Below are 144,179 nucleotides of genomic sequence, written 5' to 3'. Positions count from 1 at the left end.
TAAAATCGTTTGGATCGATGCTCTCACATTAGCGGATGAAGGGTTTATGATTGTAAAAACTAGGAAGTTTAAATGGGACAAGGGTTTAGATCAAAGATTGTGCTAATGATTCTTATTCCGTTGTTAATGATACGTACTGAACTCGCTTTTTCAATCTGACAAGTGGAGACAGGACAAACAGAAAGTTAAATGTTGAACCTGTTGATAATGCAATCGAATTAATATTGTACGAATACATACTTTCATGCTCGAACTATTTCTAAGTGATATAGAAATGAGGAGATACGTATAAAAGAAAGGGTAAACGACCTAGCCCAACGAGTCGCCTAGTTGAGGTGGTAATGGGCGGGCACATACCTCGGAGAACTGATAGACATTCCCAAGATGCTTGAATCGCGACCCTACACCGGTAAACGAAGCGTTGGTCGACCCCCAACGAGGTGGAAAGACGATATCAAACGAATCCCTGGGAGCCCAGGGACTCGTCTCGCGGCTAAGGTCCGTAGATTTTGGAACTCTCAAACAAAGTAACGTTCTATCCAATATTTGGAACTCCCTACAGAAGATCTATGTCAAGTAGACTCGGTTGATGTCATACTTTTAGCCTTTCGCTGGATTTTAGATAATCTTGTCGGTAAGTTCTTAGTTATAATGAAAGTGAACAGGTGAGCTTAAAACCCTTAGATGATATAACACAAATAAATATTTTGCCCATAAAACGAGGAAGCTATATTGGTCTCAGAGCTTTTCTTTATAATAAGGCGGTTGGAAGCAGTCTGTTCCGCTTTTATCTCGCACATAATAGAATAATATGGTTACAATTTCACAATGATATTGTTGGTTAAAAACGACTGCTGAATCCTTCTTCTTGGAAGAATCTACCTTGCGTGCCGGTGGTAGAGTCACTACAAATAGGCGTCCTTGAAATAAATACATTTGGAGGGGTGTAGGTCATGCTATGACTTTTCTGTCATTTTGTAGCCAAGTGTTATAGGAGCTATAATATAAGTTGCTGTATTATTTTCTTGCATGTCAAGTAGAAACGCTACTATAGACTGACCTCTGTGTAACTTAAAGCCACTTCGTACTGGGAGATCATTTTATATTGGAACAGTTTATCCTGACAAACTCGTGGGCATCTGCTCGTCATTAAAAGTATTATTGCAATTTAAAATTGAAATGTATTACAAGAATGCGCAACAATCTATGATCAACGGTGCCTCGATGCGAGAACAATAGGCGGCTCGAGAGTGCACTTTTTCTAGAATAAACAAGTGAACCCCTTATAGACGCCGCTCATCATATTTCGATATGTATGAGCGAAGCGTAAGACGGGAAAAAATTCGAAGCAATCCAGCGTACCTTTTTATGTCTTCTTCCCGTCTCGCATTTTTCGGACAAAACTGATTAGCGGAAAAAATTACGCCTGTTAGTCGAAACGGTGGGCATAAATAAAAGATGTGGCGATCGGAGAATTTTGATTCGGTTGTTTTTGCCCGCGGAATGCCGAGTGCGGCGAAACGACAAAAAGTCGAACGATGTACGATTGAGAAAGGAACGTGGTGTCAAGAGTGGCTCTGAGATTTATGTAATCCGCTTTACACCCAGCGACCAGGAGGAGGTGAATAGTTTGCCTTGTTACTAAAGTATGTCTATATACGCCTTTTTTATACAGAGAAATTAAACGCATATCATATTATTATTATTATTATTTGATTATGTTGGGCTTGTACCCACTAAAAACTCTCTATCTTCCTTGTCCTAGGGACTTATGGGAGTGAAAACGGAATGCACGTATTCATAGGGCTTAAGCCAGGTTTAGACTCACCACGATGCATGGTGGGTCTCATTTAATTTAGAGGTGGGTAAAAGCTCCACTAAAAAGTGGGACATATAAAGTGGAAATTATTTACAGTTTTAATATGTAACTGTTTTAAAGGCATATTCAAACCACTAAATTTTCTACATAGGTAATACATTAGGCTGGGGTTCACATATAAATACACGTCCCATATACTGCCTTATCCATAATGTGTGTTTTTCTTGACGTTAGCATTAAGTGATGTGATGAAGAGTGGCAATATAGAAATTTTATAAACATTTTTTTCCGGTTTTCCCATACACATTTATGATAGAGATAAGAGAAAACTACGTTTAACCAACGTTTTACTTAAGAAAAATCTTTAGCGTAAATTCATTGATAATTTAAGAACCTGTTACTAGGTCAAAATCGGCCTATGGGTTCTTGCTAAAAGTTGGAAGTAAGATGAAAGCAAAAACTGCAAGGGCGTGAGAAGTGAAAATGAAATTTCAGATTAAACGCCTGCTAACCTGAGGCTTTAGAGTAAAACCAGTTTTTTTTTTACATTGATAGAATCGGGAATAAGATCGTGACTTCGGCAATAGTCAGGTCACAGAAATATCGTACAAGAATATCGTAGCGCTCAAAGAATCTCCCGTCGATTCTTTTAGTTGTGAAATTTGAAGTGTTTTAATAAGCGGTAAATTTATTTATACAGGGTCCTTTATATGGGATAATTATGACCATTAGGAAGGTGCGAAATAGGGAAAAATATCTGGATTCTAATGCTTTATGGTGATACTCGTTCCCAGGTGTGAACGTGACGAGAATTGATTGCGTTAAAGTACTTATTTATTTCACTTTACACGGACTTGTTATTTTAGTATTCCTGCATATGTTTTCTGGTCTTAGAGGTTATTCAAGATATCTTACTATATACAAGTATTATCAACACCATAATCCTTATTACTGTTCCTAAGCTGCCCACCGGTTTCCTTTCCCCTAGGAAGGAGGGGTCGAGCTTCGACCCACCAAGTTGCTCCAAAGCGTAGGCTACAACTCTTAGTTAAATCTCCAAGTACGGCAGGGAGGAGAAGTAGGTACATATTCAATACTCCAAAGGCGTCCATCTAGTTAATAAGTAAACCAACGTGCCTAAAACAACTAAGTCGAATGTTTTACGCAGCTGCAACTATAAACCACAAAATCCTACGTAAGATAGGTATATCGACGAAATGAAGTTTACTAGGTCACATAAAATAAAATAAAATTGGTAGATCACAAATGGAAATTGTATATTATTTTATACGAAATGACGGAGAGGCTCCTCAATAAGTTCAAAGTGTATATAAAGCGTAAGATTATAGGAAAATCATATTATAATATTGAGGATTACTTAAACAATAAAAAAGCTTGGGTATGAATTGCTCCAACTTCATAGCGAAATATTAATAAACTGTGAAGTGGTGATAACAAAAAAAAAATACCCGGCTAAGTGTGTGTTTTCTTGACCAAGGCGCGTTTGTATCGTAGCTTAAGGTTTAAATTGGAGAACGTAGTATCGCCATCACCTCAAAATTAAGTAAACATATTTGTATGAACGCTTTATAAATACACGAATAAAGAATTAAAAAAAATGAATTTAAAATATTTATACCCATTTACCGTTATAAATATAAAACCAATTAGGTTTGTCCTCATTTCGTTCAGCAACCGAGCAGCGGGCCGATTTGATTCTTTGGATAGAAGAGTGGCATCGGTTACTTAGGATTTTAGCAAAAAAATAATAGCATCCAGTAATTTCCTTTATTTTATTTATTCTACGCCTAACATATCTTGATATAATGATATATTAAACACCTATCTCACTTAGGTCTTAAACTACTTATATTCCTTTTTATCCCGAACAGGCTATAGATGTTACATATGCAAAAGTTAACTGGTCGTTCACGCAACTACTTCCGCATTTATATCTTTGGAACATCTCTTTCCATAAAATTACGCTTATCACAACCTTACTAATTTATTTTTTTATGTGTATATAGTTATTTATAATGTATATATAATGGTAACGAGTGACTGACACAGTTTCAGTACCTATTAGTATTGTAGTTTGAGAATAGAAGATAACATTTGAAAATGATGATTTGTAGTAGTAGTTTGCATAAGAAGCAGCGATAGCCTATTGGTTAAGGCTTCGGTTTTCCGTTCGTGGAGCCCGAGTTCGAGCCCCTGCACGCACAACTAACTTTCGGAGTTATGTGCGTTTTTATTTTAAGCAATTTAAATATCACTTGCTTCAAACGGTGAAGGAAAACATCGTGAGAAAACCTTCATGCCTGAGAGTTCTCCGTAACGTTGTCAAAGGCGTGTGAAGTTTACCAATCCGCACTTGGCCAGCGTGGTAGACTACGACCTTAACCCTTCTCATTCTGAGAGACCCGTGCCCTGTAGTGGACCGGTAACGGGTTGATGATGATGGTTTGTAGTAGATGCGCGAACGGCCCAGAGTATTTCCTTTAAAAACAGTCCGATGTTACAGGGTAAGCGATCTCGTGCAGCAAATAACGTAAGATCTAACCCGTGACGTGTAACAGGTGAGAATATCTAACCGCAAACAAAAACAAATCGATTTAGGCGTAAAAATTATGAACAATTTCCGGGCGTCCCAGGGGTAAGGCGATCCGTAAAGAAATTAGAGCAAACGGTTGCGTGATCACGACCAGTCGGTTTCGCACATGCTCCTTAAATGTGTGCCGTTGGTGATGGGCGGAGCGGGCACCAAAATAATAACAGCTAACCTTTTATTATTCCAGAACAAGTAAGCCCTAGACTGAAATCTCAATTGATGGTGAGTAATAAGATTGCAGCGGGCTAACCTTATTTAGATATGGCAGTTAAATTAAACCGGTTATCAGTTTCAATGCAAAATCGAACCAAAACGCTCGCAACGCGGTACGTCTTTGTCGGTAGGATAGGTGTGTGAGGACACAAAAGAAAAACATAATTTTCAAGAAATTTACAAGTTTTTCCAAGCGGGCAAACGAGTAAGCAGGTCATCACTAGCACCACCCATGAACATCGGCAGTTATAGCGTAGGTATAGTGTAGGAGTTAATAAGGTAAGGCGTTGCTGGTTTAATAGGAGTTTGTTTATTAGGCCTTTAAAAAATCACAAATTTAATTTAAAATACAGTCGAATTTACTATGAATAGTATGCCTTAGAACCTTTTAAAAAGCTCTAACTTTTGCTTTCCGATATGCTTGTTTTTTTGTTGTACCGTAGGTACTAAAATAATTGTCACCGTTAAAAGCTTACTTTTAATGAAAACTAATCAAATTATATTGAGTTATATTTATTTGTTTTATTATTTATTCAAGGAATGTTGTATTATACGCTTCGCTTCTATAATGAGAGGAGATCTCAAATTTAGACCAATTTCAAGTTGAGGCGACCATGATTCTTGCTTCTTGGAATTTAATTGTTTAGATACATTGTAAACTGGTCCTGAACAAAATTGTAAGGCGTTTAAAGTAAGATAATTATTTTGATTTGTTATAAGATTTCAAGTTAAACTTTATTATAACAAATTAAAAACATCGCGATTTGAGAGTTAAGCAACAATTTGCCGATGTTTAGTTAAAGATTATGATTATCACTGACACATGTTAAATGTTAATTTATAACGGTTCCAACTAGTGAATGTATCTTTAAATGTTGTAAAAAAGTTGATTTCGAAAGCACAACATATCTACATTATATTATAAAAAATATAATTTTATACGTATGCCGTTAAGTTTTCTAAGCGAATTTTAAAAAAGTATACAGTCAGTGGCGTGCATAGCGGATATGTACGGGATATACAGATGATATAAAATGAAGAAAATATCCTGTACGAGTTATAAAAAACATTGTAAGAGTTATACAAAGCCTACCCTTAAGTATTCATAACTCGTACTGGAGATTTTCTTTGTTTTATATCCCTGTGCATACCCTCTATGCACGCCACTGTGTAAAATATATATAAATTATATGAAGGTATATTTTTAAAGGTGAAGGTTCGTTGTTAATAGAACTATTTGAACTAATTAAATCACTAAATTAAATATTCAATATTTATAATTTGTCACACCCACTTGTTAACAGTTAGTAGTAAACATCAATCACTAGCCTGTTTAGATCTAAATTAAGGTGCATGGATTCATGATAGCTACTATATTAAAGTCATAATAAAAACTTCTTAAAAAAATTGAGTAGGCCGAATAATAATGTTAATAAAACTTTTTCCATTATAGTGAGGTGATCCGAGATGGTGACCATAATTTACTACCTTGTGTGTACATCTCACAAAAATATCACTGCGTAGCAACTGCTTAGAGTTTCTGATATTCCAATCAAGAAATTTTCCCGCGGGACCAATGCCCGTCCGTAAAAAGCAAGTCACAAGAAAGGATAAAAGCAAATAAAAGATAAAATACCAAATGCATGGATGTAACTTGAGATAGGAATTATTTTTCTGCAATTTATTTTTCTTTTATTAAAGAAATCTTTTAGGATGGTTTTTTTTGAAAATTGTGTAACAGATACTTCTTTATTTTTAACCAAATGGTAAAATACCAATTTTCGTGGGTACAACTTGAAAGGACTTTCATTTCTTATCTCGCGTATTTTTTATAAGACATATTTCTAATTTTTTAACCTGGTGTTGTTGGAAAATTGATACGTAATAGATAATATGTTGTTAAATGTTAACTTTAAATTTTATTAATGGAAAAGTTTGTCTGTTTGTTTGCCACCTATATTCAGCACCAAGCTTGGTGAAATTCGACAAACCTAGAGCTTGCTTAAAGTATAAGTAAAAGTATGCTATGTGTATCCAAGAGATACACATAGCATACTTTTATCGAGGAAAAGCAACAGGGTAATAATAGGGCCCAGCGTTTATTATACCTATGCATGGCTTTGTAGGTAACGTTTGACTGCAAAGATCGCGAGATTTACACCTGTGAGATACTTAATCACACTTCCGATCTTGGTAAAATTTTGCATAGAGGTGCTTGAATTCTGGAGATTTTATCCGGGGAAAACTAACAAGATTAAAATGTTCCTGGGACTCCTCCATTTCATTTTAAATTCTATTTAAAGTCATTAATATCACTTTCACATTTAATAAATATTTTCATTTGCTAAATAGAATAATTGGGAGTTAGATAAGCACATTAATAAATAAACAAATATATTTATAGATTTTCAAAAACTTTGCATTTTAAAACATTTTTTTTAATCACTGTTGAATTTTTAATCACTTTGCTATTCACAATTGATCCGTTTGAAAATATTGGAAATAAATAATCCTAATTGATTCATTGATATTCGCCACTAGCTAATTTTTAGCTTTTGCTAGGAAACTCCACAGACGTAAGCGTTACTTACGTCAGAAAAAAGATCTGAGTTACTCCCTTGTCCCGTTTTCTAGGCCCTAAAGAAGATTTACTTCAAAAAACGCAAACTTAACTCTGCAAATGAGTGGTTCCGCGTGCAATAGTGTTGTATAGCAAGATGCAATTGTGTGGCAGTTTAGCTGACCACCGGTAGTGCAGTTCGCATGCATGTAATTGCGAGCGCGCGACGCCTCGGGGATGCGCGCATATTATCTGTATTAGGTATACGGGTTGCTATTACATTAGCGTAACAATTGTTCATAACAATTATCTTTATACATTCGCATAAAATATGATGCTTTACACTAATTTTGCGTTGGAGGCAAAAGTCGATTAAAAAATAAAAAAATAATAAATCATATTTACTATGGGTATAGCATAAGAACATATTAGAGATTTCCAGTTAAAACAAAATCGATTATCAGTTAATCCATACAAATATAGTAGACGAGAAAATGTGTATGCGGGAGCTATGGTGATGTGCTCGACCGTAACAATAGGAAGATCTGCCTCCTAGCGGCTGTTTGTGCTCGGGGACCGAGATCCAACCATTCATCTTTGGAAGTTACAATATTGTTAATTTTAGTGAACACTTCGTTAGCGCGATGCAGGATCTTTGTGGCGCCATCCTGTTTGGAAATGTGGAGACCGCCTAAGTGTCTTTGTTTATTTGTCTTTCCATTACGCTCTAAACAAGCAACCAAATAACATGATTTTTGGCAGAGAGATAGTTGATTGAATGGAACATATGCTATTTTTTATCCCAGGAAAACCTAAAAACCGTAATAAATGTGGACGAAGAACTCGGGAAACAGCTAATTAAATAAAAACAATCGCCCAAAATTTGAAGCTACACGCTACCTTTGCGTTGCAAGTTTCGTTAAAGCTTTTTTTTAAAATTTATATAGACGAGCGCTTGACTTCAATCACGCTGATTTAATCAGGTGTGATTGACAAGTGATGATGCAGGTGGAGTGCGCTTGTCTATTACCTCTTACTTTGGAGGTACTCATATTGTAGGTACTGGGGAAAATGGAAGCTGGAAGGGCATTCCAGATCCTTGCGTTGCGAATCAGAAACGAAGTTGCAAAGCGCTTCTTACGAAAATTAATCATTAGACAGCTATAGGTATAGCATAACTGAATGTGGACTGCTATAGGCGTACTGCTAATTGTGTCAATGTGTACACAAATCTTGAATTAAATTAATTTAACAAGTCTACAAGTAAAACTAGTCAACTAAATTAGCAATAGTGCTATCAATTTCCACAAAGAACACAATGGAAAGGATGGCGTCACGCTAAGACGTGCCAATTTAGTTTTTTTTACCGATTTTTGGACAACACTAATGAATAAAAACTAAATTAAACCTAACCTCACTGTAAGTCAACTTTTACAAATACAATTTATATTCTTTATTTAAAGAATGTCTTCCTTGCAGGTTTTTTTGAAAGTCAAAAGTTCAAGCCTGTTTGTTGGACTCTATCTGCGGTTTGGAATGCAGATTTAAGTGAAAAGAAGCCGTCTAGAATTTTCCTCCTGCAAAAGAAATAATTTCACACCGAAGCTAAATATTTACATTCGTCACTTGTATTTTATGATTGGAATTGATATTCAATCACGAACCGATCATTACCTCGTATTATGTGATCGCATAAGCAATTTTTCTTCATTTAAAATTCAAATTAATCGCAAAGCAAACAAAATTAATTCGTCGCCGGTATCACTTGTCGCAACTTGTTCATAACTTGACGTAATGACCACGTCCCCTGACGTTTATTGATACCAAGTTTATTACTCGTTAAATGGTCGATAGTGTGTTAATTTGTCTGCAGATTGTTATTCTATTTTGTTGCTTAAAGTTATATGCTTACTTACTTTTATTGTTTCCGTGTGTACTATCCTGCCTTATTTCATCATATTATCTTTCTTTTTGTGGCAATCGCTAACTGACATCTATATTTTTGCGTAGATACAATTACAGTTTAGTCCTATTTTATCATTATCATCATCATATCAATTACTGGCATTGTGGGAGGAGACCTGTGCCCTTTAGTGACAGGGTATAGGTCTACTCCCACAGTGCGAAAGGGTTAAGGCCGTAGTCCACCACGCTAGCCCAATACGGATTGGTGTCCACACAACTTTGAGAAAATTATTGTGAATTCTCAGGCATGCAAACCAAAGTGTGAACCGTTTAAGCAAGTGATATTGCTAATTTCTTTCGAACGCACACAATTTAGAGGTGTGTGCTGGGATTCGTACTCAGACCCCGAAAGTAAATCCTACCCCCTGGGCTATCACCGTTTAAACCTTACTCCTTTTTAGTAGGTATAAGACAATAGAAGTCCATAAGCTGAGTATTGGTGTTTGTAGTGTTTTTAACAGTCTTCAGTCGTTTGCTGCTTCATGTGACTGAAACATTAATTGATGACAGATGTATATGTGGGATTATATATTTGTGTATTTATTTAGTAAATATATCGTGTATGATTATGTTACTTTATTTTTTTTTTTACGTTATCCACCTCCTACTTTTCACTTATGTATCGGCTTCAGTTTAAGTGGTAAGGAGCAGGTCGAGCGATTTTAGACTCAAGCATCAAGAACTATCTTAGTTTTCTTGATTGTTTCTTTTTGTTTTGTTGCAATAATGTTTTTCTATCTATTTATCTAGAAGCTACTACCAATGTTTCATTTTCTTTACTAGTTCCATTTGTGACTTGTATAGTTTATCGAGTTATCAAGCCCCTTCCGAGTCTACTACCGTCAAATACATAAAAAATACTCTGCTTGTATAGTCTACTTTTAAGATGAGGCAAAGTTGGTCTTTTATGTCTCATAGTATGTTATATGAATAAATGAATGAATGGAATTATATTTTTAGTTATTTAATGTATCCATGCCGAAAACGCATGTTGTGTTTACTTTAATATGATTTAACGTACAGTGTGCATGCCCAAAAACTTAATGTGTTATTGTATTAAATAAAGCTAAATTACTTATAAACCATAATAAATAAATCAATATGTGGCTGTTATTTAAATAAATATTTGATATATCAGAAGAAACGCGTTTGAAATAACTTCAATTCTGGAGATAAATGCGAGTAGCCCAAATGATAATTGGCAATGTTTCTACCGTATAATGCGAGTGGAAATATTTCGGACAAATTCGTGTTCCCATAACAATCGTGCAACCGGTCGCTCCGAGATTTTTTGCCTTAGTCTCGCTGTAAATATTTTCGTTAATTTTATGTGTTCGCGACACTTAGCTTCGATTTATTGGGCCATTTTGAACACTTTCTGTTTTATCTATATAACTAATACTTGTATAGAGTATCAATGAAATTTTGCTGTAGGTGTGTGGCCCGTTCACTAAGAATGCTATTATGTATTATTTGATTTGTATAAACTAGTTCAAGTATTAGTAAGTATTTTTTTAATGTTTTGTTTTCCTTATCCTAAGGTTGGCTGGCAGAGATCGCTACTAAGCGATAAGGCCGCCTTTTGTATACTGCTTCAGTCTGTGTTTTTTTTTATTCTTCTTCTGTGATTTTCGTGTGCAAATAAAGTAATAAATAAATGCTTAAGTATTATTATTCTTGCTGCACAGGTCACAGGCCACATTTATATACAGGATAAGAAAGTTGAATGACAGCTAAAGGCACTCTTCGCTTAAGATAGGAAAACTTGTTCTGCAAATTTCATCGGGACATTTAATGGAATAAAAAGATCTTTCTAAAAAATTTTTGTTTAAAATATGAATTCAATGATATTGAATACCTGTGATGTTCAAAGCAAAAGTTGTTGTGTTACATTTTTTTAAGTTGTTGAGCAACATATATTATACAAGTTATAATATACTCCATCCCATGTATTAAAGTTGATTTTCATCCAATTATCGAAGAAGAAAAAGTTTTGAAGTAAAACGGTACCTTAACGACAAACCTTTTTTTATTCAACCATCAAACTTACTTTGTTTGTAGAGTTTTTTAGCTGATATCTAAAGCTATATGCTAGTTAGACTAGTTTATTTTTCCTCTAGGGTATCAATCATTTTCTTTATCATCAATTTCTTTTATTCTAAATCATTTCACAGTTTTCCATAACATTACTTCCGAAATAAGTCTGAACGATGTCTTTGTAATTTTTACAATACATTTAAAGCTTATGCGTAAAAATAGCTAGAATCTGTTTTAGAATGTTAAACTAATGTCCTTTTATGTAATTTCTTATGCCTATTAGTCCTACTTATCTAGGTTTACATCCCTTAATTTTACCAGAATTTTAAATAGAAATAGATGTGTAATTTATTCCAGATTTCATGTTGTTAGCTTTTTTAGTTGAAATAATCCTCAATATTTTTTAGTTGAAGCTGTGACGGTTAGACGGACAAAGCGCAGATTCCATTGTAAAAATCATCATCGAAAATGGTAATTTCGTATAAAACCTTTAAAAAGTGTTCATACAAGTTCTTGATTGCTATAAGTAACAGTTGTCATTGTAATGATTCGCGACAGTTCTTCATAAAAGTGCTGTCAATTAGTACTTCTCTAACTATAAGAGTTTGTTACGATAAGAATTCAAAGAGAATCAAGACCCAGATTGGCTTATTTCTGACTTCAATTTTACCACCCTTCTTTCCTGACTAAGTCTTGTCCTATTATACTATAATAGTATTGATAACTTTCATGTATAAAGAAAAAAAATGGACAGAACAGCGCTAGAGTTGCTTTTGGTCAAATTAATATTGTCAAAGCTCCCTAAATATAAGGGTAGATACAAAATACAATAACAAAAAGCTGATGTCAGTCTAAATTTATCACGCCTACTGAGCGCGTGCGAACTGTCGCGGATTATCTAGTTCACTGGTATGATATAAAAAAGGGGTATATACTTCTCGCTGGTCAAGTAGTTAACATGTTCCACTATCTATCCTGCCTGAGAGTTCTCTATAATGTTCTTAAAGGCGTGTGGAGTCCACCAATCTGGACTGGGCCAGCGTGCTGAACTACAGCTAAAATTTTCTTGTGTGTGGGAGACCCGACCCGTGCCTTGCAATGGGTTGATATAAATAAATGCATTAATTCTGAGTTTAATCGATTATAGATTCTTAACTTTGATGATATTCACGACGGTACAGCATAGGTTAGGTTAGAATGAAGTTGTTTTTGTTCTCTTATTAATTTGTGATAAGGCCGCAAGTTTAACCTAAGTTAGTTTATAAGTGGTTCTTACATTATATTTTATTTTGGTGTGTAATAAACAATTTTTTTGTTATTATTAATGATGACAACAAAAGATTAGTCAAATAGCGACTATTGAATGCATATAAGTTAAACGGAATATGATAAATTGTATAAAATGACTTTATTTAACAATTAATTTACTACCTATTTATGAAATAAACATTAACCTCGAAGCAGCTTTAAGGTGTATGCACCTATACAAACATACCACTTAGCTTATCATATTATTGTGTGTTTATGTTAATTAACCGTCTTCACCTTTCAGATTTCGACTTAATGAGTATAATCGATTGAGAATTAACGCGCCTTCTAAAACGTTAGTGTGTCGCCATGTGTATAAGAGTAATTTGTCTGGAATTATGGTTGTTTTTTCAACGCGTGCGCAAGACAGGTGCGATCGAAACATATACGATGATGTTGCTAAGTTATGACTCGTTCACGCAATATGAAAATTCCGTAAATACATTGCTGATTTGGTGAAGAGATACTTATAAAACTTGTCCCGTAATAACGCAGTGTATATGTTTTACTTTTATGTTTTAGTGTTGGGTGTGGAGTCAAAAATTGTCTTATTGTCAATGTATGCGGACTAGTGCTTTCCTTTTGAATATTCACGACCATCGAGATTTACATTTTTTTTATTAAGTTTACATATGCATAGTTTTTAAAAGCCTTATCAAAATAAAACTGAACGCTTGTTATTTAATAAATTATAGAACGCCAATGAAATGCTATGATTTTAGTATGTTTTAAAGTTTCGGGTGCACCATCTGCAAGTTTCTCAGGTTACGAACGTTTTAAATTTGTAAAGATATTATTTACGATAGCTATAATGCGGGCAAACTATATTTGACATATTAATTAAGCGTGGCAATAAAATGATGTATTATTATTATTTTTTAACATCATACGTACATACACTTGCCTATCTGAGTGGCTCTTGCCTAAATGTGTGACTTGCAATCCATAGTGGAATCGTATTGTGGCTTGCTGCGAAAACCAACAAGTTCCATGTTATACATTTTTAATTAGAATTACTATACGCACAGAGCACCTCCGTCTACGCAATTTATGTAAAAAGGGGTATAAAGTTTTTACGTCACATATTGATATATAGATTAAAAAAATAAACCACTGTATCGATTAACTTCCCATCCCTATAGCACCCAATTCGTCTCACGTTGCGTGCGCATCCATGGGTCCTTTGAACTGATTTCGATAATATTACGCAATGTGCATTTTGTGGCCCTTAGGGCTATCGACAAACTTATATTTTGGTCTTACGAAAATAACACTAATTGCAAAACACTTTGGTTTAGTTTTGCTTTTTTTAAATTGGAAATTTCAATCGCGTTTTGTAGATTATGAAATTGTCTCAAGACCACATATTAAAAATGTTGAAAAAAATGTTAAGGAATAATTGCGTTTGATGCGTACTGCTCGAGCAAGGCCTCTTCTATCAAACGAGTAGGACAGAGGGATTAAGAACATGAGTATTACGTTTAACTCCACTCTGCTACATTGCGTGTTGGCGGGTTTTAACGCTTAGTCTCACTTATTAGTAGTAACAAGTAGTAGTTCAGCAGTTGAAGAGCTTTTTGTGACAAAGCTCTTCCGAAAAAATACGCCCACCATGCTTATTTCTGCCACAAAGCAGTATTGTCGCAATGCTGTGTTCCTGTCTGCAGGGCGTAGTTGTCAGTGTAATTCCAGGTACACGAAGCTTAACACCTCAGATTAATGGATACAGGGTGGCAGGACGAGTTCCTTACATGCCCTGCTTAGTGTTGTCTTGTTAAGAGGCAACACTAAGCAGGGCATACTCACATAGTAATTATTAAATAATAAATTATATCATGCAAATGTATATGAACACATAAATTCATTATAATATTATTCTATAATTACATATATGTACAGTCACAATATTTTTTTCTTTTCAAGAATTCATTATAACTGTAGAAAGCCTTCTCGACAAGCCAGGTCTTCAGTTTTTTCCTGAATAAATTATGATTTGGTGCATCTCTTATACTACCTGGTATCCTATGAAAAAAACTTCTGGGCCCATGCCTGCTACAGTCTTTGTTGCCTTTTTAATGCTGTGATATTTGGATAGGAGTCTATGAGGGTACCGTAATTAACAATGACTCCTTTTGGCAAACTCGTTTCTGTGCTGCGCTACGTATACTGCCACATTATTAATGAGTAGGCAAGGTATTGTTAAAATACCTAATTTAATAACGTAGGGTCGAGCTGGGGTATCTTGCGATACGTGAGCAAGTATCCTGACTACCCGTACCATCTAAAACTTACCATCCGGTCATCTGTTGGGTCCGTTAGTTATCACTATAAAAACAACTGGAATCAACGCGCACATACCTCTTGGATACCATTTATCCTTTTTTCTCAATTTCAGATTCTCTCCATATGTATGCTGAGTATTTTCTCAAGACTTTCTTAATTTTTGGACCGACTGGTGTATTCAGTCCTGTCAATGACTGATGCAGCGAACGTATGTATTTTCCGTTCGCTGCTGAAGGCATACCTACCAAAAAAGTTAATTTGGTTTAAAATATGTGCGATGTTTTAAAAATGTTTTATAATATGTTCTATTGCAGAAAGTTTTATACGGGTGTGCGTTCTTTTATAATTTTTATAATGATCCTCTTTTTGCCTTAAAATATAGGTTCCTCAGTGCAATGAGTGTAGTGTCGGACATTGAGGTGCTAAGATAGAAGAAAGCTGGGATTACATGACGCGTAAAATTTTATTGAAAGACTCTTTACAGATGAAAAACGAATAAACAACGCTATTTGATTGGTAACTAAGCATAATAATATAATAAATAAAATGCGGATTTATTACAATGCAAAGTAAAGTCGATGTACCTGGATCACCGAAATACTGCTGTTGGTTCTGTGGTATCTGTAAAAGTAGGATTATCCTTTAAACAATGATTCATGTAGAAGGATAGCTCTTCTTTTAGTTAATTTTTTTTAAAGATTTGTGTATTTTTTTGGCAACAACAGATAACGTACTTTTTAAGTAAGAGTAAAATTTTGTAAATGTGAGACGTTTTTTACACAAGACCTCTAAGCGAAAAACCCATACAAGCGATTGTGCGGCTATTCTTGTTAAGATTTGTTACTATTTATGTCTAAATTACGTCGACGAACAGGAGTTTGTCTCCATCCACGGCTTCAGTGTTATAAATAAGGCCATCGTAGGTACAAGGTAAGAGCCTCAGAGAAGATGTCTTGTCTTGTCTCTGAGGCTAAGGACTCCTTAGGTTGACGTTCTCTTCTATTTCTTTAAACCCCAGAGAATCTTCTGCTCTTGTTCTAACCACTGATGAAGCAGCGAAAACCATTAAAGAATATCAGCTGCAAACGACTCCAAAAGAATCTACATTTTATTTTATATTCTTGCAGCATGTAAGCTTATTTCTTTTTAGACATTGCTTTCGCCCGCATGCGTCAAGATAATATTATGTCGCGTGTATGCAAATAACCTTTATTAGGTCAATTTTACTTTCAACCTCCGTGTATTTAATTTTAATTTTCAATTGCACCTGGATGTAGGGGAGCTACATCTGACTGAATCTATTTAATGGAGAAGTTTCTCGTATTATGTTACAGCTATATAAATTATACTCGTATACAAGAGCAGAGTTCTAAGCGATGACTAGGTGGAGCTGAACACGACATTAGACATCTTCGTAGTTGTCTTGATCTCATTCGTAAGCCCACCTGTACAGAAAATCAGCGGGTGACGGTGCAAGCTATGCTGGGAATATCTGATCAAATCAGAATGAGGAGATCCGTAGAAGAACCAAAGTGGATGACATAGCTCGTTCAGCCGCACGGAGAACCGATGGATATCGAAGACGCTGGAGAGCACAGTGTTCGTAGACTCCCCACGAGGTAGACAGACGATAAAAGTGGCAAAAAACGCAGCCAGTGGAAATCCCTACAAAAGACCTGTCCAGAAGTGGACGTCGTATAGTTGAAATGATGAAGATAAAAATTAACGAAGGAGTATACAATCCAGTCAAGCTCTTTCAAGTTCAGCTGCAGGCGTTATTAATAGTAGGTAATAGGTTTTGGACCAAGCAAATGGTAATTGGAAAATCATCGCGTATACAACTCGCAAACACGTCTTAAATATGCCGTCCTATGCCCGTCCAAAAATAAGCCTGGTAGTAGTACTAGCCCGCACGAGCTGTCACAAAAAGCTCTAGTCTCCTTCTGTATATTATGATGGTACATCGTTTCGGATGATTAATTTCCGTCGCTTTTCCTCAATTACTTGATTTAGTCTCATCAGCTGTGGCAGAGAAGATCAGAATCAATTATTCCAGCGTTTTTAAAAACTCGTCAGAAACGATAATTACATTACATACATTATGGCGCATTGCCTTTGGTTTTATTTTCATTTTTGTGGCAAGAAGTAAAGAAAATGATGGTGTCAAACTATTTAATGATATAAATTTCTATAAAGAGCCAATTTTCAAAAGAACGCTTTTATTCACTAAGCCTCTTAAACGAAGGTTGGAGAAAGAGTTTGGTGGTTCTGTTCTTTAAAATCAGATACAGTACCTTATTAAAGAATTACAAACCCATTTTGCTGCATAGTTTACATTTTGTTATCAAGTTTTGTATTCCGAATACCTAGTTGATTTAACCGTTGAGGTCCTGGATATAATAAATAGGGTTGATATGGATGTATTGGAGTCAGAACCGTGCAAAAAGGATATACACGGGTCGAAAACTGGTATGCCATCCGGTAATCAACAAATTAATCAATAGCCTAGAAAGACAGTCCGTTAGGAGTAATTTGGAACGTATATAAATCATTTAAATCCAAGGATTATTTCTCTGCTCCTGAAGAAAAACCTACGGAGATGACTGTTTAGACAACAAAAGAAAAGTAATTTACTTGACTTTATTAGAGGAAGTGCGGCTTCAAATATTAATGTTAGGAAAAAACCTAAATCCCCTAATTTGGACTCATAAAATTTGCGAAGAAGCCAAATCGTTCAACTGTAATCACGTACTCGCACATCCTTTCAAATACAAATTACCAGATTTAAAAGATGAATTACAGTCACATAAGCTACACATAAAAACACACGATGTATTTTAATCTTATTTTAGTCGCAGTAATCCGTTGATAAATACAGTCTTGCTGGATACTACCTACGTGTACTGCCTAATTCTTGTGAAGTACCACTTTTTGTACTATCGACATGAAATCCATATCTACTGATATTATAAATGCAAAAGTGTGTTTGTTTGTCCTTACTTTACACTCTAACTAAGCAACCAATCGACTTTATTTTTTGTATAGAGTTAGCTAAATGTACGGAGAGTACCGTACCGTATTTATCCCCGGAAAACAAACAGTTCCCACGGGATTTCTAAAAAACCGCACATAAAGTACGTAGGCTGGTTTGGAATAATCCTACTTATATTCAAAATGAGAAAGTGTGGTCACGCAAAAATCACGCAAAACGATTGAACGGATTTGGATGACAATTGGCATGGGTGTAGCCATTGACATGAAAAAGAACATACGCTATTGTTTATCCCAAATCCTTAAGAACTTTATGAGGGAAAATTAAAAATTGTTTACGAGCTAATCCGCACGGGAAAAGCTTTGAAATTTGGTATGCATATCACCTATGCTATGGAAAAGGACATGTACCGATCTCTCAAATGGTTCCCGTGGAAAGATTAAAAGTTGAAGTCGCGAGCAGAAGCTAGGTATACATAACGATCCTTATACTTAACTTCTAATGAAATAGCATTACTAAACTCTTGCTTTCAATTTGGTCGACCTTTATTTTGAGTTTTCGATAATTCTCCAGGAACTTAAAATAAAAAAATTCACCGTGTTCAAATTTTCTAATTCGGGGCTACTGATTTTTAAAACAGAAAAACACAATACAAATGTTGCGCCGATCCGGGAATCTTAAGACCTCGTGATCCATCGCTGAACATGCCAACTATTACACCAACGATTAAAGTGCAATTTTGTATCAAGATCTATTAACTTGCATTTACGCTAAAAAAATATTTGAGTTTGTATTGAATAAATAATTCAATTGAAAATACCAACGGCCCAGCCATTTTTTTACTTTTGGTTAACGATCACACTTTAAGTTTCTTGTTCTAATTCTAATCTTTAATTCTGCACTTAATCTGATATACCCATCATGTTAGCCGAGTGTATAGCATTATCACGAAGGCGAAATGCCGAACAAAGACAGTACCTGTCATCTGTCACTCTTCACCTGTCCAAAGGAATGATCGTCATTCTTAAGACTATGGTACACTGGAGTCCATGCAAATAAAATAATTATAATATATCACCTTATTACTTCAAGATATTAACTTTTCTTGAGCCTTTACTTTTTCAGATATCGTTCGTATTAACGTTATTTTATCAATACTAACTTTGTTGTAAAGTTCTATTTATCAAAAGGAACTAGATTGGAATATTTTAAACACTTATCTTCAAAAGCTTATAGAGAAATAAATCAAGTCTAAGAGGAGAGAGTCTATTGTTTTTGAGGCGTTTTTCAGATGCTGATCAAAACAAAGTCCTTTGTTTTAATATTATTATTCAATATTAGTATTATGTAATTCTTTATTCATGAATTTACAGTATGGATTTTGTTCATATTATTAATTATACTAAAATAAATGATATTGATGCTGATATTTAATGAAATATGACGGCCGATTTTCGCAGTTCGCAGCGACCCTGCTTTCTGAGCCCAAGGCCGTGGGTTCGATTCCCACTACCGGAAAATGTTTGTGTGATGACCATGAATGTTTTTCAGTACCCATAACACAAGCTACGCTTACTTTGGGGCTAGATGGCGATGTGTGTATTGTCGTAGTATATTTATTTATTATTTATTATTTATTATTAATATAGTGATGAAAAATATTTCCATTCAGTTGATACCCAGTGTATACTCGACTTTAAATAAGCTTAAGCTTCGGCGCGTGCCTTAAATCCCTGTTTTATTGCACAAAAGATTTCCTCAATTAGTTCTGGAATGGTAATTCTGCACACCTGATAATTATTACGACATAAATGCAATCTCAGTAATTTGTATTCAGTAATTAGACAGCCGGTACCGAGAAAAATGTCAGTGCGTCAAGTGGAATAAATCTTTTTTGTGTCATTCACTGGATCGATTAAGTAAATACTTTTAGGATGTGTGTTTCTAAAGTTAACCTTTTAGTAGTGCTTGTACCTATATTCGCTTAAGTGGACATACTAAATAAATGTATGATAAAAATGCTTGGGTATGAATTGCTCTTACTTCATAGCTCAACATTAACTAGTCTGTGAGATGGTGATAACAAAAAAAAACTAAAAACCTGGGCAAGTTTGTTGTGGGCTCTTCTTAGACCAGGGCGCGTTAGGAACCCTCCTAGCTTTAGTTTTAAGTTAACGAATGCAGTTATCACAATTAGTGTAACATGTTAAATGTATGGTCTACATTAATAAAACATTTTTGAATTTGAATTTTAAATTTGAAATATACTCCGACAATACACACATCGCCTCCTAGCCCTAAAGAAAGCGTAGCTTGTGTTATGGATACTAGAATGACTGATGAATTTTTATATGAATAATATACATAAACACTTATTATATACATATAAACACCCAGACACTGAAAAACATTCATGTTCAGGACAACACACTCAGGACTCAGAAAGTAGGGCGCTTTCTGAGTTCAAGGCCTCGATAGGTTCGATTCCCAGAACAGGAAAATGTTTGTTTATCTGTATATAATTAGTATTTATCAATATTATTACTATAGAAAAGTAAGGGGGATTATTATTAATTAAAAAAGAAGAGAACGTGTTTTATATGTCGGACACCCTGTAGATTATTACTCAAGTATTTGATCTATGGAAAATACTCATATGAAAGCGGTAATAATGCGCCACGCTATTCTCGTGTAAAGCGGGCATAACTGTTGGTGACAATTTAATCGTGTAAGTGTCGGCATAACGTACAGTTGCCAACTGATCCGTTTTTTCAGGATATAACATAGTTTATCGTGTCATCGATAACAAACTCAAAATCTACGTTCGTTGGTCATTTACAAGTTTTAAGAAGATGAAACAAAATATATGTATTCTTTTTTTACTTTTTCAAAATATTTCTGTTAATAACGACTGCTTTGATTAAAAAAATAAGTTAAAATTGAATTCATCACATCAGACCATTAACGGCCCTGTACAGAACACGGATTTCCTCTTACAATGAAAATGGGTTAAGGCCGTAGTCCAGCAGGCTGGTACAGTGCGGATTGGTGGACTCCGCACACACACCTTTGAAAACATTATGTAGAACTCTCAGGCATGCAGGTTCTCTCACGTTGTTTCCCATCATCGTTGAAGCCAGTGATATTTTAACTACTTCAAACGCACATAACTTAGAAAAGAAGAACGCACATAACTTAGAAGCTGAGCTGACCCAATGCGCTATCACCGCTTCCAAAATTTGTTTTGAATTTGATTGATACTTACTAAGTTCGATTTACCGATAACTTTCCATCTACAACAATATTCAGAATTCCCAGTAGGTAGCAGCCCAGCGTTTGGAAATGTAATTTTCCATTCGTGCTTAAGCTGTTGGTGCTAGTTAAGAGTATATCACATGTCTTCTTTTTCTTGCGCTTTTTCTAAGTTACGGGAGCTCGGCACATTATGTCAACTTCAGATCTTAAGACAGACTCATTTTTTGATCGAACACTTTTCTGACCTTACCACCTTTATCACGGCAAATGATAAAATTCAAAAGATAGAAGGGACCAAATATTACGGCATCCATCTTGTTTATAAATGTAGTGCACGAAACCATTGTCCGACTCGATTCCGACTCGCACATGGTACCTAATTTTATTAAACTTATCATTAATATTTACCTTGTCCATGATCTACAATAAAGATGGTGACAGTAGCTTAACGTAGTATGGTCGTCTATAGTTGATACGGTATTCTTACGGTGTACAATGGTTGTTCGTAAATGATACAACTATAAACAGTTATCTACCTGTGCCTATTATTATTGTCTATAGTATCTATCTTCTGTATAACTATTAAAAGCTTTGAACTGACTGACTAACAGACAACCTGCAGTACAACAAACAACCCACGGTAAACAGCTGAATGTAGAAAGGTGGTCTTTGGAAGGTTTTTTTGAATTCAATCGAAGAAGAAAGTTTGTGTGAAAGTCTCTAATTTTAAAAGTTTCCATGTTTATTAACCAAGAAACCCGAAGCTTGGGCTTTTGGTCACAAAATAAGAAACACATCTTAACTGCCTCTTTGGTCTACTGGTTAGCAAGTTCGACTGCAGATCTAGATTCTGTTGGATCTCCGGGTCAGTGCAATTAATTGGTAGGACCTACTATTGGGGCTTTTTATTAAGAAATTATTTTCTGTAAACTGTCGGGCCTGCACCTTTTTCCGGTCTTGTCGGAGCTGCCCTTTCGGAGTATGAGAGTGAGGGAATATGGAGTGCACGTGTGTTTGTGTACACGCTGCTATCTGGATAGTAAACCCCCCCCCCCCCCCCCCCCCCCCTTGAAATCTGTCACAAAAACAGTTTCTTTGACAACAGACCAGTTTTTGAAAATACCCGATATATTTAACCCAAACAGATGAAATAGACACAGGAGGATGAAAATAACTTCTCCATTGTTTCTCCACGGATGTACTGTTCTTTGGAAAGGTGATTGAGCCACCTCTCTAAATATAAATGGCTGTCAACTATCAAACATAAAATAATTGAAGAAATAATACTTTAATTTTCCAGCAGGTGCAACTAAATTAGAAAATGTCGAATGCTGACGTTAATTTTTATAGCATTCAAATTATAAACTGATTTTAGTAATATGTCCCCCATTATTCATTTACGATCTGATCAAGCTTGTCTTTCTTTGTAACGTAATAAATTCTGTTGCTAATAATATTCACCTGATGCTCGTCGCCCAATTTTATAATTCGACGTAATGTAGTCTTGTAAATTCTTATCGCTTGGACGGTCCGCGGACTAGTGTGGATAAGTTTAGAAGCCTTTGTTCTCAGACACTACCTTTTTGGTAATAGTTAACTAAAAATCACGCGGTTTTGGTTTAGGTCAATAAGGTCATATTACGTGGACGCTGCAGCCTGAAGTTATTCAAAATGCTCGTGTAGCCATCAGTCTTGTTTATTATCACAATACATATTCACAGGATATAACAAGGACTTTCGTATTTAAACATTAGTTTGATTTGTGTGATATTTGTATGAATAGTAATAATGAGATACTATTATAATTAATGCGAAAGTGTATCTGTTTGTTTATTAATTTGTCCGTTAGTCTTAATCGAACATTAAGTTATTGCACCGATCTTAATGAAATTTAGCTTAGAAATCATTAAATTTCATCTTCATGAACATTTGCATACACTTTTACAGGGATACAGGAAAAGAAATCTCTTTCAATAAAGTACAAAGTATTCCAGGGTACGAGAGTACTAAGCATTGACTATAGTCAAATTACTTTTAGGTAATGAGAATCCGAATTGATCGACAAAACGCGAGCGAAGCCTTGGGCATAAGTTTATATTGTACAAGGAGATATAAGCATGGAATATTTAGAGTCATACTCTAAATATTCCAGTATAGAAGTGCAACTTAAATAGTACTCAATTTTTTTTAAATTAAGATCAATTGCTTCATAAGCAGCAACAATAAATCACGGCATATTCTTGGAAAGATAATGTGTATCGGCGATACACATGATGTACAATATTATGGATTCGTCCTTAAAGAACAGTCTGATCTCAGCGATTAAACTGAGAGTGAGCCTGCCTTTCCATTGAAGATTTCTGAGGTAACTAAATGGGAAAGCAAACCAATGCTGTGAAAAAGATGTATCCATGTGAATACAACATGTAAATTAGAACCGAAATAAAACATCACAGGCTTTAGATGTACATTATGTACTTTCTCTGAGACTTATCTGTGAAACCAAAAAATTTAATTGTTTTTGGGAAAACTAGCCACTGCCATAGTTTTTAATGAAATTATATTAAATACAGCCCTAACATCACATACTAAACTGAAATCATGTGACTCCTGTCATGCTTTGCGCCTTTACCGGCCCACTACAAACAACAGGTCTCTTCCCGCTATGAGAAGGGGGTTTTTTTTTTATAAATCTATATATTTTCCCGGAGTGTCACCTGTTTATATTTATAAAAACTACAGTTATCTGTGGTTATAAGAGTGTGAATACACTTTGCACTCACCTTGATAGTACATATGAGTAGGTTTCACTCTTATCTCTCACTATACATCCAACCAAATCTCTGGTGGAAAGACAACCTTAAACCAGAGTGAAATTTGTTCGCGACTATGTTAACAACGATAAAAAAAGGGAAGTACGTTAGTCTCACGCATCGACTGTTCCGTAAGTATATTTATAGTTATTATTTATCGACTTATACATCAAACCACATAACTTGAATCCAAATAACTACTTTATTTTGATAAATCGTTTTTATTTTTCCTGTAATCCATAAACAAATATATATATAATAAAACCTTTTGTTATTTCTTATTTGACTAGTACAGAAAAGATTATCAAGAACATAATGTATAGTTTAACCAATTTGTTTTAATAAAATACTTTTTTTTCTTTTAATTGAATTATGCGATATACAGATTTTGATATCATTTGACAAGGAGATATTGCATCCTGAAGAAGGCCTTAGGATAGAAGACATATGAAATAGACATAGGAAAAAGCTATTTATAAAACTGTACTGTATATCAACTGTACGCACCTACTTCACAAGCTTTTCTTCGCAATTTTCTATGGTTTTTGAATGCCCTGTTTTTTTTGCTATTTTTCGTGGCAAGTAAAGAAATAAAACCTTTTATCAACATCATCATCATCGACTCATTATCGGTCCTGTACCCTGTATGCACGCACGTGATCTGCAGTGGGCCCACTCATAGCCTCCTCTCAGAATGAGAAGGCTTTATGCCGTAGTCCACCTTGCTGCTCCAGTTAAGGATTCGTAGACTTTACATGCCGGTGAGAACGTTATGGAGAACTCTTTTTTAGAATGTGCAAATGAAGTTCTCCCACATAATATCCCACTTGACCTTGAAAGTAACGAAAAGAAGCTACGCTCGTTCGAGTGTAGTGTTTATAAATCAATTTGGTTTATCCTTTGTTAAAAGTAATTTATAAAAATAACTTTCTTTCTAGATTCAATAAATGACCAATTATATTTTTTTTTTCATAAATTTATAAAACTTATATTTATATAAATTTATCAGCGAGCGAAATAGTTATATTCTTTTTTCTTATTAATATTAAAACTAGTAGTCATTCATAAAGACATACAGAAATAAGAAGTTGAGACAGACAGGAAAAAAACAGTTTTAATATTTTGATACGAAGCCCTAATGATATAGATACTCATTATTCGTTTGAGGCCAGGTGCCGTCAGCAATTTAAAAACTTCAGGGCTCGTGCGTCAACAATTAGCTTCTGCGTACAAATTAGTACGTACTGGACGAGATAAAATGGAAGGACGAAAGTCTCGTATTGTAAACGTCTGCTTGTTCTGTTAACGATTGCTATGTAACCTATCGTTAACAGAACAAGCAACTTAGTTTATTGACGCATAGTTTAGCCAAGTGGAAGTTATTCTAAAACTTTATTAAGAGACTAACTTAATCATTTCTTATTCTTAGTCGCTTCAGTCTTGATAGACTAGTCGTCCATTAGGTACAGTAAGTAAATAAGCTAAAACAGTATGGAAACTGGAGCCGATTGTTAACATAATTGCCTACGCTACACTGTCGTGTTAGGGTTGTCATTGTTATTAAAAAAGTTTTTGTATCTTAGCTAGTCAGCAATGTGGGTAGTTAGATCGTTTTCTTATGTTTCGTACCCAAAGGGTTTGGCATCCTTACTAAACCGGCAGGGTGATTACGTATCTCGCGGCATGCTTGCGACAGGCGTATATCTTGCAATCGCTGCTGTTAGACGTCACTTTTGTTTATTTATTGTATGGAAAACTGAAGTTTGACATTAGTGATTGCAAGATTTACCCCTGTCGCAAACCTGTTGCAAGAAAGGTAATCTAACCCTGCGGGGCCCTATTACTAAAACACTACTGTCCGTCTTTTCGTCCGCGACAGCTGTATCTAGTGAACCGTAACAGGTCGATAGTCGAAATTTTCTAAATTCTATATTTCTTTTTTAACTGCTTGTCCATCACGTACACTTGGAGTGTACATGACGGACAAGCAGACAATCATACCCCTCGAAACTTGACTAGAAGTGTGAAACACGAATTGAAAATTTTTCGTAGCAAGCTACCTTTTTTCTCTTTTTTTATATATCTCTTTTGTTCTTGTGTGCAATAAAGAATTTTTGATTGATTGATTGATTAATATTATTATTTTTAGTTTCAATTTTAACAAAAAATGATATTGGAGTTTATAAAACGAATGATTCTATTTTGAAAAAATCGAATTCGAACTACGAACTCGAAGAAACGCTTGCGACCGCTCGTCTCAATACGGTAACCCCGACTAAAAACCTGCGGTTAGATAGCTTTGAGGCCTCGCCGGTGCATACATCTATGTGAGTGCGCTGTTCGAACGTTTGTTCGTAGTTTCCCTCCTGCTTAATATATTTATGTTGTGTTTCGCTTGTCAATCGCTTGTCATCCCCGATGGATGCCTTTCTGTTGCATTCGTGTTACGATAGCAGCCTTCATTTGTTCCGTTCATCATCGGTGATCTTTCGCGTGCTCTGGTCCCTATCAACTTTCCCTTTAACTACAAGCTGTTATAATAGGTTACGACATTGCAGCAGCAGCGTTTGTATAGAGCTCGGAGGCTTTGGTCGAGGCCAGTTACCACCCTGCTGGTAAAGAGGTGCCGCCGTGTTCTGGTACTAAGGCACGTCTCAGGTTGACCGACACGGAACGGCACTTTGTAAGTAATGTTTCTGGCATGCTCTGTTTGCGGCCATCTTCTTGGTCCGCCAAATTCGGAATATCAATAATAATTACTATAAAAGAAACTATCCTAATATAAAAAAAACGCTGTCTGTATTTACCACGAAAAAATGTCAAGTATAAGACTGTTTATAGCTAAGAACAATGAATTCATTATTCCTAGGTTCATAGATACTAATAACCATCCGGTAAGCACCTCCATCGCTCACAGACGTATAAAAACCGTCACTAATATCTATTCGTCTCAGAAAACACTATAATGACTGCTGGCGATGTCCCAGTTATTATTGTATGTAATTTATAATCAATTAGATGCACCGGTATCGAAAGGTGCCCCTACGGTTGATGTGATTTTTTTACCTTTGAGCTACTCGACAAAAAAATTGTCTAGGAAAAAAAATTAATCGGATAACAAATGTTTTTGTATTTCCATAAAGTTTGCTTTGCACTTTGTTTCGCATACCTTCTTGTAGAAATAAAAAAGAGATAAATATATATTTTTTTTTATTACAAGTTAGCCTTTAACTGCAATTTCACCCGAAAATTGATGAAGTAGTCTTATGTAGTAGTCATAGTCAATGAAGTATTTTATACAAGTATTTCATGCCCCCTTTTACCATCATACGGTTGAAATTTTGAGAAATCCTTTCAGTAATACAAACTTTCATGCCCCCTTTTACCATCATACGGTTGAAATTTTGAGAAATCCTTTCAGTAATAACTGAAATAATCTGTGTGCAAAACTTCAGCGCGATCCGCGCTGTGCGTTGATAGATCAGTCAGTCAACTTTGCCTTTTATATACATACACCGGCATATTTAGCGGAACACAAAAAAAAGGTTTGATATCAGTATCATATAAGGTTGCTGGCTGGTTTATACGTCATTTAATTTTAAAAGAAATATTTTCAAATTAAGAAAACAACTGAACATCACATTTTATGCAATTGTTTTAATTTTATTCAACTCCTTATCTGGAGCGAACTTCGAGTATTTCTTCCTACTGAGTTCGATTTAAAATTTCATTAAAATACTGTTTTTGTTAGTTTTTTTTAATTGCGTATCTTTCTGGAGTTGAGGACTGAATTACGCCTGACTTAGCCCGAACGGAGATTGACAGGGCACTCGAAATGCGAAGAAATGGTCAAACCTACAGAGTGATATCCAGAATTCTTCGTCGATCAGTTTCAACGATCCATCGCATTATCTAACAGTTCAGGGAGACCGGTACTTATGTGAAAAGAGCAGGACAAGGCAGAAAAAGACGTACTTCGAGTAGGGATGATCGTTTCATTCGGCTTCGTGTACGTAGGTACCCCCGTTTGACGGCCGTCGAAGCCCGACGTGAGTTATAAGCAGTGCGGGGTGTAACCATAAGTGAGCGTACGGTACGAAGAAGGTTCGAAGAAGCTGGTTTGGGTTCATTTGTGCTCGCCAAGGCTCCAAGGCTCGAGGTAAAACATCGTAAAAACAGGCTAACTTTTGTTCAGGAACATCGACTTTGGAACGCGGACCAATGGAGTAAGGTATTGTTTAGTGATGAAAGAGAAAGAATATACAGACGCCAAGGAGAACACTACATACATACATACATTCCTACAAATTTTGAAACTACAGTTGCATACGGTGGTGGATCAATAATTGTTTGAGCGGGCATTTACTTGGGAGCTGGCACAGACTTGGTAGAGAGAGGGAGTCTGACTGCAGACCGCTATATCAGAGAAGTTTTAGAAGAAAATGTCGTACCGTTTGCCCCATATATCGGTGACTATTTTGTATTTATGCAGGATAATGCTCGGCCGCATACCGCTCGGGTAACTCAAGCTTATCTTAATGATATGAATATCACTGTTATGGAGTGGCCGGCGAGATCACCGGATATGAACCCAATAGAGCACGTTTGGGACTTGTTGAAAAGAAAAGTTAAGTCCAGAATTCCAGCTCCTGCCAACGTGGATGAACTGCGAATCGTCGTAGTTGAGGAATGGCGCAGACACTATCCCAGGAGACCATCGATAACATCATTCTCAATATGCCTAGACGGGTAGAAACTTTATTAAGAGCACGTGGAGGAAATAAGTACACGATATTAATCATCATTTTTCTAATTTAATTAATTGTTATTTTAATATTAATTTTCACTTTTCCCGGTTACATGATAAGTTCCATAATGTACCATTTTTCACATAGCCCTTACTCGCAAAATCTGTTCTTAATGTGATCTCATTATAAGTAAAACAAATGATGGACCTTTTTTATGTGTTCCGCTAAATATGCCGGTGTATATATATAGATTTGATAACATAATATATAGGTTATAGATGTAAAGACATAAAATTTTGATTTGGTAGGTAGGTGCATATATGTCTATATCCATAAATAAACTGTATTGTTTGTTTATAGATATGTACTATTATAAATAGTTTAGATATATTATAAATAATTTGAATGATTAGCTAAGCTTTTAATACCTTTATGATATCTTCATAAATATGCATGAATGTTAATACAATACCTTACCAATAATTAAGTTATTAACATTCATTTCTTTCGTATTTTTAATAGCGAGTGCACTTAAACTATGTACATAGAGAAAAAAACAAACCATACAGACGGATTCCGCCTCATAAGCGCACAATAAAGTTGAATTTAATAACTCAATAACTAAATAATGCAAGCAAGAATCCAGCCACCAGGCGCCAATTAAGAAAACTTTTTCAATGAACAGAAATAAATGAAAAAAAAAGCTAATGGGATGCGAATTGGAACCGCCAGGAAGTTATCTATTTGTGCACGCCCCTTCACCACATGACACTCAGAAATATATATCCGTCCCTTTTGCACTTATCTGTTCCGACTCTTCCATCTTCCCCGAATGACCTACTAGATATTATGTCTAGTAAAAAAATACTGTAGCTAAATTAATGTTCTAGATAAAAGGTTCTTTATTGTGTCATTTACTTGTTGCCTGCTGTGATATATCTAGGTAAATTATATTACTACTCAAGAAATATGTTGTTTTATAAAGTTTATAACTAACCCGATCATACTTTTTAGTTTTCATATTTTAAGTTATTAAGGTATAAAATAGTAAGTATGCTATAATAAAACAATACCTAATTCATTAGATGGCAGGATATAAAAGGTTTGACAAATGCTTGTAGGTTTCCTGCTGTGACATAGCACGATGTTAGGTAGATAGGTAAATTGTATTACACGGAAAATAATATACTGTTTAACAGGTTTTACATCATCTCATATTAGCTGCCATGTTTAAAAGTTATTACGGTATGAAAAGTGACGTTTTAAAACAATAACTCATTTGGGGTAATTTTTTGGACGTTAATTTTGACAAGTGGTCTGCCAAAAGAAAGTTGTTAAAAATGGCTATATTTTCGTTATTTCCTTGTGTAATTGCTACGTGCGTCGAGACGGAAGGCAGATGCGTGTGACTTTTTTTCAAATTTTACGTGTACAATTAGTGTGACCACGATAACTGGCACTTAAACCCTTTCAGTTTCTAATTTTTATATTATTTAATACGGTGTGCTTAGCGATTTAGCGTTCCAGTATGATCTCCCGTAGAAGCTGTTGGGGGTGTGGGTTTAATATAACTGCCAACTTAGACGGCACCACCAGGTGAGATTGCTGTCAAGTGCTTGTAGTGAAACAACAAAGGTTAGGAACGCCTAAAAAATATAAAGATATATTAAGCAAAACTTTGAAATATATATTTAACTACGTAGTTATTCAGCTTTTATGTGCTAGCTAATCACAAAAAATCTACAAACAGTGCAATGCAGAAAGTCACATGGTTTGAAAGAACATTTATATGCGCCAAAAATAGAAAGAGACCTAAAATTGTGGCATGTAGGAAACAAAATAAGGTGGGTTTATCCTTAGACTCTATGGCTTAAATGCATAACTTTGGGTTAAGTCACTGAGATCACTGCAATCGAATTGGAGTGTAACATTTTTGATGTCACAGGGGCTTAGTTTAAGTAACAAGGGATTATATTAAACGATAAAATGAATAAAATTTTTTTAGTATATGTTTTTTCTATTAAAATTATGGCCTATGATGATAATATCACTATTATAAACATTCCTCATAGACCTAATTTTTTTTTTTTAATTTAAAAGCTTCAATTTCTTTGTAATAGCTGATGCATTTAATAAAACGTTGCACTATTTAACGGTGTCTGTTAAAAAATGCTCCGTGAGGAATGTTTGGTGTAGCTAATATTTTTCTTTTTTTACATATTCAACGAAGTCCACACTCTCTGTGCTGTCCCGGCCCAACGTCCAGTAATTCCCCCATAATTCGAGGGTGCCCGCTCGGGTGCAAACGCTGATTGTAGCGCAGATAGCGCTACGCGACATTTTATATGATCCTTTTAGAATCGGCCTCTTTTGACAATTAACCGCAGGGTTTTTAAAGTGTCGACCTATAATTACTGTAAAATAAAAAAAATATATAATTCAATGACAAATAAAAAAAGCTTATCAGAATTGTTCTGACGAACAAAATTCGTATAAAAATGATCCTGAAATGTTGAATGAATATCTAATTTTTGTATAATCTTTCAGAATATTTTGAAATATAAAAAAGCACTCCTGTGTGGTTATGTAAATAAACTGGAACGTTTTCTAATCCAATTTCATCATTATCGACCCATCACCGACCTACTAAAGGGCACGGGTCTCCTCAGAAGAGAAGGGTTTACGTGGGCCTAGCACGTGGCTAAGTGTGGATTTGTAATAGTTTATTTGGTTGTCGCAGTTTGTGGGTCACATTCACAGAGGGCCTATAAAAACCAAAATAATGGCTTCTGCAGTGCATTAAAAATGTTTGTGGAGAATTACGTTGATGACTGTTATGCAATCACGAGAGAAAGATCTGCATCAATGATTAGCAGGATGTGCGGAAGCTCGAACAGTATTTTGAAAATATTAAGCAATAAATGGAAAAATATATGGAGCACTGGGTTGGTACACACTTGGTACACATAGATGATAATCTAGTGTAAACTATGTTAGTTTGAGTATATAACCCTTGGATTAAAAGAGAGTACTGGTAACATCCAACCTAATAAATTCCAGCAAATGAGCACTTATACATTTGTATTTAATTACCACTCCTCAACTTACATTTCAAAATGAAGCCTCAATATTTTACATTAAAAATGGCGGTCGCATCTCTCCCTAAAATAAACTAGTTTTAATAAATACCGAACCTAACACTTACACCTAATTACAGTAGGATGTACAGATAATATCAGGAGCACATAGGTAATGATCAAATAGCCATGTACACCGAGAAATAGGTGCGTAATCACCATTGTTTAAACACCATGACTGTCGCCTGGTCGCCCTTTGTGCAAGTTATAAGTGCTAGCGGATATAATTTCACACACACTTTAACTAAGAGCACCTTATTTCAACATTTTTCCACGTTTATTAAATATGGTAAAGACTTTGCTTGGGTTTTTGGGAATGTAACAAAACACTACCACGTTTATTTGTAAGATCCTAGACATTTTTATATAGTTTTTTTTTTATTTGCCTTTCCTTGATTTATTTATTATGCTTGTATATTTGTCAAAAATTAGTTATTAAGATCATAGATATAGATAAGACATTGCCTTCTGTAACACAGTTTAAACTATCGCAGGAGGACAGGTCTTCACACTTCTCAAATGTACACAAAAATTTGATAGCTAAAATATCTTATTGTTATTTGTATCATTTGCGTCAAACTAAACTGACTATAATAATATATAGTCTTACAGTAGTGGTATACCTTTTCCACCATTAACTGTAGTATATGATTGTATACACTATTTTTTGCATGTCAATTAAGGTTGGTGTATTATTTCTGTCAAACTGACTGATTTTTGACTGACAAAATTGTATAACTAACATGGTTTTTGAAATAATATGTGGGCGTTAAAATACTTTGGGTTTTGAAAAACTTCTCATTACCAGTTCAGAGTTCGTATTATTAGATTTTTTCACCCAGATTAATTAGTGAGAGCATTTAACTGCCAGTCCCGGTGAGCTAGATCAACAAAGTTAATTTGTTCGAGCAAATAGCGAAGTAAACTTATAAAGACTTATTATTATTAATCAACAAATAAGTCCAGCAACAGTTATTGTAGCACAGCAACAACAGTAGAAGGCAACATTTTGTGGCTGTATCGCTGCATAGCGATACAAGATAAAATACAAGACAACGTGTAAGGTGTATCTACTGACAAGTGGAAAGCACAGGATTTTTAAGTAGGAAGATGGGTTAAGATTTAAAAATCCTCCTGTTCGAGTAATATAAAAATATTAGAGTAGGCAGTGGTTTTGTGCATCTGTGAAGCGTACGCCCCTGACTGACAAGTACCAATGGTGAGCTTCTCACCAAAATTTAACAACAACATACAATAATTTAAATTGCAGAGAAAATCAGTCTCTGCAATTGCAGAAACACTTCATGTATCGCTCTTTTTATATGAATAATAATATAATCTAGTTAATTAATTAGTATTAATTCTTTATTTCATATTTGATATGGTATACATATTCCATATCAAATATATTAATTGATTGTAACATCAAAAAATAAGCATAACCTTAAAATTAAGGTTCGGTTATCGTTTATGTCTTCTACCACAACAAGTAAAACCGGCAGAGTAGAGACAGCGTAGCCTCCCATGACGTGAGCCACACTTCGTTACAGCTATTACCTTTATATTAAAAATATATAAAACACATTAAAATAGAATAACATTAAAGCCAATTACAAGCAGGGCAATGAATAATTTTGTATATAAATTCAAGTCAGCCATTGTGCCATTTAGCCATTATTTATGCCCTTATAACTGATTAACTTAAAGTATAAACCAAAATTTTTTTGGATCCGTCAAAACATGACGTTTTTTCAAACTTTGGTAGTTCTGATGAAAACTACTAGTAAGACCTATACTACTTACTGTTAATACCTTTACCAATGTGAAAATAGGTAGGTATACAAGGGATACGAAAAAATAAAAAAAACAACGAGGCGACTTCACGTATTTTGAGTCGGCGGAGTCGCGTAAAGTCTTCGAGACTGTAGTAACTAGTACATCTTTGTTTTTTTTTCGACTAATATCGTGAACATTTGCAGACCGCTAAGATGAGAAAAGGCGAATATTTGGGACATGTGCACAAGAAATTCGAATTCCTACAGCTTCCCATGGTGAAATATGTTGCCAGAAAAGAAAGCCGCGGGGCACAGAAATACTCTTTGAATTGCTGTCCAATGTGATAGCCTAGTTTTGAATAGATACAGATGATAAGAATAAATAACAGCAGGTCAGCAGCATACGAAGTAAATTGAGAACCTTCGGTACAGGCATCACAGAAAAGAATTATTTACAGTATTCAACAAAGATAATTTTCATAAACATTGTATATTCATTTATTGCTTCTGCTTGATTCTAGCTTTGTGTGAGTGGACTTCAGAATGGAATCGAATTCCTGAGAGAAATAAAAAATGTGAGATTAATAATAATAATGGTATTTATAGCATGGTATCACTATGATCTAATACGTTATTTACCTATGCGGGAACTTTTAAAATTTTCGAGATAAAATATAGTCGATGTATTAATTCAGTGAATAAGATATATTTATTTTTAATTTACATATTTCACTAAGAAGAGATTTGAATGATATTTATATATTTTGTTTTTATATGTAGAGCCAGAAGCATAAATAATACTGAAGCTTTATAGTAACGTTGAATACATGTTTTGTCAACCTCTATCAACCTTAATACCTTTAACAATCCGTACTTTACAAAAGCGCTAAATCCTCCAAGATCATAAATAGCACCCTTCTAATAGAAACCGTTTATATCTACTTATACCTACTGGTATTAAATTTTACAAACGTTTATCTTCCCGCCCAGATGCGCCGAAAACCAACTAAATTTTAACATCGACCCCAGCTTTATTATAACAACATAGGAGCTAAAATCGCTTGACGGGGTTGAACAATGAGCTTATAAATGACAACCAAATAAGTTTGACCCATGATATGTGTTAAATTCTCCCCGCGCTTCACTGATATATTAAGCATTGATAGGAGAGGGGGAGGCCATATCTGCTGGTTAAGCTAGTAGGTACGGCAAGTGTGAAGAAGCTAAGAGGTGTATCGTTCCCCTCCGTTCCGTTCCGTGGTAGGCGGGGCTCCGGACACGGTCCCACCGTTACAAGTGCTCCGTACATCGTGACGAGCTTACGTGTAAAGGGACGCTCTCAACGCCCCGAATCGAACGTTCCAAATTCTAATATTTTATGTGTCAGTGAATTGTTTTTGTAATTTTATGTGAATGGACCCGTGCAAAAACGTTTTATATATTTAATTTGGTTTCGAAACGGACATTCGTTTTGAGGATTTTCTGGACTTAAATAAAAATATTACCTAATTTAGTTTTAAATAATGAAAAACATTCCTGACTACAGATAAAAAATTATCAACACAACAGAAAAATCTCCCCAAGCTACCAATAAAGTGCGGTAAGTACTTATACGTACACTTTCTTGCTTAAATTAAAATTCTTTGCGGTAATAGTTTAATTTGATTTTTATTTAATATTTAATTTAAATGATAAGTTACTTCCGTTAGGTTATTTCCCAGTTCAACTGTACGATTTTATCTACGACTCTTACTACGTATATCTCTCATAAGAAAAGACATCAACGCGAGCGATGTTATCTCAAGAAGATAAAAAAATATAAATGCATGATTTCTTACCTCTCTTAAAGTTAAAACAATCTTTTATTATAATTCAGTCCAAAATTTGTAAATACAACAAATACAATTTATTTTTATTTCATTTACAGATAGATATAGTTTAATACAATGCTTTTTTAAAACTTACATAAAATTAAATTCGAATTGATACAAAATATTGTTATTTGTGAAGATGCCTTTTGTATTTTAATGTTTTTAAATTATTCCGTGTATGTGAAAGTTAATGTGAGATTAAGATAACAGTGCTAATTTGCTGGACAACACAATATAATCATTGTCATTTAATCTGATTAAATTTAATTCCGACTGTGGTTTAATCTAATTTGGTAATTTAAATATAAACGCCAATCTTTTTATATAAACTGAATCATAATAATTAATGGGATTGATTAAGGATTAAGGATATGAAAAATAAGGGCAATATTTTGGAGGTCGTGAAACGGTATGAATTGAAAAAAAAGCATATTGATTTAACGACAGGTACTTTAAATTTATATGCTAATTAAATTAGAACTTAAAGAAACTTAAAATTAGAAGTTCCTTGCTAGTAATTCAAATTCTAAATTCATTTATTTGAGGCTTTAAAACCCATAGGACTAAAAACAAAATATAAAAAATGGCAGATGGTTAATTAAAATTAAAATGGATACTGAAATCAAAATACAATGAAAAATTAAAATTAGTACATTTAAATAATAAAAAAATAATAAATTATAAAATAGTAATAATATAGGATTTATGTTCAAACGGAAAAGCATCTTTTAGTTTACAGAAATAAAAAATATCAGTTTGATTGTGAACCTGTATCGTTATAATGTGAACGTTTATAATTTAGTTATGCTATTTTTTAACGGGGTACTAAGAATAGGAAAGTAGGATAATTCCCTAAATTTTTTGAAATCACAATAGCCATTTTGTACCGCTTCGTTTTATCCTCATTAGAATAGTTAGTAGATATAGGTAATCCTTGAAATATATAAATATTTCTCGCTATTGGTCAACTTGAAAATTAAAGCTAGCAAGAATTCAAAACGTGCAGTGGTTTAAAAATGTGTCCGTCATAAATACAGATATTTTTTTTTCTTTATTTTAAGCCTATTATATTGTTCCATTGCTGGGCATAGACATCCTGGAGTAGGTTATAGCGCAAAAGCACAACGCTGCTCTAAAGCGCGGGTTGGTAATCACCATCTCACCTAAGTCTAATTATAAATTATAATATAAGTACTTGTCTAGTTAAGGCAATCAGCAACTTTCCTTAGCCAACGATTTGTATAAAAAGATACTGTCTGTAAAAAAGCAAAATAAAACTTGCTCCAAAACAATATTGAAAATATAGTAACTTTATAATTGTTTACATTTAAATACAAAGATACAATCATAAAACAGCTGTCATTGTTATCCAATTACTTACATCCAATTATTTCGTGAAAGGGTACGGACTATTTGTAATAGACATGTTGTTTCTTAATTTATGCCTTGTATATAATACCTTATGTTACTAGAACAGGTATCTTACTTATAGCTTTTTAACATGGTTCCCCGTTGGTAGTTTTTATTGTCCACTTATGTAGGCATCAAAACTCCTATAATTGCTGACAAACAACGTACAAGTACGTCATGAACATGACATGAAATTAATTAATCTTGGTTACTATAAGATTGATGAATTCTTTATATTATGAATTATGAAAATTAAGCTTAATTTGCTAAAGTTCGCGAAAATCAGGAGAAACTGTTTGGTAAAATGTATAATTAAACAATTATTTACTTAACAATAATTCATTGTAAAGTCAACATCTCCTGAGGATGCTCCGGTTTCGGAGATCTCTGTGGTGTGGAATATAAGGATTCAATAAATTATAAATTAAACCATACAGATTTTCCTGCTTTTCCGGACTATAGCAAATTAGGCTCAATTTCATAATATATCAAGGATTTCCGCAAAGTAACGCCTGCTTTTATCCAATATTTGAATTCTTTATGATAAGACTGCTTGGAAGCAGTCCGCTCCGCTCTCATCTCACAAAAGCTAGAAAAATTCTAAAGATTGTACAATTCAAAATTATGTTGAAAAAGAGAAATCTCCTAAGTTTCTTAGCGGCTCTTCTCGGTACAATCTACCTTCCGAACCGGCGGTAGAGTCAATTCGTTACGTTTATTACTTTAAATGTTTAATCCTACACTTGGATAAGGTTATGTTTGAAAGAATTAACTTTTCTTAATCGTTTAATTCAATTATGTCAATAAAATTGGTTTGAAGTTAATGTAAAGCACGTTGATTAACGCAATTTTATGAGAAAGACCTGTGATTTGTCAATTTTTTCAACTAGCTCAGAATGACTAAGAATTAGTAACGTTTAAAAGATTTAATAGATCTTTTACTTATCACAACTGAATAATTTTCATGGTTGTACTAACGGCAGTTTTTAAGTTAGCAAAAGTAAATCTACGTACGCTAAAGGTTGTCTGGGAGAGATCGCTTTAGCGATAAGACCGCCTTTGCACACATAAACTTTTTTTTTTTTTAATTTTGTCTATTGTGTTTCTTTCTGTATTTCGTTTTTGTATGTTCAATAAATAATTTAATAAAAATAATAACATCGGAAGTTGAGTTTGGCCTTCAATATAAAATTACAGATTTATGCTCACGATGTGAACTTTATTACTTGTAAACTTACACTCCGTTCCACTTTTATCCAATTTGGCATTTGTTTTTGTTTCGATCTTTCAAATGTTTCAAATCAGTCGATTTAATTTATGTTTTTTTTTTCATTCTATGGAAGTTATCCTTTAGTTAATCTTTCTATTTTAATTTGGCAAAGATCTGTTTATTCTTTATTTAAAATACACTACAATTGACGGACCCTATCGGAATCAGATTACTTGATAGGCAATCTGATGGTAAGATAAAAACCATCGCCTATTAATCAGAGCAACACTTTGCAAGGCATTCAAGAAACACGTCCTAAAAAGAGCTGTAATGTGCCCATCAAACAGAGGCGTTGGGGTTGAGCCTCATGTGCCTTTCATTACACCGGAAACCACGACTTTTAAACCAGAACACAGCAATGCTCCTTGGCGATGGAAAAAAGCATGAATAGAACTTTCCTAGTCGAGCTCTGCCATTTAAGGTTCTACTACTACTATTTAGGTGAAAAGGGCGGTGCTCTTTGATGGAAAATATCAAATCAGTCTACAATAATGCAATTATTTAATCGACACCGCCATTTACATTACTTCACCATTATACAATCGCACTGCAAGACGACGGCGGATTTTCAATATCAAAAGCCCAGCTCTCACAAAGAGGCATGCAATTTTTTTTCATATACGCATGGCTTGGGGTTTGGACGCCCTTCCGCGATCCGTTTCCAGAGTCTTACAACCTGATTATCTCTATTATCTATAAAACTCATCGACTGATATCAACTGATAGACGTCCACTGCTGAACATATGCATTTTGTAAGGAGTTTGGAACTCCTCGGTTTTGTGCCGCTTAGATCCAGCGGCTACGTGCGACGCGCTTAATGTCGTATGCCAACCTCGTTTGGGGTCGACCATCGCTGCTCTTAACAGTGCGGGGCTTCCATTCCAGCTCCTTTGAACCCCAACGTCCATCCTTTCTCCGCCCATTGCCACTCGGCTTCGCGACTCGCTGAGCTATATCAGTGACTCTGGTTCTTCTACGAATCTCCACATTTCTGATTTGATCACATAGAGATACTCCTAGCATAGCTCTCTCCATCGCCCGCTGAGTGACTTTGATCCTTCCTATGAGACCCATAGTTTATCTATATCAAATGAAAATACATTTTTAAATTTAAACATTATAAAAAAAAATATTAGTATTCAGACTTATTTTACTTAGTATTCAAACTTAAAGTTTATAGTTACTTCTATGACTATAGATTCAGCGCTATGTTTTAGCTCCTAGAAAAGTTAAATTGTCAGCAATGATTAATGATATTGGATGATATAAATAAAATTATTAGTTCACTAAATCTCGTCAATCGCATTCATCATAATATTGTCTGACAGCTGATAATATTATATCACGATTGAATACTAGAATATCTTTAGTGTGCGCAGTTATTGGGTACTGCGCTATAACCTGGGTACGCTACCTTTCCTATTTAGATGATTAATAATTGTCAAATTACGTACCTTTGTATATCGTTAGTAACTAATACAAGGGACTTACAAAATTAGGTGCATGTTTTTTCTTACCCTCTAAATGTATACAGATACGAATTAAAAATCTATTTAATAGTCTAATTTATTAAAACATTAATAAAATTTCAAAAATTCCCAAAAAACTCTAAAAGTGCTTGAAATGTGTAATCTGAGTGAAAGAGTGTCTACTAAAAATAGTAAAAATAAACACCCCAAATCTCAAAACTAGCCTGGCGCCATGATTCCATAATTAAGAATATATTGTTAAATTAATCCCGCAAGTAAATGGTTGTTTATCATTATTATTTACACCATGTCCTATATGATAAAATAAAAGACCCGTCCTTTCACCATCTTATCAAAAGTTTTATGTTCACCGCTGGACATATAAATCTTTTTAGGGATTTCCAAATTCCATCGTCTGGCGTTACTCATGACCAGTGACTTCCTGTGGCTCTTTTGATGCCGTCTGACCACCTAGAGAGGAGCCTGTCAGCGCAGCATTAATCGGTACATGACCGCTACTCCTTGCTGTTTATCTTTACACATATTCAATTTTACTATTTATGAAAGTGTAACTTCAAGAGTAGTAGAACTATTTGTGGCAGAGCTTGTTCGGGGAAGTACTACCGCCTTGCTTATTTCTTCCGCCAAGCAGCATTGCTTATCATTCATTCTATAACATTCATTCCCTTAAATTTCTCACAACACAGACAAAAACACACTCACAAAATACATTCAACATACCAACATATGCACACTAGACACACACCACTATAAACACATTTTGTATTGACATTTATTAACCTAAAACTATACCTAAACATTTGTTCACTGTTATCATAAAGATAATTAAAATTATGTACCTATTCTTAAGTGTTGCACTTGAAGAGCACTGCCTCCTATAATACAGGTAAATCCTAGTATAGGGGCAGAAGTTTTTCACGTTCTACATATCGATATTTTTTTTAAACCACAGATTGCTGGAACAATTGCTTAGATCATTTAACTGATAACTAATGTGTCTTTTTGTATACCATTATAAATGAACTTGTTTCTTTGTTCCCAATAAAGTATATTATTATTGCTGGGTTCCAGTCTACGGCTACATGCAGGCTTAACATCTATGTCTCAGGTCGCTGGAAACAGTGCGGCACTTTACAGGAAGTGCTCCTTGCATACCCTGCGGGCTGCGTAGTATTGCTCTGGTTTTGAACTTACCGTCAATTATTACTATTAAAAAAATAAGGTCAGATAGAATTAGGACAAGCGTATGACAGAACTTAAGCTTACCGTTTCTACAACCTTTTATAGCTCATTGAGATAAGCGTTCTGTCACTGTACGTTTATCTCTATAACCGAGCATTATTTCCGCACTTCTAAACACTACCCACTACTTCGCCTGTTGTATTTGGCACTTCATCTGCATTGCACTTATTCCAAGCTCATTCTAGAAACCAGGCCGCTACGATTACAATCTATCTCTGTGCTAGGTTGTATAAGTAAATAAATATACTACGACTACTACACACATCACCATCTGTCCCCAAAGTAAGCGTAGCTTGTGTTATGGGTACTAAAATGACTGATGAATAATTTTATGAATAATATACATAAATACTTATAAAATACAGGTAAACACCCAGACACTGAAAACATCTATATCCATATATGTTAAGGGTTTTAGAGTTCTTAGTAATAGGCAGCCCAAGTTACGTTTGAATTTCTAAAATCAGTAGGAATTCATAAGAGTATTCTTGACCATAAGTAGGATTTAATAGAGTATGATAAATAAATATTTCATTAGAACAGTTTAACATAATATACAAAATACCCGAATGTAGTTTAATAATATTAGTTAATTTATACGAAATTTCTCCCCCACAAAAACTTTTCGTGCTATCGGTATATAAATTGTGCGCAATTAAAATTTAAAGCGGTTATAATATTGCATGCCTAGTTCCCCGTGTCAGTTTTAGGGCTAAAATTATTTTTGTGATTTATACCGGTTTTTTTTACACCGACGGCATTGCGGATTTTGACGCATGTATTTTTGAGTTATGGTGACCCATATTTAATTCTGATAAGGTTTATTATTAACTATTAACCTTCAGTTTTTAAATGATTACTCTTTTATTTTAGCACGTTCCTATGTTTTCCACAAAGATAAAATTTCACAGCGAAATAGGCTTATTATCAAAAGTTTTAATATTTACATACTTGAATACGAATAATATTAATGACTGTTTAATAATACGATATCGTTTTTAATAAATAAATAATTACGAACTGTAAACTTCACAGTTATATCTTTTATTCCAAACCTAATAAAGCGTTCGCCTTTCCGAATAATTTAAATCAATTTGCATTTATAATCGATAAATTTTACTTCTGTTGTGATATGGATCGGTTTCTATTTCATTCGTTACCAAAATTAAATTAATCGAATTCCTCTAAGACAATATTGTAATATCGTAAAGATATCATCAAGTTTCAAAACAGCAATATTAGAATCGACAAACCAGGGAGGTTAGTTTAAATCATCTCATTTGTATATCTGAGATTGAAAAGCCTTGAACCTAATAGTAAAAATGGAAGAAAAAGAACAAGTTACTATTTGATTATTTTTTTTGAAATCTTAATTATACTGGTTCTTATATGCCCGTTTTCACTAAATGTAGGCATCGATGTGTATAAAAAAGAACTATTCCTGAGAGGATGATGTATGACTAGGAATCTCCTTAGATTGAAAAAGGCAAAGCCTAACTAAGTAACGCCTAATCTGAGTATACTCTTAAGCATACGTTAGTAACACGACATCGTCTAATGATTTAGGCTTTGTGTAGGTTTGGTGAAAACGGGCATAACCCCAACCAACTCTCAACTATGAGTTTGTCCAATTAGCAATATATTTAAATAGGCAAGCTGAATAAGAAACCCTGAAAATAAATCATATTTTAGGAGACGTAACGTCCTCTAAAAACACGCGAGTTACAGTAGCCTGAAAAGTGGTCAAATACTTTTGCTCAAGAACTACATCGTTATAGACAGATCCTAACTATGAGCGTCATAAGAAGGCTCAGACGCACTCAGCGGGCGATGGAGAGAGCTATGCTCGGAGTATCTCTACGTGATCAAATCAGAAATGTGGAGATCCGTAGACGAACCAAAGTTACCTACATATCTCAACGAGTCGCGAAGCTGAAGTGGTAATGGGTGGGGCACATAGTTTGGAGAAAGGATGGACGTTTGGGTTTGGGACCCCAACGCCCATGCTGTGCTGGAATGACAGCCCCGCTCTGGTAAGCGCAGCGTTGGTTGACACCCAACGAGGTGGTCAGACGACATTAAACGCGCCGCTGGATCCAAGCGGCACAAAACCGTTGAAATTGGAATCTCCTACAGACGACTTATATGAAGAATTTGACGTCTATCGGTTGATATGATGATGAATGATGATGATGAGATAGATCCGAATCTGATAGTTCATATTACAAATCAAGTCTCTAGGAAATTAATTTTTATTAGTAGGAGCAACATAACAGAACTTTTAAGATTTATGGACCATTTAAACTAAACCATTTTCATTATTTAATATGAACATTTCACGTTTACGACAGATCTAATTTGAGCATTGTAAAATGCTTTCCTTTCGGTTTGATTGAATTCGTTGTATGAGATAAATAAATCGATTTGCATACAGGTTTTTATTGATCTGTTGAGGAAATTGATCCGCAATACTAAACACCGTATCGAAATATTATAAAATTAGGGCGTTATAAAAGTAAAAGTTCAGACTTTGCAAATTCAACCGATTCCGAATAGTGACGATGGTTAAGACGGTTAAGAAGTTTTTGGTTAAGAATTTATCCTTGAAATTCTTCATGAAATCATCGTTAAATTAAGTATAAATCGAAAAAGATGGTAAAGTTTTTTTTTAAATTATACAGGCCCACCTTCTGTGGTAAGCAACAGATCTTTCAATGATTGTTATTTGAACTTAAATTTTTTGTTTTAAATAAAGCCAAAAAAACACGCCATAGACCTCATCCGTTTAAAAATCAGTTGAAATTGTAACAGGTAACGACGTTCGTTTTGGGTTTTTTGCAGTGATAAAAAAAATTTAAATTTTTAGCAGCGTTTGTTATAATGCACTTCAACAATTTTAATTCTGGGCTATAAATTTTTACATCACACTTGCTCCCAGCGTAAATTTTGCACAGGAGTTAAGTGTACACATAATCAAATCAGGGGTGTTAAACTCCGAACATATCGCGTGTCCTCACTTAACTGCTTTATAATGAGATGTTGATGAGCCGTTGCATTTTACACTCCATTTTCGCACCTTCGCCATCCCTGTAATTCGCGTAATTAGCTGCCAATATCGCATACAATAACATTGAATTGAAACCGTCATCTCACTCTTTTTTATGCAAAAACTTTAGAGTGTGAACGGGATAGGATTTCGGGAAATGTCATGCTTTAATTGAAGAATAATTTTGTCCGTCAATACCGCGCGTGTTAAGCAATTTTAGCTCTTAACAACAAGGTGTTTAGAGCTGGTCCATATTTGTGCGGGCGCATAAAAGCGGTTTTCGCTTAGGGGTAATTTCGTTCCATCGTATGTCAATGGAAGTGGTGCTAATTTGAATAAATGAGAAGCTGAAGAGGTGTTAAATACGGGTACTTACGGGTCCTTGACTGGTAAATTGTTAAAAAAAATGTAGAACTACGTGTAATAACTACGCCACGAGCGTCCTGCAGCTGCCCTGAGATTTTCCACGAAGCTTTCGCTTTGTAAATTAGTAATACCAAATAAGAGGCTATTTTAGATAATCGCGATACTTTATAGTAATGAGGAGGAATTAGTTCAATTTGTGCACATGTGATGTTCGAAAAGTATATCCTATTTTACTTAATAGTTGCTTGACAGCGCCTAATTATTATTGTCTGTGGACGACTCGGTGAGTTGTTCTAGACAAGGCAAAGGAGGGTACAATGTGGAGTATTAAGAGAGTTTAGTTAAAGTAGACACATTAAAAATATGTTTTTAAGCCTGTTCATGATAAACGTTGTTCATTCGTATGCAAGTTAATAAAGAATAATGATTTGTTACTCTATTATTGAGTAGGTGATTGTAGATTCATATTAAATACTAGCTAGCGGTCCGTCGCGACTTCGTCTGTATTAGTCAACCTTAAAAGATAGACGCTGTCGCGGAATGTTTTTTAGAACTTTAAAAGGGGAACTACTTTGTCTTACATGATTTTATTGAAACTTTCATCGTTTACGTAGCGTATGCAGCTGAAGCTCTCAAAAGAAAAAAAACCTGAGTTTGAAATATTCTTAATTGGGCCTATACTCCTATTTGTCTTAACGTGATGATATTTAGCCCAGTGGCGTGCACTTCATACACGCACAAAAGCACTGCATACCCCAATTATTTTATATAACCCGTATTGGAGGGGAATTTTACCATTTTATGCCATGTACCTGCTTTATGCATACCCTGGTCAGAACCCCTGTGCACGCCACTGATTTAGCCTATAGCCTTCCCCGATAAATGGGCTATGAATGAATGAATGAATACACTTTTATTGTACACCAAAGAAAAAAAGTAGTTACAGAGATATAAATACATATCGCTACATAGCGATTTCTTCCAGGCAACCAATGGCGTAAAAGGAAAAAACTATGAAATACATAGATAATTAAAATTACACACTTAAAATGATCCGCTTCAGCGATGTTCGGCTGATAGAGACAAATAATGATCCTTCACTAGTTTCTTGAAGGTCCCAATCGATTGTGCCTCACGGATATCTAACGGCTGGGCGTTCTATATTTTAATAGCCTTAACCGTAAATGATCCGTTGAAGAAGGAGGATTTGTGACCCGGCACCTTTAAGATTACTTCCTCGTAGAACGAAGCTCGTCTGGGAGTCCTACAAATTGAAACCTCTCTTTCAGGTTAAGCGGAGTAGGATGAAATAAAACACAGTACAAAATAAAAACAATGTGCAAATTCCGGCGAAGTCTGATAGGTAATCACTTGAGACGAGACCGAAATTGAGAAATATGTTCATATTTGCGCAAACCAAATATGAAACGAATGCTAGAATTCTGGAGTCTCTCAAGTTTATTTAACTGGGCTATCCTAGTTGTATAACTAGTAGTTCTGGAAATCATCGCGTTCAAGTAAATAAACAAACAAACAAACTTAGCTTTCAACTTCAGCTTTATATATTAGTATAAGATTCAGTTTTGTGCAGATTTTCCAAAGCAAGGTCTATATTACACTTCTCTGAGATCCCACTGCCGTGACACTGAGCTCTCTTTTAGATCTTTTATTAATACGGGCACACTTCTTTTTTTAATGCCTAACTTAAATAAGTGAGCGATGGAGAGAGCTTTACTTGAAGGCCAATATCTCTTCAAATAAATATTAAGAAGATCCGTAACGATTAAACCAGTGAAAACAAAAAGGGCAACGAGTAAAGTCTTTTGTAGGATTTCCACACTCCACTTGCATCATACCTTTGACTCACTGGATGCTGTTTGCCTAGTGGGTCTAAAAACTGTGCATTTATTTATTTATTTATTTATTTATACTCTTTATTTGTACACCACTCAAACAAAGAAACAAGACAAAAAAAGAACAAACACATGAAGAATGAAGCGGGATACAAAAGGCGGCCTTATCGCTAAGTAGCGATCTCTGCCAGGCAACCTTAGGATCAGGAAAACTAAAAAGAAAAGAAATAGGTGGGGTACACTATTTAGTACATACATACAAATATCTACATACTAATACATAAACCAGACTACACAAATAAAAAAAAATAAAAAATACTATTGATAAATATAAAAAAATATTTATATTTATATTTCAGCCGAACATCGCTGAAGCGAATCATTTTAAGTGTGTAATTTGAATTTCATTCAATTATTTATGTATTTCATACAAATTGAGGATGTTATATGTTATATATTTATATAGATATTTATGTTATATATTTTATTTGTATTTATATATTTGTATAATTTTTAAATCTTATTTATTGCACCACCTACCTCTTTTCTATGTTTTTTCCTTTTACGCCATTGGTTGCCTGGAAGAAATCGCTATGTAGCGATAAGGCCACCAAATTGTACTCTCTTGTTATGTATTTATATCTTTGTAACTACTTTTTTTTCTTTGGTGTACAATAAAAGTGTATTCATTCAAAAAATAAATATACTAATACATATCTTAATATACCATAAATACTTAAATATGAGTTTGAGTAGATAAATAAATAATAATAGTCCAGAATGGATTCGGAACTTCAACACCTCTGGACCCCAACATCCTTAAACTTGCCCAACCTATGCCAATTTTTCTTTGCCAAATTTTTAATTAAACTCTTTTTGGATTTTCCCAGCACAAATTTGTAGTCTGCGGGAATCTCAACTAGAAACGTCTATGGATGCGAAATAGTCGAATCTTCGTGCATCGATTAATGGCATTGATTAAAAGTTACATACAGCTGTATTTTTCGTTCGCTGGTCACATACGATTAACTAAATATTTTCATAATATAAGTATAACGTACTGGAAGTTCCTGGCAGGTCCAATTTTATATAATCGGCGGATTAAAAAAAATGGTGAATGAATTCTGTTTATATTTTAGTTTTTCACTAACCACCAGGTGGATCATCTGTGTGGTCAGTCTATTATTGCTATAAACAGTAAGCTTTAATTTAATTAATTAAATATGTTAACATATTTAATTAATTAAATATGTTAATAGTAAAAAAATCTATATGTATGTATATATATCTAGATAATAATTGAGTGCCAAATTTCACCAAAAGAAGTTAAGTTGAGCATATATATATATATAGTATAGTATAGCTAAAAACTAAAAAGATTAAAAAAAAGGCGGCACACGCCAACAAAGAAGATACTAATCTGTCACATTACTAATATCACATTACAAGTCGAAAATTAAAATGGCGTCTGCTAATGGCGCCTTTATATCGTAATTCGATATCGCTTCGATCATTTCGTCGTAAGGCGATCCGTAATTATTGCGACGTGTATGGCAACTCATTTGTATTAAAGTTGCTGCACGTTCGAAAGATATTCTTAAAGGTATGAGCTTTTGAGTTGTACATTAATCAGTCTCAGTCCATAAATGTTCATGAAAATGTTCGGGAAAAATATAACAAGATATATATATATCCAATTTCAAATATATAAGTGTATATGTTATTATGTATATATGATTTTTTTATAGTAATTATTTTATATAAATTAACCTGTAGGTACACTGTGCCAATCGGCTGTAAAAATAATAAAATTGAATCGCTGAATAAAGCGGTACACGAATCAGCTCTGCAGTGGGCATATACCCATAGGTTTTCATTATTAAAGTGAAAATTGAAAATTGAAAAGAAGAAAGAAAGAAAAAACATTTATTCATGTTAAGTGTTACAAACAGTACATCTTATAATAATAAAGTAACAATGTAGTCTGTGTGTAACACCAGACAGAAAGGGTGTATAGCTCAGCATTTGCCATGCATTGTACCCTACGTACATGCATGCCGCTGATTTGAAAAACAATATACTTTGCCAGTGCGTTAAAGAAATACTCACTCATCATCATTGACACCCTCAGTCTATTAATGTTCGACACAAAGCTGAGTTCAAGGCTCCTCTGTCGCAGCAGAGGGTTTTAGATCAGAAACCCACTACGCTTCTCCAATGCGGGTGGACAGGCTATCACATATAAGCAATAACAACCGAGACCGACGGGTAAGCGTGTTTACGAGCCACGGGGTTAGACAGTGTCAATTTTTCTAACTCTAGGTTGGTACTCAAAATTTCTGAACAGAAAACTCTATATTTAACAAATGCTTGGACCTAACTGGTAATGATCCGTAGTCGAACATCACTCTATTTAAATTGATTTGTGGAAAGCTACCTATCGAATATAAGGAGATTGCGCCCTCGAAATACATTTGCGAATTATTGCCGACGGGATTTATTAAGTAGCGGTTGCCCATGCCTATCTTAAGTATTATATATTTCTGATCAAGGATTTTAAATTAAGGATTTCGAGGTTAATCAAAATTATGTAATTAATAAAAAACTATTTTTTTTTAAATAAAAATGTTGATTCATTTCACATTTGTCAATATTTTCATTCAGTTATATAGATTGTTGTTGCGATCGAACCAGGTGCTATTGTATAATCTATGGACCGTACTGAAGAGGTGCTAGACGTCAAATTGGATGTCACGGGCCGAACCTACGATATCTATCCGCTTCCGTTCTTAGTCGGTATTTCACGGACTGTTCGATTGTTGATTGTCAGTATAGGCGCGCCAGGCTTGTATTTTATTTATTACTTTTAAGTTTAGATACTCCCGTAGAGGCTTTAATAATGACATTTATGCATTAAATATTCGCGTAGTTATGGGTATTATTGTTTCCTCTACGCCGCTTCCCACCGCGCCTTTAGCTTTAGTACCACTACGCCGCGCGTTCTTTAACTTCGAGCTGCTTAAACGAAAGCTTCTTTGAGTGTGTACATATCGTACTGATTTACCTACAAAAATATAATTTGTATGTTAATTTTATTGTAACGCTCAACATAACTGAAACACGAGTGTTTAGAATCCGGTGAAAGGTTGCGCAATGTAAAAACAAAAGTAATTTTAGTATTCATTAAAATTATAGAACCACATAACATGTGATATCAATGTCATGCGACACGAAAATGCAAATGCCCCCGTTCTGCTACTTTTTCGCTATCAAAGTAACCTGAGTTTTTATTTCCGAGCAATGTAAATGCGGAAGGGGTATTGTATTGTTTTAGATATTAACATAAAACAACAATGGAGATTTTGCAGATTTTTTGCACCCTTTTTATTTAGTACCGGTTCCTAATCTTAGAAGCTTTTCAAGTACCTATCATTCTTCCGCTGAATATTTTTACGTGTTTTGATCAGTTTCTAGTCATGGAATTATTCCTTCGTTATACTCTGAAGAAACTCCTCCAGCTGAAATAGCTTGTCCAGTTATTCAAACTCACTCCAGAAGCCTAGAAAACTAAGCAGGTTAGCTAGGACTTTCAGTAGGAAGCTGTCAAGTGTTACTCAAGTGGTTTTTGCCTTGACACCAACCTTAGCATATGCAACCTTAGTACATGTGCCTTAGCATATGAGCTAATATGTATATGAGCTAAACATGTCAAGAAAATACTGTTTAAATGGCCATGTTTTAAATCTGAATTTCCCTGAGTTTACTTCTTTCCGGGTTACTTTTAGTTCATATTCATATCAAGTTTTACTATGTTCTCGTTAGTCTTCCTCCAGAAGACCCGCATCAAGCATTCTCCAATAATCAAATGAGAGTTTCTTAATTTAAATATTATTTTCAGAATTTCTTTTTTTAAATTTTTTTACACAAGTACCATCTGTGTGACACGATGCTAAGCAAACTAACTGCATTTACGCGACGAAGACTACGACGACGACGAAAAAAAAAAATTACCCAACCTTTCTTTCGCCGATGAAGAGGCAATTAAACGCGCTGTAAAAAAAACTAGTAATAAAACTAAATGTACCCAAACTCCACACCAATTAAATAATTCCAGTTCGGGTTTCGAAAACTACAAAATAATGTTGTGAAGAAATCGGGTTCCCCTATTTTCTATGGCTTATAGTTAGGTATCTAGCGAAAACATTATCTAAACGCCCAAGCCCGTGTAGGCAGGAAACAGAATATTCAGCTTAAGTGTAAGGTGCGATGCACCCTCCGTCAGTCCGTTAGAATTGTATTGTATTGAATTTAGTGAGGGGACGCCTGCCAGTGCCCAACCGGGGATCTGTCCTATGTAAAGACCATTTCACCCTAATATCCATGTTTAAGACACAGGTTTTACTGGTGTCCCGGCATCATTCCCCATTCCAGGCAAAATTACTCCTATGGAGAGGTTTGCTAGGTCTTCCACACTTATTCTTTCCTTACCTTGTAGTTCCCATCTTACCAGCGCGTACATGGGGCACTAAGCCATGAAATGAACGCTGGTATGCACCTCACCACACTTTGGACAGGATGGATCTTCTACAATTCTCATTATTAGTCCATTAGAATAGTTTAGTTTATAGTTTTATAGAATAGTATATTTTCCAATCAAAAAACTTATTTTCTAATTAAATATTAAGTAAAAAGTTAAATACAATTTTAGCAAAAATAGTACCTACTTATCTAAAAGACGTAACATTTTAGTTTACTTAAATGATGATGGGGCTGGGATAAAAGTCCCAAATAAAATTAACGATATGAATTAAAAAACAACAGATATCAGTGCTATATCGAGTGACTACGGATTTATGCTAACCGACCGATTGGGCTTTCAAAATATCTAGACATAAATTACAGATTTACGTTAACGCCTAAGCGACGTTTGTTGTCTTGTTGTAATAGTGTAGAACTATTTCAACAAGGGTTACTTAAAATGCTCTAGAACTTAAAATATACCAATTGTAAGCAAAATACTTTAAATGTTATTCATACAACATTTATGTAATAGGTCTGCATGTTGTAATAACATTTACCATAATATATTTCTGTTATTTTCATTTGCAAATATTACTCATAAATAAATTTGACACTACTTTAAAATGTTAGTTTTTTTTACTCCTGGACATGATTAAATTTCACACCAGCGCAGTCAATTTGTGCAATAATACTTCAATAGTGTTTGCCCGCGACGACTTTCGCGTAGAAATTTTGATGTGTTTTTGCCTATGTATTCTCTGACCAAAGATATGCAAAAAAATAAACCATTTCAATCCCTACCACGTAATCGGACATTTTTCTGGGATAAAAACTAGCCCATGTGATTCCAGACTTTAGTCAATCTCTGAGCTAAATTTCATCCAGATCCGTTAAGCCTAAACTTTTGCATTTATAATACGAGTATAGATGAGAACAGATCAAACTCCCTTTTTTTGTTTCTTCGGCTTTATATGTACTCCTATTGGGCGGTGAGGTGCGGCATAGGGTGGTCTCGGTGTGTGGCGATGCAAATGCAAGGTGTCGCTGTCTTTATCTGCGGACATGCAACCCGGCCGCCGCGTACTACTTACACCGAAATGTAACACGAAGCGTACAGAGTGCCAAGTGTGAGAGTTTCTTTCTACTCGTACGTTTACTTATTCGATAGCGTGCAAGTTAACGTGCAGCTCTTGACAGACCTGTTTCTCAGTATGGAAACTAGATGGCGCTTCTTCGTAAATCGTAGTAAATAAGTAAATGTAAGTAGATTAGTAAATTTCACACTTGGCACTTTCACACGAAAAACTGATAGGTATACTTCACCATCAGTAGCCTATTAGAGTCCACTGCTGGGCTAAAGGCCTCTCCCAATTGGATGGTTTTCCCATAATCGTCACACTGGGCAGATAGGTTGGTGATCTCAACTGATAGTTATACTTACCTATGTTAATAGCTGACCCGTGCAACTTCGTCTGCACCAAATCGGTTATTACCGGAAAACACGAATAAAATGACATTTTCTAAAAACTAATCCTAGCTAGATCGATTTATCGCCCCCGAAACCCCATGTATACTAAATATCATGAAAATCGTTGGAACTGATTCCGAGAGTCCAATTATATCCCTTTCCCTACTAATATTATAAATGTGAATGTAAGTTTGTTTGTTACGCTTTCACGTCAAAACTACTTAACCGATCCTCATGAAACTTTGTACACATATTCTTGAAAGTGTTAAAAGTAATAAAAGATACTTTTTATCCCGACATTAAGCTCGGTTCCTTTGGGAGAGGGGATGAAAGTGTTTGACGATTTTACACCATAACTCCGACAAACTATAACCGATTTAAATAATTATTTTTGTAAAATGTGTTTAATTTTGCCCAAACTTTGTGTAGATCTGATGAATGTGGTTGGAGATAGAGAGCAATACTTCTCAGCGGACAACAGAAAACCCCTCATTTAAAACTTAGCGATACTAATTACTTTAAATCTTTTTAGAACTATAACTAAATTGAATGCCACATAAAAAACAAAATCAAACGCAGACGAAGTCGCGGGCAATATCTAGTTTATAAATATATAAGAATTGATCGTTTAAAGATATAAGATAATGAGCCTAATCAAAAATCTTCAGATCATAAAAAAGAATTCAGAAAAGACAACCTAATCGATAGAGTAGATGTAGGGCCCAAAACATATAAAATTCTGAATAAGTATGTTTAAAATGATTGTTTTATCTAAGGCCATTATCACGTTAAAGAAATGAATTTGATTACTTTAATGAGGTAAACCTAGAATACGTTAATCTTTTTTTTTACTTGTTACAACGATATGCATTGTAATTATATCGTCACAATTCAGTAAATTTTGTTGTGTTATTATAATGTGCGAATAAATAAATAAATAATAAATATCTTGAACTCTCTAATATGAAAGAGGAATCTTGTGCCCAGCAGTGCTACATAATTAGGATGATGATAATGATTATGAAGACTTGAACAATTTTATTTTAACTCTTAGTAACTTGCTCCCCTTCAATCAGTGCTGGATTCGGTTTTTTTGATACTTAGCTTAAGTATCAAAAAATCGGCTCGGTAAAGCTAACGGCATTTTTAAAAGAAAAAGTTAGAGAACTTCCCAATATAATATACTTTCCTCCCAGCAATATGCCCTACAATCTGTCCTAAGAGTTTAAATCACCGTTGTAATCCTGATTTAGATACACACGAAATAAATTACATTCACGTCAATTAAGGTTGTAGTTAGAACATCAAACTCCCTTTCAGGTGGAACGAATTCGATCCCCGGCAAGAACCTTTAAAGCACCTCCGTGAGATTGCAGTAAAGGTCAAACTAGTAGTGAATAAAAAAAACTCGCAAATGATACGAGTACTCCGGTTTGGTCATTTCGTGTCTCGAAATTCCGGGATTTTTCGTAAAATTAGCTGTCTCGGGTCCCGAGGCTTTCAGATTAGGATCATGACATGAATGTATAGTTGTATTATTGTGTAATTATCTAAATCTCATACATAATAAACTTAATAACATTTGTTAGCTTTCTGATTGTAATTGAAGTTATCATGTGGGGGATGGGTAGATGAAATAGTAGCGACAACGGATCGGAGATGGCTTACACAGCTAAGAATAGAGGAACGCCTTGGAGGAGACTTTTACCCGAAGGATGGACCCCCCCCCATACATGTAACAATGCTATGCTATAATCATAATTATTTTATAAATTTTTATTATTATTAACATTAAATGTTAATAATATGTAACAATTTTTTTATGGATTGAAATAAAGCTCATTGTTATATTATTATTGTTATTTTATTGTCTATGAAAGCTAGCTAATAGCTTCAAAAATAACGTAATATTTTTTACACTTTATGTTGTGAAGCGCGGTTGACTTATAGTCATTTTTTTTTAATTATATATAAATTTCGAGGAGTCTCGATGTCCCGAGAAGTCCCGGGACTTCTATCGTGGGTGGTTTCGTGTCTCGCGACTTTGGGAATGTGGCTGGCGTGGCGTGGAGACTTACCCAACTGTACGTACATATCAAGAACGCGAAACGGTGTAACAGTCGGTCCCATTAAACTCCCCGCTTGTGCAACTAGTACGGATAAATGAAGATATATTCAGCCGTAAATGTGGTTAAATGGCGTTGCTTTGGAACCTGTTATCACCGTACTGATTATTAATTAAGCTCTCAAACAACAAGTATAATATAAGGATATCTCTTCGGAAATTAAATCGGCTTCGCTTTAGGTATGTTCGCCAAGAATTCGGAGACGTAAAATTTTTAATAAAGATAAAATCACTATTAAATAACTGAATGGGTAAAATACAAGTTGATATGGTATGGGTTTTATAATAATCGACCTAAAGGGTGATGGAGACAGCCATTCTGAGAGTATCTCTACGAAATCAAAGGAGGGGATCCTTCGAGGAATCCAAGTCTAAGCTAAGCTAAAGCTATACATTATTTTTAATGACAAAATTGACGTCTACTGAAAATCCACACCTTAGCACATGTCGCCGCAGAAGTGGGAATTTCGAATTTAGACCCACCACGGTGCTCCAATGTGTGTTAGTGGGCTTTAATGTTTATTGATGGGCTTTGACGTATATATCACGTGTTAGTGATAAAACCTGGCACCAACCTGGTGTTAAACCTGGCAATTTCTGGTCCGACCCAGTAATTGTAATCAAGACAAAGGAGGTAGAGCTCTGGTATTTATCATCATCAGCATATAGTCAAGTCCCACTGGCCACTTCTGGTCACTGGCGTCCTCTCTCACAGGAGAGAGGGATTCAGAAAACTGACCCACCACGCTACTCTAAGTAGGTTTGGCGAGATTTTACAATTATTACAGGCAAATTTAAGTGATAATAAACAGTACGGATGGCTTTACGAGCTCTCACGTGGTTCAACAACACCAACTGTATTACTCAGGGCTGAAAATACGTTTACACTCAATACCGTTTATTTGCTGAGCCGGAGATCGAATCTAGAACCGCTAGACCAATGAGGCAGCTCTAAATTCTATGGAAATTAAACCATTGGTTATGGTAACGTTATAAACGTTATTAAATGTTTTATAACAAAACAATACAAAATAACCCAACACAAAGAAACTGCGACTTAGAGGAAGATTCGCTGTACCTATTAGGCGTAAAAAAGGCATCTACTATAAAATGCAGTAGAAAATAAAATGATCTAATCGCGATAAAGGCGCGCGCACACCGCACACGTAGTGTGAACAAACGTGATAAACCATTAAGGCTCGCTCACTGAGGCAGGTTTATAGTTGCGACAGTGATATAAACGAGTTTTTTTTTAATCTTATATCTTTAAACGAGCAATTCTTGTATATATATATATCTCGGAATCGGCTCCAACGATTTTCATGAAATTTAATATACATGGGGTTTCGGGGGCGATAAATCGATCTAGCTAGGATTCGTTTTTAAAAAATGACATTTTATTTGTATTATTTTCATTGGAAGAAAAATAACAAAAAGGTGGCGTTTGGGTAGTCCCAATTTAAACTGAAAAATATGACTTTCTGACATCTATTGGCGAATAATAATACTGTTTTTTTTTTAATTGTGATACTCTTTATAAAAAATATATATTTATTACGAAAGATAAAAAAATGTTTGTCAAAAATCTCATGTATGACTATAGGTGTAGACGATGTAGCAGTACGCTGCATTAGAAATTTACGTATTATTAATTGACGGAACATACTGGTGGCCCAGCTGATGCTAAACTGATAACCTATTTACAAAGCAACACTTCGCAGGGCATGCAAGGAACAAGTCCCACAATACGCTTTCCTGTGTCCATCAACTTGAGATGTATAATTCATGTAGCGATTATACCCCAGCGGGTAGGACTTCCTTCGACTTCACTTTCGGGGGGCCGAGTTCGAATCCCAGCACGCACCTCTAATTTTTCTAAGTAATGTGCGTTTTACGCATTGAAAATATCACTTGCTTAAATGGGGAAGGAAAAACATCGTGAGGAAACCTGCTTGTTCTCAATACTGTTCTCAAAGGTGTGTGGAGCCCACAAATCCGCACTGGGCCAGCGTGGTGCATTAGGGCCTTAACACCTCCTCATTGTGGGAGGAGGCCCATGCCCTGTAGTAAGCCGATTATGAGTTGATATGATGATGATGATACGGCTGTTTCAGTATTCCTAGGAAATGCAGCTTTCAGCACCAGTTGATACATTAATATTAATGAAACCAAAAGAAAACATTTTTGTTATAATACTCGTAATTAGCCTATTATAAACTCACTGCTGGAAATAGACATCCTCTTTCTAAGGTGAGAGAGTTAAAGAAAAAAGACCCACCACGCTGATTCAATGCTGGTTGACGGGCTTTAACGACTTATATCACACGTGATTGTTAATAACTGGTACGAGGCAAGGGTATGGACACTTATATGCTTACTTCCTGATCCAGGGCTGCTAAAGTTTTTGCATAATTCAACTTTTAAAAATTATATTTCTTTTGTGTTATCTCTAGATACATCCTACATAGTTCTTCTTTATGGAACTAAAGCTTATTGGGAAGGCAATGATGTTACGCCTATATGCATGTACACTGGAACTCTCTTTCCGGACCAGTACCTACTTATAGGATTACAAAATGCAGCAGAAAATAATGTCACCCACACAATCGTGATAAGGGCGCGCACACACCGCACACGGCGCGAACAGACAAGTGGCTTAATTGAGAAACGCTGGGGGGTCCTGAGGTGTCGCTTTATGCTAATCAATTCAGTAGTTTGTTTTTTACCCGCTATCGCCACTGGAATCGGACCCTTAGCTTTTATTTGGGTACCGTGGGATAAGCTTGGATTTAGTCATCCCGGATTTTCACGGATTTTGAGAACTACGTTACTTATGTCATAACATTTTAACGACTTATACAAAGCGAGGCGTTTTGGGTATATGCATTGTAAATAAAAAAAGAGTGTGTGTACTTATGTACACGCGTTAGAAGTTATACTTCTTTGGCGTATGGAAAAAACTAAAATGCAGTAGTGATTAACGATAAATATTAAAATTAATCAAAATTATTTTATTTAACGTAATAATATTTATTTATTCACACTGATTGTACTGTTACGAAACACGTGATCTAAATATAAAAATACTAGAATATACAACTTGAACATAGTTACCGATTTTCATGCCTAGACCTCCTTAGAGCTAACTTTACGATGTAGAATTCAGGTGTCGGTGTCGCATCGTAAAAATTCACTCTCATTATTTTTCTCCATATCGCCAAAAGAAGTATAACTTCAAAAATAAATATCACTTGCTTCAACGGTGAAGGAAAATGTCGTAAGGAAACCTTCATGCATGAGAGTTATCTATAATGTCCTCAAAGGTGTTCGAAGTCTAACAATCCGCACTTGGCCTATACCCTTCTCGTTCTGAAAGGAAAACCGTTCCCTGTGATAGCTTGAAATGATGGTGATGATGGTGATGATGATGATAATAACGATGATGATAATATTCCCGTTTTGCTGTCTTGATTTAACGCAGAAGTGTTGCATTAGATGAACTGGAATTTTCAAAAATCTGTTATATATTCTAAGCTATTTGTATAGGTAATATAAGGACGTTGTCTCTGCCATTAAATTGAATCTAGAGCCGAGCAGTATCATATTATAAATGCGAAAATATGTTAGTTGGTTTCCTATTTTCACGCAACAACGGAGTAACATATTATAAATGGGAAAATATGTTAGTTGGTTTCCTATTTTGACGCAACAACGGTGTATCATTTTTTAAATGGAAAAATATGTTAGTTGGTTTCCTATTTTGACGCAAAAACGGAGTATCATTATAATTTGGAAAATATGTTAGTTGGTTTCCTATTTTCACGCAACAACGTAGCAAAGTATTGGCTTTATTTTTGCATAGAGATAGTTTAAATCCAGGAAAAACGCACGGTTCCTATGAGATAGATCTATAGCTTCATTCTTTAATGACCGCGTCTTGCGTCTTGAATGGTTAAAGGAATTTCGATAGAATGTGGAATAAGGATTTTGTTAGGTTTCGTAATACTTTTTATCCCGCATAAAACCTTCTAATGTTTATTATAATTGCGGGTTTTTTGATTCGTATTTATTCCACGCAGCAACTGTCGAATTCACACATTATTAGGGAAGTATGGATAAACGCTAAAAGTGCAAGTGAATTTGCGCGCTGATCTAGTATTACCTAATATTCCTACAGAACCCTCGGAGTCAGGCGGAGCAAAACGGTTTTAGGTTTATTTTTGAACCGAGCGTATAATTTAGCCCTGTCGTCGTCCAGTTAAGATATCTTAATGTGTTCTCAGTAAATTGAGTTTAAGGCATTGTTTTTCATTAGACGTCTTATTATAATGGCAATTTTATTCTGTTATTTGTAACAGAAACCCTCTTTACAATTAATATAACAAAGCAGCAAAGCTTTGATATGAAAAATATACCACTTTGAATGCAATGTCAATGAAATGGACTCAGCGCCCAAAACGTCCGAACTAAATGGGTATGAAATCTCAAAAACGGTATGAATTTCGCGCCAGTCTTCATTTGTTCGACTGTCAGATTACAATTTTGACATCCGCTCGAAATGGTCGAAGCTGCGTAAGGTGATTTTGCAAAACTCCTCCCAGCCTCCCAGTCGAAGCTGCGTAAGGTGATAGATTGTTAAAAGCAATATTTATCCGTAATGCTAGGTGATATATGATAAAATTGAAATGTTTTTAATTATTTAAATTTCTTTACATGTATAGGTTAATTCGGGAAACTTTTTTCGAAAATTTTGTATGTGACAAGCCGCGCCGTCCAATTCATATTGCGTCAGTATTTTGATGGATTTAATTTTCCTTATTTCAAAGTCTCACTTTCTGTAAAGCCCACCACCGCACACGTGCATCATTATTGGCATCTACTCATTGCCCCCCCAAACCAAACAAACCCCAAGATTTTCCCTTGCCTACAATCTTACTGGTAAGTGATGATGCAGTCTCAAATGGTACTGCCCTAGACTTACGTGTCAGCGGTATGGCAATTAACAAACTTACGAGTAACTTGTAGAAGAGGAAAAATAATGTGTTTTTAGAACATAATGTTGAGAAGAAATTAATTCACTTGCAACAGTCCGCATATAAGAATAGGCATCGAAACTTATTGCCATTAAATAAAATTATGTAAGTACAACTCGCTAGTATGCCAAGGTCAGCCATTTAAGGCGTCAACTAATTGGATGGCACATATATCAATCCGCGTCATACATCTGTCGATACTGTACCGATTGATAAGTGATAAGAGAACTGTGAACCGAGTGAGATATTATTGGCTCTAGTTATTAAATCCTCTTTGGCGTCAAAAACAGCCCACGGCGTATTACTGAGAACTTGCTTCGTTTATCAAACATCAATAGCCTATAACAGTCCACTGTTGGACTAAATGCGTCTCCCAACAGGGGGTTGTGACCATAATCACCACGCTGGGTACACGTGATCGCAATTGGTAATAGTAGCACAGATGCTGCTACCCGCTCTCCGTTTCACTCCCACAGTCGCCTCGTACGACCCGGGGAAAGAGGTGGGCTGATGACAGTATCGTGCATAGAGGGTATGCACAGGGCATGCAGATGATATAAAATGAAGAAATGTATTTATTTATTTACGAGGTTTACTTGCAAACACTTACACTAATACACCATACCGTTTTTAAAATTTTAACTATTCTATTTTAGTGTAATGTTTTCTTAAAAGTAAACACAGCATATGAAAATATATAATGAAAAGAAAAGGTATCGTGAACGAGAATATAATGACAAAATATATCACACACTAAAAAAATACTCCAGTACGAGTTATAAATACTTAAGAGTAGGCTTTTTATAGCTCTTACAATGCCTATCCTTAAGTTTTTTATTACTCGTACTGGAGATTTTCTTCATTTTATATCATCTGCGTACCCTGTGTATACCCTCTATGAACGCCACTGGCTGGTGAAAACTGTATTTTGATCTGCCGTCAGTCGTCACCACCAGAGAGAGTTTAACGATGTTTCTTAAAGGACAGAGATATTTAGAGATGACCCACTATCACGCGATAGGGATAATAACTGTGATCGACAATGTGTGCTCTCCGAGGCCAAGGAGGTCGAAATAATGTCAATTTCCTGACTCCGGCCTGACACCACAGAATTAAGAACATACAGAACCCTCATTCAGCCATTATTACATGCAGTGCAAAAACTCGAAAAATATTATTATGAAGTTAAAGAACATTTATTATGAACTGAATAATTTGGAATAAATATAAATTATGGAACATTTTATTGGATTTGTTATTAATTTATTTATTTATTATCATTTTTTATTTTATTATATTAAAATAAACACTACAAACAGTAGTGTTTATTTTAATCTAATTGGCCATTTAATTAAGGTTGATTTATTTTTAATAACCATGAACCAAATTTGCACACTATTAATTTAGTAGAAAGTTATGCCCTCCAAACTTATTGTTTACTAATGATATTGTAGAAACATTCTTGCAAATAAATGATTATTATTATTTTAGTGTAAACGACCCGCGCAGGTCTCACTTCACCTCCGCGGAATGTTCTTGGTAAACGTTTAGAATATAAGAGGTAAAATATTTACTGTAAACTGATAAATGGATTGAAGTGACTAAACGCCTGTTCGAGAAACACTACCTTAATGGAGTGGTTTGTGATGCATCAATATTAGTCGTATACACCGGTTTCTGTGTGTTCTTAATTCTTTGCCTGGCACTAATAGTTATTCTTTGCTTCTGCGAAGAGTTACGCCACTTATGAATCTTTTATCATCCCAGAACTGCATTTTTAAAGTTTTCTTGCAGTACTCTAAAAGTAATAACATCTCACTCATGGAACCATTAATAAGCGTAAATACCTTTTCTGATATTATAACTTGAAACAAATAAAATAAAGGTGATACTCGTACCTAATATGAAAAAAAATCTGACTCAGTGAGACTAGACAACATTTTTGCCCATAATTTATCTTACTCGTAATACGCTCAACTCAAATATCTGATCTATGCCATCAGAGTTATTTTTCAGCTCTGCATATAAGTACTGTATGTACTTTTTTTGCTTTGTATGCAGAAATAATGCCTACTCATATTGTAAGTAAATAATGACGAAAGACCACAATTCGGCCTCACTTTATAACCAACCGCGTCTCCCGCTGACTCTTATAATAATATAATAAATATTAATAAATATACTACGACAATACACACATCGCCATCTAGCCCCAAAGTAAGCGTAGCTTGTGTTATGGACACTAAGATAACTTACGAATATTTTTATGAATAATATACATAAATAGGTACATAGAATATACATGGAAACACCCAGACACTAAAAAAACATTCATACTCACCACACAAACATTTTCCAGTAATGGTAATCGAACCCACGGCCTTGGACTCAGAAAACTGGATTGCTGCCCACTGCGTCAGCTGGCTGTCAAATTTACAATTAAGTTCGACAATTGTATGATTTACTTTGTCCGCGTAATGGTATCAAAGTCAAAAGTCAAAGTCAAAAATACCTTTATTCAAGTAGGACCATAGGTGGCACTTTTAATGCGTACATTACACTACCGTGTAATTCTCAACACGGTAGTGAGATGATGGCTATAACCATATACGTAAAATTAAAACTAAAGCTACGAGGGTTCCAAACGCGTCCTGGTCTAAGAAGAAGCCCACAACAAACTTACCCGGTCTTTTTTTGTTATCACCATCTCACATTGTTATTTAACATTATCGGTTAGAGCAATAATTCACACCCAAGCTTTTTTATCGATTACGTAATCCTATCAACGATGTGTAATTACAACACCTTGAGACTCCAGCGTCCATGGGTTTTAGAAACTACGTGCACCGTCCAATGCCATTGAGCTATCTTGGTTGTTCTTTAAGCAAAAACAGCACGCATGTAATTAGTGCAAAATAGCTTTCGAACTTAAAACAAGGTACTATGCAGTGTTTATATAATAAATAGAGTAATATTTACTTATACTTTATTCTTCATTTATTGTCAATTTACTTAGGAAATATTATTTTCCGAGAATTATAAAGATACCTCTTTTTTCTCTAATTCTAAGGTTGCTCATAAGCGATAAGACCGCCTTTTTTTATTTTACTTCTTTCTTCATGTTTCTTGTAGATAATCTTGATGTGGTACAGATAAAGAGTTATAATAATAATACATGAAAAATCGATCGATCGTTGTACCCTAATCAAATTGGATCAAATATAGCTAACCGTTAACACCCGAGATTACTATAACATATAAAATAACGATGTCATGTTTTTCGCTAATTCTTATTTTAACACAATTTAAACTAAAAATTTTACGTAAAAATTTAGTTATATAAAGATGTGTCCAAATTTAAGTTATAATAATGCTTTACAGTAATTAAAGGTAAGATGCGAATTTCATAGAGAATCATAAGTATTTCAAATATCGATAAAGAAAAGCTATCGATAACTTCTTCATCATTATTCAAACCTTTTGCGTTTTTCTTTCTCGTAACGTAGCGTGTTCGCGGACCGCGATCGTAATATTGCCGTTTTGTCGTCTAATATTATGTTAATAGGGTCCGTAATAATTTTGATACGCTCGCCCTAACACCGAATCGGTCATGGACACGGGCTTTTATAGAGTTATCGTACAGTAAACGATAATATAAAAAGGTTTGAAACGTTTTCTTTGTTCTATAATCAGATATTAACTGCGTTTCAATATAGTTTCACAAGAATTGGAAGTCAAGCTTGGGAATTCCATAACTTAGTATACAAGTTTATAAATAACTAGTGTTTACCCGCGACTCTGCGTATAACTTCTAATAAGTAATTTTTTTACATAGAAACTTCAATCCACCATTCTACACAGTATACCCGTCGTATCGACCGGTCGCATGATTTTAAATGTACTAAATAGCTTACCTTCCTTAAGAAGTGGACTATGAAATGCAAAGATTTTTCAAATCGGACTGGTAGTTCCGGAAATTAGCGCATTTATTAACGATATATAGAATTTATCTAGATAACTGGCATTTGAATGGTACCTATTGCCCTCTTTATTTTTATAGGAAATAAGCCGATAACTTTATAGTTTACAAAAATAAATGTTTATTTACCACCAACCGGTCAATGCATCGAAACCCCATGCTGGTTCTTAGCAATGCCCGAAGTCTGTTACTGAGAGAGGAGGCCTGGGTCCAAAAGTAGAATATTAAAAAGGCTGATGAGAGGTTTGTGGTTGTTTACTCACAAAGTTAAATAGGTTGTGTATTTGTTATTATTAAAAGTAGGTTATATGACTTCATTCATTCTTCTAGGGGTATAAAGATCTCACTATAGTGTTCGCTTTATTTAAACTGATCCTGGGTGCACCTAAGCTGACCCTTATGAAAGCTGCAGTACTACTAAAAATTACAAATACGCCTTCAAATGAAACGGGAAAGATTTTGCAGTGATAAACGTCGATATCGATATTCTAAATAATTAATTAGTCAGCACAACACTGGACCATCTTGATATGCAAAACGGGCGGCTGTTTATCAGATCGGTAACGAGCAAGCGCGGTCACACTTGGCGTTTGGTGACGAATTATTATTTTCCACTCCCCCGCTCCAGTTCTTTTTCGTAAATTTCCATATTTTATGGTAATTTGTATAAATGGCTTAAATATTATCAAGGTTACTATTAAAACGTATTCCATGTAATAAAATAGTCAGTGCTAATCATAAATTACAGCCGAACTTAATATTTAGTAAATCTCCTTTATAAGCTGTAACTCTTGTCATTGAATTAATCATCGGTACGCATTTTTTTAAAGGATGCGACTCTTGTTTCTGACGAAATTTATGTTAAACTTTTTGACTACGCCGTTAAATATATGAGCTACACTAATAATATGGTATCTTGCAAATTTAAACCGTATAATTATCTTAATTCATCCATGAGTTGAAATTACATTATTTTTATTTTCTACATATTTAGTTCCCACTTTTTTACAAGCTCACAGGTAAACATAATTATTAATCTTATATTGTCACATCACGGGCTAACGTTAACTAACCTGTTTTTTTTGTGCTCCAATAATTACTTATTTACAATTCTGACTGATGTATATTAAATAACGGAATTTAAAACTAGATATTAAGACGTGGAAAGGCGGTCTTATCGCCAAAACTATGTCTCTCAGACAACCAGTGTGAGGATGTATGAAGGAAGCGGGTTGGGTTTTTTAAAAACCCTTTCACCCGCAGGCTTAGTGTATCGACATCGATATCAGTCGCCGCAACCCCTCTTTACATTGTGGTCAAGACTAAAAAAAGTGATATTCGCGTGTAACATAATTTTTTGTATTCATAATTTTTTGATTTTCACGGTGATCGGTCGCGTTGATACCATCGATTTTTTGCCACGTGCACGCACCGCCTCACTTAATTCCTGATTTAGTACCGCATCATATTTTGATAAGTATTTTTAATTTGAATAAATTATGTTTTAAGCGTGCTATCGGTGCGTAATGGCCGCTTTAATCATAACCGTAGTTTTATGCTACAATGTCACAGTTGAGGTTTAGCTTGTGTAGTTTTATACACGAAAACGTAGCGCTTACAAAATATTACTTAGCGTTTATGTGCGTGCATTACTCGCACGAAGAGGGTTCTGCAGTAGAGTTAACTTAGTAAAATTTGTAAAACAGTAGCCTAGGCCCAGATAAATAGTCATTGCTTAGCGATGTAAGTCAGAGCCATGTAAGTGCTTAGTATCTGTTCTAGCCATTACATTCCCTTAAATTGACAGTACTTTAACATACACTTCGGTTGAAAGCCAACCCAATACTAAGCCAATGCTTAACTTAAGTAAACGTTAAGTTTTAGTTATTATATTTTTATTTATTCATTGTATACGTTTACGAAGGTGTGTTAGCCTGAACAAGAAAAAAATATTAGTTTACGTTAGCAAAAAGAACTTATTATATCTATTTTCTAACATTTGTTACACTTTCTTGGCAAAGTAAATAAATAAATTTTCAAACAACGAAAAAAACAATCAAAAATTCAAACAATGCTACTTAGTTAGCATGCGTAAGTCCAAAAAAACTCTGTACTATGGCTTACCATAGTACAGAGTTTTTTTGGACTTACGCACGTTCTAGCATAGATTTCCCATAATATTATTGAAAAACTGAAATAAATTGTTTTATGTTTATTTGGTTTGCTTAACAATTTAGTACGTTGTGAATACATCCGAAAATTTAATGGGAAGTTTTACTTTGGCTTTAACTATGACTATGCTTGTGCTAAGCAAAGCAATGTTCTTAGTCCCGTTTGTTAAAGTCGGTATGAGTGCTTAAATATGTCAAAGTTGTTCTTTGCGGAGTAGTACTTTCGACTAACGCTTAGCTAATCTACGTTAGCATAAATCTGTCATTCAACAATCTGGGACGAAACGTCAAAATTAGACAACCTTACCATTTTTTCGGATTTACTTTACTCTAAAGACAAGTTTGCTAACTTGATAAGTTAAGGTTGTTCGAGACGCTTAAAACTAACTTAATTATACAATTTGCTATATTTTAATCAAATAAAAAAAAATATTTCTAGTAGGCCTAATATTATAAGCATTGATCTATTTGTAGTAACTCTACCACCGGTCGGATAGCTGATTCTACCTAAAAAAAGTCACTTAAAAATTCAACTATTAGTTTATCAATTTAATAACAATAATAATAATAATAATAATTTTTTATTTGGAACAGTTACAATATCGAAGAGATAGGATCTTCCTATTAGGTTGGCGCGTTCTGAATTTTCACGCACGGAACCCTGCAAAAAGCGATAAAGATGTCACGTGGTAGCATATTTCGGCGCCGTCCCGATCGCTTTTCAAGATTGCCTTCTTTTGTTTATGAATATAAAGAAATCTTTTATTGTTTTTTAACATTTTTCGACCCTTTTTAAACTTTTGCTACTGGTTTTAAAATGTCGCTTTGTTTATAATATTGGGTTCGTGCCAAATTTATTGTGGCACATTTCAAGGCACAGGTATTCGTGCTTAGATAAAGGGCTTTATTTAAAAGAATTAAGTTGCAATAAAATTTCTATTTCAGTTCTAGGTTCCATATACAATTAATAAAAACCTGACACCTTTCGAGTTTATGCCTGATATATTTAGGCTGGTCACGAAAATCCGTGAAATCCAAGTGAAAATCAGTTAAAAACTGTAATCTTTTCATAAGGGTTAACATTTACTATATTTATAGCTTTTAGGTCTAATGTTGATTCTATAGTAAGTCATAGAAGGTTGGTACCGTTAATTTATTGCCTCGCCTTTCCTTTCTTTGGTTTTAATATGTTTAATATTATTACAACGGATTATAGTTTGTGGATACTAATAGTATAACAGCGTAGGCGCGTGTGCGTCCTTATTCCACGCACCAATGGAGCAATGCATTCACATGAATAATATAAAAGGATAGCCATGGACCGGAGAGTGATCGGCTATTTATTTAGCCGGAAAAAAATCTAATATTAAAAATAAGATAAACATATTATAAATAGTCTACATATTTTTCTTTACTGGATTATAATATTTGCAAGTCACAGCTTGCTCTCGAGTTAAAGCAAACAACGATGCCTTTTAAGAATGGAAAAACGAACCAAAGTTAACTATTTAGACTAAATAATAATCGGCAAAGATTTTGCTGATATTACGATTCAAATTATTTTCATCGATATAGTTATCGTAGTCACGTTCACAACTTTATCTTAATTAAAAAAAAACACAACTGTGAAGTATAATTATACTGGCAGACGGACACTCAAACAGGTATATAAATATATAGACTATAGATTGTTACTATTATAAACTTTCCGTAGTCAGATAGAAATAATTAGGGACTACTTGTACATAATTTCGGAATAATATAAGTTAGTAAGGCATACTCAGCCTCAGCGTACGACACGACCTATCTTACGGCCGCCGGCAATGAACATCTGCAGCTTCAGAGGAGCTATCATTGCGTTACCAGATTTGGACAAATTTGCTTAGACTTCCCGTGCATAGACCATCTCAAATCATAGTTCTAAGGGAACACAGAAAAATTTACATAATTTACCAAATAAGTCATTTCAGATATTTCTAGTTAGTATATTACGACCGCAAAACATTGGCCTTCGCAGGGGCATTATAGTGTTATTTTTTTGTTTCAGGTTTCGCAGGATGCCACATACAGGTAACCTACGGATTTTATCTCCCAAACGATCAACCTCTACACCTACGCACCAAAACATCGGCGAATTTGAAAGCGAGCAATCATTTTAAAAACCAAAAAGTTTATAAAGCTCAGATCTTAATTAACTTAAACGACGGGCATTAAGAGGAGCCGAATCTTATCCGGTGAACAAGAATTTACCTCACGCATTGAAATCATAAGCGTTTCAAAGAACCCTTATCGTTCGACCCATTACGAGTAATTAAGAATCGGGACGGATCTCGCCAGGGTTTTCGAGTCACGGCCTCTAGATTACGTTTACGCTACATTTACTGCTTCTATTTCCTCAATGGCTTTCATTCTTTATTAGCTGTGAATGTGGAATCGAGACCAATTTTAAAAACTTGTGTTTCTTAATTTTATCTTTCTAATACAATCCTATTAACTTAATGTAACGGACAAATCAAAATCATGCATACCTACTTACTGGTATTAATTAGACTAAGAGATGTTCATGAACATGAGAGTAGTGGACGTTCACATGATGATGGTGACGAGATTCCATCTAAAATCTTGAAAATTTCATCAAATATTCGTTTTGCAACATGCAACAAAATGTCGCTAAACAGGTTTAAAGACCTATCAAAGTTAAATGGCCACTCAGGGCTATTTAACCAGCAACAAAAAAATTTTACTCAACGTGGTTGAACTCTATTAAAATTAATTTTATTGAAGTCAAAGGCAACCATTTCTAAGACTGTTAATAAAGGTGGGAACCCTAAATCTGGTGTAGATAGTATCGAATCCGCATCGGGCCACCCGGGCAAACGGGCAAAAGCGACTCGTTTTCTAATTCATTATACATGCTTAAAGTTACATTTATTTGAGGTGGCCATACATGCCACTTCCTTGTGATTTAAGCGTTCATTATGGCAAAGTATTTGTTACGTTTAAACTGAACTAGCATATGTATTCAATGATTTACATATAGATCGAAATTGTCGACGAATACGTTTAGCGTTTAGTTTAACGTTTACGAAAAACTAGGATACACAATCAAATAAGGTAGCTCCAATTAACGAAAACTCCATGACCTCTTCTCGTCCAAAATACCTCAGAGCCTGAAGATAAAATTCTTACGATGTCTTGCCAGTGATGACTTAAGGCTCTGAAATGTGATCGTTAAATATGGGTCTCATATCAAGGTTCTGGGTCATTCAGTGTGCGATGAAGAGTACGAGTATACTTGGAGTATCTCTACGTGGTCAAATCAGGAATGAGGAAATCCGTAGAAGAACTAGAGATACCAACGTAGCTTAAAGCGTCGCGGAGCTAAAGTGGCAGTGGGCGGGGCACATAGCTCTGAGAACCAATGGACGTTGGGGTCCCAACGTGTTGGAATGGTGACCTCGCACCGGTAAACGCAACGTTGGCAGAGTCCCCATGAGGTGGACGGACGGATGACATGAATAGAATAGCAGGGAGCCGCTGGACCCAAGGGGCACAAGTCCTTGGTATTTTGAACTCCCTACAAAAAACCTATGACCAGTATGGGATCATCATGTTGTCTGTCTTTGTGAACGTTCGTGTGTCAAAATATTTTAAGCTAAAACTAATACTAAACACCAAAGTCTATTGCTTAGTTATTATTGTAAAAATGTCAACTAAGATTTTCAAGTTAAACATAACAAAAGAATTTAAATAACCAGTCATTTTTTGTTTATTACGGCTATGTTTGATTCATCTTGTTATATAGTATAATTTGACAGTAGTTTATAATACGCGGAAAGTTAAAACAACACCAACTACTACTACTTTAGCAAAAGTTAATGAGCTTTTAAGAAAATTCCGAGGAAATAGATAAGAGTACAAACAGGCTGTTAAAATCACAAATCATTGATATTCAGGTAAAAATAATGTAAGAGTTCATATGTACCTTACATAAACAACATTAAGTTACTAATAGCACATATATGCAACTTAATTGAGTGCAAAAAAAATTAAACATTGCCAAACATGTGAATCAAGTTTAATCTCACTAATGAATTTAGTGGAATCTGTTAGAATCTTGACATAATTTACCAAATTTCATTTGAGATATTTCTAGTTATTAATCTGGTAGGTATGCTTTATTATGAGTAATAAAGTTTCAAGTTTATTGTAATATCTCTTATTAAAGTCGTAAAAGTGATAATATCGAAGCGTTAAAAAAATTAAGCGATGTTGATTTGATTATGAATTTAATACTTCTCGGATCCCACACGTTGCTTCCGGCTTAGCGAAACTGCTAATATGGTACTTCGAGTTTACGAATTATCAATTTCAGGGGCGTGAAGCTCAACGGTCAATACATATCAGTGTTTGTATCGTCATTGGCGGATACATTTAATTTTTTTTTGAATATTTACCTAATTGAGGTTTCTAATGAGAACGACTTATCGACTATCTGCACTGTAAAATGCAATGCGTTCCATTGCTTGAAGTTCCTGCTACTCTACTAAACGTTTAATTTTATTACAATTAGGCTTGTGCTGGACCACAATCTCATCTAATAACCTAATAGTAGATACTATGGTGGGAGATGGAACGCATTTGTCTAGAAGATATTTCATTCTTAGTACCCATTTGTAAGAATCAGAAAACACGTATCTCGGAAAATCGTAACTAACTATAGCCATGCGGAAGTGAAAAGAAAACTCGGAATTCGGCTTGTGCGAGTTTTTGGCATATTGATCCGATGTCCAGAATCTACCCGATGTCTTGCTATGCGATTGTAGAGTGTTGACCTAGATCTGATTGTTCCTGAGCACAGTCTCTCAAACATACTTATAGCTAAAATAATAAGGATATCCAGTATCCTTTACTTTAGCTATAAGTTAGGATTCTAGTTCAAGGTTCGTCGCAACAGAGCCTCACGTGTAGATTGTCGTCAAAACACCAGGCTCACTTATACTTCCTCCTTCATAAGTGTTCCGATACCTACGTCTGGCTTATCTTACAAAGAGTCGTAAATACATAGATGTTTAATAATAAACATTTTAAGCCTTTACCTCCACGGCACCGTGTTATCATTGTAAGTGATCTTTAACGCGTTCGCTTCGTTACAATCAATGTCTCTTGGATATTTTGATGCTAAATTAACTTTGGTTGCTTAGTTTTTTTGTTGCTTGGGTATCTTTATATGGACGATGCGTCTATCTACATTCTAAGGTAATAAATTATGAAGCATTTTTTAAGTTGATTTTTTCCTATACCCGAAATTAACAATTTCATACAAAAATACATTATCATAAACTAGCTGTTGCCCCCGACTTCACCTGCGATTATTTCGGTTTCTTATGAATTCCGAGCGAACCGTTAATTTTTCCGAGATTACATTACTTTTTATTCGTTCTATTTTTAATATTAGTATGGATTCGTTTGTTCGTTTACCTTCACCGCCTTGCAATATGTCAACGGTTGTCAATTGCTGGACATGAGAGCACAAATGGATATTTGTTGATGTGACAGTTATATTATCTAGCACCATCATGCTAGACTGTAACTTTTTTATATCAGCTGTATTCCACGCTTATATCATAAATGTGATCGCCATTACAGCACCTTAATGTTTAAATTTCTTGCGAGCTATGTGCCTTGCTCATTGCTATACAGCTTCATAGCTCGTAGACCTATGTCGGGTACTCGTGTTCTGTTGGCATTCGAACACTGCATTTTTCAAAGTTCCTCTAAGCTATACGCGTTATGTGCCCCACCCGTTGCCCTTACAGCTTTTTAACTCTTAGAGCTATTTAGTTTACTCGTGTTCGGGTCTAACATTTCAGCACCTCAAGTTTTACAGTTCCTCCGAGGTGTGAGCCTTGCCTATTAACCTAATAACCTAATCCACGCATAGCTCTCTCCCTACATTGTGGTATGTAATCACTCATGTAACAACAACAACAACAACTCAATCATGTAATTCTTACCCGATGTTTGAGATCTTTAACTTCTTTATTATCATATACTTTAGAATCTTAAATATGATGAGGATCTTTAGGAATATAATATTAATAACTATAGGCCTAAACGTGTCCACATTATGTCAATGTTACACGTAAAAAAGTGCGGTTCATATCAAATGCATCAACATCACATTTAATTTTCTAGTTCGGTGTTTACAACTGTGTTACAATTTTGTATCGTAAACTTTTATATTTTATTGTCAACTAATTGAAATGGAAGAGGCGAGGTCTCGAGAGCGTTGTAAAGACGGATTAGCCAATGGCGCGAAATGATTGAATTAGTTCAACTTAGCCGTGACTTTGTATCTCATAAATAATAAAATATCAAATTTAATATCGTCAGTTTACTTTTTAGTGTGTTCTTAATATTACTGTTACATTGTTGCAAAAACAGTTATGAAATACAATTTTTGAGGATACTTCCTTAATTCCAAATATAACCAAACACGGATAGCTTCAGTCACATTGCATAACAAAAAAAAGTTTTTGAAGATCGTAATTGGAACTAAAGTATTGTAACGTGAATAAAAATCACGAATAATAAAAACATACTCTGAAAATCGCAACCATTTCAGAGCGACTTCAAAAAAATATTTTTAGAGTAATTCCGCTTCAAGAACATCATGTTTCTAGTTAATAGCGAATCATTATATTATTGGGTTTTGAAGTTATCGGTTAACAACTGTCACATTAATACCTAAGCTGAGACAGGCTCCACGTACTTGTGGTTTTTACCTTGTCAAAGGGTGGCAATTTGGATCACCCAACTCATCGCCTGGTGACTGAGTTACAGCATCGCCGTGGCAAGAAGTGAAAAATCCATGAGAGAGATTTTTATGAGAGGCTTCAGAGAAGGAAGAAAGCAGACCACATAATATGAGAGTTACTATAACGCAATCTCCATTTATCCGATTCGGCATGATAGATGTATAGAGCGTAGTATGTTTCCCTACTTAAAAATGCTGCCACTTCCTGTCATATAAGTATTTGCTTGCGTGTGCATAATTATTCTGAAAAAATAGTTATCAACGTTAGCAACGTTCATCTTTTGTTATGCAGCATAGAATCCTTTCAAGCATAGTTAAACAAACTATGGTCTCGAATACGCAGGGAAAGCAGAAAACTGGCTGCCCTAAACGAATCTGGCAATCTATGCAATTCTTTTTGCAGGTCATGAGGTCATGATAGCTTTATGCTACTCGTATGTCAAAGAATCAAAACACATCAAGGTGGCTAGCGCTATTTTGGCGTGTATGAATGACAGACCTACAAACAACCAAACCAACTTTCAACATATTACCCCATTACCGGCCCACTACAGGGCACGGGTCTCCTCACACAATGAATGAATGAATGAAGGAATACACTTTTATTGTACACCACATAAACACATAGAAGAATTGTAAATAAAAATGTTACGAAAAGTATAGTTACAACTTGGCGGCCCAAACGAAACAGACGGAAATAGGCATGACTAAGGTTCCGAAGATTCAGACAAAAAATGAGCTTTAACAAGTTTTTTAAAAATGGTAATTGGCTGTGCCTCTCTGATATCAAGAGGCAAGGCACAATGAGAAGGTTCTCGGCCGTAGTCCACTACGCTGGCTTAGTGCATAACATTATGGAACACTCTCCCCAAGATCTTTTCCTTCACCGTTGAAGCTAGAGACATTTGAATCACTTAAAACGGCCATAACTCAAAGAAGTTAAAGGTGCGTGCTGGGATTCGAACTCGACACCCTTAAAGTGAAGCCAAGTCCTTCTAAACACTAAACACACTTTCGCATTCATGATATTGGATGAGATTGTTTCTCTGATCAGTAATCTGGCTCTTCCAACTGTATTTTTCGTCACAACTCTGTCTCACGTTTAGAAATGCAACGGTCGTCCAAAAAAACAAAATGATACTAATTAAACAAAAAATATTGGCTTTTATCAAACCAATCTCCGTATCTGGCGCACAGTGGCCGGCGATGTTATCGTTAAATCTAATCAGTCTCTTATCTATGGAAGATAGTGGACATGTCATATGTCCAGCCCCGAAACTTTCTCTCGGGTGCATAAACCAAGCATAAACTATGTTGGAGTTATCTACTTCGAGGTGACAGATTCTTTACATATTCAAATGGGTGGTTCAAAACGGTTGAAATTGTACACAGCTGAGAATATTTGCTACCGTGAATATATTCTCTACTTCTTAGTCATTCCCACTTGCCAGTGTTACGATTCTCTATAGCTACTCTTTCGGTCTTCGTCCCTCATTTACGTTGGCAATGCAAGTCTGTAACTTAGACAAAAGTCCACCACGTGAATCGAATTTTGACTCAAATTGAAACCTCCAAATGTAAGCTGTTATATTCCCTCCTTGTAATGTGAAAAAAGTAACACTCTAAAAAGAGGAACGTTCAAACGCATTGCCCGTTTTGAGAAAGGAAAGACGACAAAATTGTGACCACTAAATCATGCCAATGCTTGTCGCTTATTGGTCACTACAAAAGGCTGTCACTCCCTAAGGAATGAAGGCTAACGTTTATTACTACTAGGAATTAAGCTACTACGGAATTAGCTTTGCCCCATGGTGTCCTGCGCATTATCTATAGTTTTAAGCTTGAGAAGAAGAACCCCTACTTTCAGCCATTCACACAAACATCATCATTATCATAATAGTAGTAATAACGTTAGCCTTCATTCCGTAGGGAGTGACAGCCTTTTGTAGTGACCGATAAGCGACAAACATTGGCATGATTTAGTGGTCACAATTTGCTATACTATCCATGGCAATCTAGCCTCTCCTAGAGTGCGCCACCATACATTGTATCCCATTTTTCTCAACTGTTTACATCCACATAAGACTCTAGACTCTAGAACGCGTCTGCAAAGGCCATCTTGGTCTTAGAGACATACCCCTAAAAATTAGCCAGTTACGATCTGAGACTGCATTAGAACTACAAAAAAACACATAAACATAGGTAAGCTCTATAATACTAGGAAAGAAATAATAAAGATCAGAATTATAAAACGAAACATATTATTCTGTAAGTTTCACATGATGAACTTCTGCAACAATTATTTCAATATGGGTGTCATGTAAGGGCACCACATCTGTTCAATCTTGCGCAGCTCAGGTTTCAATTGCATTTCCTTCCACTCCGCGGGGGTAATACGCCTAGCCGCTTTCGGCTTGGAAAATTTCATGTCCTCATAGTCAACACCGTGTTTTACCCACGCCGTCACAAATTGCGACCCTAAAAAATATGATTAATTCATTAAAAAGAAATAATATCATTTTCTAGTTCACAAGTGCAAAAGGCGTTCGTATTCCCACTATCACTAACAATGTTATAAAAAACAGTTGGGCATAGACCTCACTTAAACGATAAAAAAGCTTGGGTGTGAATTTTTCTAATTTCATAGCTTAATATTAATTTACTGTGAGATGGTGATAACAAAAATATTACCCGGCTAAGTTTGTTGTGGGCTCTTAGACCAGCACGGCTAGCATGGGCAGGAGACAGTTATCTCCCCGGGGAAAGGATTAAAATTGATCTTCTCCCACAGCTTTATCAACTCTCAGAGCATTGGCGCAAAAGTGGAAATAATATATGTGTATAAACTTCTCCTATTCTATGTTTCCGTGCTCTAGCAGTTGACATATATAACACGTTGATTATATTCCTTGTCAGGGGATATAATCGGGATATAATTTTTGTCTTTTGCCTGTGCTAGCCCTGCAGGGCGCGTTTGGAACCCTCGAAGCTTTAGGTTTAAGTTGCGACCGTAGTGATCACCATCCCCATACAATTATGTAAACATATGTATGAAAGCTTCATACATTTCTTTAATTTTGTACTGAGCAAATGTCAGATAAGTTAAAGACTTACTGTCATAGTTATCAATAATATCAGGCCTCAAAGTGCCAACTGTATAAAATCGCAGCTTTTCCACGGCTGCTTTGTAGTCTGCACATCGACATCTATCCATTTCTACACTTAAATTTCATTAACTAATAAAAACTTCCACTAATTCATTTCCTAAAACTCAATGTCTACCCCAGCGAACGCAACTTTCAAATGTCACGTACGTCAATATTTTAACCGTAACTAACCGTAAAAAGGTTTCTTTTTAATTTTCGATTTTAATTAAGTGACCAATCAAAACTTTTTTAAATATAATATAATCATCATCATCTTCATATCAACCCATTACCGGCCAGCTACAGAGCACGGGTTTCGTCCAACAATGAGAAGGGTTTAAGGCCGTAGTCCACCATGCTGGCGCAATGCGGATTGTTGGACTCCACACACCTTTGAGAACATTATGTAGGACTCTCAGGCATGCATGTGTCCTCACGATGTTTCCCTTCACCGTTGAAGCAAGTGATATTTGAATTACTTAAAACGCACATAACTTAGAAAAGTTAGAGGTGCGTGCGGGATTTGAACTCGCCCCCCGAAAGTGAAGTCGAGCTTCTACCCAATGTTCTATCACTGCTTCTTAATAATTTAAGGTAATTTTGGACCTACCAATGCATAAGTTTAAAGAATGTGCTAAAACACATTTATTACAGCGAGGTTATTATACAATTGATGAATTTCTTAATGACAAGGTTGCTTGGATGCATCCGGCTCCGCTTTAATCTCTCACATGATAGAAAAATGAATTTTAAAATGTAAAATGTAAATTGTTAATATTGGAAAAGAGCAACTGCTGAGTTTCTTGCCGGCTTCTTCTCGGTAGAATCTGCCTTCCGAACTGGTGGTAGAGTCACTACACACAGACAGACTTGACGTTTCAAAAGTGCTTATATTAGGCCTACTTGAAATAAATGAATTTTTAATTTTTAATTTTGAGTTTAATATAATACAATAAAGGTTAGTTATTGTTTGTAAGAACTTGTGTCGGTATTTCTTTTTAGAGTTTCAAATAAGTAATGATTGTTAGTCATTGCTTCGCAGTAGATATGGCTAGGTAGCACACCATCACAGGCAGCTTCAGTCGATAAAGCTTTAAATTTTAAAAAAAAAGGCGCTCGAGTTTAAGTAGGACTCGAGTCCTGAACGGATTCCGTACCATTATATATTTTACAACTTTTTTTATTTTGTAGGCACTCGCGTAACGCTCTAGTAGTAGAAAACAATACATCTGTGTATTCGATATTAATTTACTTAGTGAGCTTATAACTACGGTAACATATAAAATGATTCCCTGATAAGTTGTATGAATAAAAGGAGCTTAGTCACATGGTCGATCAAAAAAAATTTCCTTAAAATTATGCCTTTGATGATGATTCTTGAAATGCCTCTCCAATACTGAAGGTTGGTAGACGGTTTTTTAAACTTCTTGCAAAACGGATTACGGAAAAGTTCCCAAACGTATGTTTCATAGCTACTGCTTTTTTAATAGTTTTAAACGACGGACCAAGCCGATGGCCCACCTGATATTAAGTGGAAATCCATCGTTAATAAGCAGAGCAACAGGTCGCAGGGTATGCAAGGAACACTTCCTGCAACTTGCTGCCCTATGTCCAACAACCAACGGCGTAGTTGTTAAGCCTTCATCATCATCATATCAACCTATTACCGGCCCGCTACAGGGCAAGGGTCTCATCCCGCAGTGAGAAAGGTCCAAGGCCAAATGACAATGTGAGATGGTGATAACAAAAAAAACACCGGCTAAGTTTGTTGTGTGTTTAGACCAGAACGCGTTTGGAACCCTCGTAGCTTTAGTTTTAAGTTTACGAATATGTTTATCGCAATCATCTCAGTACCGTGTAATACTCATGTAATGTACGCATCAAAAGTGCCACCTATGGCCTACTTGAATAAAGATATTTTTGACTTTGACATTGACTTTGGCCGTATTCAACCACGCTGGCCAGTAGATTGGTGGACTCCACGCACCTTTGAGAACATTATGTAGAACTCTCAGGCATGCAGGTTTCCTCACGATGTTTTCCTTCACCGTTGAAGCAATTGATATTTTAATTACATAAAACGCAAATAACTTAGAAAAGTTGGATGTGCGTCCTGGGATTCGAACTTCGACCTAGAAAGTGAAGTTGAGGTCCTACCCACTTCGCTAGTTATTAATCGTTAAGCCTTTTGTGTCTGTAGTTACACCGGCAGCCACGCGTTTCAGGCCACACAGCTTTACAACAATGCTGCTTAGCGGAAGAAATAATCATGGTGGTAGTAATTCCCCGGACGAGCTGTCACAAGAAGCTCTACTGCTTCTTTCGCCTTTAAACTCCTCTTTTTCCAGCAAGCGTCCCCAATCACTATTGTTAGTGGAGATGATGATCTACGGGACCCTAAAAAACCCCGCTCCCGTTCCCTAACACCGTGGCAATTGGCAAGGCTATAAAATCAGTCACAAGCCATTAACTGCGCCATAACTTGCGCGATATATGAGCGATATTCGCAAAAAAGGTCCAAAATGACATTTTACGAGGCGATTGTAAAACTGGGAGCATATTAGTGATGATCTCGCGCAATGCACGTCTTAAGAACCCTTTCTCGAAAGTTATATCATAAAGTGTAAACATGTTGTTATGGATACCTACCTATCTCTAAGGCACCGCACAAACGTATACGCTATATGCATAGAAGCATGCGTTACTTTACCGAATTCCATGACATACTATGCAAAATTAAGCTTAATTTGCTATACTCCGCGAAAAGGAGAAGAATCTGTACTGTGTAATTTATAATTTCTTTACTTTTTACTCCATACCTAATAGATCTTCGGGAATGTTCTTCCTATGGGCGTTTCGCTGCTCCGCTCCGACACCGGAGCATCCTCAGTAGATGTTGATTTTACAATGAATAATTTTTACGTAAACATTATCATTGTTAAGTTATCATGGCCGATTGGCGCAGTGGGCATCGACCCTGCTTTCTGAGTCTAAGGCCGTAAGTTCGATTCCCACAACTGGAAAATGTTTGTGTTATGAACATGAATGCTTTTCAGTGTCTTGGTGTTTATATGTATATTATAGGTATTTATGTATACCTATTATTCATGAAAATATTGATCAGTCATCTTAGTACCCATAACACAAGCTACGCTTTCTTTGGAGCTAGATGGCGATGTGTGTATTGCCTTAGTATTTTTTTTTTTAATCTTCTGAGAATGCTCCGATGTCGGAGCGAAGCAGCGATCAGATTCTCGTGCTTTTCGCGAAGAATAGCTAGTTAAGCTAAACTTTCATAGTAGACACTATTTGTTACTGACACGGGATACGGGACTGAGATTGTAATGAAGGGTTTTGACACTGTTATATAAGAAACATTTACTAATGCTAGAATCAATATTGTAACAGAATCAAAAGTAAAAGAGTGGTTGTTTGTCCTCTTTAACGCCCTAACTTAGTAACCAATCAATTTGATCTCAGTAAAATAAACGGATTCTTAAGGATTTGTGAAAAACCCGTAATAAACGCGGACGAAGAAAGCTGACAACAGCTGTGATAATAAGTGTAACAGAAATAAGCAGTTTAGCGTGCCTAATTGTACGTGCCTAAAAGCACCGTTCAATAACTAGTAATCAGTAAACCTGTCAAGGAGTTTACCTGTTAACATTTATTAGCACTGGTAACAGTTTTATATCTGTTACACGTAAATGTTTTCTGTTAACATACTTATTGTATATCGCATTAAGACGGATGGTTGCCGATAACACATGCCGGTTGGTACAGTAGTGACATTTAGATCCTAGTTGTTAACCATGCTTACACCGAATGAGCACCAAACATTCTTTGATTGGGCAATCCGTGTGCACAGAATTTAGAACATACTGAAACCGTTTACACGACTAATATTGAAGCATCAAGAACCACTCCATTCATTCATTCAATCCATTTAGCAGTTTACAGTTATAATTTTACCTCTAATGTTGTAAACGCTTATCATAAAATGGGGAAAATGGGAAAAGTTGTGAGCTGGCAACATTCTGCGGGTGTGAAGTAAGACGTGCGCAGGACGTTTTCCTTGCTGTTGGAAAGAATGCACTGCATTTAATAATCTATCATCATGTATGTGCCTGGGTGTTCATATGAATATTATATGTATCAATGTATATTATTCATAAAAATATTCATCAGTCATCTTAGCACCCGTAACACAAGCTACGCTTACTTTGGGCTAGATGGCGATGTGTGTAAGTATTAAAAAATTCAATAAAATTCAAAATACATTTATTTCAAGTAGGCCTAATATAAGCACTTTTGAAACGTCAAGTCTGTCTGTGTGTAGTGACTCTACTACCGGTTCGGAGGGCAGATTCTACTGAGAAGAAGCCGGCAAGAAACTCAGCAGTTGCTCCTTTCCAATATCAACAATTTACAATTTACATTTTTAAATTCATTTTCCTATCTTGTGAGCGATGAAAGCTGAGCCGGATGCTTCCAAGAAACCTTGTCATCAAGAAATTCATCAATTGTATAGTAACTTCGCTGTAATAAATGTGTTTTAACACACTGTAATCTTATGTATTGGTAGGTCCAAAATTACCTTAGGAATCATATTATAAAAATATTGTCGTAGTATATTTATTTATTTATTTAATAATGACCAAATGAGGGTTCTGCAAGTCTGTGTATGTGTTTATTTTTGTGCAGCAACTGGAGTAGATGATTTCCTATTGAATGTATAAAAATTAAATTTTCAAAAAAAGTTTGTGTCGAACACAAGACAGGAAAGGGTTATTGTTTGCGTAGCGCCTTACGGTGAGCCTTAATATCATATTTGCCATAAAATCCTCAAATGGATTTGCAACACTGTTGCGAAATATTTATTAGATAACGAGTAGTTTTAGACAAGTGTATTGAAACTCGTAAAACTGATTATACATTGCACTAGCGGTTCTCGCTTCAACTTAACGAGTTTGATTAGTTTTCTTTACGGCGAGCAATGAATGTCAAAAACACTTTGCTAAGACTGAGGTAGCTATACTTCAGAATCTTGGTGAAAAAAGGAGATGTACCTACTATAAATAAATAAACAAATATACTAAAACAATTCACACATCTAGCCCCAAAGTAAGCTTAGCTTGTGTTATGGGTACTTAGATGACTTAAGAATATTTTATGAATAATATATATAAATACTTAGAATATACATATAAACACCCAGTCACTTAATTACATCCAGTGGCGTGATATAAATTTTGACCAGGGTATGCATAAAGCAGGAAGATGGGATAAAATGGAAAAATCCTAATACTATACGAGATAGATCAAATTAGAGAGGGCAATGCTTTTGCTCATGTATGAAGTGCACACCACTGACTACAGGTGTATGTATCTATCAATGGTATTAAGTGTTGTGCAAATGCTGTCGACAAAAGCTTTACGGAAAGCATATACAACGTGGAAATGAAAACCGAAACAAATCTTCACAGGATTTAGAGGTAAATTATGTACCTACTGTCTCTGAGATTTATCTGTGAAACCGAAACGCCACTAGTTTTTGAGTAAACTACTGCCATAGTTTCTACACAACATACAAAATTAAAATCAAGTTACACCTGTCACTTTATTAAGTACGCGTTGCATAGCGTAGGTACTAAGCGCGTGTCAGTCTTTTATCTGAAATAGGGTTGTCATAAGTAAACACTTAGAATTTTTTGAATTTGTTTATATGGAAAAATAAATATGCTTCTTTTGATTTTATATTTTTACAGAGTGATTCCTTATGAAATATACTTGTGCATCCTTCAACAGTATTTCGTAATTCGGTTACACGTTGCATAAACTGAAAATCCCTTTCAATACGTGTTATAAAAACATTAGGGTAGGCAATGTTTTTACGTTTATAAAGGAACAAAAAAAATTGGGTATAGTTAGTTGTACTATCTTCTGAATCTTTACATAGCGAATCTTAACTTTTAATCAACAACCTGATGTGATGGTGACAATGATACACAAATGTAAGCTCCATTTATAAATTACCCGTCTTATAATATGAGATATGTTAATTAGGTTGGTGACTTAATTGAAATACATTTAATCACACACGCAAAATTAAGTTAGCTTCAAAGTTATCAGTAGAGCTTTCTTGACACTATGTTCATCACGTGTCCATCGAATTATCCAGATCATAAAGTCCAGATAAAAAGTGACTTAACATTCATACTTTTAAGGTTTCATTTATAATGAACCTGCTCGGTACTTCAACGTATAATCGTAAAAGCGCGAAGGTAATTTGCAACCGTTGGAACCGCCAGAGGTTTAGTATGACACCGTGAAATGGTTCAAAGGCGGCTGCAATGAAAGAAAAGACCATAAACACAAATTACATGCGAACAAATTAGAACGCTAATTTTATTGCATTAAGGTCATAAATTGCGCGGTCCGCCGATTGTTTTATTACTTTACAATGGACAATTTTAACGGTAGCCGTAAAGGGTGGTGTTAAATCTAGAATGAAATTGAACGTGTATAAAAGGAAATTGATTTTCGTATTAACTACGAAACGTAGGTACATTAAAAATGTTAATAGGCAGTCCTTCGGTAAACCATTAGGTAGGCTATACGGCTCAATAATTAGCTCCCGGTCTTCATTCCAGCTTGATGGTCATAAGTTTAACACTTTAAATTGATTTTTATCTATATGGTACCTACTAACTTAGTGGGAATTAAACGTCGAAACAAAACAGCGGGTCATGTAACGCCAGAATTATATCGGTTTTATCGGTAGGGCCACCGCAAATTTTGATTTTTGTCGCCGTGACTTATTGTCGCATTGTGCGCAAGTGGCGTGCTATCAAGACGTATTATGGAAGTGCGCTCACTGTAGATACGTGACAATACGGCGACAAATAGTTCCAGCAAACGACGAACTTGTGCGCGGATTACAAGGCCACAAATCACGGCAAGTTCTTCGAAATACATCTAAAAAATTAGTGGGTTTTATCAAGTGACATTTAACAGTGTCCGCATCGTAGGCGACGCGACGCGACGGTTGGTGTCAGCGACAAAAAGTCACATTGCGCGGCGGCCCTAAGGTGGAATCGCCACTAGACGATCCGATACGACCTTTACACTCCTCGCAATCTCGACGCTTACAACATTAAGTTACAACCATTGGTGTGCATGTGATAAACATTCATCCTCTTATTATATGATTACTAAGGTAATTTTAAAACTACTAATGCATAAGTTTAAACAATGTGTTGAAACTCATTCAATAAATCTTCGTTACTATACGATTGCTGAATTTCTTAACGACAAGGCTGCTTAGAAGCAGGCCGCTCCGCTCTCATCCCTGACAAGATAGAAAATTCTAAAAATTGTAAACATAACCCTCTCTCTTTCGCAGTCGGGTAAAAAGAGCAATCTGCTGTGTTTCTTGCCGGCTCATTTCGGTAGATTCTGTCTTCGGAACCGGTGGTACGCCACAAACTACAACTATAACCTACAACACTACAAACAGACTGACTTGACGTTTCAAGAATGCTTATAAGCTTTACCTACTTGGAATAATTAAACAAATGAATTAAGAATAATTGGAGGACTCTTTTAGAATAGACGTCGTCCCACGGGCCTGTAATGTTTTAACCAGCAGAATTTTTAATTCCCACACAAGTTAGCCCTTGACTGCATTGTGGTGTTTTGGTAAGTGATGATCCAGTCTAAGCTAATGGTAGCGGGTTAACCTGTTAGCGATATGGAAGTTGTATACAACCCTTGATTGGTTTCTATGCAGCATCGTCGACACTGGTTCCTTGCTGGAACTCGAAACTTCCCACTTATAACCTTCAGCGCTCAGACCACGACGCCAGGGATTTTGATAACAATGAAAATGTTATATAGATAATTAGGATTGTGAAAAAAATACACCTGGCTTAGTTTGACATGGGCGTTTTATTGGACTATATCGTTTACTATTTCGTTTATATAAAGCCTCGTAGCTTTAGGTTAGACAACTGAATTAGATATATTCGAAAAATTCTGTCTAAAATCGCTACAGTAAAAAGTTTCTCTAACGTTTCTTTTTGATTGAATCATTTTATCGTTTGCAGTACAAGCAGATAATACATTTAATTAGGTACTGCACTATAAAAATTACCTCTAAAGTATGCCATGAAATAAAAGACTTAAGACAGGTATTTTGTAGGAGCAATAAAACATTACTAGTATTTCCCTTAACTTTTTTAACAAAAGCTCACAAACTTAATCTCTCCATCTTTGAACCCAAAGACAACGTTTCTGGTCATAATTGGCAATATCCAGGTAGGCAGCCGTTTGTATTTGGCAATCAAATAAATATTAGTCCAAATGAGACAGGTGTAACGCGAAATAACTCAATGTGGCCGCCCCCCTCGTTTCCATTCGACAAAATTATATCGCTTTTGTAATGAACGTAAATTATTGTTTTTTTTATTTCACAATATTAACCAAATAGTTTCCTTTTTATTTTTAGATGCATTCATCATTTTTAAATGACCTCAGGGCTCAGATAAATAATACGAGTTCTACATTTTTAAAAACTAGCGACATTAGTTGGTAAATCTATCTGGTACAAATTATATTAACGTCTTCATGTAGAGGAGAATACACAAAACAGCTCAATAGTTAGTGCCGACCTAGCACACTAGTATACCTTCCCCAATCTACATCGGAGCATCCATCGATATAAATTTAAGTAGATGGGGGAAGCCTGCGATAAAGACTAAAGTTCGGATCAGCAATATAAAAAGACAGAACAGTATTTCTGTCTCTTATGAGATATTATATAAGAGAGGAAATGTCCATTATTGGTGATAATGATGATGTTGATATTAAACTTCTTGATATTCTGTTATAAGTACTTCATAACATTGATAATAGGTACATAACTTTTCGACTCTTGAGACGATTTCTCAATTACTTAGATCTGAAGAAGTGGGATTCAGAGTGAAAAATAACCGTTTTAAATTTAGATTAGTCTTATTTTATTCTTTACTTCAGTTATGCACACTATGACACTATGTACATTCATGAACACATAATATAATTTAACGCACGAGGGTATGTCAACAGTTATTAGATAGCTTATCATTTAGTTTTATTACATAATGTAATAAAACTAAATGATTCAGAAAAAATCGTACTAAATATGAATGTAGATACTCTTACCAGCCATCTCTATCCAGCGACAACAGAAGGTTTCTTATGTTGTTAAAATATTTTTGCGTAAGCAGCGGGTTGTAACTGTTGCATTTCTATGAAAGTATATAAGAGATAATGTATAATATTAAGAGATGATGGGGCTGGCTATAAAATAATATAAGTATGGATTTTTTTTAATAGTCCCTCGTAACGATGCACGATGTGGCATCCTAAAAAATATATTTGGATACATGCCAACTGTATGTTAGTATAGCTTCTGTGTTTTTTAATGATTCATATGCCAAACATTTGAAATACGCAGTTTACCAACAAATTCTTAAATCCGAACTTCGTATGCAATTATAAACATGCCGACAATTCGATTGTTCAACTAATAAGGTAACCATTGACAATAAGAAGTAGCCTGAATAATAAGTTTCATGGACTTAATAAGCGACATAATATCTGTCAAGTTTTTCAATGCAAATGCGGACGTCTTACTTAACCTCGTCAGTAAAAAGAGGATTTTCCTTTTCAGGTCAGGCAGGCGTCAACCAGCTGGGGGGCGTGTTTGTGAATGGTCGGCCCCTGCCCGACGTGGTTCGCAAAAGGATCGTGGAGTTAGCCATCTTGGGGGTGCGGCCGTGTGACATAAGCAGACAGCTGCTCGTCTCCCACGGCTGCGTGTCGAAGATACTGACGAGGTTCTATGAGACCGGGTCCATTAGGCCTGGATCTATTGGCGGCAGTAAGACTAAGGTTAGTTCTGTTTAAAATGTAGCTTCAGTAGAAGTTGGCAAGTCAAATTCGAAAGCTCGTTCCTCTCGTTTGGTACGTTCTGTACGTACCTACGTGTTGACAAAATAGCGTCAACGAGGCATCAACTAGCTCTCGTTTTTTTTTAAATGTTCTACCAAATTGCGTTTCGTTTTACATCAAATATCTTGAGTAATGGCTTGCTTTATCGATATCGACAAGACTCAATCAAAGAAAATACTTTACACATATGCCACCTGTGGCGCTGAAGATGTGGCGTGAAACCGAGCGCTGATGATAGGAGTATTTTAGCCGCCTAAATCGTCAAACCAGTAACTCTTATGCAAAGGGACAGATATTGTTTTTAGGAAATCAATGATGACATTGTATTGTGAAACCCAACTTCAGGCTGACCAAGTATGAACGTGTGTTCTGTAAAAGTAAAATTTTATATTAAAGGAATTTTTTAAGTACATATCTATCCAAATTGTTGGTGAAAAAATACACACTACATGAGTAGAGCAACAAAGGAACCAACTTAAATGTAATCCAAACAATGAAACAAAGTTTACAAACATTTAAATAATGCAAAATTGTATAGATATCATAATACCGTCTTCCGCTAAATATTTGGTTCTTATTGAATCACAGACAATAAAATTCTCTAAGAATAAAATTTTTTTCCCAAGTGTGATAAGTCTAAGTTCTTTACACTTCTCTCATCGTAAGCCGCTTATACCCAGATATTAATTAGGCATAATGGTTCGGGCAGAAGCAACCATACCTATACATACAGTATTTCTACCAAATAGCTTTGACTCGGAATCTATCACTCTTTCGAATAATTTGATTTCTAGAGCAGATTAATTTAATATGTTACTTCGAGGAAAATCACAGAATAAAATCTTTATCTGTATCAAACATTAATAACTTTCGACAAAAATCCACCCGTCAATATTTGGTAGCCCCGTCAGATGAGATCACTATCCAATGCGTAGCATTTCGAGACCAAGAACGATGCAATACAGCCTCTGAGTTGATTAGTAGTCAATTAAGCATTCCCATAACAGCACCAATAAAAGTATTCGGTGATTCAAAGTATTTTGTTGTAATCAATTTTTGACGTCGGCATCCGTTTGTTGAACAACAAAATGGAGGTTTTATTGGCGTACCGAATTCAGTGAGGTCGAATACGCTCACTGGGTATTTTCACATATTGGATTCGGGGTGAACAATAATAAAGAGTAAGAGAACTATTCGGATCCATCTGTTACGTCTATTTGTCAGAAAATTTGAATCTGTTAGATATTTTTATTTTACTTTTAATCCTACCGGATAACAATATGCTTATTATAATAATACGCAGCTAATATGCAAAAAAACACTGATACTCTATCACTTTGTTGTAGTACTGTATAGCCCTATTTTCAGGAAAATGCTTCTAGGGCTGCCGCGAATTTATAGTGCATCAGAAATGCCCGTAGAAACTCGTGTAGGCTTCACTGATAAACGAGTTGTATCCCTTTCTTCAGGAAACCTGGCAATCACACCCAAATTTTTAAAGTAGGTACTGTTAATGGAATGGACAGTAAATTTATGGTTGGACCTCAGTAAGAATCTTCAATTAGTTACTTGCCTTACTCATCGTAAGGATGGATTATATGCTAAAGTATCTTTTGTATCAAGGGAGAAAAATATCAAGCCTTGTGATAGATTTTCTTTATGCATTACGCGTTTTGACAGTAAACGTCCTAGTCCTAGACCATCTAATCCAATTTAATCCTATTTTTGACGTGACAACGTCTTATAAATTGGTTTGCGGGTGACACTTCAAGAAACTGCGTTACGCTCCGCTCACGTTATGCGCTCACAATGAGAGCGAGTGAGAGGCACGCGCCCGCCTAAGAGCGAGAGAGACAGACATAAAAAGTGAAAGGCACGCGTCCCTTTGTAGTAAACGCTGTTTCATTGTACGCAAATGTATTGCAAGTTATTGTATGTATATTTGTATATAAATACGTATGTATGTGTAAAGGTAAAAATAAAATTTTGTTAATATGAAATTCAGTGCGAGATTCTTTGTATAAATTAATGTTTTAAATATAATTCTTTGTATAAATAAATGTTTTAAATTGTTACTATTATTTCATCCTTCTTCCTACTATACGAATGAATATTCACATTAAAATTATTTTACCACTCAAAGTCGTTGTCACGTAAAACTTTCGCCCGTATACCGACTTTACAGGCAACCAATTTTTTGCTTTGTACGTTTGTTGTGAGCGACTGAATTCGAAGCTGCTACGAACTGTGGCTATGAGTTGGTTCGGGAACTCTATGTTCGTGTCAAAACCCCTATAGTTTTTTGCTATCCTAAAAAATATATTTGTGAAAGCTAAAAAAATTATCTTTATTTAGGATACGGAACTGTTTTTAGATATTCACGATTTAGAGAGACAGCTCACAAATCGGTCCCAATTATTAAATACCGTTTTAAATATTACACCAATTAATACAGAACCCGCATTTCGGTCCGAGGTGCTTGTTCGGGCGTGTCGAAAGGGCACCATAAGAAGCCGAAAGCCGGGTCATTTTATAGTTTATAATTACACGTGATTGCCGGCGTGACCCGTCCGATTCGCCGCGTTGGTACCGCGCCCAACGGTTGCAATGTTTATTTTGTTTTACACGTTTTTTTTATGTTATGGAAAAGATTTTTTTGTGTTCAAATGATTACGGAGCACGAAAATTATTTGAACTTAAAGCTTTGGTATACAATGGTGCTTAATTTGTCGTACAAAAATACCTAAATTAATCCAACTTGGCTGATCAAAAATTCCTGCTATCTCTTTCATATAAGTCGGTCCCCCTTACCTGTTAATTTAGTTTTGCCTTGCAAGCCTAAGTTGAATGACGATCAATCCGTTGTCATTTCCTAATAACTTATTGTAACCCTTAAAAAATATTATGTACCTAATAGAAGCGAACTTTGCGTTGTGTACGCAAAGATTTTTGCAATAGGTGTTCCAGCGAAACGTATGTAGAATTGTAGATATATATATATACAATTGTATAATGTTTGGATATGTTTGGATATGTTTGTTATATGTTTGGTGTTGCAAAGATAAAGAAATTGTTATTATAAAAACGAATTGATTGTCTCAAATAAGCAACAAAATTTAATCTAATATATACCTACTAATAATAACTATAGTTTGTTTGCTCAATTATTTCCACGCTCATATCCAAAGGCAGCGTCGATTACTTCAAAGACTCGGCAAATGCTTTACACCCGTAGTGGTGTTATTAATAAGTATACAGAATGACTCTGAAGATTCAAGTGATTAATACTTAGTACCTACTTGGATCTAGGAAAATTTTGATATTCCTCCGTGTTATTGAAAAAAAAAAATTAAAAAAAAAATTGTTAGTTATTAATATTGTTATTATATTTATTTAATTGTCTTTTTGTTGTGTTCATAGTTTCCAAAATTATATGCACTAAACTAATTATGCGACGTGCGTGATAATTATTGACTTTTCTTTTTTTTTTATTCCTCGACAAGTAAGCCCTTGACAGCAATCTCACCTGATGATAAGTGATGATGCATTCTAAGATGGTAGCGGGCTAACCTGTTAGGGAGTATGGTATTCATACCCATAGACTTTACTTCCGTTTCATGTTTTTGACGTGACTTCCGTTAAGTCATATTTTTAGGTAATTTCTTTCCTACATGTTGTGTTGTGCGTTACTTATTTAACAAGATAAAGAACCAGTTAAGAAACGTTCCAATTATCCAGTAGAAACTTTAAGCTTTTAATTCTATGCGCGTGACGAATCGCGACTGTGGGATAGCACGCTATGCGTATGCATGCTACAAAATATATTTATCAGGTACCTACAGAGCCCGCCGTAGAGAATTTTCGATTTACCGAAATTACATAAATTACATATAATTATTACTTACTAATATTATTTACCGTTTGGCAATGGCAGATCGGAATACAGTTGTCACCACTCCTTCTCGTCCGGCGAGTGTGATACTTGGCGACTGCGATTATCTCCCACTGCCCAGCGCAGCGTGTTGATAGTGGGCAAACCCCATTAACAGAGGCCTTTAATAGATGAGTGTTCTGTTATACACTATTAAATAAAATGATTTTTATTAGCTGTTACCCCTGCGTATCTGCGTTATTTTTTTAAAGCGATGAGACGGTACCGTTGTTTTTTCCGCGATCAAAGTATCCGGACTGTCTCCGGGATGCAAGCTATTTCCACCCCGAAATTTTGAAAAGATCAGCTTTGCTACGAAGCCTTACATAAGTTACCCGAGTGCTGTTCCAGACCGAAAGTACCGAATATCCATCTCCAGAATGCAAGCTTAAAAAATGGTCAGTTTGATCAAGATCGGTGCAGTGATTGAGTCGCACAAAGGGTAGGTATAAACGGACAGAATCACTTTTATATTCATTATAAAATCTATATTATATATATAGTATGGAAGTATGGATAAGAATGTCTATTTGTTGGTTTGCTGTTCATTTAAGGGCACCAACGGATTGGTGAGATTAAGTGATATGGGCTATTACAATTTTAACAATTAAAAAAACATTTACCAAATTGAAAAATATTTTAAAGTAACTTACCTATTCGAGAGACACATACTCATATAAACTAATTCACTTAAAACAGAAAAAATACATGAAAAAGAAAACATCAATTGAGCACCTCCCGTTTCGAAGTCAGTAAAAAATACAAATCATGCATGCCCATCTACGCCTTGTCCGTTATTTTGAAATGAGGGTCTGTAGCCGTATCGATTAAACCGATATGACACGCTTTTTCTCCAACAATCTGTGGCGATTACAGAAGCGTTTATAGTCTATATCGGTTGAGCTTCCATTTGTTATAATCTGTTATAATTTTTAATTGAAAATGGCGGTCATCGTTCGATTTGTAATAAAAGATATAACGCACGACCGCGGCTATCTCACGAGAACATTGATAATGTTTTTGGTTATGGATCTTATATCCAATATTTTTTTTTTTTTAGTGTGACCAGCGCACTTATAGTTGTACCTATAAAACAATGCGCACCTAAACGCGCTCACTTTAAGCACTTACAAGAACATAGGTATGATCTTAATACGTAATTAAGAGTGTAAAATTACAACCACTCAAAAAAAACGGTGTACATAGATATAACTTTTTGAACAGGAATATTCTCGTAAAACATCGCTTCAATCATTAGGCATTTAATTTTAGGTGGTGGGACGCCTTAAAATATGCACAGGTGCTACACGTGTATACGCAATATAACGATACTGTTTTTGAAACCATAGTTGAACCTAAAAAATCTGTATATTCACCGTAGCTAATTTGAACTGTGACTACACTTTAGAAATTTTCGTTCACATTCTAAAGCCGCTTTGAAAATGTGCATAGGTGCCATATTTTGCATGTTCAAATCCTCCGTAGCTATCCACGGTTTACGACCAAAAGTTATGGTCTTTATGATCGATGGCCAACATTTATGGCCAAATGACCGTAATTAGAACCGACACCGCTTTATGGCGGGGCGGTTCGCATTTGACCACTTTCACACTGAATTTGTGTGTGCTCAATAGCCGGTATAAACTTTCTGTATTTTATTTCCAAATAATATTATTAGTTTGTTAAAGTTTATAGTGTTCAAATTTTAAATACATTTAATATGGTAATAATTAGATAGGTAATCTACAGCTAATCACTCGATTACTAGCTTCGCTTTGTGATTTTTTTTTATCTTGATTATTTATGTTCGATTCATCATCCTCATAAGAATACTGACGGCCCAATAGCTGCACGGCTAGCAAGAGCAGGAGACAATTATATCCCGGGGAAAGGATAAAAATTTATCTTCTCTTTCAGCTTTATCAAATCTCAGAGCACTGGCGCACAAGTGGAAATAATATCCAAATAATATATGTGTAATAATAAACGGGGGTAAACTTCTCCTAATCCTTGTTTCCGTGCTTTAGCAGGTGGACTCGTTAATGATATCCTCTCTCAGAGGATATGATCGGGGGATATAATTTTTGTCTCCTGCCTGTGCTGATCCTAAACCCTTTCTCTCATATCTGAGAGCGATCTGGGCTCTTTGTATAATATAAAGCGTGTTAACCCAAAACTTTGCTTATTATATTAGTAAGCTTACTAATGACCAACTTCTGAGCACGAACGCCTTACCCATAATATAACAGTATCAAGAAGGGACCAAGTATTGTAACGCCTATGATTTTGTAGTAAATGCCGACAGATAGCTTCACGACCGTGTATGGCCCTTACTACTAAGGCCAGTGAGCCTTACTGGCCTTAGTAGTGAGGGTTTTAGTAGAAAGTAGATAGTTTTTTCACCCTGCATGAATACTCTGTTAGACCTTTGTATGACTACTTCTCTATGCTCTATCATCATCATCATCACTACAAGTCCACTGCTGGGCATAGGTCTTTTGTAGGGAGTTCCAAAATCCACGATCCTGGGCCGCTTGTTTCCGGCGGATTCCAGCGTATCGTTTGATGTCGTCTGTCCACTTCTTTGGGGGCCGACCAACGCTGTGTTTACCTGTGTGGGGTCGCTGTGCTCTATGCTCTAGAAATATATAGCAATATTAACCTATACCCTCTATACTGCTCCAATTTTGGTTTACGATAATTATATTATGTTAGTAATTAGAATCAAGTCAAGCTCCAAGTCCGACGGCTTGACGTGCTCTATGAGAAATAGGTGCTGCCCATCTTGATGATAACTCTACTTCCGGAATGGCTCCGGAGGATTCTGGACTCCTAATTATTCTTATTGGATAAAAACATTTTTTATCGTAGTCATCTAAACGGCTGCAATGGTTTTGTATTATTAATCACAAAGACTATCTATACTTACAATAAATCTGTAACTGGAAGATTTCTGTACATTAAATATGTTTTAAAAATGTTGACCGGGGGATACTGCGTCCAAAACAGATTTTTATTGAATTATTGTCTTTATGTGTCTGTCTGTCTGACCGGGCATCACGTGAAAACTAGTGAACATAATAAAATAAAATTTGGTATAGTTGTAGCTGATATTTCGGGTCAACATATAAGATACTTTTTATCCCGATAAACATTAAGTTTCCTCTGGGCAATGGGATGTAATTTTTTATCAATTTTACTTCATAGCTCCGTTAAATTTGAATCGGTTATAATAATTCATTTTTATTTGAAAGTGTATACTATTAAGCCTGTATTTTCTAATTTTATTGATCTGATAAATATTGTCGTAGATAAAGGACCTAAACCTTCACAGATGGTTGATTAATAAATATGTGACTTTTGCTTTAAAGATATACTATAGTTTGTTAATTTCGTTTTAGATTTTGACTAACTATGTTAAAAATAAGTTAAAATGCGCGCTTCTATCGACAACAATGTACCACTTGTCGACCAAAGTTCACAGATGGACGAAACATGGCGTCGACTTTAAGACGACTCTGAGTTATTGTGGTATGGGTTTAACAGCGTAACGTTACGAGCAATTAGTAAGTTGGCATGCAGTTGCGAAGTTGGCTCACCATGACTTTTACTGAGAGGTTACGACTAAATACTGGATGTCATAAAAATTATATGTTATATTTTATAGTCCGTTAAAATTGTTTCTTTAGTTCAAGGACTTAATCCTTAGATAGAGTGATTTACCTAGATATTTGAAAAGTCTCCTATTCATCTGTCCTATTTAAACTTTTCACTATCCATGTCCCTTGGCGTCTGTTGGCTTTTACCAGTCTTTTTCACTTAATTCTCCTCTGTATACACATATATATGTTTATTAAAGATATTATTGTAACACCAATAAACCTGGCAGAGATCGCTTTTTAGCGATAAGGCTCCAATTGTACAACTTAAGTTTAATGTGTATTTTTATGTCGTTGTTGTATACGTTGTAGTGTTTCTCGAACAGGTGGTTAGTTCTTGCATACCATTGAGTAGTTGGCTGTGATTATTTTATCTCTAATATATTAAACGTTTACCCTAAAATGGAAAATGGGAACAACTCTGGTGTGAAGTTAGACGTGCGAGGGCGTTTTCACAATGTTCACTGCATGCAATAACAGCTGAATGACCGTTCTAGATTTTCTTACTAATGTGTGCATACTTACGTTATCTTATAAAATGCGCTTTGAACAAATAGATCATCACTACATTAAAACCCTTTTTAAAATCGTAAAAATAGGCACGAAACCAATAGTAGTTAATCTACTCTAAAATTAATTGCTCGAAAAATTAAAACAACTCAACACGAAATTAACCCCATTCCAAACCGATTGACCCATCGCACAATACCCTGATTGCCCCACACCGGATATATCTAAATGACCTGTTAATACCGCGCGCGGGGGTTAAACTTTTCATTCCGGGCTTTTTGATATCGTTATTAGATCTTCAAAAGAGAATTTACTTATATACATTGCTCGTGTATGAACTGAAGATACGAATTGCGAATTAAACCGAGGTATTTAATAGGTTGCAAACTTATACATATTTTAAGAAATTTGTAAGAGATACTTGCTGATAGTTCTTTTATGAACTATATATTACTTCGTCATCGTCTAAAACACAGAACTGCTGGGCATAGGTCTTGGGTCTTTGGTGGATGGTTATTTCCACCCGCTATGTCTTTTGACGCTTGACAAGATACAAGAGATACAAGCGGCACAAGACGTATCGGGGACAATAAACATAAAACGAGTCTTGTCTTTCTATGCGGGGTTGCCACTCCAGCACCTTGTGAATTTCCAGATAGAGAACATACTTGAAAATATTAGGCTAATACTAAGCTATAGCTAGAATCATATCGCATAAAACTACACTTAGCTTTTGCAAACCCCAAAAGTTCTTTCACAAAGTTTAAATTTATCGTAGCTAAAAATAAAATTGTAGTTTCACAGTGGCAGGGCACATAGTTCGGAGAACCAATGGACGTTGGGGTCTTAAGGTGCTGGAATGGGAACCCCGCACCAGGGAACGCAGCGTAGGTCGGCCCCCAACGAGGTGGACAGATGACATCAGCCGAGTCGCTGGGAGCCGCTGGAGGAACTCCCTACAAAAGACCTATGTCCAGCAGTGAACGTCAATTGGTTAAAATGATGATGATGATGATGACTCTGTATAATGTTAACGTAATATTTACCTTAATTCTAATTATTAAAAGAAAAAATCACTATTAAGTATTAAATCGATGTGTCGCGATTATAACGCTCTCTTAAAGTGCTTATTTTAGCCAATACTGGAATGGTTTGGATGTGTCCAACGTTAGGTAGCTACCAAAGGGTACTTAAACTTGAATAGTAAACTAGTTAGTAAGTTTGACTATACATCATAAAATTTCTGTAAAAGTACGCAAAAATAAATACATTCATTTGAAAAACACTTTAGAGAGAAAAAAATCTAGAAGGCTATAGCAATTTGACAGACTGATTATATATCTTTTTAATAACAAATCGCCATTTAATCCAACCAAACTCAATTACACCCGCACACCGACATTGACAAATAGTTCGATTCCCATGAATTTAAAACATATATTATTGAAAACTGATAACCATCGACCATGACATGCCAAAGTGACATTAACAGTAATGTCAAACAGAATGACGTGAATATCGGCTATTCGGACGCGTTGTTTAATTGCGCAAGCAACACCGGCGCGGGGCGTTCGTTTGTTTTAACGCTGGCAACACTCGCAACCACTCATTACAGTTTTTACAACTTTAACGTTGTAATTATGATTTTTCCGTATTTTTATGAATTTTCCGATACTTTTCCTGGAGCCGATAGTCATAAGTACTTCATACTGTTACTTTTTATATTTTTACTTTTTATTTATATATTTTTGCATTCATTATATTATTACGGTTTGAATATGTTGGTTGGTTTGTCTTTCTATCACGCAACAACTGGGCAATGGAACACGATTTTTTGCATAAATATACTTTAGTAGTAGCGTAGTTTATCTGGAGGATATAAAACATTGAGACATTTTATAGATAGCTAGCAAATCCTACCTACCAAACATTACTTACTTAGTGGAGAGCTTAACACATATTTAAGCTAAAGAGTATGTTTGTTTTTCTGCGCTGGTCTCGCACTTACCAGTCTGATTTGAATAAATATTTTTGCGTTAGATATCACGTTTTTGAGAGTAATATTATAAATAAGAAACAGTAGAATTTGTATGTATGTTTGAACGCTTTAATCTTTGGAACTACCAGTGCAATAAAAAAGGAGGCATGTACTCAGTTTTGAGGAAATAAATAGCTGAGAATGATGATGATTATGTTGAATGTTTTCTGAGTTTATTTCGTCTAAGTCAGTCGACTTTAAGTTTCCAAGGACTCTACTATACCCTTTATGTAAATTAGACCATCGATAACCAATATTTAAAGTGCTGTAAATAAATCGGACAGGCTGATTCGTAAACTAATAAATATTAATAGTGCGTTTCGGTTTATTTTGTGTACGAAGGGGCAATTTGTTACAGTAATGGCGCGATTGGTCAAGTCGCGCGGGTCATGGGAGCGCACCGCGGCTGACACCTGTCAACCGCTGTCAACTATCGGCTATGTTATCTGTAGACTGAACAGTGTACCTACGCCCTTATGGCGCATCCTTTAAAATATAATTTAGGGCACTAAATAAAACTTAAAATATTTAAAATAGAGGTTTATTGTTTGTCTGCGTTTATTTAATTTCAATTGTGATTTTCGTAATAAGTTTACCTATTTAAGTATACGCTAATAATAGATTTCAACCCCACTGATTTTGGATATGAAAATATAATGATTATGATTTGAAATAATAAAGCTCTTTGTCCTTTTAAACAGGAAGGTAAAAACAATTTAATGATCTTTATTTGACTAGGTCGATTTTCATAGAAATGTTGGTATTTAGGTTGGTGCGTATTTATCTACTAAAAACAAAAGATATTTGAGCTATATCTTAAGACGTCGCCCCTGTTTCATAGGAACTTATATATTTTGTATTTGGTAGATTACCTGAATATGGTTTCCCTTATCATGCCCTTAAAGTTCTTGTGTAGGTTTACGATAACTGATTTTCATACTCTTGATCATAAAGTTAATCGGAAATAGTCGTGTGGAAACTTGCATGCCAGAGAGTCTCTGTAAAGTTTACCAATACGCACTTAGCAAGTCTGATAGACTACGGTCTAAACCGTGCTCATTCTGAGAAGACACTACTGTTCTGTAGTGAAATCGTAACGGGCTGATAATGATGTGTATAAAAGTGACTATGGAGAAACCAGTATCTGATGATGAGAAAAGTTTGTAGAATTCCTTTAGTGCCATGCTACATCGAGACTGCCGGGGATGTTGACAGGGTTCCCAGGTAGCTTTGCTCTCCAGCAGCACATGCATTTGTGTTTGCAATGCCTCCACATTAAATTCTATGCACAAACTAGTCGTTACACAGCATTCATGGCTTCGCCAAGTAGCAGTACAATGCTGGTATAATTACAGGCAACTTCACAAATACCTGTACAAGGCCTAATATTTTGACTAAAGTGTAGAGATTGGGAATTTAGATCTTGGGCACAGTCATATTATTTATATATACTCTTTATTTGTACACTACATCATTCGGAAAAACAAAAAAAAGAACAAACAATTCAAGAATGAAGTACGAATAACTACATATAAATACATAAACCAGACTATCAAAATACAACAATATTATTGATAAATATAAAAAATAAATATACTTATACATACTTTAACATACCTTAGATACCTACTTAAATATGAGTAAAAGTATAGATAAATAAATAATAGTCGTCTTTATTGAGCGGGATAATGAATCTTAACAGTATTTTTAAATGTGCCCAGTGACTTCGACTGTCTTATGTTCATTTCACAATTCAGTAGCTTTGTGAACGAATGCTTGTAAAACTTCGTATTGTGGAACGGCATGCTCAAAGTCAGCGTAAGACTCGACCTTTTGGACTGCACTTCAAGAAATTTAAACTTCTACTTAAGATAAGGAGTCTTAAGATTAAATAACACAGTACAGAAGTAGAAAGTAAATGCAGATCCCGGCGACGGCGAATAGGGATCCGCTTCTGACAAAATTCAGATACATGGTCATATTTGCGTCAGCCAAATATGAACCGAATAGCCAGATTTTGAAGACGCTCACTTTTGTTAAGATAGTCCTCGGTCAAATTAATATATCCCTCTATTTTCGACTATACGGATGCTAGATCCGTATAGTCGAGAATAGAGGGAAAAAGTAAATATGCTAACATCACTTTAGTCATATGGTCTCATCTTGGCAAGAAAATATTAGTCTTAGATTCACATTTGATTTAAATGCAAATTTAGTGAGCGCTTCTTCACTCCTATGAAGCTGTCGAAGTTCAAGCATTAATGCCATTGTAAAATATTTTATCACCAATGTCATCTGTGCACTCCACACAAACATGATGTCCTCTGTGTACACCCACCGTTATTCCCGTAACTTAAGTCGGATTTGCCCCGATAATATTCGCTTTATGGTGGGCTCCGGTGGATTATATTGTCAATATTATTACTCGCCTCTTAATACCGTAAAGCTGCTTCATAAAACATATTGGAAATTATATGCGATATGTCGTTTATTTCGCGCCGGCAAATAGTCCTTTTGAGCACTATCTATATTATGGTAGCCATATGGTGACCAAGTATTTAACATTTAGGGGAATGTGATAATCTGGAAAAAAACTTTGACTTTCTATTTAAACCTCTTAGTGGTAAATAAAGGCATGCACATTCGACCTGTAAGCATATATTAATTAACTTCATATTAGTGTTTGAAATTCCAAATATTACTCTTTAATTCATATTTATTGTTGTATCTAACTTTGTAATTTTAAATCAAATGGAGAAAGCTTAGTTTCATCATCATCATCATATCAACCGATAGACGTCCACTGCTGGACATAGGTCTTTTGTAGGGAGTTCCAAATTCCACGGTTTTGTGCCGCTTGAATTCAGGGGTTAATGGGAATTAAAGATTAGTTTTGGCGATAACAATTTCCACAAGCTGTGATATTTTTCAAGAGCCTAAAAAAACCCAAATGCCTAAAAAACTCTCAGTTGCTTGGTAAAGTGTGGTTAGTGAAAATATTCCACGGCCAAATTAAAACAAATTTTAATGTCCCAAAATTTTCGAATACGATATGCTCACTACAATATCGAACTATTGATATGGCAATACGCAACATCTCACTTATAAATGATAATATCGTATATTTTAATAAAACTTTACAGGAAGTTAGGGATTATCTTAAATCTTCGCTACTAGAAAACTAGAAAATACCTACTGACTTATGTCAGTGAATTTAAATTCCTTGTTTATTTGATCACAATGTTTATGGTCGGAACCCTTCCAACGCGTACTGCACACCTCGATTTTAATAGAGAATTTACCGATTTAAAGGAATTAATGCAAATAATTACGGCAACACGGGTGTATGCGTATTATTTAAGTTTTTTTTAAACTCGAAAAAGTGTCATAAATGATCACGTTACAAAGGCAGATAAAATTAAGTGAACGTAAAATACAAAATTGTTGTAGGAAACTAATAAATAATGAACCAATTTATATAGGTATATGTAGGTTTTCTACTATATGTAAGAGTAGTGTCTAAGATAGATACTAGGTAAAAATTATTACCAAAGGTACTATGGAACGAAAGTGAGTAAAAAGATTGACGAACAGTAAAAACTAAATTAAAATTCGGTAATAGAGTTCGAATTTATTTTATTAAAGATCAAACGATAAATATATTTTCTTTTTTTTTTCTAATATTAACGAAAATAATTAACACTAATTAGTAAATACTTATCGTTTTTCAATTGGCACGCATACTCTACTATAAGCTAACTGTAAATATTTATTAAATTAAAAAGCTAAAGAATATTGCGATTAGCGAACAGTGTTAAACAACAAACAATTAAAATACGAGATGGAATTCGCCGCATTTATTATGAATGTTTCATCACAACTTTTGACGGCCGATTGGCGCAGTTTGCAGCGACCCTGCATTCTGATTCCAAGGCCGTGGGTTCGATTCCCGCTACTGGAAAATGTTTGTGTGATGAGCATGAATGTTTTTCAGTTTCTGGATGTTTCTATTTATATTGCTATTTATTTATGTATAATATTCATAAGAATATTCATCAGTCATCTTAGTACCCATAACACAAGCTACGCTTACTTTGGGTCTAGGTGGCGATGTGTGTATTGTCGTAGTATATTTATTTATTCAACTAATTCACTGATTAAAATAAATAAATTATGGTACATAAATATTGAACATTTTGATTATAAATATCCTTTTTAAATAGACCGATCACATGACACCTGGCAGCCCAATCATTAAACTTAATGATTATCTGTGACATTACAAAACGACCTTCGTCCTTCACTACGTAATGTTGTGTAGGTACCACCTTTCAATCGCGGAACTCAAAGATAACGGTGTCGCATAATTCATTTCTACAAAAAAAAAAGAGCCACCTAGACAACCTGCACCTGCGACATTAAGCCAACATCTCCCTCGAATTAATATCGAATCAATCCGTCATTAAAGCAACGGTCACACGCCCCGGCAAATTATCTTTCACCCCATCAGGAAGGTGGAAAGTCTAATAGAAATCCGTAATAAGAAACGCTAATCGTGCACGCGCTTGGACAGTTATGAGAGCCATTTTGTTGCGTAGCGGATTGTGCTGGTAGCTAGTGATGTGAGACAAACGCACTACGCGTTCACGCTTATACACTGAATGTAAACAACCTCTTTTGATTTACTGAGGGGAGGTCAAAAACAAAGCTTTCAGAGCAATAAGAGGATTTCTTGTCTATAAGCTGTTGCCCGCGTTTATAATGTTTTTTTACAAATGAAAATTTTGTTTACCTGGGATAAAAAGTAGCCTAAACTACTCACCGTCCTTTCAACTAACGCTATGCCAAAAATCAAGTTGACTAGTTTCTGAGCTAGGCTATTTTTAAACGAGGTAGTCTATATCTCATAGCTCTGAGATTACGAGTCTAATTTTCCATTTAACGAAGAAGGTTACAGGTAAATTAACACCAAATTACATACTGAGTATTTTAAAGCATCAAGGCTGAATACCTACTACGCTACCACTAATCAAATTCAAAAAATTAGGAAAAATATTTTTTCGAATGATTTATCGTAGAACAGGAGATGCAGAAACGAAAATATCCTTATTTTACCAGCCAAAAAATACTTTTTGTAAAATTAATTACTTGCAGAAAAAGCACAAAAAACATCAAAAATTTAGGTACTATGTTTTGTACTCGACTTAAAAAAAAAATACAAAGCTCGAAGTAATCATTCATATCTAATGTCTAGTTACCTTATTTTCGCGAACGCAGAAATTTGTTTTTACCTCACTATTCATGGATTTTTATGTGAATCTGCAGTGTCTATAATATTTGGAAGTTATCAAATGTTCAACTTGTCTACTTAAAACTACATAAAACTTTATGATAAATTGCATCTGAAAACACTTCATCAGAATAAAAGATCATCTGATGCATCAGTGTGAATCGTTGTTTTTCAAATCGTTAGCGAATGAATATAACTACAAGTTTTCTCACAAAATCTTTAATGCGACTAATTCACCAATACTAATGACGAACAGTTCCATCTTTATCATAGGAATTAGTTTGATGAACTAACTATTCATCGGCGAGCTAAAAACGCACAAGCCTATATCGCAAAAACAGATATTGGATGTGTCAAGTGATGATGGATGCGCGCGCGCAAAAAGCGTCGCGTCGAACGGAACGGTCACGCGGGAGCTGCGCGTTTCATAATCGAAGCTACTGTTTACCGCAATTTTGATGCGTTCGATTATGATTATCTGTATAGGTTTTAAAAGGTGCTTAGATTTCGTGTAATTAAGGTCAGCGGAAGACAATCGAGCTGTTTTAAGTTTATAAATATTTATATATGCCGGCTCTCGGAATTTCTCTTCCGAACCGATGGTCTATCAATCCGACTGACTTGGCGTTTCAAAAATACTTACAAACTAGGCCTACTTAAAATAAATTAATTTTAAATTTATATATTTTAGGTGACCTGCACGAATCCGGGTCACAGTCAGTAAAATTTTAGATGATAGATTTTCTACGAGCTATCCATTTTCTTTTTAAATGTAAGCTTTTAAATAAAATTTTAGAGCCGAAAAATTTACGTGTACCGAAGTTAACTATTTACAAAATAGCATATCAAACATTATTTTTTATGTAGCATTAAGGGACATGTTCTTTACAGACAGAAATAATATGTGTTCCTATTGTTAGAGACTAAGAATATAATATTTAACACATTTTACTCTCCAACCTGCTCTTGAAGATAAACTCGAATAAAATATGTTTGGCGTAGTGTTAACGTTCCTTACTAAACAGGGAGCTTTCTTTATAACGCATAAATTATTTTTCTTAACAAATAACTCTTTAGCTTTTTAATATTATAAGTACACCTAGATAATAATTATCTACGTTTGATTGATCTATGAAATTCAAGTATATTGGCTATAAATATATTATGAAACCCCAAAATCATGGCAAAGATTAATCAAGATTGTAGTTCAGTAGTTAATTTGAATCTAATCGATAGCACTCGTGTAGCGACTAATGAGCAAAGCCAGTGGACTAAACAAGTCATTACTGGACACCTGATGTTTCGCACGGCCTTTCATTTCCCATATTGCTGTATGGAGTGCCCAAGATATGTCGTAATGAATTCCTACAGTAATAAAGTTTGGGTATTGGGTACCCCTCGTGTCTAGTGGTTGATATGTGCGACTCCAAATCACGAGGTCCTTGGTTCGATTGAAGGATCGGGCCAATGGTTTTTGAGCTGGTTTTTTCTGACAAGAAATTATCCTTCTTTTGTGCTTTATTCTCAGAACTAACAGTTAATGTAAATTATTTAAATCCAATTGATTATTCTGGTAGCTTGTAGTTTTAATAGATTTCTAAGTTTAAGTAGTTTTAATGTTTTTTTTGTACTTACTGTTATATGTGGTGTTGGTGTTAAAATTTTCCAAAAAAAATATTTTATTTTTATTTTAAATAATGAGTTAAGAACAGACATGGCCCCAAAGTCTGCAAATTTCAAATTCAAAATATCTTTATTCATGTAGGCCTATCAGGCATTTATGAAGCGTTCATACATATATGTGTACATAATTGTTAGGGAATGGTGATAACTTCGTTCGCCAACTTAAACCTAAAGCTACGAGGGTTCCAAACGCGCCCTGGTCTACACCCACAACAAACTTAGCCGGGTAATTTTTTTTTTGTTATCACCATCTCACAGTTAATTTATATTAAGCTATGAAGTCAGAACAATTCACACTCAAGCTTTTTTTATCGTATAAGTAATCCTTATCATTATAATAGGATTTTACTGTAAGATAAAGTTTTATATAAACTTTGAACAGCGTAGCTTGTGTTATGGGCACTAAGATGACTGATGGCTATTTTTATGAATAAAATACATAAATATTATTAAAAACAGATAGACACCTAGACATTAAAAAACTTTAAGACGTATACACGATGTGGATTATGATCATTTTGTACCTACTCTTCGAACTATCACGATCAGTATTTACGGCTCTACAATTTCATATGGAGTTATACACTATTATCATATCGACCCATTACCGGCCCACTATGGGCACGGGTCTCCTCCCACAGTGAGAACGGTTTAAGGTTTAGTCCACCACGCTAGCCCAGTACGGATTGGTGGACTCCACATACCTTTGAGAACATTTTGAAGGTTTCCACATTACGGTGAAGGAAAACATACTTCACCGTCGAAGCGAATGATATTTTTAATTACTTAAAACACATAACTTAGAAAAGTCAGTGGCGCGTGCTGGGTATCGAACTCGGCACCCGAAAGTGAAGTCGAGCTCCTAACCACTGCGCCGCCACATTCTTTCGATATACTTACTATGATTAAGATTAAATTATCTATATCTTTTTTCCCCGTGGACATTCTGTTTTCTAACACAGACACAGACAGCACAGAGACAGTATATTGTATAGTTGCTGAGATAAGAATGAGCCTTTATAACTTTTTGATTTTCGATCTAGAATATCGTATCTATGGAAAAATAACTGCGATCATTCGCTCCGTTGCTGCGAGAATAAATAAGACCCAACTAAAAAAAAACACTTTAGTGGGATAGCGATTTTCAAAAATGTGTTTAACCGCAGAAGGTTACAAAATATTTTGACACTTAACCGAACGCATCACGATAATTACAGTGCCCCCGTAACAGAAAGCACCCTTACAAAAAGCAAAACAAAGATGGCCGCGACGCTAAAATTAACCGTTCAATAGGATATCGATTGTAGATCTAATGGCGTAATTGCTAGTTTCCCGCCAAAATTGACGCCTTCCTATCATGGGTTCTTTAACTTGCTCGGATCCGAAAGCTACTATTTACACATTAAGTTTGACAGACTGCTTAAGCCTTATAATTATTTTTTTACGCATGCGTGAGGAAGTTAGATTTAAAAAAAGTTAAATTAGTAATGGATTTCAGAACATATGGCTTTTTAATTGTTTAATTTTATACAATTTAAAAGGAGAGGTAAACTTTTGAGGATTATAAAAGGTTTTAGTTACCTTTATCATAAAAGAGCAGTTAGCTTCTAATCACAAACAACTCCTCCGATCAACAATTTTCACTTCAATCAGTAATAACCGAAAATATGCTTTTTTCCTGCCCCCATATATTAGGAATAACCATTCCAGGATAAACATTAGGCTAGTTGTCACACTTAGGTCATAAACTATGTAGATATTTCTATGGAGAAAACCACTTCCGTATGCCTTGTAAAACACTTTTCCACCGATACCTACTATAGTATGAGTAAATACGAGTATACTCGACAGTACCTGTCTTCTATTTTAGTTATTGTTTGATATTTTTTGTTATGTGTTTGGTGTTTTTTTTTTTACAGCCGACTGGCGCAATGTGCATCAACCCTGCTTTCTGAGTCCACGGCCGTGGGTTCGATTCCCACAACTGGACAATATTTGTGTGATGAACATGAATGTTTCTCAGTGTCTGGGTGTTTATCTACATATTATAAGTATTTATGTATACTGTTTATAAATTATTCATCAGTTATCTTAGTACTTATAACACAAGCTACGCTTACTTTGGGACTAGATGGCGATGTGTGTGTTGTAGGAGTATATTAATTTATTTATTTATATACAAAAAGGATCTTCTTTCTTTTCTTTCCTTATGCATAGCTTCAAACGGATTAGTGTACTTTAACGTTTATTAAACTTGTTTCTCCGAGGCAAAGGATCCTACTATGATAGTACCTAAAGATAAAGACAATACGGAAAAATAATACTCAACCAATATCCAAACCGGAATTCGAATCCAGGACTTCGTGATCATTACCCGAAAATGCAAATCACGAGAATTTGGATATATATTATATAAATTACTTTTACTTGTTTTCTCTTGTGTTGTGAACACCGTATCTTCAATTAGAATTAATTGCAACCGTATAACCTACTTAGTCCGCCAATCTGGGCCAGGGTGGTGGGCTACGGCCTAAACCCTTCTCATTGAGACTCATGCCCTGTAGTGGGCCAATCGGTTGATATGATGATGATGATGTTCAACCTTCTTATACGTGGTAAATAAAGCACCTCCTGACACAGTCGGAGACAGTTGAAAATCATTAACTTATAAAATCAGTCACAGTCAATTCCATTCAAAAGTAAATAAGCAAAAGCCGCCGCGATGTGATATCTTTCCACTTAATTCATTGAAATCTTAATTTCGTTCCGACATTAAAAACAAATTACTTTTTGCCGGCGTGCGCAAATAAGACGTTTCTCGATAAACAAACATATGCATTAACGTTATTATTACACAGTCATTAAGCAAAATATACCTCATTGGAATCCACCATCTGCAATAATTGTATTTTATGACAATATAAGCGTCGCAATTCTTGAAAATTATTATTTATAACCCGTGAAGAATTAATCTTGATTGGTTTTCTTGTGCTTGTTTTCCATAATACGCATTAACAGCATAACCTAGTAGTTGAACCTACTATAATAAGTGTATATGAGGTAAAGTATAGGTAAAAACGTCCTTAACTAACCTATACGACCTTTGTGCTGTATTTCCGAACAGTTAAATGAAATAAAAACGCTTGGGAATGAATAAATTAGTTATCTTAGTACAAATGCTCAAATAAATTAACAGTATTTCAAAGGAATTATTTTGAAAAGAATAGCATAGTACCTACCTACTTAAGTAAACACTGCTTTAAGACCTTACAATTTCACTAATTAGATTTGTAGATAGATATACAAGCAAATAAAGCAACATAGTAAATAAAATAAAAATAAATATACTACTACAATACACACATCGCCATCTAGCCCCAAAGTAAGCGTAGCTTGTGTGATGGGTACTAAGATGCCTGATGAATATTTTTATGAATTATATACATAAAAACTTAGAAAATACATATAAACACCCAGACATTGAAAAACATTCATGCTCATCACACAAACATTTTCCAGTAGTGGGAATCGAACCCACGGCCTTGGGCTCAGAAAGCAGGGTCGCTGCAAACTCCGCCAATCGGCCGTCTAGTAAGATGATGATCAAAAGCTCTTAATAGCTGTAGTACCTATTAGTTTTTAAAGTATGTAGACGAATATATAGTATGGGTATGTAGGTATGAAAGTTACAAAAGCTCAAAAAGTCCGTTTCTTGTATAGGAATTTTAATGTATCGATTGCTTATTAAGGGCCATTTAACACTAATAAAAATCAATCATAGCCAATGGATATTGAAGCTATAAATATATTTAATTCCTTGCCCAATTCGTACCTACTACTGCACAATTTTCATTTATGGATTTTTTGTGTGAGCGTCATCCCAAACGATGGGCATCGCTTTATTGTACGGAAATAGGGTGACGTGAGTACCACTGAAATATCAACTTATGTACAAATCGTTTTCCTTTGAGAGTAATTTTCGTAGTTATAACTAGTAACTTCTTATTTAAAAAGCCACCGGAATGTGCAGACTGACAAATGAAAGTGTACACTGTCGAACCTTATAGCTAACTTCAGGGTGTCGGATTTTATGACAGTGTGCGCGCGCATCGTAAAAATTTACTCTCATAATTTTTCCCTCACGCGCCAAAAGAAGTATAACTTCAAAAGCGCATTGCCAAATTGTTATATTTTACTGACATTCGTGAATCCCATCTAGATTACAATTTACAATTTCTGTTTTTGCCTAATAATTAACATTGTTAATTTTTTTTTGTTTTGTCTTATTAAAAGACTATTACTTACGTTTTGTAATATATATTATGTTAGGACTATCCCTCACGGTTTGGGGCGCTTTACGACCGGGAGCTCGTCGCATTTTGCTCGTTTTGCCACCTTATCGTTATGTTACTCACAAAGCCTTCGGAACCTGTCCTCAATGTTGACCTGAGTTTTTAGATAGTTTATTAAAGGAAATTTGACTTATATATGTTATCTCTTTTCAGCAAGTAGCAACACCAACAGTTGTAAAGAAGATACTCCGTCTGAAACAAGAAAATCCCGGCATGTTCGCGTGGGAGATTCGCGAGAGGCTGCTCAGTGCGAGAGTGTGCGAACCTCACTCCATCCCTTCTGTGTCATCTGTGAACAGGATCCTAAGAAACAGTGGACTCGCCTGGAACGAAGATGAACTACGGAGTGGACACGGTGAGTAGAACAACACGATGTTTTGTTTTTGTGTGTATTGTGTTCCATCAATCTTTTACACTTACCAGGTCCGAAAGGCGGTGATAGCATAGTGCGTAAGGAATCGGTTTTCCTTTCGGGGGGACGGAGTTCGATCCCTGGCACACACCATTAACTTTTCGTAGTTGTGTACGTTTTTAATTTAAGCAATTAAATATCATTTCCTTTAACGGTGAGGTAAAACATCGTGAAGATGCCTGAAAGGGTGTAAAGTTCCCATAAAAAAAATAAAAAAAATCAACTTTCATTTATTTCAAGTAGGCCTAATTTATAAGCACTTTTGAAACGTCAAGTCAGTCTGTTTGTAGAGACACTACCACCGGTTCGGAAGGCAGATTCCACTGAGACGAGCCGGCAAGAAACTCAGCAGATTGCTCTTTTCCAACATCATTTTATAGTTTAACAATCTTTAGAATTTTTCTATTGCGTGAGAGATGAGAGCGGAGTGGCCTGCTTCCAAGCAGCCTTGTCGTTAAGGAATTCATCAATCTTGTAGTAACCACGATGTGTTTTAATATATTGTTTAAACTTTGGTAGATCTAATATTTCCTTCAGTATCATGTTATAAAAGCATATACTCATCCCCACAAAGGATAAACCACATAACACAAGCTAAGCTCACTTTGGGGCTAGATGGCGATTTGTGTACTGTCGTGTAATTTATTATAAATATTAATTTAATTATTCAGAGAGTCGCTAGACTCAAGCGGCATAACACCGTGGAGTGCGACATTTAACACAAGCGTCTAGTTTTGGGCATCTATTTACTTTATTAGACTCCACACACCTTTATGAGCATTACGTAGAACTCTCAGGCATGCGGGTTTCTTCACGATGTTTTCATTCGCCGTTGAAGCAAGTGTTATTTTAATTAATAAAAACGCACATAACTTAAGTTTTATTAATTAAAATAAAACTTGCTTCTTGAGTAAAAGTTAAAGAGGTGCGTGCTGGGATTCGAACTGGGGCCCCCGAAAGGGAAGTCGATCTCCTGCCCAATGCGTATTTAAAAAAAAAAGGATGTAGAATAGGGAAGTTACTGACGAGACGGAAACAATACCATGGGTCATAGCCATAAATGGCCCCTTGACCGTGAGGGCCACGAGCCGAAGCTGTAGGATCTTAACATTTAAGTATTATTCAAACCTTAAAAATTCAATTACTTAAAGTAGGCTTACTCTTAAAGCACTTTTGTAACGGCAAGTCTGTCTGTTTGTAGTGACTCTACCACCACTTTTACAAAATTAAGTAAAACTTATTAGGTTCATTTGTAATCAGTTTATATTACTTATTAAAGAAATGGCATCATTCCATAAATAAACAAGAAAATATTTCAAGGACTAAGTAAAATCATTAATAGTTACCGAGATGAGGATTCACTAAAGTCACTGAAATATAAGTCCATTTACAATTTAGTAGGAATTAGGATACTAACTGAATAATGCACAATAATGATTATAGTTACCTAATAGCTTGTATACGTACCTGACATTTATTTTAAAGAAACTACATTTACATAATGTGCTTACCTATTTACTTCGAGGGACCCATCAGATAAAACTGTGGGTCCCTAAAGGTACCACTCTACTGATAGGTAGTTACTCTACCGTTAGTTGGTATAAAGACATTAGTGTCATAACATTATCTGATAGTGATAGGTGTTTAGTCGTTGTCTGATGGTGTCAATATAAATATTTAAAGTGCTAAAACCGCCACCGTTATAATATTTCAGCCCTCGTATTGATAGTTATCGCAAAAAATTATATAATATAATATACGTTTATGACGTAAAGCATGTGGTGCAAATAGGACTGATATAGCTCAAATTACAATTTTAGAATGCTTTATATTTATACTACCTTCTGCCCGCGACTTCAGAATCGGGTCTAAAGCTTCGCTCGGGAACTATTTCAGAGATCGGTATACAAAGTACCTACATGTCCTTAAACCATAGCAAAGGTGACATGCATACCAAATTTCAAAGCTGTCACCCGCGGCTAAGCTCGTAAACTATTTTCAATTTTCCCTCGGTAATAAAATCCTCTTAAGGAATCGGGATAAAAGGTAGCCTATGTTCTTTTTCATGTATTAGTTTGTATGTATACATATATGTTTATATGTATATATATTTATATATATAGTAGGATTATTTGACGGCCGATTGGCGCAGTGGGCAGCAACCCTGCTTTCAGAGTCCAAGGCCGAGGGTTCGATTCTCACAACTGAAAAATGTTTCTGTGATGGACATAAATATTTTTCAGTGTTTATCTGTTTTTTTAAATATTTATATATATTATTCATAAAAATATTCATCAGTCATTTTAATACACATAACACAAGCTACGCTTACCTACTAGGTGACCCGGTGAATTATAATTCCCTTACAATATAACCAATAAGCGGTTGCCCGCTTTTTTCATTGCCCGGTTTTTTTACAAATCCCGTGGAAACCGTTAGTTTTCCTGGGATAACTAACACGATGCCTAAAATCAAGTCCATTGGCTGCATGGAAGTAAAGTAAGGAAAAACAAACAATCACAGTATCGAATTTATATTATCCGTATAGAATACCTGGTGACCAGTTGAATAACTAAAAAAAAATGTTGTTTAGTGTTTACTGTTTATTATTTTATTGCTTTCATGTGCATACGCCTACGTAAGAGATTACGTCCAGCCGGGGCATTGCATTTATTAAATATCGCAATCATTTTTATTAATAGAATCAAATTATGTTCAAATAAAATTACTATTAAAACAATAAATTGAAGATAAAAAATAATAATAAATAATAATAAGATAATTTTGTACTTTTTGTACTACAAAATATAAAAATATGTTAACATAAAAGATAAAAAATAATTTCGATTTACAGTTTTAAACATTCCTACTTTATTACATCAACACAATGTATCTAATTATATGTCTACTATTTGGTAATCGGCCATAACATCGTTAATTTTACGAGTGCCCTGTGGATTTTAGTTTTTGTAACGAGCTTTGTCGCCCTCCTTATTAGGCAATATATTACACACATAAGTGTTGTGTTACCGATTACAACATAATTAACGATAATTTTCACTATGCTTAGGCGTGTTTTGGTTTGAATATATTTTTATTGAAATGGTAGTTTGACACGTAGAGTCGAAATCGTATATCGACACACTAGCGGCTGCCCGCCACTTTGCCTACGTACAAGTTCTGGAATTTTTCCGCGTTAAGACTTACGCCCGTCTCTTCCATGAATGCATGAATTGCTCTCACTGCATAGCTAATATATATGGCTCTATATGGCTGTGAGATGGTGATAACAAAAAAAAACCTCGGCTTAGTTTGTTGTGGGCTCTTCTTAGACCAGGGCCCGTTGGGAGCCCTAGCTTTAGTTTTCAGTTAAAGAATATATTGATCACCATCACCTTTTACTTTATACATATAATATGTAACCGTTACCGTTAACATATTATATGTATAAAGTAAAAACCCTTCATAGGTGCCTATGATAGATTTACATGAATAAAACATTCTTGAATTTGAAAATTTAAATTCCAATATACAGAATAGGATGGGTTATTTACTTTTTAAAATGCAGTTATTTTATATTTCACTGCTTTGTCATCCATAATAATATGTCTGATAATTCGTGGATGGAAAACGAAGCACTGTAAAAGGACGAATGCAAATTCGCATTCACAATGCTATACAATTTTGTAGGAACCTATGGTAGGTGTATTTCCAGCTGTCATCTTGAGCTGCTTCTTTGAGTTGGCTGTTAGTTGGACTAAAAATTGTAACAATGTTGTATCAATTACCAATTTTACATTGATAATTGGTAAACTAGATTAAATTAAATTGGGTATTTTAGTTAACAAAGTACATGTCAGTAACAGCCTAGAACTAGAATTAAGGTTTGTCCACCTAGCTGGATAGCATTTTAATCCGCCCCAGTTATTATTACTGTGATAATAATCAATAAAGCCCACTGGCCCGCATTGGAGGTTTTAAAGTTGAATTAAAATCTCAGCGCTACATTAATAGTTTAAAGATGATGGTTATTGGAACAATGCTTTTTATGACCAGTATCGGAAAAGATTTTTCTATTTGTCAGCCTGTTTCCTGCCTTATACGAGATAACTAAATAGGTATGTCTAGCCATTACATCTAATGAGATAGTCTTATGTCACAGATAGGTATAAGGACGAGAAAATGGTAGACATAACTATCTCGTGGCACGCACGATATCCTTAGTCGTCTGTGAGAACCTGTAAAACTTTAAGAAGGATTCAACTACACAGAAACCGTTTTATTGAAATACTGTTATATCTTTTCAGACCCATTCTCAACGCCCGAGATGCCGGTGCCGAACATGGCAGACTACATGGCAATGAAAACATCGCTACCAACGCCAATACAGCAGCAGACCCCGTACTTCGCCCACACAGCTGTCAGAGTTCCCCAGCCAGAACCACATGCTTACGACCGCAGACTTGCCACATCCTGGCTCTTGGCAAACCAAGTACAAGCCCAAGGCCTCCTCAAACCCTACCCGATATCCCCATGGCAAAGAGTTATGATGCCATATCCAGATTCAAAGAACTTCTCTCCTTACGCTCTGAGTCTACACAGCGACCTTCTAAACAGAATTAACCCTGAGGAAGTAAAATCTGAAACCTCTGAACACATATCAGTTGAAGCAAGCGACGATAGCACCGACAGACCTGATACAGACGAACCTAAAAGATCAAATGAAAAAGAGAAGAAGAAAAACCCTTATTCAATAGAAGAACTACTAAAAAAGCCGGATAAAATAGTGAATTCCAATCCGGTCGGGTTCCAGAACTTTCTACGTCAACCCAGTGGAAGCATGATTGAATTCAGCCACGAAAAAACTTCGAGTGAACGAAGTTCCCCGGCGAGCTACTGTTCAGTGCAAAGTGCCATCTCTAATGATTCAGTCAGTTCAGAAATTAAGGCGGGAAATTAAAAATATTATACTCAGTCCAGTTTTGTAGTTTTCAAACTTATGCTACACAACCTGGCTGTGTTCTAGTCAAAATTCTTCACGAAAAAAATACAGCCGATTCGGAAATTTAGCTTTTCAATGTAAAATTGATAGTCAATATACGAGTCACAAAGCCAATGTGACAATGGGCGGAACATGGCTTTTGGATCTCTCTAAAAAAGACTTACCCAGCAGTGCACGTCAATCGTTTGAAGGGACGATGATAATGATGACATATAATTTTTTGTGTGTATCAACACACATTATTTTTTGTGGCTTGTTTTATGCCCCTTTTAACTAAATCTAGAAATCGCCTTTATCGGATGCCTAGTGACTCTTAGAGAAAACAAAACGTTTCACGAACTTTTATGTTATTTCTAACGACGTTAGGCGCCGTCTGAAGTTACGACAAACTCCACGGATCGTAAAGTTTAAGGGACTCGTAAACTGACACTTGATGGAATGACAAAATATGATAATACAAACACAAAAATCCACACCTTGTGGCAAGAACCAAAGACAAGTTGGGTTATATGAGAGGGGGAGTCCCACATAACCTCCGTCCTGCCCAAGGGTAGCAATAAGCTTTTCCACCACTCCAAAAAAAATAAAAGGTTATATGAGTTCCCTAGTATGTACCTATGCCTAGGAATCTTCTTTGATAAGGAATAACATAGGCGTTGCCTGGTCGGTCGTTAGTGATAACGGGTATTAGTGACGCTTTGTTACAGCTTAACACTTTAATTGAAAAAAAAAAAAGAGCAATGATGTGTAATTCTGCGTCCGTAAACGTGTTTTTATTTAGCCCTACAGTTATAGATAAAAATATTCCTCCAAATTTTTAATTAACATTGGAAAGCTAATTTGTCCAACATGACCTAGGATTTCAGTTAATTTAATAAAATAAAAGTTAGCCATACAAGTAGCATGGTATCGGCAAATAACAAAATATAGTTAAATAGACTTATTTATTCCGTGAAATACCATTTTGACTAATATTATATCAAAGTTATCTGCCAATATCCCTGCCATAGGCCCTGATTCCTAATTTAACTTTTTTTTTAAATGTCGCCATATTCAATAGATAATAAAGAATAAAAGTGTTGGATAAGTAGGAACCTACATTAAAATAAAAATAAAAGTAGGTGTTTAAGTAAATACTTGAATATAAAATAAATTATTGTTTCGTGTATCAAATTACATAAAAACTTGTTTAGGTAAATATTAAATACTTATTGTAATGTAAATATTTCATAATGTTAAATTATTAGTAAGATTTATAAATATCGGAACAGCTACTTTATTAATTAGATAACTTTACCGACAAATTTTCAGCCGCAGTTCATAAAAAAACACAATTTGACAGCGATAGAGTTAGCCTTTGACACCAGAGAAGATTTAAGACCGATGAAGCGATTAAGACGTAAGGAAATACTTCCTCAGGAAGAAGGTGACCGGTTCCTTAAAGATTCACCCTTCTAGAGTGAATGAGTTATTTTGCTCTGACGTCTTTGTACTGAGACGGGCAAATACCTATTTAATTTGCTAACGTCATAAAAGTAAAAATAAGTAGTTTGCTCTACAGGTATAGGTAGCTGTAAGATATCTATAGAAAAATGTTAAAATAAAGAAATAAAATTATACTTAATGTAATTAGTTGTATGTGACATGATTCTGTGATATTGTACAATATTAGAAACCCAAGGATGGTTCCAGCTTAATTGTAAATTAATGTGAACTAATAATAACTTTCCTTGCAAGATTTAAGAAGATATAGATAAATGTATATACTGAGTATATTTTATTTTTAGTGTACATAATTTATTTTATTTCTAAAATACATTACAGTTACAAAATTAATAAGAAGAATTAATATTTAAAGCACAAAGCATGAAAATAATAAAATAGCACAATGTGCGTAGTAAAAAAAACGGTACATTAATACATCAAAACTTTTAAGTAGATTATGTAGAATGCGCATTAAAAATATTACCGCTAAAAATGCGGAATTATATTTTTACTACCCTAATTGCGGTCCTGGATGCATTCAGTAAGAGTAAGACATAATACCTTTGTAGTTATGACAATACAATTTACATGGTATATGTGTGAGTATGCATAATAATTCGTATACACAGTAAATAGTTGTTTATTGAAACAGCACAATAAACCAAATAGATAAATGGCCTTTGTTTTATTACTGACCTAATAATTCTAAACCTATACTTCTTCTACAAATAGCTTAATTAAGGAATTCTTTAAACAAAAAAAAAGTACGATGAAAGCCTCTATGTAAATTGGCTAGTTTTATATCTCCACCCTGGCGCAATGCCAAATGCTCTTTGGTTTGGAAGTGGGAGTGGGATTAAGGTTCCGGTACGATGTTGCGTTTAAACAGAGTAGGGGTATGGATTCAATATAACTGAATCCGCCCCTAACAGGTAAGCCCGTAACCATCTTAGACTGCATTATCATTTACCACCAGGTAAAATTGCAGTCGAAGGCTAACTTGTAGTGGTACAAAAATATCTCAATCTCTCTGAACCAAAAAAAAGGTCAAGTGCGGATTGGTGGACTTCACAGGCATGCAGGCATGCAAAAAAAGTTTTAGAAAAACAATAATTTGCATAAATAAGTAAGCATTCAGTTATTGAAATATTCCTAAGTATTCATGCATTGCAACCCTGCATTAATACGTGAATTAGCTTATACACGAAGGGTGAGCTTTGCATTAAATTGCTAAGTTTCCTATCGCTTCCATAATACATCTATTATTTTCGTATTTGCATACGATTCTTGCAATTACACATTGTAACAAAGTCTAAAGAATATGTAATTGTTTGATAGCAGTTAATTTTTAAATTTTTTTTGTCGTAACTAATAATAAACTAGGGATTTAAAGAGATCTAACGCGTTGATGATTTGAAAGCTTCTAGATTTGATCGGACTTTGCATTGACGACAACGGCGAGTCGATCCGTTAAGGATCGCTAAAACCTCATCATTATGGTGATGCGATCCTTATACGCTTGATTTTGGAGTGAGACAGGGGGGGCTCACGTCGCCCAGTCGGAAGGCATAACCATGTTAAATTTTATTTTTAATGAAGCCGATATGGTTCTGTGCTCTACCGCGGTTAGCGATCTTAAAAGATTACTAAAAAAAACAGTAGTACGCGAAGGCGAATGTACTCAGGTGCAACACAAAAAGTAAATTTGTTGTTTTAGGCGAAATATGAACACAGATAAGACTGACTGAATGCTCCCGGTCAATAAGTTTACGCGTCATGCTAAAGTGAACAGACAATATACTCCTTGTGTGACCGAATTTTATAGTCTGTGTGCGAGAGGCCGTTGTCACTTTTTAGGCCTTAAAAACTTGAATCCATGGCCGTAAAATTAATTTTAAAAAAATGTCACTTTTTACCGTGGTAGTATGGAGGGTAGAGGTAAGGAGAGTCATCTTATATGGGAGAAAAGTTGAAAAAGTGTCCAGTTGTTGCGCTAAATAACAGTTCAAAAATCCTCCACAATGGCGCTGGTGGACAGGGTATGGTATGAATGTAGCAATCGTAGATGAATTGAAGTATGCCGAGTTAAAAAATTTAATTTCATTATCGACTAAAGTAGTTAATTATTGAGAATTTCAACAACTTACGTTGTACAAAATATTGTGGTAAATATAAATGCAAATGTGGCGCCATCCTAATTTAATACATTTTGACGACACTTTTCATATACACAGATGACTCTCCTTACCTCTACCCTCCATACGTGGTAGTTTATGTGATTGTCAGTTGTCAAATTGTCACTTGACATATCCGTTATAAAATTGTTATTTTGTATTTATTTGCATTTTAGCAAATAAATATTTACCTACAAAATAGGTATTAAAGGACAGGACACCTAGGTATTAAAAGCAGAGAATATTCATAGCGAGCAAAAAAGCGATATAGCAATTTGTTGATATGGAATCTGAAAATATATCAAAACAGGTATGTCTTTCTTGTTATTATTTTACAGAACTCATTATTTAATGTCACAATTCTAGCACAGATCTCCTCTCGCATAAGCGAAAGCGAAAGGAAAATGTAGAGCTTAGACCAACGTCGCTACTCCAGTACTAAGCGGCGGTATGTTTCCTTTAGTTGCCTTCTATAGACTATAATATAGACTACATAGCATTCTTTAACTTTTTACTAAGGCGGCATATTGAATAATAATTAATAATTACAGTTCAGACGCCTAAAAGTTCACTTATGGGCATATTACCCAAAACCTTGGCACTAATACCTCTATATTGTCTGACAACCAATGGTGTGGATATATTTTTGGTAGATAACATTAATGTAATGTTTCATGCCCAACAGCTAAGTGCCAAGTTTTAAATGCAAGCACTACTAAAACTGTCCTTACGAATAATTGTTTATAGAGCATCTGAGCACACATTTTTAAATTTTATCATTCTTTATCAGATTGAAGAAGTTGAAGCATTAAGTTCAATTTACAGTGATGATTGGACAACCGACAGTGAAGCGACAAGGTCTTATAGTATAAAAATCAAAGACGATAAAAATGAAGTAATTCTATATGTTACCATGACTGATGGTTATCCTAGTGAAAGTCCTCCTAAATATGAATTATCAGCTCCATGGATGGACAGAAAGTTGAAAGAAAATCTTCATTGTTTGCTGGATGAGATTTATTTGTAAGTATCTAGGTTGTTTTAGCTTATTACAGTGACAAAGATTGAAATAGTTGAAAATGCCCAATTCATAATTTCATATTGGAGATGTGTCCAACGTGAAACAAGTTAGCTAACCTTCTTTAGGCCATAGTTATAGTTCGACACCTGGCTGTACAGCTATTAAACAAGCCAAAAATTATTAACTCTTGACCAATTAAAATCGGATTTTATTTTTATCTAATTTACAGAGATAATTTAGGACAAACTGTCATATTTCTGTGGGTCGAGAAAATCAGGGAAATATTACAAACAATAAAACCTGTAGAATCTGTGAAGGAAAAGACTTTGATAGAAGAAACATTGGATGTGTCTCAGGTATAAGCAGATATATTAAGTTGAACTCAAGCAATGAAGTATGTCAACTTGCTTTTTACATTGAAAACTCTTTCAGGAAATGCATGCCTTAGTTTTTCAAAATATTCTCAAAGGTGTGTGAAGCTTACCAATCTGCACTTATTTAGTATGATGGACTATATGTGTGATTTATAGTGTGCAGGCAATGGTTTGATAATGACCTGATGGAATGATGTGATTCCTGACTAGTATGCTAGCTGGCACATCACTCAAACCAAATGTGCCCCATTATATTGAAATACTCTTATGAGACAGACATGTTTAAGAGAATGATTAATAATAATATTTTCAGATAGAAATCAAATGCCCAGACATTACTCATGGAGAGGTTATAATTGACAGAAAAAGTTCATTTCAAGGACATGCAGCGGAAGTTTACAGCATTGAAGATGTTCAGTAAGTATGAACTGTAACTAATCAGGTTAATTATTAGTTAAGTTATGAAGGTCCTTTGCTTTGGCTTTTTAGCTCATAGGGGTGAGACTTAAAACTCAAACACCAGTCCCCACTCCCAATGCATCCCTATACTTCATTGGGTTGGAACAAAGCAAATTTTCAAACTAGTGGTTGGTACTGAAAATTTGTATTCAATTTCTAATATAATTTACTAGTCCAAACTGAAAATTCAGCCAGAAACCTCTTGATCATCACAGTTTTTGTATTATGGGAATGAAACTTCTCAAACAACTTCAAAGGGAAGCTGTATTTTCCCTGTTAACCGTTTTTTTTATTAAATACGAAAAAATGCAACATGGGCCAGAGACAATTATCTCCCTGGGGAAAGGATAAAAATGTATCTTCTCCCACAGCTTTACCAACTCTCAGAGCACTGGCGCACACACAAGTGGAAATAATATCAAATAATAATAATATGAGTAAAAATAAAAGGAGATACACTTCTCCTATTCTATGTTAATAATATCCCCTGTAAGAGGATAAGAGTCGCAGGTTCAAATTTTTAAATGCATTTTAAAATATATAAAATTGAGGCTTTACCTATATTTGTTTTGTCAGTGCTGTATTGGCGAAACTCAATCAAAACAAGAAGATACAAAATGCAACACACAACATGTATGCATATAGAATAGAGAAGAAGACTGATAAGGGCACAACTGTGCTACAAGATTGCTCTGATGATGGAGAGGCACACGCTGGGGGCCGGATGCTTCATCTCTTACAGATCTTGGATCAGAAAAATACTGTTGTTGTTGTTTCTCGATGGTACGTATAGCTTGATTCACTTTTACAGGTAGAGCATAATGTCTTATTAAGTAGTAATAGATAGAGTTAGAAAAAAAAAGGGGGGTAGTTCCAGGAGCGTTGATTATTTCTTCACATTAAAAAGAATTATACGAGTATCTCCTTTCTGCGGCAAAAATACGAATATACATATTTTCAGGTATGGCGGCATCCAATTAGGTCCTGACAGATTTCGACACATAAACAATGCAACTAGACAAGTTATTCAACAAGCTGGGCTTTTGAAGAAATGACACTGATATTGTTGACTCCTATGTATGACTATTTAACCAAAAGGCTTTTATATAAAACACATTGGATACCTTTTAATTTGAAAATATGAACATGTGTTCATGTGTAAAATATTATATGTAAGTAGGTCAAAGAATTTATTAATATTTTCTCAAATATTGTATTTGATCTGTTTCTTAAATTAATAAGTTATTAGCAAAGAAATGTTGGCATGTAATAATTTCTGCTGTAAATAGTCAGTAAGGCTTGAACAGATGGTGCTGTATAACACTTATGAATTTGTGTAAAATTGTATGTAAATACTTGTTTAATTATAACTGTTTTATATAGTTTCATATTTGTTTTATTTTGTCTCCGTACCCGTTTGTCCTTGTGCATAAACAATAAGTATATAATAAAATATATATAAGTAATAAAATATATTATATTTAAAGTTGTCTAATAAAAACATAATTAATTAAAAATGCTATGATTTTCTATTTCTCGAATTATTGTCTGCAGTCCTCACTGTTATACATTTTCTATCCATAAACTTCAAAAGATCCTGAAAAGAAAAGAAAATAAATCGTAACAGTTAAAAAAGTATTTGTTATATTTTAAACATTGAAGAAATCTAACATTTGTCGACCACGCTGTCTTATAAATGTGAGTTCCTGGTTCGATACCCAGCATAAACAATTTGGGAATTTATATTTACTGAATTGTTTACTAGTAGAAGGCTTTGGCTGCAAACAAAGACGAGCCAAGCAATTTAGCTTTCCCTTATGATGCTGCATACAAAGCAAAGAGGTATAATTATAGTTTTAATATAACTGCCATAACTCTAACGGGTTTGGATGCTACCATCTTAGACTGCAACTTACCATCAAAAAGTAAAAAAAAAAAGTGGGAGTCTGCATAGGATTGCCAGATCAAGCATTGTTTTCTAGACATATCTGTGGTGATATGCTGTATCATTGTCAATAACTACAGTAATTTTGACTCTTATCCTATTAGGCAAAAACAATTTTAAAGTGCCTTTAAAACAAAACATATTGAATAGGTACTATACACCCTCTATATATACACATACACACCAACTCTATACACATATGTGCATGCTGTTAATATAAATCAATTAATTGTAAATAAAGTAAATGACAAAGTTATATTTTTCTTAAATCTCACCATTTGCTCGTTTGTGTAATTTATTTGTATAATTAAGGAAGGCTGACAACTGAAACACAGATTATACTAGTTCAGTAGGCAATGGAAAATTTGACTGAAAGATGAAATTATAATTGGAATGAAAGACGCCGATTGGCGAAGTGGGCAGCGACCTTGCTTTCTGAGTCCAAGGCTGTGAGTTTGATTCCCACAGCTGGAAAATGTTTGTCTGGTGAACATGAATGTCTTTCAGACATCTTAGCACCCATAACACAAGCTACACTTTCTTTGGGGCTAAATGGTGATGAGTGTATTGACGTAGTATATTTAATTATATAATTGGATTGTTGTGGTAGACCACGGCCTAAACCCCTTCCATTTTGAGAGGAGACCCGTGCCCTATAGTTGGCCAGGTAGTAGGTTGATGATGAAGATGGCGATGTCTTTAGAAACTATACTAAATCTAGTAAAGGCCAAGAAATGCAGCAAAAGTATTTTAACGTTCTCCTTGCCTTAGCGTTTTTGAAAGAAATGGGATCTAGGGCAGTAACAAAATTGGAACTTAATTCATGTACAATTTTTAAAATTACCCAGATTTTTAAGATAACCTGGCTTACTAATAAGGGCAAACCCAGTATCAAGATTGCGAAAATCTGGTAGCTCAAGAGCACAGAGAGTCATAAAAATGATTATCTCTATTCTCTTACATTAGACTTCGGTCCATGGGTGGATTTATGTTTGTTTGCTAGTATTTATTTCAGAAGAGAAGAGACATACCTTGGGATGGTACTTGTACCCTGTTGCAACCAAGTTCTTATGTATAACATCAATGTTCACTGGTTCATAACGTAATATAGCTTCCCTTAATCTCCGCCGACATGTAACATAGTTGTGGAAAGCGATATGCAAAGGAACCCTGCATGATTGCAGCTGTAATGGATACAGAATAAACACATTAACATACCACTCTTAAGACTCGCCACGAGTTTAGAGTCGAATCAAATTTTACGTAATTTTGTGAACACCCTATTGGCACACCAACTAATGGCCAATGTTATGCCACTATTCTTACTATTGTATACAGGATTACTGTTGACTCTACATATTCCTTTCAGGACATACCTACAACTAATTGGGAAAATTATTGAGATAATATGCCACTAAAAAGGGGTAAAAATTCCAAAAATATGAACCTTAGCCGTTCTCTACCGTTAAATTACTAATAATAATTAAAACGTTAATATCTCAAAGAGTATTAATTTCTATTGGGAAAATATTTTTTTTTATTTTAGCTATCATGGTTGAGCAAGGAATATTTGGAGTTGACCCTGTATATCTGATATAAAAGATGAGGTTCAACATAGGATTGGGCGACACCTGATGACAAATCTGATATTTAATAATTGCTAGAGTATGGTGTTTTAGTTAAGTTTTTATGTACCTACTTAAAGCAACAAGTTGCTGTGTCTGCAGTAGTGGTGATAAACTGGCAATGTACAGTACATTGTCAATGCAGTAAGTTAATGCATAACAAAATATAATACCTTAGCCTTCTCCCTTTTCTGAAAGACCCACTCGTCTGCTTCACATGCAATATTTCTAATATCAGGCTGTTCATTTGTAATAGCATATAAGTCGTTTGCTAAATTAATTTCTGGTTCAGATCCTTTGAGTGGTGCTTTAGACGTCATACTTATAGAGTCTAAAGGTGAAATTGCAGATGATTTTGTTGGCGAGTTAAGTGTTTTATCTTCCTTCTTTTGTCGCTTTGATGGTGATGGACAATCGTCATGGGACTCTACTAGGGGGTGAGTTTGATTGTACAGATATGTTAGTAATTGAACAGCTGTAAGAGAAAATAGATTAACTTTATAAATAATATCAATCAATATATCCAAGGTTTGTGGTCCTTTATAATTATTACCTCTTTTTCTTTTAAAAGGTTTAAGTCCATATTTTTCCAGTTCCTTGTGTCTTTCGGGTGAAGACATTGATGCATAATCAAGCATTGGAGTTACTTCATTAGTCTTTATTATGAAATCACTGTTTTTAGGAGTTTGTAATACATTATTTATATTTTCATTTGGCAATCTTGTTGGAGTTAATGTTTCAATACTTAAATTGAATTTACGCGATTTGGTCACTGTATATGGACTAATAACGTTTTCTTCACTTAATGCTCTATTTATTATGCCACAATTATTATGAGCATCTTCCATTATAGAGTTACTTGCAAAATCTGAAAAACTACTAATTATGGGTAAACCTCCAAGGTCGTAAGTCTCATGTTTAGACTTATATAACGAATAGTTCAATTCTTTATCAGAAATTTCAAATATTTCTAAACTTGGATTTGATATAATATCATTGTTGGAGGTATTAGGTTCCTTTTCACCCAAAGTGTTTTCATTTTCCCTAACTTTTATATCTCTCAAGTCAAAATTATCATGTTTAGATTGATCTAAAGAACAGTTATATTCACTACTTGAAAATTTAAATACCTTAGAATTCTCAATAGGTTTTGATACATTATGCATGTTAGACATATAAGTTTCCTGTTCTATGGAATCGCCTTCGTTTCTAAAAGTCCTTAATTTAAAAGAAGTTTGTGAATTGCTTCTGTTCGCAATATCGTCATGAATTTCATCATAATCAATTGAGATGTTATCTATTTTACCAAGACTTGTTGTATAATTCAAAATTGGTTGATCAGTCTCTCCTCTAGACGAGTTAGAATCCTGCGTTAAGTCTATTTCATCTGGTTGGCCACTTCTATCTTCATTTCTATATGAGAGCCTTTTACTATCCCAGTTGTTTTGACTGGAATCTGTAAGTTGGTCTTCTTCCTTTTCCATACCAGAGTCGTTTTTTGATTTGTCTGAAGTCTTTTCAAAATTAGTTTTATCATTAAAGGTTACCAGACTTTCACAGGAATTTTTAAAAAAGTTTTGCTTATTTGTTTTAGTTTTACAATCAGTAGTACTCAAATTTAAATTATCATCACAATCACGTTTATCAGAATTTTCTTTACAATTGATCATATCATCAATGCATATTGGTTCAGAGATTTCTGTTATTGCAAAATTGTTCTTTTGTGGTTGAAGTTTAAAATTATTTATATCATCATCTACTAATATTATTGTGTCATTAAATGAATTATCTTTTTTTGAATCCCATACTTTCTCTTGACAATCTGGAACTTGAGTAAGATCCATAATAGATATATTTTCATTCTGGGAGAGAACATTGCTACTTTGGTTGTTAGGAATATTTAAATTTTGTGTAAGGTCAATTCTTTCAACACTTACTTGTTTCAAACTTGTGGACACACATTTAGTTATTTCCATAAAATCATTGGACTTCCTATTAGTGATGTTAATTTTATTACTAGTGTGTTGATTTGTTTGAATACATGTATTGATATCAACATTTACACATTCTGTCAAGTCCATACAATATGTGACAACATTTTCAGTCATTGAAACTGTCTGTCTTGAAACATGCATATCAATATCTGTACATTCCATTACTGTGAATGGTTCATCATCAAAAAGATCAGGAGATACACTTCTCACTTGTGACATGGCATTTGAGTTCATAAATTCGGATCCTTTGAATAATTTAATATCACTTTCACCATTGTCTTTGCATCTATCTTTGTTTTCTAAGGGTTCAGGTTCATCCTGTCTTATTTTGACCTTGTTATCTATGGTGATATAATTATTGAAAGAAATATCAGTTTTTTTAGCTATAATCTTTTGAGCTGTTAATATAGTTCCACTTAATAAGCAATCCAGCTCATGTTGGTCACATATTATGTCATCAAAATTTACATTTTTTATTTCAACTGTAGGACTTAATGGTCTACCAGGTATTTCTGACCAATCTCTTAAAACACAAGTTTTTTGGTCCGGTTTACTAAATAAATCTTTTACATAATAAACATCATCACTTTTTATATACTCATAAGGAATATTAGTTGTTCTGTAATAAAGCTCTCTGTCATTATACTCACACCCTAAAACTTTTGCAGGTGATTTAAAGATGTTTCCTGCTAATACTTCAGAATACTTATCAGAGATAATCTGTTGTCTTTCTGCATCAGATATCAGTAGTAGTTTATATTGCTTGCAGCACTTTTTTTTTCTATTTGGATCAGTTATTTTTGTTTTAGGAACTCTAAAGCCATATTCTTGTAATGTTGTTTTTATTCTTAATGTTCTTTGTTGGGATGTTAAGCATTGCACAGCGCTTAAAGTTTCACTTTCTGAGCCAGCCTCTTTAACTTCTTTATTTAGTGACTTTGATAACGCAATAGCTAATTGCAACTCCTCAGTATCAACATCAACTCCAACTTGCTTACATACTTTATCAAAATCCTTTGAATATGAAAACACATCATTTTCTTGTTTTTTAATCAATGCTCTTATATCCTTTTGACCTCTTGTACGTTTTAGTTTCTTAGTAATCCTAGTTTTCTTTACATTCTTTGGACCATTGTTGAACTTCTTTTTTTCCTGAAATTCAGATAGACTATCATCCATCCCAGTCTCAGTCTCAGGTGGGAAATATTTGCTTACTACTCTATTAGGCATTCACTGGCAAACAAAAACAGTATATATAAATAACTAAATAATTTATTACATCTTAAGACTATAATAACTGCGTATTACAATTATCTGTATTCATTTATTATTTATCAGGCCTGTCTGGTCTAGCCTCTTCTTCCATTAACCGTCTTATAGTTGCGCCCGTCCTGTTCGGAAGTCCACTTGCTATCATAAGCTTCCTTTCCACTTCCTCTATCGGATCCTGGTAAAATATGTCCAGTTTTTTTCTATAATTAACTGTTACATCAGAGAATCTGAAATATTTAAGTTTCATGAAGACAACCAAAACTAAACATCTGTCATGTAAACAAATGCATTTTAATATAAGTGAAATACTATATTGGACTAACGTACTGATAAAAAGCACCAATTAGACAACCGACGCTTGCAATACATAAACCAACTATATTCCTGGCTTTACCAGCTGGAGTTCCTTTGAATTTTCGAGGTTTCCATTTCGACGTATCGACTCCAATCGCCATTTTTTTGTCACAGGTAATAGATATAGTTAGAAACTTCAAACTACGATCTGCGAAAAAGATGCGTCCCTTGAATGTCGAGTGTGTGTTAATGTCAGTATAGTCGGTATGTTAAATATCTATGTAAATTTATTAAAAATAACAAATTAAAACTATGATTTTCATATTTTGGATTTCAATTTTTATTGCATTTTCAAATGATTGTTAAATTAATGCTTACTTAGTTCATTTCACTAACAACTACTATTGCAGCACGAAGTTATGAAATAGAATTATTTTTTTCTTTACTGACCACTCTAGTTCGTGCCTTTTCCAAGCTACTTGACACAGGCAAAGTACATTGTGCAGTTTTAGCACTACGAAAAGCCATAATACAAAAGAAGAAGAAGATGTATATGAACACTTAGTTGTGCCTTCGGCAACAGCGACATTGTTTAAAAACTAATATTCACTGTCTTTTTAATATAGTAGCTTCTTTATCTGAGCTTATAGCTTACTCATTTATAAAATATTTTGTCACTGAGTCCAGGCACACTAGTCTGTGAGGGGTCACGTTGAGAGACGCATAATTTTTTTAACTACACAAGGAGACCGAAAAGATCAACCAGGATAAAATGAAAGAACAAGGAGTCAGGCTAAGGGAAGTCGGGTGCTGGTTATAAAGTCAAGTCTCTCAAAAAGAAAATGAATAAGTAATATTTGTTACACTATAATTTCGTGATAAAATAATATATTAAGAAATTATAGTACCGCTATATTTTCCTTTCTTTCTTATCCTTCTTTAGTAGTTGCAATTTTTTTATTTTTTGTTTTCTATGATGTGTAGGGTGTACAATAAAAGTGTATTTATTCATTCATTCATACAATATATAGGCCTAAAATAAATATAAAAGTAGCATTCCGAATCTTGTAACATGGATATGACAAGTAACATAAAACGTTACAAAAGTGCTGGCAACGCTATTTGTGGCCATAGGGATTTGTTTGTACGTCCTGTATCTGAGATCTGGGTTTAAGATCATCTAAAAAGCAAATAACACCGACGAAGAGGGTAAGAGAGTAAGTTGCAATGTGCCAGAACCCACTTTGCCGATAATGAAGATTTTAATGTTACTTTTTGAGCCGTCATTATATTGTTACATTTGTCTAGCTGCCACTGGCAACACTGCTGGTAATTCTATAAGCACAAATCACAATAACTATATTATCATAATTTTTAATCTGTGATGGACCACTATGGACAGTGTGCACAAATGGGCCAATAGGTTTTAGGTACCCAATGACAGCAAATGATTGTGATAAAATTTAAGTTATTATATTTATTAATTTTAATTTAATAAATAAAGAATTCAGAAATGTCTTATCCAAAGCCTCTTTTACAAGATTTATCGTTGAAAGAACTTAAAGATGCTTCTGATTTTAGTAAAGAAGTTTGTGAAATAATTGCAGAGTTATCAGGCGTAAAGTTAGTTGATCAAATTTTAACTTATGTGATAAAAATTTTGTAGGTGTACTATATATTGAGAAACAATATATATATGAGTTTTCTCTACTTTTCTTATTAGGTATCTTAATTCCTCATGCAATCTATTAATATAATTTCAGAATTATATTTGAAGGTGCCAAGTCACCTGGAAAACAGCTCCTCAAGTGCCTAGACCGTGCAGGACGTACCTATGACCAATACACAGGTTATTTGACCTTAGTAAAAAAAGAATCGTACTATAGACCTCAATCAAAAGTAGCATTACTTATAGCAAATGAAAAATATGAGCATTTGTCCACATTGGTAACCCCTTCCATAGATTGTGAGTCATTGGGGAAAAGTTTAAGAGAATTGGGATTTATTACAGTACTTGTAAATAACACTAAAAGTGGCATTTTAAAAGAAATACTAATCAAAACACTTCAATTGATACCAGAAAGTTCTTACTGTAAGTAAATTGTAATCTATTTATTTTCATAAAGCTCTCTTGTTCTTGAAGATGTAATATCTTCAATGAGCCACCTTTAACTATAACTAGGTATTTATTATTATGTCATATTTTAGTGACTATTATACTTCATAATTTATGCAAACTTGAAATGTATGGTCTTCATCTTGGAATGTATGAATAAAGTATACATAAAACAATGTCGTACATACAAACTTAATCCAGTATTTGGCCATTACATATAATTTTATTTTAATTGTTTAAATCCATAGGATTTAAGCATTGTAACCACTGTCATATTAACTTTATATCAGTGTATGTAACTAACTATTTTAATCTAAAATTATTGAAATTGTTCACATACAAAAAATTATCCAAATCACATGCATCAATAATCTCTACAATTTATCTTAATGAATCTCCATAATTATAATACTAACTTTATCATTATTGCAATTTTTTGTTTAAGGTTTTTTAATCTATGCTGGACATGGCTGTGAGCTTATCAACACAAAGTGCTTATTAAGCACTGACTGCCCCTCTGAAAACATTGAGTTTAACCATTGTGTCACTGAAAACTGGCTACTGAGAGAATCTGCTAAATGTAAGCCAGAGTTGTGTGTACTGATTATGGACATGTGCAGAATTAATTTAGATAGGTATCTTAATTTTTAGCATGCAGCTACTATAAATTTGTTTATTTGGATATAAACCTACTATAAATGTTTAGATTAGAAGACACCAAAGTTGTGATATTACATTGGGTGATATTCAAATGATAGTTTAAATGTTCATTTGTGGCAAGTCTATCTGCTTATACTCTCTCATAAATGTCAGAAGGGGCCTGTTTCCATCAGTGGTATGTTATTATTCAGAAAATGATGATGAAGCAGGATTTAAATTTTTAAAAGCAACTATTTCTTTATTTAAACAATCTTTTCAGACAATCAAATCCACAAATCTACTCAGCCATTCCAAATTTAGAAGAGTACACAATACATAGTAACTTATTAATCAGTTATTCAACACAATCATCCAGTGCTGCGTATGAGTGTGTTTTGATAGAGAAGGAGGAGACCATTGGGGTAGCTTCATACTCTCTGGACTCTGCTGATGTTGTACGTGGTGGAGTCAGTCAATATGTGGATGCTCTCTGCAGCAGGTTGAATGAAAATGATGTTGATATAAGTTTGATGTTGGATAGAGTTCATGGAGGTAATTTTACTAAGACGAAAAATGTAATGTCAATTCCAAGTAAATCTGATTGTCATTGAATAAAAAATATTTTTCATTGGAAAAATGTTTATGTGATGTTTTTCAGTGTCTGGGTATTTATCAGTTATCTTAGTTATGGGTATAAACAAGCTACACCCACTTTGGGGCTAGATGGCAATGTGTATTGTTGTAGTATAATTATAAAAAAAAAACTTGAATCACTGAAAATATGTGGGTGGTTCATGGATATAGGTTCTAATTATTATTTGTATCAGATATAAATCATTTGTTTTATTATTCTTATCCATTTAGATTATTATTGAATTTAATTTTTTTAAACAGATGTGGAGAATTCAATAAAGCCCCAGAGACCCATAAAGGTGCAGTGTGGTGTTTCAAAAAGATTCTTAAGTGATCTAGTGAAGGGTTAGTTTATCTATTCTTTTAAATATTCAAAACACCATGTTACCTGTGTAGTGCAGTTTCAACCGCATTAACAAAATGTTTTCATACCTTTCTCAGTTCACAAGCAAATTTTTTTTTTAATTTCAACAACTTTCTTAAATCATGCTAGTTTAAGATGTTTTAAGTTCAACCATACATAAAAACGGATTGTACAGATTTTTAATAAAAATTACTTTAATAATAATGTGCTTTCTGTCATTCCAGGAGATACAAAAGAACTTTGGTCAATTTTAAGAGGGGCTTTAGAAAAGTACAATGAACACTGTACTGTTTCAATGTAGCGGAAGAAAGAAAAAATTAAATCAATTTATCTCAACTAAGTAAAACATATTTCAGAACTGAAGTTAAAACATTCCATTCTTATGATGGAGGCAAGTCAAGCAATAATTCTTTAAATCTGTTACAATGGCTGATTACAGAATATGTTTACAAAAATAAACAAATCCCTCCAAACCAAAGGAGATTAATAGGCTAATAATGATGTTGTTACAGTAATGAAGTTCTAAAAGAATCCAGTTAAATATTGTTGATTTTTATATATTTTATAAGTTGTATAAATCATGAAAGATGAAAATAAAACATGAAAGTAAACAAGAACTGCATTTTAATTAGATTTTACACATTTATTCACCTATACAATATTACTAATGACATTATTTTATATTTACTTCTTAATTGAGTGTGGCTGGAAATGATTCACAATGTTAACCTGCCAACTGTCCTCAACACCTTTGGTGAATTCTCTTATAAATCTATAGTTGAGTATAAATATTTTGTCTTGGTACTCTGGCTGCACTCTGTAATAGAAAAAATGTCTATCAAGTGTATTTTCTATTGCTAGGTATTAAAATGGGTGATGACAGTAATTTTTTGTATTATTCTTATTTTTACCTAAAATGATTTCAACTATAAAATAAGAGCTTAGAAGCATGGAAAGGTAAAATTATTGAATTAAACCAATTAAATAAACCTACAGTATTGTGTTAATATTCTTACTGTTATAAAACTGCTTTATGAATGTAAAAAAAAATTGTGAATTATTATGTAGCGATTTTTACAAGATCTATATGAAAGCAAATAAATACAAACCCTAATGAAATTGGTGGTATGTCCCCAGTCTCTTGCATCCGCTTGAGTCCTCTCAGCACATGATAACACATAGTTATCTCAACCCATCGCTTGTCAGATTCATCAAACATAACTCCCACCTGTAAAATTCCACCAAACTCTAGTTTACTTATAAGATTTCTAATTTTACCTTCTGACCATCAGAAATCAAGAGGTTTTCTCTCTACAATCACTAATAGCTAAATGGAGTTAATTTTAAACCTCACCATTGGCATTTATTGGTGGAGAACATTACTGTAGAATTGAAATGCCTAATTAACTCAACCAATAAAATACTAGTTGACTTATTACCGAAAAAAAATATTAGCTAATAATTCTACTAATTTCTGATGATGATAAAAAAGTATTCTCATCCTTCTATTAACATAAACAATAAAAAGCTTTGGTATGAAGTGTGTGTGATAGGTTTGTACGAATAAAAAAACTGCTCACAAGTGATATCTACTTGAATTTGATACTTTGATATATTATGCATGTAGTGCAGAAAATAAATATGATAACAGACTTACAGACTAGCAAAGCATGCAGACAAATTTGAAATTAGACAGACTGCTATCACTTTGTTTTTATCTCCAATCAATATTGATGTTGTTTTAGTATTGTTGGTTCTTTTGTAAATGCAACAGTATATTTGTTTGTTCTTCCACAGCCTAACTTATCTACTTGATTTTGGTAAAAAAGGAAAGACTAAGATTCACTACAAAGCAATAAAGGCTACCTTATATCCCAGTAAAACAATTCCACAGGATTTGTAAAAAACTAATAAACACAGGCAACTGCTAGTCTAATAATATGACAACTTTTTGATTACCTGATAAGGAAAAGCATAGAATATATCCTCTTTATTGATAGATAGCATCTGTCGTTGTGAAACCGACAGTTTAGAGACAGCTGTCTTTAGAGTTGAGATGGCGTCTTTCTCTACCAGGCCTTCCAGTGCTTTGAAATCACTTCTTTCAAGACAATCTGAAACAACCTAAGATGAAATGTTAGACATATTTTATTTCTGGAAACTGCTCAATTGGCTTTCTCTTGTAAACTAAAAGATTTTTAACCATAACAGTGTTCTACAATTTCTTAGATTATTTTAAAGATTATTAAAAAAAGTAGCCTACAAGTTAGAATTACATTTTTTTTTAATATTCAAGGTATTGTACAAACCTGAACAGCGAACTTTGAAGCCTCAATAAATTCATTTAGAGTGAATTCAGAATCGAAGTAGGGCCTAATAATAAAGTTCGCAAACATCCAGTTTTTAATGAACTTTATAACCGAAGGCCACACTATTGGAGGAAATTCCATTAACTGAGGAAGTCTTCGAGTCTCTGTCCTGTCTTCGCAATAACTCCGACGTTGTATATTGGGGCATGATGAGTTTATTGGAACTGTTTGTAAATATTTGTATGGAGTCCTTTCACATAACCTAAACGTCCGGCTTGTTAGGACAGTCCTAACGACTAAATTCATATTTGACTATTTATGAAAGTTATTTACAAATAGCGCGTGACTTAGCACAAATAGACGGTAAAACACGAAATGCAAAACTTCTTGCCTCTAGGCTCTAAAAATAAAAAAGTACATCAAACAAACAACAATTGACAGATCATGAAAAGAACAACAATTTCTACTCACTGTTGCCATTTTCTTATGAAAAGGGGAATTATTATACTCGCACTCAGCCAACTTTTGACGACCTAGGTACCTGGCGCAACAGTGAGTGCTGTGAATTTAAGTAGGGTTCCGGGTTTGATTACCGGCAGGGGCAATTTGGGAATTTAAAATTTCTGTATTTTCTCTGGTCTGATCTAGTGGAAGGCTTTGCCGTGGCTAGTTACCACCTTAACCACAAAAACGTATCACTAAGCAGCTTAGTGTTCTTGTGTGTTTTCGCGTAGAAACCAATTAGGGGTAATACAACCACAGGTACTCCCTCACAGACTGCATCATCACTTACCACCAGGTGAGATTGCAGTCAAGGGCTAACTTGTAGTCGAATAAAAAAAACTTAGTAGGTATGCTGTACTTGTGTTCATGCTACTTTGCAAACATTACATTACGATATTATATTGTTACTTTACACGTGAACTCAGTGGAGTCAGTGGTAGAGATTGGTAGTAGGAAAAAACCCAATCTTGCCGCTTGGGTTGTACTAACTAGATGTTTTGGGTTGATCTTTGAAAATTATTAAGTTAAAAACAATTATTATTTATTAAAAAAACAAAAAAGTGCAAAGCGATGCCCTTTTTCAAATCCGTTAATCGTATACTTAGGAATGTTGGTGATTCCTAGAAAAAAAAAAACGTTTAGGAGACTCGTAAACTGACACTTAACAAAAAAATGGGTGAAAGGTAAGGTACGGACAAAAGAGTTCGTAGTATCATATTTAGTATCATAATCTGTGATCATGCTAATCTGTGGACAAGAGCTACAATCTGTGGTCTAAATAAATCCTCAGTCAAAATAACTGAAAGACCGCAAGTTTTTAATTTCTGCTTGAATATCCAGAGGGTCATGATAAGAATTGACTGATTTCCATTACTGTTCCGAAAGCATATACAAGGCAAAATGGATGACCAGGCTTGCCCCCGTTGTAAAACTACGAAATACAGAAATCCATCCCTAAAATTGATGGTAAACATCTGTGGCCACGCTTTGTGCGAAAGTTGTGTGGATTTGTTGTTTTTAAAAGGTAACTGAACTTTTCTAATGCTGAGGAATGATATATAAAAGCCGATCGGGATTTTAAGCTCTTGCCCGCATGTATATCGGTTGTTGAACTGGTTATGAAATGATTGAATTTTCCCCCGTTCTCCGTCATAGTTTTCATAAGGTTTGCTGCAGAACAAGAGTCAGGAAAGTAAAGCATTAACACAGCACGCTTCAATGCAGGCAGTTTTAACAATGATCATCACAGGCCAGTGATATAACCGGGACCGAAGACTTTACGTGCTTAACGAAGCACATGAGTGAACGCCTTCCAAACTCACTTGTACTTACAATTTATTTGGAAACCTCAATACTTATGAAAACCATAAATGAAAAATACTGCTCTTGTATATGATTTTATGCCACATTTATTTGTAAAACCCTAAATTACTGAAAACTACCCCAATGTGGGTTTATTTGGTTTAACTAAATACTGTTATTGGCCTATTTTGGTGATTGAACCCAAGACTGGGATTTATCTGTGTTTATCTGTAATCAACTTCAAATGAGGCAATTAATTTAAATATCTATTAGTATTAATTATGTAATTCATGTTAATCACTTCACTTGACTTCACTTTAATAGGTTCCGGTTCTTGTCCTGATTGTAATGTTCCACTACGTCGAAGCAATTTCAGAGTTCAGCTTTTTGAAGACTCTATGGTAGAAAAAGAAATAGACATAAGAAAGAGGGTGCTAAAAGACTTTAACAAGAAAGAGGAGGACTTTGCAAACTTAAGGGAGTATAATGACTATTTGGAGGAAATAGAAACTATAATATTTAATTTAGTTAATAATATAGATATTGTTGGAACTAATAAAAGGATAGAACAGTACAAGAAAGATAACAAAGAGATCATTATGAAGAATAAAGCAAAAATAGGTAAGTGCTTCTAATTACTATCTACATGGGCTGCAAATACAACACATGTAAATGCTAAGAAGATGTTTGTGCATAGCACTATAAATATATATTGTTTTACTATTAGATAGCAAAGTACTTCTAACATATGTAATATTTATATGAACATGTCACATTTTTAAAGTATTTAAAATAATGTAATTTTTAAATGACACAGTAAGCAGTATTTTTATTTATTATAGTTCAGCCTTATAATGGGTATTTTAGTTGCTATAAGGACCAAACTTTGATCATATCAACCCATTACCGACCCCTTACAGGGCCTGATCTCCTCCCTCAGTGAGAACCCCTTACCTGACTTCTCACTTATTCATTCTAACCACGCTGGCCCAATGCGCTTAAGCTTAATAATTGAGCTTAAGAGATAATAACAACAGTCAAACTGACTTATTTGCAGGAAGAGAAGAATTTGAATTGGAAGAAATACTTGAAATAGAGAAACAAATGGAAGAACTTAAGAGAGCAGAGATCCTCAAAATGGAGGAGGAAGCCAAAAAGCAGAAGATTAGAGAAAAGGAGGCTCTTATAGATGAGCTTATGTTTGCAGAGGGAGATGCAAAGGAAATATTAAATACATTTGCTCAGACTGTTGCAAATAAACAAGAAGAAGTGGTGCCTCTTCTACCCAAAGTAAGATATTATAAATGAATTAGTGCTTTCTTGCTTAGAGGTATTTTATATAAAATTATTTATATGCTTCCAGTTTGTAAACACCAGACTTTTAGGATTACACCATAACCATTTCAGGCTTTAGTGTTAGATTTTAGATAGAGAGAGAGAGAGAGATTTCACTCCTTTATACTTACTTTTAGATTTCACTGATTTACTTAGTAAATTGTAGCATTATGTTCCTCCCTGTGTAATCTTCTTCCTTCTGCAACAGCCTGCCTCTGCAAATCCAGTCAAAGACAGTCAAGCAAAACTTTTAATAAATGCTATAATGGTTTTGCTATAAGTACTGTATATACTTTCACATGCATTGATTAAAAAGTTTTTGAAATTACAGACTGAATCTAAAATTATTTTATTTTATTGCATAGATAATTCTTGAAGTTGGCATGTCCTTAATATTGCTTTTTTCCCGGGAATTGCAACTGGGTGCAATATTGGTTTTCCAGTATTACTGAAATGTTTGTTGATCTAACATTAATTGTTTATAATTATTGAGTAACAAACTTTCACAGTTATAAATATGAATTGTAATAAAGTGTTCTTGCTTTCCCCCCAGGTAACTCAGTTCTCCACAGGAGTTAAATTTACCAGAGGCTCAGGCCAACAGCCACTGCCGCTTATAGAGGAAGGTCCTCTGTACAGGTATGAGGCTCCTGAAATACCAGACCGATGTGGACCCGACCCTCCCACCATTCAAGAGATCTGTAGCAATGGGTATCTGCAACATGTTAGGTGAGTGATGTTTATTTTTCCACTTGATGAACATAAGTCTTTAAACAAAACAAAATTTTTATGACCTAAAATAGTGCTTAAAAGCTTAGTTATTTGTTTACAACAAAATCTGCACCAATATCCGATTAATTAATGCCATCCCTATCTGTGCACTTCATACATGCACAAGAGTACTGCCTACTTTTAATTTTAAATTTGTAATTTCTAATAAAGTTTCATAGAAGGGTATAAATGGTTCTTAACTTCTGATATAACTGCGCTGTTGTTTGATAGCATGAGAAATCATGAGATCTTGGTTTCAATTCTAAGGATGGATTCTTCAAATGGATGAATGGATGGAAAATGTTACTCAAAGTTGGTTGAATAGAATGGTCAATTAACTGATTCTACTACTGAGACAACTGTGCCTCATAGAGAATAACAAGTAGGGTTCATGATTTCTTGAGCTTTTCAATTTCTCGGGTCTCGAGAATTCTCGAGGCTAATTTCTCGAGTCTTCTCGGGTTGTCGAGAAATTTACATTCACGTACGTTTTCTCATATTATTTGGTTCCAATAACGTCAACAAATTCAGTGGTTTTTCTCTCAAATAAAAGTATCAAATTAATCATAAAACTTTTATTGATTATATTCAAAAATATTAATCTTAATAAGCTAATTAACTTTTTAAAAAAAAATACAGAAATAATATTATTTAAACTTATAATTATAATAACAGTACCATTTTTGGCTGGTTATTTAGAACTTATGAACAAAATTAGCTTCTATTAAACTAAACAGAAAATCAACATGAAATAAAACGTTAATATCTTAACTTATAATTAAATTACAATCACAGCACCATTTTTGGCTGGTTATTTAGAACTTATAAACAAAAATAGCTTCTATTAAACTAAATAAAAAATCAACATGAAAGAAAACGTTAATATCTTAACTCATACTTAAATTACAATCACAGCACCATTTTGGCTGGTTATTTAGAAAAAAAAAACGCCGCCGCCACGCAACACAGCAAACGGCGATTTAATTTCTACATAGAAACATGATTTCTCGAGTTCTCGACTTTTCTCGAGCTTTCTCGAGCCAAGAATTCCCGGGAAATCGTTGGGCTTTGTTCCCGGGAAATCAAGAACCCTAATAACAAGCCACATACAAGCTGTACAGAGGCTTTGTAATAAGACTCTGCTGGGCTGTGCTCATGATGCCACTGATGTACTTGTTACTTATTTATTTATTAAGCCTTAATCAAAATACAAAAATTATTTATATATTTTTATTTTATTTACAATCTTCTCCACTTATTGCTCATCTGGTCCGAGATTTACCTGCTATAGCCGCAATTTTGTTATCCCCCATCTTTTGGATTACCATCCCTTCCTCCCCTTCTCTCTGGGGTACCAGACACTGACTTTGCTCCGTTTTACCTCACCCATAATGGTGTGGCCAGCAAATTAAGGAGTTAAGTTTTCAGTGCTACCTCTTTTGTTCTGGTAGCTTTCCCAATATAAGCATGAGTTACTTAAGTGATTCTAAAAACAAATAATTTAAATCATCCTAACACATTATTAAAATGTTCATTTCAGGGCAGAGAATGATACAGAGAAGGCGGGAGGCTATACATCCACTCTGCCATGTCTACGAGCTCTCCAGGATGCGCTGTCTGGCCTCTACCATGCTAGCTGACAGGGCGAGCTAAATGTTGTTGACACCATAGTACTTGACTAGCATAAGCTACCCATTAATTTCAGTTACTACCCATAAGTGTTAAGTTTAAAAGTTAACGAATATGAAAAAAATTAGGTTTTTTTGATTGTTATTGACTTTTTTAGCTGGCTTTCGGCTCTAGTTTCTAGCCATTGTATGAAATGATCAAATTATGATGGTTGGCTATAAAACGGCATTAGGACATTTGTTTACTTAAAGACTTTACATTTTTGTAGTTGTCTGGGTGGCTTCCGCCGTGGCTATTTACCACTCTTAATATAACCCCTTACGGGTTAGCCTGCTACCAACTTACACTTCTACACCACCAGGTGAGATTGTAGTCAAAGGTTAACTTGTACTGGAATAAAAAAAAATACGCTAAGGGTTCTGCCCAAAGTCTCACTGATACTGGAATTGTATGCAAGGTGCACATGCTATAAAGTGGATCAACTACACTCCTCAGACCGGAGCAGCTCTGTCACAAAATGCTCAACTACTTCACTTCCTTTGAATATGAAACAAAAACTCAATGAAAAAATCAATGGGGATTTCCTAAGTATGAACCTAGGTTCGCACCTAGGAACCGTTTATTGCTTTCCATCCATTGATGGAACTTAAGCATATTTCTTATAAATAAAATCTTAAATAATAAATCTTTCTGACCAAAGGTTATTGTGCTGTTCTTTTTTATTTAAACATAATTTTAAAATTATATTGCTTTCTGATTTCTCTTTTGATTATTTACTAAATTAAAATAATTAAAAATATTGGCATAAAATTTTTAATGATAATATAAATTAAATAATATTTTCACCAATGAAACCTAAAATTTCACATCAACCATTCAACTATGACAAAAAAAATTAAATAAAAAACGATCTGCCAAGAACGCATTCTCCTACCGACCAAACACTTTATTTTAATTGTAAATATTGAATACTGTCTCATTGTACATAACCTGAAATATTGAAAACCATTAACTGTGGCATAGAAAAAGTGTTTTGCCAAAACAATTAATATGTCTACTTTATAGAATTAAATTTTTGCCTTGGTGAATGAAGAAAACTGTTTAACCTGCTGCTAAATAGGGCATTCAGTAACTTTTCTGGCAGTTGCTAACCAACCATCTTTATACAAACTATGAGTATATTACCACTGCTGTCAAATGATGCGTTTGGTGCTTCTTAGCTTGATTAGCAACTAGCTGCTAACTAAGCTTAGAAACACCAAGCGACGGCCGAGTGGCGCAGTGGGCAGCGACCCTGCTTTCTGAGTCAAAGGCCGTGAGTTCGATTCCTACAACTGGAAAATGTTTGTGTGATGAACATGAATGTTTTTCAGTGTCTGGGTGTTTATATGTAAATTCTAAGTATTTATGTATGTTATTCATAAAAATATTCATCAGTCATCTTAGTACCCATAACACAAGCTACGCTTACTTTGGGGCTAGGTGGCGATGTGTGTATTGTCGTAGTATATTTTCAAAATGCATTCTGTATATTAGAAACTAACTCTGTGTACCTACCTACCTATTTTATTTATATAGCATTTAAGTTATGTTCATACTATTTATTATGATGTGTGTAATTAAAATAAGACTTGAAAATTACCATAATACTATAATTTAGCTGTAAACAGGAACAACAAAAGTTACAATAATCCATGTGTCAGAATTGAAACATTCATACGTTCATTTGCTTATATTATGATTTTAAGTAAAGAGTTTAACTTGGGTTTGTGATTAACGTAATTTAAAAAAAAAACGTTTTTTTTTTGAAAATTATACACATGTGAAAAATCACCTTCTAGTATCTTTTATGATAGAACTTCACATTATCACATTTAAAATACTATCTATCGAAAACTGACTTCTATTAATTCAAATCAAAGATCTCCTTCAAACTAAAAACGGTCCCTTTCCTTTTAACCAATTAGCCAATAGCTTTAGAGTATTCTAGGAAATGGTTTAATTAGTTCTTATAGCAGTTCGGGTCATGAAACTTCCATATGTTTTTAATTATAAATTGTCAAACGCGACTCTTTTTTGCCCGAAGTCCATAATCTAAAAAATCTTAATCAAATAAGTAAGTTAGCTAAGGATAATATTGAAAAAATTCTGTCCTTATCAAAAAGGAATAGTTCAGAAACTACCTACCAGATTTAATATACCATCTTAATAATTTGGAGTAGGTTGATAGCACAAAAAACACAAAAAAACTTAGACTCAATGCGCAAAAAATTTTTGTATAAATATAAATATAATAAAATAACTTCCCAACCGTGTCATAATTTGGCAAAAATAAATAAATATATAATACCTATTAATTCTAAAGAATGTAATTATATGTCTAAAGCTGTATGTTAGTATAAGATCTAAATTATTAACTTTTAAGTTTGTATTACTTGTACCTTGTAACCATACCTTGTAACCATTTGACGGCCGACTGGCGCAGTGGGCAGCGACCCTGCTTTCTGAGTCCAAGGCCGTGGGTTCGATTCCCACAACTGGAAAATGTTTGTGTGATGAGCATTAAGTGTTTTTCAGTGTCTGGGTGTTTATATGTATTTTCTAAGTATTTATGTATATATAATTCATAAAAATATTCATCAGTCATCTTAGTACCCATAACACAAGCTACGCTTACTTTGGGGCTAGGTGGCGATGTGTGTATTGTCGTAGTATATAGTATATAGTATATATTGTCATGTTTGTTATGTGCGAAGTTTTAGTATTTTCTTTGTATCAACATTAAAAATACTCGGACTGAAACTCAGAATTTGTTGTTGGTGAATAAAGTGGTTATGTATATAATTAATTTAGTATTTAATTTCTTCCTGTTCCTTTTTATGCCTTTATAATTCCACTACAAGTTAACCTGTTGGTGAGATATGATGCAGTCTAAGATGGTAGCGCACTTACCAATCTGTTCTACGCAGCAGCGGTGTTTGTCAGTAAGGTGGCGACAAGCCACGGCGGAAGCCTCCCGCCAGATCAGTCCAGACACGGAAGGTTTAAATTTCCACCGCTGAGCATCAAACCTGGGATCTCCACTTATAAGACCACTATTGCGCCAGGTAGGTCAACAAATGTTAGTCGTTGTCTTATCCTGTGTAAACGGCGTAAAACAAAGCTTGGCTAGTACTTTTATAAGTACCTGTATGTCGGTGCGTTGTCCCATGCGTACCTACGTTTCCTACGTGTTCGACGTGACCCGCGCCGTCCATAAGTCAGCGTTTTAACTTTATCACTCTGACAATATTTGCTCTTCCGCGCGTTTGTCGGAAAAAAAACTATTGGACTTTTACAATGTTTTGGGTTATTTGCTTTCATGTTTCTTAATCTATATACTTATCAACGAAGTATGTAAGTACCCACAGTAATGTTAGACGTGCCTTTACCTTAACTTCAAGTTGGTAAACAACTTTGCATATGTCTATATTGATATAATAAGTAGATTTATAGATAGTTTTAATAAAGAAAGCACAGGTATTCCTGGCAACACCAAGAAAGATGACAGGAAGTTGGTCAAAGACATTGATTTTAAAGGAGGACATCTTGAAATAGGGAATAAGCCGGAGCGGGGAAACAAAAAAAGGAAAAACGCTAAGAAAACTATTGGGGTATCAAGAAATAAAGGGGACGAGAACACGGACCCTAGGGTGTATTGAGAGTAAGAGATAAGTATTTAAAGAACTTTGTAAGGATGAGGATGATTTACAAGAATTTGGGAGTCCATGAGTGGATGGCAGATGGCCGTGGGGAAAATGTAGAAACCGGAGGACGGTTACCTTTCCGTGGGAATAAATGGTGATTGTAATCGCAGATATCACATTTCAAATTGTTGAGTGAAATTAAATTTATAATTGGTTTCAGACAGTATTTCATTAATTATTTATGACGTTACCTAACCCATGATTTAACAATATATTGCGGGCGACTGGCGCAGTGGGCAGCGACCCTGCTTTCTGAGTCCTAGGCCGTGGGTTCGATTCCCACAACTGGAAAATGTTTGTGTGATGAACAAGAACGTTTTTCAGTGTCTATAAATATACTACGACAATACACACATCGTTATCTAGCGGCGATGTGTGTATTGTCTTAGTATATTTATTTATGTATAAATAATAAATAAATAAATATACTACGACAATACACACATCGCCGTCTAGCCCCAAAGTAAGCGTTGCTTGTGTTATGGGTACTAAGATAGCTGAAGAATATTTTTATTAATATAATACACATAAATATTTATGTGACACACACTACACACACTGAAAAACCATCATGTTTATCACACAAACATTTTTCCAGTTGTGGGAATCGAACCCACGGCCTTTGACTCAGAAAGCAGGATCGCTATAAAATTCGCCAATCGTTCGTTAATATAACTGACATACCTCGAATAGCATAGAACTAATCTAATATCGTACGGAGAAAGAAGTGTCACTAAGCGATTTAGCGTTCCTGTACGGTGCTATGCGATTGGGGTTCAGATATCACTTAAAACTATGTGAGTTTGCAGTCGACGACTTGGTACATCTATTCGAACAAAAAAAAACTTTAAAATATGAAGAATTTTGAAAGCATAAAACACATTTCATAGTCATAGAATAGTCACCGTTAATTATTTACTAGTAGTTAATAATGTAAAGAAGGTATAAAATTTAGCTAGCTACTAACATTCGTATTTATTATTTTAGGATTCAACCAAATAACATTATATCTTTTTAAATGCCTACTTAGGTAAACGTGCCTTACGTTTTATTAGTTAACAAACAAATCAGTTTTAGATAAACTTGAAATAAATTCAAACCACAATCGCGGCACAAACTCTGGACAGACATACTAAACTCTACGCTGTATTAGGATTACTGGACGCTATCTGATTTTACTGTATTATCCATTGTCTATACGTGCCCTTATTGGATCCCCTTGCAAAACGTTGAGTTTTTAAAATTAGACATCCATTGCCGGTTTGTCCATCTTCATATCGTTGGGGTTAGTGTTAGTCATGCAAAGCGCGCAATGTATTAAGTAAAGTTCGATGTTGCCGTGGTAGTCGATCGTCCTTTATCTTGTGGTGGTGAAACTTGTTGTGATGCGGCGGCCACGATCGCGCGGTTACCGCCAACCGGTAATAAGAAGTCAATATTAGTGCTGGGCGGGCGGGGTTGTACGATACTGTACTATGCATGGAGACGGATTTTTTATTTTTAAGATAACTTACTCCGAAATGTGGTTCTAACATATACTTTAACTAGCTGTGCCCGCTTTTGTCGAAGTATATAGCCGTGCTTATTTATTATGAAAATTAAACTTAATTTTCTATACTCCACGAAAAGCAGGGGAATCTGTACGGTGTAATTTATTGTTAAGTAAACAATTATTAATTGTAAAGTCAACATCTCCTGAGGATTCTCCGGTTTCGGAGCGAAATGTGCGTAGATGGTATATGCCGTACAATGCCGAAGAACTGTTTGGTGTGGAGTATAAGGATTGAAGATATTATAAATTACACCATACAGGTTTCGTAACGATAATTTCCTTCACTGTTAAAGTTATCTTGACCTTATATTAACTCCCTCATAAGATTACATTTTCTCGGCTGGTTTTGACGACCGATTGTCGCAGTAGGCAATAATCCCGCGTCAATTTCTTCGTCCAAGGGTTCGATTCCCACAACTGGTTAATGTTTGTGTGATGATGAACGTGAATGTTTTTCAGTTTGTGGGCGTCTATCTATACTTATATTATCAGTGTTGTGTGTATCATTAATAAAGTTATCTTAGTACACAAGCTACGCTTACTTTGGTGTTAGATGGCGATGTGTCGTATAATAATTTTTATATTTTTTAAAATATGCCAGAGTTACCTCTAACGCAAACTTATTGGTTTTCTTTAAAATCTTTTGGCATAACGATTATTTTGGCTATCTTTAATTTGATTTAGGTAATCGATTAAAAAAAAGAAAAAAATGTGCACGTAGTGGCCAGTCACAATTTAGTTTGCAAAGTTGTGTCGTTTGACGTGACTGCATAAGGGTCGATTTTTCAGTTAAGGCGTGCCACAAGATTTTTCACATCAAATATTAAAATAACGAAATGAATGACTCGAATAAGGTTTTATTTAGGGGATTTTTTAGTCGCGATGGATCTTAATTATGTTTGATAAATATTAATGTATTAATTTATAGAAAAGCTGTTTTGCCAGTTTGCTATTACTTACAATTTATTGGTATCTAGCAGTCATCTAAACGACTTGACGATTGGTATATTGATAGTACTTAATCGTATTGTCGCTTCAATAATATATAGTCTGCGGACTATCCAACTACCAAACTAAGTAACCTAGATAGTTAAGAAGAAATAAAATTACTTCATATCTATACTTATAATAAAACTGTAACTGGAAAATTTCTGTACATTTAATATATTTTAAAAATTTTGACCGGGGGATGCTTTATAAACGATACTGAGTCCAAAACAGATTTTTATTTAATTTTTGTCTGTCTGTCCGGGCATCACGTGAAAATCACTGAACGGATTTAAATAATATTTGGTATAATGGTAGCTGATATCCCGAGTCAACATATTGGATACTTTTTATCTCGATAAACAATAAGCTTTCTCCGGGAAATGGGATGAAAATTTTTATCAATTTTACTTCAGATCTCCGTTAAATTTGCACCGGTTCTAATATTTCTTTTTTTATTTGACAGTGTGTACTACCAAGCGTGTATTGTCTAATTTTTATAAATATCTGCTGAATATTGTCGGAGATCAAGGACATAATTCTTCTCATACGACAGCAAGTCGCAAGGCATTTGGGACAACGATCGAATGCATGCGTACCATCCTACTAATATTATAAACGAAAGTTTGTGAGAATAGATGTATGGATGGGTGGGTGTATATATATGGATGAGTGTATATATGGATGGATAGATGGATGGATAGATGGATGGATGTTTGTAACGCTTTAATGCCACAACGAATGTACCGATTTGGCTAAAATTTAGCGGAGATACCTACAATATAGTCTGAAATAGCTCATAGGCTTCTTTTTATGCTGGAAAAGCAAACAGCTTCTACAGGATAGCATCGCTATTTTTTCCGCATTTGTCTTTCAAAATCCGCGAAGTTTGGTAGTAACATTTATGGCTATATAACATCACGCTACGACAAATGGTACTATCATTGATGAGAAATGTTGCAAAAACTGCAAAAAATATCCTTTTTGAGAGATTCCGATGCGTGCGATGCGTGCGATGCGTGAACGGTAAACATTACGCCAAACGACAGAAATATGTAGTAAGTATATCGGAATCGTCGGAATTGTTGATGCTTTAAAGTTCTATAAAACAGTCTGCGACAACATATGACTATTTTTTTAAATCGACTCACACGCAGACGAAGTCGCGCGGGTCCGCTTGTAAGTAATAAAATTACGGTAAACTAGTGATTCGCTCGGTACCCTAAGACCTCGCACCCTACTCCCTACAAGTTAAATTACTATACGTGTAAAGTTTCACGTTATATATCCCTACTTGTCTACTGCCTAGTATGGTTTGCTAACATACTGTATAGAACACCGACATTAAGTAATTTGACTCCGCTCGAAGCGGCCCGATAACAGGATGAGTTTACAAAGCGCCAATTAGTAATGTTTTCACATTCTTCATTATTTAAAAATATCGAAAC

The 144,179-nt window shown here is 34.8% G+C and overlaps 7 protein-coding genes across 11 annotated transcripts; 4 read left to right on the top strand and 3 right to left on the bottom strand.

Annotated features, from left to right (window-relative positions):
• The first annotated feature begins 84,725 nt into the window (after nt 1–84,725).
• On the top strand, nt 84,726–112,382 carry LOC120634138 (paired box protein Pax-1-like). Its single transcript, XM_039904587.1, has 4 exons — nt 84,726–84,765; nt 85,044–85,264; nt 106,941–107,142; nt 111,507–112,382. Exons 1-4 carry the CDS (start codon nt 84,726–84,728, stop codon nt 112,157–112,159), a joined length of 1,116 nt encoding a protein of 371 aa, XP_039760521.1. The 3' UTR covers nt 112,160–112,382.
• A 3,600-nt stretch (nt 112,383–115,982) lies between these two features.
• Nucleotides 115,983–118,888, top strand: LOC120637798 (protein IMPACT-like). 2 transcript variants are annotated; one of them, XM_039909828.1, is made up of 6 exons: nt 115,983–116,170; nt 116,686–116,883; nt 117,111–117,237; nt 117,569–117,672; nt 118,291–118,497; nt 118,676–118,888. In XM_039909828.1, exons 2-6 carry the CDS (start codon nt 116,774–116,776, stop codon nt 118,767–118,769), a joined length of 642 nt encoding a protein of 213 aa, XP_039765762.1. In that variant the 5' UTR covers nt 115,983–116,170; nt 116,686–116,773; the 3' UTR covers nt 118,770–118,888. The 2 variants fall into 2 exon arrangements, with proteins under 2 accessions (XP_039765762.1, XP_039765753.1); XM_039909819.1 differs by having other exon boundaries at nt 116,651–116,883.
• Nucleotides 118,889–118,910: 22 nt separating this feature from the next.
• On the bottom strand, nt 118,911–124,667 carry LOC120637776 (structure-specific endonuclease subunit SLX4). 3 transcript variants are annotated; one of them, XM_039909799.1, is made up of 5 exons: nt 124,587–124,667; nt 121,838–124,511; nt 121,458–121,759; nt 120,691–120,843; nt 118,911–119,311 (listed from the first exon to the last, which is right to left on the bottom strand). In XM_039909799.1, exons 2-5 carry the CDS (start codon nt 124,506–124,508, stop codon nt 119,234–119,236), a joined length of 3,204 nt encoding a protein of 1,067 aa, XP_039765733.1. In that variant the 5' UTR covers nt 124,509–124,511; nt 124,587–124,667; the 3' UTR covers nt 118,911–119,233. The 3 variants fall into 3 exon arrangements, with proteins under 3 accessions (XP_039765733.1, XP_039765741.1, XP_039765725.1); XM_039909807.1 differs by lacking the exon at nt 124,587–124,667 and having other exon boundaries at nt 121,838–122,478; nt 122,530–124,527; XM_039909791.1 differs by lacking the exon at nt 124,587–124,667 and having other exon boundaries at nt 121,838–124,527.
• On the bottom strand, nt 124,533–125,037 carry LOC120637812. The gene is made up of 2 exons (XM_039909839.1): nt 124,878–125,037; nt 124,533–124,777 (listed from the first exon to the last, which is right to left on the bottom strand). Exons 1-2 carry the CDS (start codon nt 125,003–125,005, stop codon nt 124,606–124,608), a joined length of 300 nt encoding a protein of 99 aa, XP_039765773.1. The 5' UTR covers nt 125,006–125,037; the 3' UTR covers nt 124,533–124,605.
• Nucleotides 125,038–126,244: 1,207 nt separating this feature from the next.
• Nucleotides 126,245–129,202, top strand: LOC120623337 (mucosa-associated lymphoid tissue lymphoma translocation protein 1-like). Its single transcript, XM_039889310.1, has 6 exons — nt 126,245–126,467; nt 126,608–126,936; nt 127,406–127,595; nt 127,880–128,151; nt 128,494–128,577; nt 128,821–129,202. Exons 1-6 carry the CDS (start codon nt 126,358–126,360, stop codon nt 128,895–128,897), a joined length of 1,062 nt encoding a protein of 353 aa, XP_039745244.1. The 5' UTR covers nt 126,245–126,357; the 3' UTR covers nt 128,898–129,202.
• Nucleotides 129,203–131,714, bottom strand: LOC120623354 (m-AAA protease-interacting protein 1, mitochondrial). 2 transcript variants are annotated; one of them, XM_039889341.1, is made up of 5 exons: nt 131,699–131,714; nt 130,906–131,305; nt 130,556–130,720; nt 129,706–129,824; nt 129,203–129,413 (listed from the first exon to the last, which is right to left on the bottom strand). In XM_039889341.1, exons 2-5 carry the CDS (start codon nt 131,209–131,211, stop codon nt 129,281–129,283), a joined length of 723 nt encoding a protein of 240 aa, XP_039745275.1. In that variant the 5' UTR covers nt 131,212–131,305; nt 131,699–131,714; the 3' UTR covers nt 129,203–129,280. The 2 variants fall into 2 exon arrangements, with proteins under 2 accessions (XP_039745275.1, XP_039745267.1); XM_039889333.1 differs by lacking the exon at nt 131,699–131,714 and adding an exon at nt 131,377–131,491.
• A 466-nt stretch (nt 131,715–132,180) lies between these two features.
• LOC120623347 (CDK-activating kinase assembly factor MAT1) lies at nt 132,181–137,152 on the top strand. Its single transcript, XM_039889322.1, has 5 exons — nt 132,181–132,433; nt 133,036–133,332; nt 133,769–134,001; nt 134,600–134,775; nt 136,358–137,152. The coding sequence occupies exons 1-5, from the start codon at nt 132,310–132,312 to the stop codon at nt 136,455–136,457; spliced, it is 930 nt and encodes a 309-aa protein (XP_039745256.1). The 5' UTR covers nt 132,181–132,309; the 3' UTR covers nt 136,458–137,152.
• Nucleotides 137,153–144,179: the final 7,027 nt, after the last annotated feature.

This window comes from Pararge aegeria, chromosome 1, assembly GCF_905163445.1.
Source record: "Pararge aegeria chromosome 1, ilParAegt1.1, whole genome shotgun sequence".
In the NCBI taxonomy this organism is placed as follows: Eukaryota; Metazoa; Arthropoda; class Insecta; order Lepidoptera; family Nymphalidae; genus Pararge; species Pararge aegeria.
The sequence above is the reverse complement of the archived record's forward strand: the minus strand, read 5'-3'. Positions and strand labels throughout refer to the sequence as shown.

Bases quoted from the DNA above. Each gene is read 5' to 3' on its own strand.
- LOC120637812 (XM_039909839.1), bottom strand. From the start codon at position 125,005: ATGGCGATTGGAGTCGATACGTCGAAATGGAAACCTCGAAAATTCAAA. The intron at 124,778-124,877 runs GTACGTTAGTCC...TAAATATTTCAG, and splicing joins CTAATTGGTGCTTTTTATCA to ATTCTCTGATGTAACAGTTA.
- LOC120623347 (XM_039889322.1), top strand. From the start codon at position 132,310: ATGGATGACCAGGCTTGCCCCCGTTGTAAAACTACGAAATACAGAAAT. The intron at 133,333-133,768 runs GTAAGTGCTTCT...ACTTATTTGCAG, and splicing joins GAAGAATAAAGCAAAAATAG to GAAGAGAAGAATTTGAATTG. The intron at 134,776-136,357 runs GTGAGTGATGTT...TGTTCATTTCAG, and splicing joins GGGTATCTGCAACATGTTAG to GGCAGAGAATGATACAGAGA.
- LOC120637798 (XM_039909819.1), top strand. From the start codon at position 116,144: ATGGAATCTGAAAATATATCAAAACAG. The intron at 116,884-117,110 runs GTAAGTATCTAG...TCTAATTTACAG, and splicing joins TTGCTGGATGAGATTTATTT to AGATAATTTAGGACAAACTG. The intron at 117,238-117,568 runs GTATAAGCAGAT...TAATATTTTCAG, and splicing joins AAACATTGGATGTGTCTCAG to ATAGAAATCAAATGCCCAGA.
- LOC120637776 (XM_039909799.1), bottom strand. From the start codon at position 124,508: ATGCCTAATAGAGTAGTAAGCAAATATTTCCCACCTGAGACTGAGACT. The intron at 121,760-121,837 runs GTAATAATTATA...TTTCTCTTACAG, and splicing joins ACCTTTTAAAAGAAAAAGAG to CTGTTCAATTACTAACATAT. The intron at 119,312-120,690 runs GTATGTCTCTTC...TTTTCTTTTCAG, and splicing joins GGTACAAGTACCATCCCAAG to GATCTTTTGAAGTTTATGGA.
- LOC120634138 (XM_039904587.1), top strand. From the start codon at position 84,726: ATGTGGCATCCTAAAAAATATATTTGGATACATGCCAACT. The intron at 84,766-85,043 runs GTATGTTAGTAT...TTTCCTTTTCAG, and splicing joins TATTTGGATACATGCCAACT to GTCAGGCAGGCGTCAACCAG. The intron at 85,265-106,940 runs GTTAGTTCTGTT...ATCTCTTTTCAG, and splicing joins TTGGCGGCAGTAAGACTAAG to CAAGTAGCAACACCAACAGT.
- LOC120623354 (XM_039889341.1), bottom strand. From the start codon at position 131,211: ATGAATTTAGTCGTTAGGACTGTCCTAACAAGCCGGACGTTTAGGTTA. The intron at 130,721-130,905 runs GTTTGTACAATA...ATTTCATCTTAG, and splicing joins CTTCAAAGTTCGCTGTTCAG to GTTGTTTCAGATTGTCTTGA. The intron at 129,414-129,705 runs GTTTGTATTTAT...TTTCTATTACAG, and splicing joins ATACCACCAATTTCATTAGG to AGTGCAGCCAGAGTACCAAG.
- LOC120623337 (XM_039889310.1), top strand. From the start codon at position 126,358: ATGTCTTATCCAAAGCCTCTTTTACAAGATTTATCGTTGAAAGAACTT. The intron at 127,596-127,879 runs GTATCTTAATTT...CAATCTTTTCAG, and splicing joins TGCAGAATTAATTTAGATAG to ACAATCAAATCCACAAATCT. The intron at 128,578-128,820 runs GTTAGTTTATCT...CTGTCATTCCAG, and splicing joins CTTAAGTGATCTAGTGAAGG to GAGATACAAAAGAACTTTGG.